Source organism: Carassius carassius, chromosome 45, assembly GCF_963082965.1.
Source record: "Carassius carassius chromosome 45, fCarCar2.1, whole genome shotgun sequence".
Lineage (NCBI taxonomy): Eukaryota > Metazoa > Chordata > Actinopteri > Cypriniformes > Cyprinidae > Carassius > Carassius carassius.
In genome coordinates, this window is record NC_081799.1 from 22,152,192 (window position 1) to 22,271,503 (window position 119,312).

The 119,312-nt window shown below is 36.2% G+C and overlaps 6 protein-coding genes across 7 annotated transcripts; 1 reads left to right on the top strand and 5 right to left on the bottom strand.

Annotated features, from left to right (window-relative positions):
- Positions 1-1,152: 1,152 nt before the first annotated feature.
- On the bottom strand, positions 1,153-8,620 carry LOC132127028 (centrin-3-like). The gene is made up of 6 exons (XM_059538642.1): positions 8,566-8,620; positions 3,576-3,583; positions 3,341-3,523; positions 2,797-2,911; positions 1,899-2,090; positions 1,153-1,569 (listed from the first exon to the last, which is right to left on the bottom strand). Exons 1-6 carry the CDS (start codon positions 8,618-8,620, stop codon positions 1,526-1,528), a joined length of 597 nt encoding a protein of 198 aa, XP_059394625.1. The 3' UTR covers positions 1,153-1,525.
- Positions 8,621-18,434: 9,814 nt separating this feature from the next.
- LOC132127867 (arrestin domain-containing protein 3-like) lies at positions 18,435-22,597 on the bottom strand. The gene is made up of 8 exons (XM_059540056.1): positions 22,122-22,597; positions 20,372-20,453; positions 20,141-20,288; positions 19,928-20,030; positions 19,566-19,822; positions 19,326-19,482; positions 18,951-19,093; positions 18,435-18,859 (listed from the first exon to the last, which is right to left on the bottom strand). Exons 1-8 carry the CDS (start codon positions 22,399-22,401, stop codon positions 18,791-18,793), a joined length of 1,239 nt encoding a protein of 412 aa, XP_059396039.1. The 5' UTR covers positions 22,402-22,597; the 3' UTR covers positions 18,435-18,790.
- Positions 22,598-33,817: 11,220 nt separating this feature from the next.
- Positions 33,818-38,569, top strand: LOC132127556 (nuclear receptor subfamily 2 group F member 1-B). Its single transcript, XM_059539467.1, has 3 exons — positions 33,818-34,649; positions 35,525-36,052; positions 37,610-38,569. The coding sequence occupies exons 1-3, from the start codon at positions 34,250-34,252 to the stop codon at positions 37,882-37,884; spliced, it is 1,203 nt and encodes a 400-aa protein (XP_059395450.1). The 5' UTR covers positions 33,818-34,249; the 3' UTR covers positions 37,885-38,569.
- Positions 38,570-52,109: 13,540 nt separating this feature from the next.
- tlr8b (toll-like receptor 8b) lies at positions 52,110-55,431 on the bottom strand. Its single transcript, XM_059539934.1, has one exon. The coding sequence runs from the start codon at positions 55,412-55,414 to the stop codon at positions 52,373-52,375; it is 3,042 nt and encodes a 1,013-aa protein (XP_059395917.1). The 5' UTR covers positions 55,415-55,431; the 3' UTR covers positions 52,110-52,372.
- A 4,837-nt stretch (positions 55,432-60,268) lies between these two features.
- LOC132127805 (multiple C2 and transmembrane domain-containing protein 1-like) lies at positions 60,269-90,934 on the bottom strand. Of its 2 annotated transcripts, none has more exons than XM_059539936.1 (21): positions 90,114-90,934; positions 80,786-80,900; positions 79,787-79,929; positions 76,847-76,926; positions 76,345-76,468; positions 75,004-75,042; positions 73,821-73,991; positions 73,163-73,293; positions 72,872-73,058; positions 72,070-72,163; positions 70,855-70,957; positions 69,308-69,410; positions 68,866-68,967; positions 68,656-68,730; positions 66,159-66,278; positions 64,730-64,846; positions 63,172-63,228; positions 61,952-62,061; positions 61,735-61,844; positions 61,451-61,548; positions 60,269-61,371 (listed from the first exon to the last, which is right to left on the bottom strand). In XM_059539936.1, the coding sequence occupies exons 1-21, from the start codon at positions 90,576-90,578 to the stop codon at positions 61,300-61,302; spliced, it is 2,616 nt and encodes an 871-aa protein (XP_059395919.1). In that variant the 5' UTR covers positions 90,579-90,934; the 3' UTR covers positions 60,269-61,299. The 2 variants fall into 2 exon arrangements, with proteins under 2 accessions (XP_059395919.1, XP_059395918.1); XM_059539935.1 differs by lacking the exon at positions 75,004-75,042 and adding an exon at positions 74,988-74,994 and having other exon boundaries at positions 64,727-64,846; positions 73,821-73,996; positions 90,114-90,933.
- A 4,229-nt stretch (positions 90,935-95,163) lies between these two features.
- Positions 95,164-109,643, bottom strand: LOC132127519 (septin-5-like). Its single transcript, XM_059539422.1, has 12 exons — positions 109,601-109,643; positions 109,433-109,443; positions 107,587-107,677; positions 106,316-106,402; positions 106,094-106,217; positions 105,880-106,014; positions 104,390-104,507; positions 104,166-104,267; positions 97,483-97,579; positions 97,196-97,331; positions 97,010-97,109; positions 95,164-96,214 (listed from the first exon to the last, which is right to left on the bottom strand). The coding sequence occupies exons 1-12, from the start codon at positions 109,641-109,643 to the stop codon at positions 96,152-96,154; spliced, it is 1,107 nt and encodes a 368-aa protein (XP_059395405.1). The 3' UTR covers positions 95,164-96,151.
- Positions 109,644-119,312: the final 9,669 nt, after the last annotated feature.

The window sequence follows — 119,312 nt, forward strand, 5'->3', positions numbered from 1 at the left end:
CTGAATCGATCCCACATTGACCGACATCTGGCCCAGGATCAGGCCAAGGCACTTTAGTAGATGTCAAACCTTTCCAATGAACCTGAATGACTCTTTAAAAGTGAAGTGAAGTGAAGTGACATTCAGCCAAGTATGGTGACCCATACTCAGAATTTGTGCTCTGCATTTAACCCATCCGAAATGCACACACACAGAGCAGTGAACACACACACACACACTGTGAGCACACACCCGGAGCAGTGGGCAGCCATTTATGCTGCGGCGCCCGGGGAGCAGTTGGGGGTTCGATGCCTTGCTCAAGGGCACCTAAGTCGTGGTATTGAAGGTGGAGAGAGAACTGTACATGCACTCCCCCCACCCACAATTCCTGCCAGCCCGGGACTCGAACTCACAACCTTTCGATTGGGAGTCCGACTCTCTAACCATTAGGCCACGACTTCCCTTAAAAAAGGTTGAGTTTCAGAGTTTGCCTCTCACTGACACACAGTTGTGAACTCACATTTATTTTTAGATTCGGTTTTCCTCATGAGGTTTGTTAGGTGATGGTTTTATAGTCACACCTTTTGTTGTTTAGGAAGTATTATTAAGGATGATATTTGAGTATTAAAAGTTTTGGTCTTTCTGAACATAAATCTCTTTTCCCTGTACTATAATAACATTCAACTTCAGTCTTTCTGAAAAACCAATGAATACAACAGCAGAACAACTTTTCTTTGAATAATGTCTCCCTCTATTGGCCAAGACTGAGAAATCCCCTTTTAAATAAACCTAATAAATAAAGTTAATCGCAAAAATGAAATGATTCAATGACGCATCAAAATTATTAAATTACGGACAAATTAAATTCATAATCCAAATGTGAATTATTAATAAAAAAACAAGATCATTATACGATTGGCATACGTACTCTAGTATTGCTTTTGTGAAATAAAATTTTTTGTATATATATATAACATATATTATTCATATATAATGCAACAAGTCACCTTAACTTTTGAAAATAATTGTAATCCTATACGGTTTCTGAACAACTGAGATGCATTACCTGGAATCACTTTAGAACTGAATGAATAAACATGCTACAGCAGCATCATTTCATTTAATACATGCATTTAGCATGCATGTGCTTTAGCAAAAAAGAGACAAAAAAAATTATGTTTGCTTGTTTGTTTTTACTGAGTATTTACAATAAATAGTACTTTGGAATGTTTTTTCAAATGTGAAACGAACAGCTACAGTACAAACTATTAATATCGAAGACATAACAAATTTGCCATTTTAAAATACAAAGTATCCCTATAAAAAATCTAACCAACCTAATCATGACCTGAAATGTTGTTCTTGTCCTTCATGTCCAGTTCAGTTCAAGCATCTTTTCAGATTTTAGCACCAATCGAACCTACCGTACCTTACATCTGAAATGTGGTTTACTGCTTGTGAATAAGACCAGTCTGTCAGATCGATTGGCTCTTCACAGCATATGTGCAGCAAAATCATCAGCACATTTTCTTTGAGTCACAGCTGCTCACGAGTCGCCGGTCATGATAGAGATGAACTCCTCTTGATTAACTGAAAGAGTCCAAGAACAAATGTGATCACTTAAATTCCCTTTGCTTTTAACCTACTTACTCACAGCACAGATAATTATTAAAATTTTGCGGATTAAATTACATACAGCTCTTCACAACGCCAAAGGACACACAAACAGCTTTCAAATCAGCCTTCATTTCCACTGTTCCCATTTTTGTTGGCTGCAATACATTAATTTGCTGTGCCTTAATTGAGAAAAGCACTTTGGGCCAACTGGGAAAAGCACAGTAATTACTTCCATTCATCAGAGGCAATATAAATAGCACTTTTTTTTCTTCCTCTCCCTAGATAAAAAGAGAGCAACTTACTCTCTCCGTCCCCGTCAGTGTCAAATTCATCAATCATGGCTCGCAGGTCTTCATCGCTCATGTCTTCGCCAAGCTCACGAGCGACTCGCCGTAGGTTTCTCAGGCTTATCTTTCCCGTTTCGTCATCATCGAAAAGTTTAAACGCCTTCAGAACTTCCTCTTTCGGGTCTCGCTCCAATATCATGTCCGTCACTTTAAGAAAATTGTTATACTTGGTTTGAAACACAAAAGTAAATGAATTTCAAGCAGTGACACTAAAAGCAGAAGATATATCGGGCTACATATATTTGCAAATAAAGCAGTCTCCAGACGATGTGTTCAAAATAATCACTTCCAGAGAAACTGGCGCAACATAATAATAAAAATTAAAATGCTGCAACAGGGAAGCCTGTGGCTCTTTTTTCCTACATAAGATTTTTCTTGCACCTCAGAGCATGCAGATGAAACGCTTACAAACGTTGCCATGTTATCTTGTGTTTGAAGAATTGTTGTTGTGAAATGTAATCGTGCGAGACAGTTCTGGTAGATAATTTGCAAAATTTATTTTGGTGACAGACTTCGGCTCAGGCATTTCAGAATGATTAAAACAACATTTGAGATGGTGTTCAATGTGATTGGTGGGCTGGTTAGTCCAGTTATCCAATCACATGATCTGTTGCAGCAAAGTCACATGAGTTTTGTATTGAGTATCGAGCAGTTTATTCAGTAAATGTGCTGCCATCAAAGTTTATGCATGTTTTCTTAGTGGATAAAGAAAACACACTGCCTCAGTTGAGCTTATACATTTTTTAATGTGCATTTTATGATTTTATTCACATCTTGCATTTTCATCATCCCAAACGACACAAATGGAAACACAGCTATAGCTAATATCATAAGAGTAATGAACTCAACGTACCCACTTCTTTGAAATCTTCAAAAGTTATTTTCCCAGTTCCTTCTCTGTCATAGTCTTTTAGGATCTTCAACACATCTACTTTCTTCACCTCAAAACCCAGAGCTCTCATCGCCACCTGGAACCCAAATTGTAAATATCAGCACTTTTGAGCTACTGCAATTGATTTATTTTTGGTGTTTTTGCTTAATTATGATAGGACAGTTTTTAAACAGGAAGCGGAGTTTCTTTGTTTATCTATTAGACTAGTTACATTTCAACATTAAAGAAACAGTCGGCCCAAAAATTACAATTTGCAGGAATTTGCAGCCTGCTCATAAGCAGTGAATGGGTGCCGTGAAAGTGCGAGTCCAAACAGTTGATAAAAGCATCACAATAATACATTACGGAAACGTAACGCTAAGGTTTGGACTTGACCAAATCTGTTCTGACGAAGAAACTCTTGGGCGGCATGAGTGTGAGAAAACTTTTGAGTTTACTATTCCTTTAAAGACTTAAACCTTTAATCCGATGAATATTCACAGCTCGTCTGTGTGTGTGTTTTTACCTTTAACTCATGATAATCTATTTCTTTATCCTTGTCTGTGTCGAAGAGCTCGAACGCCTCCTTGATTTCATCCTTCTGCTCCTCAGTAAGTTCTCTCCTTTTCTTCCTTTTAGTCTTATCAGCAGTAAGGTCAGTCCTGATAGCACAAGTATGGAAATAAATCACCTTATTCCTTCTGATCTTCTATTAGTTCATATACCATTCAATTACAGGCCTGCACACTTGCTAACGTTACCTTCCTGCCTAGAAAGAATTCTGAGGTCTCACAGAACATATCACGCTCAAAATTGCAGGTGACTTGACAGTTAACGTTTAAATATGTCAAATGTATAGCAATAAAGTGAAGTTAATGCGTGGTACTCTTGTTTTTAAGGCAATGTGAGTTATCGTTGCTATCAATAATAAAAATACACTAGCAACTGTTCACATGCACCAGCTAGTTAACAGTCCACACACTAACAGCTGGTCTCTAAATGAACTCGACCAACCACGTCATAATTACCTCAGAGACAGGCTCATTCTCAGTTTGGCAATAAATGACTGATACTAAAAACTGATCCGACCAACAAGATTAGAGTTCGGCTTCAACAGTCCTGCTAATCAGCTAATCCCTGGACACAGTCGCCAAGCGCAGCGCGTTGCTACTTGATTGTCAAGGAAACGTTTCCGATTGGCTGCGAAGGTCTGAGCGTCAGGACAAAGTTACTTGTGATTGGTTATTTGGAAACAGGCTTGCGTTTGAGCCTACTTGATTGGCGGGCTGGGCTGGGAATGGCTGGTCTTAATGATGGCGGTGACGACGACGACGAGCATGTCCAAAAAGAAAAAAAGAAAATTCAAAATGTTATAATACTGCAATACTTTAATATAGGTTACTGATTGATATTAAATATTGATATAAATATCAAATCGAGTATATTATTAAATACAATATATAGATTGCTGTTGTTGTGTATGCAATATAAACTGAGGGTAATTAAATCAATGCACCAATTGTCTTAAATATTAAAGTAAACAAAATGTACTGAAACTCAGGTGACGTGAGAACGCCTTTTATTTCATTTTTAGTTTCTGCTGCTATAGATACATTTCATTTATTACTTATGATATTTAAACAGCAAACAATACAGCAGTTTTGAATACTCAATTAGGTGATTTCATTCATCCACCAATAGAGGACGCCCTACACCAAAGCAACACGGACATGGCTCCTTTCTAACTTGAACTGCAACAGGAAGTACAAGACACCTTTTAAGACTTTGCACGAAACACGTTCGTTTTGTAATTAATTTAACAAACAATATTAGTATTCTTTCGGTGTATGATCACGGTTGGTGGCAATGCCTTCACAGCGCATTTAGGGAAGTTAGATGGGTGGCTCCTTATTAACCACTTCCCCCCCGAAGAGCCTAAAATGTTTAGGCCTATCTGCAAATCTCGAGAAGAGGCGGTTGTGGGTTCGAGCTTGGAAGGTCTTAAGGTCACACAACCACAGACTCTTACAGATTCAGTCCTGAAGAAAAGCTAAATAGATTAATCATGAGGTGCATGAGCTGTTCCAATCAACTTCACAGAAAGTGAATACTATTCACTTAATCTGACATACTGACATACTTGTGCATACCTTTTTGGCTTTTTGACCCAGGAAGAACAAATAGTCAAGTCAAGTCAAGTCTGCTTAATTGTCAATTCAAATACACCAAGAAGCCATGTTTACTTGCAAAAAGTGCCCATGCAAAAAGAAAATAAAAGAAAGAAAACATGTACTTGCCCAAGATTTCATCATTAACATGGAGTGCAGCAGCACATGCTTTCATGTTTTGACTGAACTTGCTCACTTGATTTAGAGCACTAGGATCCCAAACATTCAGTTACCTAGACGACAAAGATTACCTCCAGGCAACCGTTGACAGTTGATAGGTGTCGTATTGAGAAACAACAGGATCGTTCACACGCTCACTAACCATTACTCATAAGGAGGTGTAAGCGGTTGCTGGCAACTAAGCTTTTACACAGTTTCCATGATCTCAAGCTGATCTATTTGCATGCACACCAACTCAAGGAACAGGGTTTTGTTAAGAACATGATGTCTATCTTGAGAGAGAAAGCATAACATCTTGAGTTGTGATAGTTCTAGCGCACTAGCTGACAGACCACTGCTTCTGAGATTTGAAGAACAGAGTCTGTGTAGCCCATGAAGCAAGTCTGTTGCTATTGGATGGAGCTGGTCATGTGACAGTCCATTCATTTCATTAGCCTACTTATGACAGTCAGTGCTTTGGTCTTAGTCATAAGGACCCTCGAAGGACTGCACCATCTGGACTTTACTGGTGTTTTACTAGACTGTTTTGTGTTACCTAAAAGAACTATATGTGTAATCATTTTAAAATATCTTCGGAGTATAAATGTGTTCCTCCTGTCAGTTGGTTTACTTTGACAGTGTGTTCTACAGTGTGTTGTTGTGTGCTGGTTATGTGGGGGAGGTCTGACTGGATTCGACTGGCTCATACTGAACAAAAGCAGATGAGGAACTACTGCGATGCTGTTGAGACCGGAGCTATCTAGTTCAGACCAGTAACTGGGCGCTGCTTTCAACACTGAAGGGCTCTTTGAGGGTGGGAGGGTTTTTTTATTGTCATGTGTGATTAATTGAGAGAAGAAAGCCTTCAGAGGTTTCACAGTTACTATTTTAAGAGGTAATTATACTATGTACCATTCTGAGATGGAGGAAGTCATTGACACAACTGTCTTTGATCTGCCTGTTGTAAAGGTCATAGAATCGTGTTAGATGATTTATTTAGAAGGGTTCATTTATCCTGTAGATACAAATTAAACGGTTTGTTGTTAGATTTAAACTGAATAAAACAATCACTTCTTTTTATTAATGTTATCATTTTGAAGACGGTTTTATCCAAACATACTTTATAGTAGAATCTTTTATCCAAAGATACTTTATTATATATATTTATGTTTGTCATAGATAGATAAGATGCATAAAATTTTCAATTTAGCAATTATATTTAATGTATTTCTGTATTCATTCAAAATATGCTTTTTTATTTTTCATAAAAAATTTTATTATAATGCATTTATTTAGTTCATTATTATTAAATTCATTATGAAATATTACACACATATATATTATAGATAGATATAAAATCTAGTCAAATATATTAGAATTATATATGGTATATAAATGTATATACACAGACACAAACAAAATATATATGTGTGTGTGTGTGTGTGTGATAAATTCACTGTAGATCATTCTTTTTTTTTCATTTTATACTCACACACGTATATATATACACTATTATTAATGATTTATTAATTTATTGATAATGAATTTCATCCCCTGTAAGTTCACAGTAAATGAGGTCATGCTTGTTTTTTTTAGGTAATTAATGGTTGTCAAGGACTTAAAATAAAATGACTGGCATCATTAGTACATTCTACTGACTCATTATGTCATGTGGGAAATCTATGAGTTACAGTAGGTAAAGTATATCTTACACTGCTTGAGCTCCTCCCAAAATACCTGTTCTTTCAGCTCAGTGGTGGCGTGATGTTCTAGACACGCCCTCTCATTGTTTTTGCTTTCTCATTGGATAAAGAAGACAATGTGTGTTGCAGTTGTGCAGGTGATGGTGCATATTTGGAGTTTTCAAAGGAGAAACCCTCACAAATGTTTTTTAGAACAAGCACTTTGTGAGCTCAAATAAAAGTTCCCTCAGAAGCTGTTTTTATCAGAGGGACACGTGACTCCCCGGGGCCACTGCTGTGATAATCATGTGGAAATGTTTTTCTTGTGGCAGAGGGTAAAAGACCACATGCGCTCATGTGGCTTCTCGCTTGTTTTCTCTCACTGAGAAAGAAGGAATGGCAGATGTTGTGTGTATACAATTCCAAATCATGACGCCACTGGAGATCCTGGGCTCCGTCCAATCTCTCCTAAAGCCAAGAAAAACAGACCAGTTGTTTTGTGGCCGTCTGAGTGATCTTCTCTGATAACTCAGGATGGTGAAAACTGCATTCAGGTGCAACTGACTGTATTCACACACAATGAGTGTGTTTATATGCAAAGCAAAAATGTTCGGTTTCAAATGTTATGCTGGGTTGAGAAAAGAAGGGGTTAGATAAATGCTAGGCAGTAAACAGCTTAGTAACTGGCACAAAAAAAGTCATTCCATAACAGGACGGAACAACCTGACCTCAAAAAGGTGAACATCAGGAGTTTTATATCTGGTCTTAATATTGTTAGCACAAAAACACTATTCATACATCATTCATAGAACGTTTTGCTAAAACGTCTTTTTTTATATATGCTTTTTTTATATATATTTATTTTTTTTATTACTACTTGTTTCAGAATGTTCCTTTGACGTTTGCATTACCAAGAAGAAGAAGAAAAGTTAAAAACTGGACATTTTCAAAGAATATTCAGAAATAATATGACATCAATTATGAGACATCCCATTTTGATGACCACATCATTTAAATGTACAAAAGTGATTTCACATGCACAAAAAACATATTAAATGCAAGTAAAGTGTCTATTTTAATGTTTCAAATAGCTTTTGTGAAAATAAAATGTCAAAATATGGGTGAAATAATGGTCCATCATTAATAAGTGTAACATATATTTTCATGTAAAAACATACTCTGACCTGTACTTAGCCTATTAAAATATATAACAGAATAAGTGATCATGTATGATAAAAATGTATGATAGTCATTACTTTTAGCTCAGCAAAGTTAAATAAAATAAAAAATAACCAGGACACATTTTGATGTATGTATGTATGTGTATGTATATATATATATATATAAAACTTAAAAGTGGTGTTAAGATTTTTCATTTTGATGCTTGAAAACACTTTTTCATCTTTGACTCTTCAATTACTTATTGGAATATTAGGAAAACATTCTCAGAAGATGTTTCTTAGCTGGGTTGCTTAAAGGTTTAAAAATGGTCAAAAATTATACCCTCAATACATGTTCTGTTTAAAAAAAAAAAACACTTTTCAAGCAAACATCTCCTATCATAAGTGAAGGTATAGCTACGTATGTCGAATCTCTAATGTATTCTCACTGAAGACTTGAGAATGAGAAGATCTCAAGATTATCCTGTGGGAGTACAAATTCTGTGTGATGTGAGAAAGGAGCTGATGCTGGCCGATAGGATATCTGGTTCGAGCTGACTTGTTTTTTGCCCTGAAACGAACCTGCAATGCTTTGTCGTTCACACAGGTGTGAAGCTGAACCCCGCTCCTCCCCCATCCTGCATGGCTCTGTGCACGTACCACCTGCCCATCGCTTCACAGCAGTACAAGATGTTCTCTCGATTATTCCGGGTACAAAAGAGGAACAACCGCTTTCACTTTCTGTTGCTGCTGGTATGTTTTTAAGTGTGCGCGTGCTGAGATCAGCAGTGCGGGCAGCAGGTTCAGAGCAGATGGTTTATGTTAAGGTATACAACAGAAATTCTAGACATTTTCCACTTTTTTCTGTGGGAACAAGAAGTCATGTAAAGGACGTACCGTCAGCTCACGATTAAACAGATTTCTAGCATGAAAAATGTCATAAATCTTCCAAAATTATATAAAAATGGTTGGCTTTTCCAAAATGTGCATAAAAACACCTGCTTGTGGTAGATATGTTTTTATTTCTATATTTCTATATAACATCTTTGATCTTTAAAATGTTTGGCTACAATCAGACTCAAGTTCAGCAGAATGTAGTTCACCCAAACATGTAATCTTTTATTCATCCTCCCGTTATTCCCAATCTGTATGCATTTCTGAACATAAAAAGATATTCTTTTAACCAACAATATTGACTTCCATTTTTTTTTTTTTAGTACAGTGGGACCCAGAACTTTTTAGCTAACAAAATTCTTCAAAATATCTTCTTTTGTGTTCAGCAGAAGGTTTGGAACAACATTAGGTGGAGTAAATGATGACATTTTTTGGGTCCCTCTGACTTCCAGTGTATATTTTTTGTCTATACAGTGGAAGTCAATCGGAAACCAAAACTGTTTAGATACCAACATTCTTTAAATATCTTCTTTTGTAGAAGAAAAAATGTGATAGATGTTTGGAATGACATGAGGGTATAAGTAAATGATGACGGAGTTTCAGTTTTGGGCAGACTATCCTTGTTAAAGTAATTTATCACATTCTATCAATTTCCATTTATATTGTGTGTTGATTTCTCTTGAAGTAAGGATTTCTCTTGAACACATTTTTTTGACATATTACTGAAACTGGTATTCTGAGCAATCACAATGACCTCTGTTACATCACTAAAAACAAATGGATTTGCTGACGTGTCTGTGTAAAGTGTGGACATGTGTTGGCGTTTGCAAGATGGCTTAACTCCTTTACGACAGCTTCAACACCTGCTGCATTTCAATCATGCAGAGCCATTTTCGAGAAAACAAACATCTCCAGAAGATTGTTGCATCAGAGCGCAGGTCAAATGTGCAGTTAAAGGACAACAACAAGGTTGAGTATTACATCTGTGCTACTGTCTGACGCACACAGAGGTACAAAAAATCAGAGATTGCCAAAGAAGATTACCACCCACTCTGACATCCAGTCCACAACCACCAGCTTCCCTCACGACCTCATGATTCAATGCATAACACTCCTGACTGCACCAACTCAAGCCTTCAAGAAATCTGCAGGTTGCAGCCCTCAATCATCAGTAAAATAAACTACAATAATCTACAAGTAATTCACACGACTCCTGTCTTATGAAGTGAAAAGCTGCATGTTTGTTAGAAACAAATCCATTATTAAGGCATTTTAACGTTGAACTGTTGCTTCTGAGTGCATAACCCATGATAAGACTTCCTCCAGTGAAGAAGTCCACCCCTGGTCTCCTCTCACATCAAAATCTTAGAACAGTTTTGGATGGTTTTGTTTGTAAATGTTGTATTTTGGTTCATATTTTTCTTCTGATTCAGACGAGGTGACTTTTTCACTGGAGAAAGCAATAATTATAGATAGAGTACTTGAATTTTGGCCAGAAGTGATGGTATAAAGTTAAAATGCCTTAATGATGGATTTGTTATACACACAGCTTTTCACTTCACAAACGTGTTCATTGATGGACTAGAGTCATGTGGATTACTTGTAGATTATTGTGATGTTTTTATCAGCTGTTTGGACTCTCATTCTGATGGCACCCATTCACTGCAGAGGATCCATTGGTGAGCTAGTGATGTAATGCAAAATTTCTCCAAAACTGTTTTAATGAAGAAACAAGCTCATCTACGTTTTGGATGGCCCGAGGGTGAGTACTTTTCAGCAAATCTTCATTTTTGGGTGAACTGTTTCTTTAATTTTTGTATTAAGCAGACCTATGTTTTAGTTTAAAGTAGCTTTCGTTAGTTTGTCAAGGTTCAGAATTAATGAGGAGGAAAATGTGAAATATAATCAGTCACTAACATTCATGCAACATTCAGGCATGAGATTTCCAAAACACGCCGGAAATGTAGGTCATTGGCATGTAATTTTTACCAAATATTTGCAAGAAAAACACCAATTCAGACAGGACTGAAACTGTCTGTAAAACAACTGAACCAGACTGCCTCATGGATGACTGAATAGGACTCACTGAATGTGAGAAGCACATAATAAATACACTTTTACACTAATGAAACTGCATTTTCTTTAGTCTTTCTTTTGTTTAAGCTTTCCATGTAGGTAGCAGTGCCAGCGCAGCATTTTCTCACAGGCAAGTCCTTCCCTCTTTGGCCATGTGAAGATCATTCATTATCTCGGTGAAGTGCGTCACTGGCACCTCTGTGTTAATGAGGCTGCTTTTTAAATGAAGTCTCATGCTTAAGACTGTAAGGAGCTCTAGGCCTGAGACAGAAAGTTTTTTCATATGACTTCATATGACTCATGTCATTTCCTGTTTTAATTAAGATATCAGGGAGCATGGAGATGTTTTTACTCCATATTGGTGTTAGGGTTAGGGTTCGCAAACAGGGAGGAAAATCCAGCTAAAACCAGGAGCTTCAAAAATCCCAGTTGGTGTAACTGGTTTTTAGTGTCATTTAATACATATAAAGTTCAAAAGAACAGCATTTCTTTTAAATAAAAAATCTTTTGTAACACAAAAAATCTATTTATTGCTTTTTCTCACTTTGAATGTGTCTTTGCTGCATAAAATATTAATCTCCTTAAAGAAATCTAACTAAGCCCAAAGTTTCGAACACTTGTGTATTTATTATAAGTGATTTCCAATCCACTGAAACAAAGAAACTACACATTTCTATTTTTGACCTGTTTTTGAGCTAGGCCTTATTCAAAAGTCTTGTTCAAAAGAGTCACGTAGTTTCCAAGAACTGAAGAAAGAGCTTTAATCTGTTGTAATCTGTTATCGCAAATTCTTTCATAATTAATTGTAATCATATCCTCATTTCTTAAATCCGTTCTTAAGAATGTGACGCAGTGATGAGTGAACACGATTCCTAGTCATTTACTTTAGCTTTTGAATGTTAACTGTTTAAAATATGAATTTTATCACTTTTCATGTTTGGATTTTTTTTTTTTCAAAATCATCTGATATAATACAGACAGTAATGTTTGTTATTATTCAGTTCACTAACTAAAGCAGTGTTCAAGATGATTTTCTCTAGTAATTTGAATGCGCTAGTTTGAGTTCAACCTCATTTCAAATATCCCCAGGGCATCTTCATCACTCAAACTTGACATGCCAGCTATTAACCAGAACAAACACAGACTCAGTGACTATCCTGTCTGGCAGATCCTGCAGTGACGTGTTTGTCATGTTTTCAGACGGGTCATACTGAGGTGGAACATGTCACAGGCTGGTGCTACAGTGAATCCACTCAATGTGGGCTCTTTTCTCACGGACCTGTGGTTGTCAAAGGCTTCCTTTCCAATCCACTGTGCGCAATTCACTTCCTCTTCACCTTGTGTGCAAAAGAACTTCTACACATATCTACATTATTATGAGTTTTGCTGTTTATCTGTTGGAGTTTGATTGACACAAGCTCATCGCTCAGAGGCTTTTTAAAATGTGTTTGAGACCTGGTTTGTAAGCGTTTATCTGTTCTGCAGCCAAACTACAAGCTGTCATCAACTCTCTGCAGTGACTGATGGCTGTTCTCAATGTCTGAAATGGATCTGAAACCTTATCTTTTTGATATACGTCTGCTGTCTGGATTACAGTAGGACTGCTGCTGTTTAGTCTTATGGTAATGCTGAGCTAAATGGTAGACATCTGATATCTCACTCACCCAGCAGCACAGCCTCTGCAAGTACAGATGCAGTGATATGTGGTTTCAACTGTCGATTTTTATAACTTCTGGACCCCTCAGGTTGAGATTATGTTCGGCCGGACTGCGTATTGACACAGTGCTGGGTTACATCATAAAACATAATCTAATCGTAATGTGTGTATGTTGGTGCACCTTTAATTGCTGAGCACAATACACAATTTAATCTGCATTACATACCTACTGTAGCAATGACACGTGAGTGTTATTAAAGCATATCAATCATATTTGGTTAACCACACAGGTATACACTGGGAAGTAACTGATTACATGTAATGTGGATTATGTAATCAGATTCCAAAAATTAAGTAATTGTAATTAGATTAAATTACTTTTTTAAATACTCGATATCAAACTACAGTTAAGCTTTTTATTTTTTATTACATGATTACATATTATTCACACAATAGCAATACATTATGCATAATTTATTGATTCACCCTAATTTCTCTTTTTTTATATTTGAAATGTTTTAAACGTTTCTTTCTAAAATAGCTTACCGCTTACATTCAGAAAATCTGAAAGTTTTGTGGACATTCGCATAAAAACTTCTACATTTAAAAAAACACAAAATTCAGGTTATTTATATATTTTTTTTTCATGTTATATTTCTTATTTATATGTAATGCAGGCATTCCTAAATTTTTTTGTCATCTTAACATCCTTCACCTAATATATTTTCTTGAAGTACCCTGAGATTTTAAAAATAAATATTTTAAGAATTAAGTATCACATTTGCATGTTCACGGTTCTCTGTTGTTTAATGGTCACATGCAGGTAAAGAAATTTAATATTTTATTATTATTTATTCATTTTGATTAGTGCTATTCTAAAATTACTTATCTAAATGAATATTTAGCTTTTCATTTAAACTCATGAGTTTATTTACAAACCCCAATTTGGGAAACCTTAAAGTAACGCAATGTTTAATGCACTTCATGTTATTAATTACACAGAGAGGAATTAATTTTCTTACTCTTTGTATTTTATATCAATATGCATGAAACGGTCCTATTTTAATCAATGTGATAAACAACTTGGGTAAAAAGTAATCTAAAAGTAATCTATAGGTAGTCTGATTACATTACCTAAAATATGTAATGTGATAGGTTACATTACTAAATGCAATTTTTATGTAATTTGGAATCCGTAACGGACTACAATTTCTAAAAATCTACCCAGCTCTGCACACATTAACAAACCAGTAAAGTTAGTCAAATATATTTTGTATAGCCTTTTTTTCAGAGATGAATGGACGGATCAGGTTAAAATAAGCTCCTTTAAAAGTCAATGGCAGCCGGATTGAACTGGCCCGATCTGTGGGCATGGATTGGACGGCCCGCACTCCCTGTGAACTCCACTTCACAGCCTGGGGCTGAATGTGCCCTGATCAAATATTTCAACACTCCCAAGTATGTATGTTGAGAACTAAGCGCACACGCAGAGCTATTAGGTTGCCGCTCAGGCCACCTCCATTGTAGACCAGTACAAACCAGTTCTTGATTATCACTGGCACAGTGGCCTCCCTAGTCAACAACAACTGCAAGCGAGCGAAATGAGACTTGCACGCAGTGTCACTGCATTAAATACAAGCATGACTCATTTGCATGGTGCTTGAGGTCAAAGTTGGCAAAAAAAAAAAAAAGATTTATTGTTGTCCTTGCTTATTTTGCTGCTTAATGCTTTATAATTCTTAAAGCTCAGATGTCAGAGTAATGCTTTGATGCAGCTTGATAACAAAATACTTTTTTTATATAAATTCCCCCAAAAAATCAAAAGACTAAATTAAAAGATCACAGAAGAAAGAAAAAATAATGCTACAAATAATAAAACTAGTTAATCATATTTCAACATGATTCAAAATGTTGATTCTGAAGCAAAAGCAATGCTATGATTTATTATTTTCATAATATAATTTCACGAGTTTGTAAATGGCTTGCTGTCCTTAATGGAGGCTCGAATGCGAGCCTTGGCTTGAGCACCGAATTCAACCCCCCATTGCGGTGCTACGCAGAAAAACAGAAATAATTGAGGAGATGGGGAGGTGGGAGGGATGCCGGAAGAATTGACCCTGTGATGGTACAATGAGAGCTGCTTATATAGGCACATAATAATGATTGACAGGACTGAATGATTAGGCTCCTCCCAAACCTACGTTTGGAACATTAATATAATATAATATAATATAATATAATATAATATAATATAATATAATATAATATAATATAATATAATATAATATAATATAATACAGAATTTTAATGTGTTCATATATTTATAATTGATATAATTCACAAAAGTAATGCTATATTTTATTAGCTATATTTATATAAAATATTTTCTAATATAATTATTTAATGTACTAATCAATTTACAACTGGTATGATTTGTTTAATATAATATATAAATCATATCAGAATCCTTACAGAGACTTTGCAGGTGGCAGCCAGTCAGAAGCTGATCTGGCACTCCTGCACCAATGTCTGTAAAAGGGGGCGGTGCCTGTATTGCTGAACACTGGTAAGTTAACACTGACTCAGCTGAAAGTCGAGGTGTCAGGTGTCAGGACTGACCCCTCTGGCAGCAGAGTCACCGACGGACAATCCCTGACTCGCGGAGCACGTCCCTTCTTGGAAACATGTCCCGCCGCTTCTGGCCTAATGTTACAGTTATGAAAGTGTCCTCAGTTCCCATATTTAGATCCCTGACATTATGTAAAAGGGGAGAGAAGGGGAGCACCTCCACGCTCTTCTGTGTAAGCACCTCTTGTGAAAGAAAAACTGCGGTATCATAGGTGAATTACATTTGTTTTAGGGCTTCTTTAGTGATATTTTAAGCTCAAATTCCTTGCTTTGTGTTTCAGCTCCTTCATAGGACTTTCAAAACAGACATTCTTTTGTCTGCTCGTCTAGAATTTGGCGTATGTTCTCTTTGTGTTGAAGCGTGTATGGCGAGTTAAACCCTGCACACAGAGCACAGATGACGCAGGCTGATGGTTTTCCTCAGGTTAATCCTGCAGTACTGTAACACCTGCCACATGAACAGCCTGCCACAGGCCTTGTCAAGTTCTTCATCTAAAGTACCTTTCAAACATGTCTGGAGACACTTGAATTATTGAGACTTGTCAAGAAGAGCCTAGGGCGAAGATTTTAGATAATCATCGTGTTCCTTTAACCCGTTTAAGCCCACCGGCAACTATAGTTGCCACAGTTTATAATTGTCATTTTTCATTTGTAAGTATTTTTCTAGATGTTATCTAACTTAATCAAAATATCAGTAAAAACAGGAATATTGTGAAATATTATTATAAGTTTAAATACATGGTTCCTATTTTAATATATTTTAAAATGTTACTTATTCCTGTGATGCAAAGCTGATTTTCAGTGTCACATGATCCTTCAGAAATCATGCTAAAATGCTGATTTTCTGAAAAAAAAAAATTATTTATATAATTGTGTATATATATGTATATATGGATGTTTGTTTCAAACATATAGTCCTCATTGTGTAGCCTACATAACAGTGTGACAATATTTCCTGATTTTAGGGCATGTTGTCACCAAAAGTGAAAGAAATTAGTCTTTTTGTAGCCATTACTTAGGTTTTTGTCTGACTTTCAAAAACAAACCTCTCTTAAGAAATAATAACTTAAGTCAGCTAGCCCGGCGCATTTACATATATAAATGTGTACTGAAATTAATTTGTTAAAAGCACTATACAATCCTAGTGATTACTCTGTTGATGACATTTCCAGCTGTAAACTTAAGCATTTATACTCCATTTACAGCTATGAGCTCTAATAAGCTGAAGAGATCCAGTTTTATCCCTGACCAGCGGAGGAAAAGTAGGTTAGTGGTCCACGTACAGCTCTTGGGAGCAAACATCTGCTCCGTTTGAGCCTGGGAAGAGGAGTGGAAAATGTGAAGCGTTCCTAGCGCACATGAGGTCTGTGTGCGGACAGACAACGAACTCCTTGTGTTCGGTCAGCATCTGGTCCTTAGATGGCCAGTCTGCTGGAATGCCAAGAGAACGGAAAGGAAAAGACGTTTCCTCTGAAGGGAAGCTGAAGCTTGTGAAGCCAAACGACTCAGTGATGAACTAGAATCATGTAAAAATGTTTGCAAATTTGTATTTTTATACTTTGGAGGTTGTTTGGAGTACAATTTAGATGCAAACGTAATGTAAAGGATGGTGGTGAAAAGTTGCACAATGAAGTCTGTCAACACAGGGAACTAATTAAAGATCTTGCCTCGGGATATTTAACACCCGTCTGTCTATTCGCACTTTGTGTTGTTTTACATTTAATCCTATCATGTTTTACCAACCTTGGTCACAGTTGAAGACATGGCAAAGCACATGATGTAACCACCATCTCTGGATCTTTTTGTACTTTTTACATGCAATAAACTTGACTATGATGTACAACCTCATTTCCACTCTGTCAAAGTGATTTGTTGCCAGGAGTTTTTGTCTGAACATGTAGGAACACCTGTGTTTGCCAAATATGTCAAGTTCCCTCATGTAAATTGGGATTACGTTACTAACTACAAACAAGTAACAAAAGAAAAACTCAACTTTAGTTTTTGTATAAAATGGCATATTTATTTAAACAGACTGGAGCAAAAACAGACAAACATAATTTTTTTGACATCATATAGACAACCTAGAAAATGGTACAAAAGTTAGAAACAAGCTAAGAATACAAAACTATGTGGAAACGCACTGAAAACACAGCGGATATTGCACCGTTTGACTTGGGAGTAGCTTAATACCCATTTCACCCATCAACCCCTAAAATGGAAAACAATGGTAGCCAGTTTAATTAGCTCTGGACCAGCCTGACTGAAGAGTAATGTCGCTTCCTATATGCAGTATGCATTACATGTTCAGTCTTTAAGAGGGTTCTTTAATTCCCTGGAAGTGCATGTTTGAGAATGTTCTCGTAGTATCTAAGATAAAGCAATAGAGAACAAAACAAACTGCAACAATTTTACCCAAGACCCAAAGCACAAACATCAAGCTTAGGATGCATACAGTTCACAAAAAATACATAGTCCCTTTTTTAGGTATAGGTAAATGTCAGCACAGCGCACAAATTCAGCCATAAACAGTGATAAAAACGAACATGTTTTTGTTCAACATAGCTAAAATCACATGTAAACGTCAGACAATATGTTTGTCAAACTTGTGAATCATATTAGAAAAGTTTCGGAATACATTTTGAATGCAATCAATGAAAAGTGCTAGCTGTCGTTAAACAAAAAAAAAGCCTATACCAACAGGCCAGAAGAGTAGGGGAAAAGAAAGTCTAGTTAGCTCTTAGTTGCACATATAGTATGAGGCTCTAAATGAGTTCTGGAGTGCAGTTCTCTGCGTATCTTGTAACAGCATGAGAGGGAGGACCAATTCAAGAATGTCTTGCATCTCTTCGCTCGCCGTCAATGGTCTCCTTTCTTTCGCCACTTGAATCAGTGCCATGTTCAGTTTGATGCTATTGCAGTTTCTTTCTAGCAGAAAGGCAACGTGGCATGTCAGAATTCCATCCATAATGCTTTGCAGCAGGTCTTGTTGTATCCACATCTATAGGTAACAACGTTCTTAAAATGTTTTTTAAGAAAATCAATGTGGTAAAGCCACTTCTTTTAAGTCGAGAAAAAATGACAAACAATTGACAAGTCTGTCATTGTTCTGTTGGAGTGGATGCAGGATGGCTGAAGTTATTTGTTGCTCTTAGAATAATTATCACCAAAAAATCTTCAAGATGATTTGGTCTGATCATTCAAATGAGTGAAGAATCACATCCAAAACAAGGCTGTGGATGTTTGGACACTATTCTCACACTTAGTGGTGTTGCGTTTAATCCATCTTGGTGTCAAGGGCACAGTTTTCTCCGAACAAATCTTGTATGTACTCTTTTCACCAAGGATGGAGGGGGAAGAGAATCACTCAAGATCTTCCACGGATTTTAGGGGCCACTGAGCTGGACTCGATTCGGATTGGGAGTGTTTCCTGGAGGATATCCACCTGCGCACCAAGATGGCTACACATGCCTTCTCATGAGGGAAGAACAAACCCCGGTTGAGGTTGTAGAGATAAGAGATCCCTGACAGCACTGGTCAGGTGTGGTCACTCCTTCAGCGGGATGGACAGGTATCTGGTCTCCTGTCCATGGAGCCGCACACCTGCTCAGGATGGGGATCAACCTATCAAGGGAGAAGAACAAGATTTGAGAACACAAGACCTCAACTGCATTAACAAGATAGAAGCTACAAAAAGTCTTTGAACTCAACGCACCTCAGAATACAGAGGTGGAGGCTGGAAGCGAAACTCATGGATGTAAGCATAAAGTGGTCCTTCAATCTCATCTCTCACAGTCGGGAGCTCCAAGTTGTTCTGTTGCTCCTCATTGGTCACTATTTCAGAGTAGCTTGGTGGAGCTAGAAGAGTTGAGGACAAAGCCAACAATTAGACCACAAAAGACTTCTAAACTGATTGTTTAATGTCAAACAGTCATTAAGTATCTTAAGCAATGGGGCTCAATCCTACTCCTGGATATCTGCCTTTGGATTAACTGGAGACTCTGGGAAATAGACTCTAAAAGATGGTGGGCATCACTGAGTACCCATAATCTAAAGGGTCTAGGTAACAAGTTTAGGATGTGTGCCATACCTTCAGGTCTCTCAGGCAATCCCAACCAGCTCATAGCCATGCTGCACTGACTGCTGACAGAAGAGGTGCGACTGCCGAAGGAGTGGAGGGGAATGGTGCCGATCACCAGGGGCAGGTTCAGGGTTAAGTTGACAGCTCGAGGGATGTCCACATACACCTGTCGAGAAGCAAGAGGTTAGTACATGGCAGATATTGGCAAGCCGTTTGCTTTGTCATGAATCAAACAGATTGTAGACTCACCATGAGTGAATATTCCACATGGATGATGCTGCAGTCCAGAATGGAAGGCGAAATGGGTGGGATTTTCAGCATCTTGCCATCCCAAGTCTCACTATTGCCAGGGGGTAGAGGATCTCCACGGAGGTTAGCTATGAGTTGTTTGATCTCCTTGACCTTCCCCTTGGCAAAGAAGGTCTGGGTTTGGTAGATGGCTGCCTTTGGCACAACCACACGGGAAGAGCAGTTTTCAATCTCTGCAAAGATCTGGATGGACTCTCCTGCAAAAAAAAAAAAAATCAAATGAATTCACTCTGAATGATAAAACTTCCGTATTAGTTAACTAGTGGCTAACTGTCCACTAACAAGCAGGTTTATCATCTCACCTGGAGTATAGCCCTTCCTCTCGATTTTGGCACTTAGTGATACAGGCCCTGAGGTACAGATCCAGCAGCAAAGGGTTTTGTCCTTTGTGCCAGCCTGAGGAGACTATAATTGAAAAAGTGACAATATATGAACCTTTGAAATCATACAACAGCTCTTGCAAAAATTCAGTTTTACATTATAAGGTAATTAGGCTTCAAATGCTTTTCTCTTACCAGTAACAACGGAGTGTTGATGTCAATGTGCTCAAAGATGGTAAACTCCTTCTTGGTTTTCATGGGCAGGAGCCATGGCCTATGAAGCTCCGCCTTCACCCAGTACCTTACACTGCCGTGTTTGCCTTCAAAGGATGTTGCCAAAGGCCTGGAAAGAGACATGAAAAAATAATGTAAGCGTTTCGTTTGATACATTATATATGTGTATAATCGGGCAGGAGAGTTACTTACGTCTGGGGCAGCTCGAGGCTGAAGGGAAACTCATGTCGCCCTGAGTGAAGAACGGTAAAGCCTTCATCACAGCTGTCATAATCTAAAACAAAGGAGAATAAAACTCGATATACCAATATAGTATACCTGTAATATTCCTCAAGAATCCTAATCACAAGACAGAGATATGACCCACATTGTCTAGTGCTTCAATTAATATAGGAATAGAACACAACAAAACTAAACTAAAATCTTAAGCATGTGAAATGCAATATTATAAATTCGCAACAAAAATTTATATATTAATATTTAGTCTTAAATATGTTTATTTTTAGTAAAAGATGTATTTTCATAGCTTTTGTTCATTATTTTACTTCCACTTCAGCAGTTCCAGACTGGTGTAAATAACTACGCCATAAATAAATACAGGAATAATCTCCCATTAACATGTGCAAGCAGTTATTTTCATTAATCTTTATTTTTATGTATTTAATGTCTCTCCTCTTTTTATTGCCACCTCAGCAGTTCCACAGCCTGCTGTAAATAACTATGAGGCTGTCACTCGAAGGCAGCCAAGAGCTAGAGAGGACCGGACTGAACCGGCGCGAGCAGCCTCTCTCAGCCGGATTTCCTCACGCATACATTACTAGTCGGCTCCTGATTGGCTGAGCCGGGGCGTTTTTCTCTTGAATACGCCCCCATAACGAAGCCACATGTGTACTGCAGCATGGTTTAGGTGTAAAAGCAAATGAAACACGGGTAAAAAAAAACACCAGACGAAAATAAATAGGTTTGACTTAGTTTATTAGTAGAAAAGACCTCATTACAGAAACTCCATAATTACTCTAATGGTTGTTACAGAATACATTAAATTCACTTTGACAACATACCTCAAAATAATACATTGCAGAATATAAATACTTATATACATTTATAGTGACCTAAACTTGTACAGTTGACACAAATCATGCTAACCAGTGGCATAGGAAGCGAATTCACTCATGTTGCTGTTACAGTTTCTTTATTAGGCTAGTATTATTGTTAAAATACTTTTAACAAATGCAGAATGATGCATAAGGAGAAGAATGAAAATATAAATGTTTTATTAACTTTCAATCAGTCCAGCATTGTTGCGAATAAGTTGCATCGCAGTCTTGACACTTATCGGCAAAGATATGATATCACCGGGGGCACACGAGCACTTCCACCAATCAGCGAAGATATAAGATTGACCTCAACCAATCAGCGAGCAGAGGCTCGGTCCGCACAACCCCCTCTCCACCAGTTTCTGAACAGGTTTAAACCGCTTCTAACAAAGGCTACAAACTTACTAGAACCGTCTATGAAAGAAACTGTAACTAATAATAAAAAAACGCATGTCACAATATGATTACAAAGTGAATATCGATATAAAAAACCGTTTATTGCAGAGAATATTTCAAGTAAAAGATTAACTGGTTGTTTTGGACAGAAGGGCTTGTTGTTTAGAAGCTCTGGTGTTCAAACAAACAACACTCGCTTTGCTGGAATACTATTGAAATAACTCAACATCGAATCAAAGACAATTGTCTCCAGTATTACTGAAATAAACTCTTTGCTAGCAAGGAAGACGTTTCAACCAAGCATCATCTTGTGTTTCTCGTTTCTCTCTACCTATGCCAATGGATTAAACTGTTCACAGAGTGGAAACTAAAAATGTAATATTTGCAAGCAAACAAATGTAAGGAGCATCTGTCATAAATAAAAAGTGCTTCATTAAAATGCTCCTTACCTCTATCATGTCCAATAAGGACGTCTCTGTGGTTTAAATACTCCACTTCTTCAGTGAAATTCTGTGTGTAGGCAGTGTTGGATCCAGCATTACGTGATTCAGTCCAGCGAACTTTCGCCAGTCCCTTGGCGTGAATGTTCAAAGATTTAACGCGGATTTCTCCGGTAACTTCAACGATCACCCGACCCGAGACAGAGTCCCCACTGGCGAAGACAGGGACATTACTGTCATTGAGACATTCGTAGCTCACAAAGAAGTTTTTCACTTTTCCGAGCACCATGGTGGAAATCTTACTAAGCTGTAAGATATTTCAAATAAAAAGAGCGAATCATCTGTCAGATGTTTCTGTGAAAGAAATCATCCAAGGGTTGTGCCGTGCAGAAAAGCTGCAGGCAGGTGCAGTGCTATACTTGTCTGTCATTCATTGAGTTTTGTTGTAACTGCATGTGTAGACGCAGCTGTATCTCTGCGCTCGGGCTCTGACTCTGCTTTAATACCTCCGTTTGGTGGAAAAACAACCGGACTGCGCATGCGCAATCGATAAGACCGCCGCTGCTCCCTTCTTCCGCCTTCCTATGCTTCAGGATCTGTTGTATTGTTTAAAAGCAGCCCGTCTTCACAGACTCGTACATCGAAGTGTATTACTAATAAACTGGTGACTGCCTATGCCTACCTTTATACAGTCTATGATGCATTATGATAGGATGAAATAATATAGTGGTGAAAAAAACAAAAGTGAATAAGGTATCACAGTGAAACAAAAGAAAGTGGAAGGAAATAGTAAACAAACCGACTTGAAACCAAATGTACAATTGTTCATGCGCTGTTGATATCTAACACAGAAGTGAAACTATGCTTAGTTAAATCTGAATGTACTCGCATGAATGAAATCACTCATTAGACTTTATAAAAAACGATTTTTTTAGACTGATTTAGCAAGCTTTAAGAGCTAAGGTAATTTTTTTAAATGTTGATTATTTTTATAGATGGCTGTATTTAATTGGTGTTTTGTTAATCTCATCACTTAATTAGTTATCCCGTGGCTCTTCACTGACACCTACCTGATGAAGATGGTTACTGCATAATGCAACTTCTAAATAGCGCACTTCATTCATTTAAACTGATATCTACAGACAGAAAGCCAACTTTCGCTTCAGACTTTGACAGAACAGGCTAAATCTAATGTACTTTAATATTTCGCATAATGTACTGTACAAGTAGTACAATGTAAATTGTATTCTTTTGTAAGTTGCTTTTGTAAGTATGCAAAATGCATAAATGTAAATGTAAATTATATTGTAGGAAAAAAAAGAGAATACTACAAAACACTTCAGCTGAAAACAAAATAAGATTTTATTTTAGTATTATTTACATAGTATTATAGAATTTATTTATAAATACACAAAAAAATTAATCATGGGTCTTGTAATTTTCATAAAAAATAAGGTTATAATAAAATAAAATATAAAATAATGTGTGGATTTCATTTAAGAAATTGTGATTCAGTGTTGTATAGAAAATAATGAGTACTTTTTACTAAAAACAAGAGTTGTGTTTTCCTCATTTTTTAAGCAGTTTTGGTGTTTGAATTGGGGAACTGATTAAACTAAAACAATTAAGGAAAGAAGGCTGCCTATTTATTTTAAGAGAATTAGCTCAGTTTTGCAGTTGTATTTTAGAGGTGATTGTTAGTTCCCAGCATGCTTTGCATATGGCTGGATATGGAGAGTAAATTTTGAAATTAAATGCTACTTTATGTTTTTGAGTGAAGGGAAGCATCTATTAATGTTTAATGTTATGTTTGACATGTGTAAGAGTTTCTGTTACATTGAAGTTTCCATTGCACAGTGCAATCATTACCACTGTGCAGAAGAGTAGAGCTTGTGGTTATGAATACTACTCCTCTAAGGCATAAAGCATTGTTTAACTAGCAGTAGCTTTTCTAGTGCTAGTGCAGACCTTTCCAGCATTTCTCAAGTATTTTCCTACTTGAGCTTGTTGACTGTATACAGTCTTGTAAATGTGTAAAATAACAAAATACAAACAGACCTCTCTCAAAATCATACTTTTAAGAATAAACTTAAAATAAATGAGCACAATTCTTTTTTTATATTAAATTCATTGTGTCATAGATTAATTAATTTAGGAGATTTCACATGATTTATTTAACCCTCTGGCCCTCTTCGGTCATTTTTGATCGAAAATCTTTATATTTTGAAATTTAAAAAATCGTAGCTTCAACGGAATGAGATGACACTTGGTGACTTTTGTCATATTAGCAATATGAACACACAAAAAAATCATGTAAAAGATTTGGATGTTAAAGAGAAAAAAATAGCCATACTTACCTTCTTCGTGGTCAAAAATGACCGACATAGGAAATGAATGGGAAATACGTTAGTGAATCTTTGGTGGTACAAACTACAAATCAGCCACTGGTCAGGAAAAAGTGTGTAGCAATCAAGGGGTGACTCTCCAGAATATCAGGAGTGCAAAATAGACACCAATCAATAAATGGAAAAAATACAAAAGGGGCTCTCTCTCTCTCTCTCTCTCACACACACACACACACACAAACACACAGAAATGAACCGGTAAGACTGCAAGAGAGCATACTGTGAGAATATGTGAAATCAATAAATGAAAACAAAAAAACAAAAGGCTTGATTTCTCTCTATCTCTCTCTCTTACACACACACACAAATGAACTGGTAAGACTGCATCAAAATAAAAAAACAATTCAAGTTATTGAATTAAAATCAATAAATCATAAATCAAAAAACCCCAAAGAGATTCTCATTTTCTCTCTCTAACATTCAAGTACATTGAATAAAATATTATTTTTTATAATTACAAAATGTTTGTATAGTGTTTTGAATGATCACTTTTCATTCCTTATTTTGTTTTTCAATGATCAAATACTGAGTAACAAAAATGCTTTCTATGTGTTCCCTTTCTAACAAGATTTTAATGTTTGACTGTAATCATAATCTAAAACCTGATACTTATTTAACCAAAAATATCTAAACCTTGACAAAAAGTAATCTTTTAGAATGTCTAGATATAGATCTAAATGCAAAACCTAAAAAAAAAATGAAGAGATGAGGTCTAAAACACTATGTGAATCCAAAAGCCTCTGTATATGTCTATATAGGGTGCTATATAGAGGTTATGCAACATTACATAAGTTTTTACTTTTTTAATGCCTCCAGATTGCACAATTCTCACATCAAAAAATTTATTTTAAATGCTTTCACTCTATTTTAATGTGAACTATTGCATTTATTAAAAAATAGTAAATAATTAAAGAGATAAGAAAAATATATTCATTCTAATGGAGAAAATAGCTCATTAAAATTGTATAAATATTGCATAGTATCATAAAAATTCCCTAAAAATCATATATAATAATCAAAAAATATTATGGAACAAAAATATATTACATTGGTTTTCCTGAAGAAAACCGTGAAGAAGGTAAGTGTGACTCCCAAACGAAGAGGGTCAGAGGGATAAGTAGATTCCATTAAAAAATCAAGCCTTAAAAACTACTCAAAAATATTATATGTAATATAATCGCTGGGGTATATTTTTAGCAATAGCCAAAAAAAAAAAAAAAAAAACATTGTATGGGTCAAAATTATCGATTTTTCTTTTATGCCAAAAATCATTAGGATATTAAGTAAAGATCATGTTCCATTAAGATATTTTGTAAATTTCCTACCCTAAATATATCAAAACGTAATTTTTGATCAGTAATATGCCTTGCTAAGATTTCATTTGGACAATTTTAAAAGGTGATTTCTGCACCCTCAGATTCCAGATTTTCAAATAGTTGTATCTCTGGCTAATTTTGTCCGATCCTAATAAACCATACATCAATTGAAAGCTTGTTTATTCAGCTTATTTATTAAACTTAAGACTGGTTTTGTGGTCCAGGGTCACACACACGCACGCACACACACACACACACACACACACACACACACACACACACACACACACACACACATATATATATATATATATATATATATATATATATGTATGTATGTATGTATGCACCAAAGAATATTTTTGTAAGTTTTTTTATTAGTTTTGCATTACACAATGAACACAAAACAATAATAAAAGTATAATAAATAATAATACAATAATAGTCAATAAATAAATAACGAAAGAAAAGCACACTTTTAAGGCATACAGTTAGGGCATAAGCGGTTTCAGCCGAACATTAAACAAGCACTCAATAGTGGGCATGCAGCATACTAATTATTACATTGCTGGTGGGAGTCAACATTACACTTTGCCTAGAAATGGTCCAGAAAGGGTTACCATATACTGTAAAACTGATCAATACCCATAACTCCATACCAGACTCTTTCTATTTGCAATATTCCAGTAACATAAGTCAACCACGTCTTAAACTGAGGAACCATGTCCGATCTCCACACCCTTAGAATGACAATCATTCCATCAATAATGGCATTTTGTACAGAGACATTGTGGTCCTACAGAATATCCTTATAACGTGATTTCTGTATCAGGTGGAAAAACACAACCATACATGTTATACATACAATGACCAATTATATAATCTAAAATACACTTTTCTTTGAACATGAAAATTCCAATATAAAAGTCCATATTATTAGTTAAATACTCAACAGCAGATGGCAGCAAAGCTCTATTCAGACCCATGAACTTGATACTATTTAAAATTACCAACATAAATTTAAGCACACCTGTCACAGACTAAAAGTAATGATACATTTAAGTTATTCTCAACTATTGCATGGTCTCTGGAGGTGTAATATGGACAATACATATGTCATTTTCAAAGACAGTATTGTAATTCTCCCATATTTTACAGCACAAACTCCATCAATCAGATGCAAAAGGTAAAACATACATGCTTTTGCAAAGAAATCTGGAGCACAAAACCCCATTCGTTTACGAGAATAAAGACTCTGGAACAATTTTGTCAAGTAATTGATTCTGTTCAGATCAATTCTCATTGGATGACCATTATAACTCAAGACAAATACCCTTTCAGGCAAAGTCTTGTCACACTAAAACAATGGCCATGACTGAGATGATGGATCCATTTCTACCTTTCCCACTCTTCATTTTATGTAATTCACCAAATGATCTTATCAATTCCATCCTCCAGAGTGGGGACAGGTCTGCTCTCTCCGGGTCAGAGGTCACCATCAGAGTGCAAAGGTCAAATTTAGTATTTAAATTGAAGACCTTACGAAACGCTGATGGATACGGTTAGCTTTTATCATAATATCATTACACTGTTGGCTCTTAAATGATTGAAAGATATGTCTAAATTATAGTTTAAAATTAAAATGACAATTCTATTGAACTGAAGCATCCACACACACTTACTAATGTAGATGAATGAAGATTTTACAAATTTACAGCGCTTATACTTTTACCAATGTATTTTAAATCTATCACCAATTTATTGTAGAATTTATAACAATACATTTACTTGTTTTTTAGCAGTAGGTTCAATGCCTTGCCAAAACCGGTATAATGTGTGTGTGTGTGTGTGTGTGTGTGTGTGTGTTTAAGACCCATGATGTAATGTGAAGACTCAAGTCTTTCCCACACTTGGAGAGGGATCCCTGACAGCCTGGGAAACTAAAAGCTTCCATCTGTTCAACAGGTCAACAGAGGGTCCTGTGACCTTTGACACAGATTTGTCCCCCAGTAAACATGAAGGACCAAGCTGTTGACAGAGTGGTAAACGATACAGACCAGTTCTGTGTAATCTCATCTGAGTCAGACTCATCCGATATTCTGTTGACAGGTCATACATCTAATTTGTCAGCAAATAACTACAAATTATTTGGTAGTTACATAACATTTCTCCTCCATTAAATTGATTTATTAAACATTGTTTTTTAAACTACTTCACTATCAGGTTGGAATGTTCATGGCTTCACAATGCCCAACATTAACTTTTCACACTGTGCTTAACTGTGCTTTTCACACTGAAACAAATAGTTAACCCTGGGTTAATCTAAACCTGTGTTATCTTGAATCAATTCCTAAACCATGGGTTAGGAATTGTCAGTGCCATGGCTGGACGAACATTGCAGAACGTGACCTGTTTATATAACAGCTCTAGCATTGCACATCTTTGTATTACATAGAGTAGGATATATACTTTGTATTTTATAACATGTGAAAGTACCTTTACCCGGGGTTAAAAGTGGGGTTTAGAATGAGGATAAGCCCTTTCATTCCGGGAGGTAGAAGACATTTTTTTGCTCTTACATTTACAGAACGTAAAATCCATTCTGGATAAAACTTGATAATAGTCTAGAATATATAATTACCTATAATAATATCTTTATATAAACAGGTCTCGTGCTGCATTCATCCAATCAGTGATGCAGACACTGCAAATATGCAAATGAGAATGTTAAAGCTGCAGTCGGTAACTTTTGACGCTCTAGCGGTTAATAAACAGAACTGCTTGCGTGTTGCGGAAGTCGTGTTGTGGTGTACTCGCTTATTATATACATTTTGTATACTTTGAACACAAAAAAAGTTACGGACCGCAGCTCTGATTGGCTGTTTCTTACCGCTCCCGATAAAGAAACAACCAATCAGAGCTGCGGTCTGTAACTTTTTTTTGTGTTCAAAGTATACAAAATGTATATAATAAGTGAGTACACCATGAATCCATTTTCCAAACCGTGTTTTTAGCCTTTCCTGAATCACTAGGGTACACCTATAATAAGTGTTTATATTCGGACTATTTTAGATTGCTTCAGGGGTACCGCGGCGGAGTAACCCAGTACCTTTGTGATTCTTCATAGACATAAACAGAGAGAAGTAGCTCCGGCTACAATGTCCTTCCGCAAAACGCAAGCAGTTCTGTTTATTAACCGCTAGAGCGTCAAAAGTTACCGACTGAAGCTTTAACCCAGGTTTAGGAATGTACAGTGTGAATCACAAACGAGAAAACCCAGGATTAAATTTTAACCCCAGGTAAAGTATGAGCAGTGTGAGACGTGAAGCAATTAACCCAGGTCTAAATTTACCCAGGTTTAGAATAATAAGCAGTGTTGGGAAGGTTACTTTGGAAATGTAATAGGTTACAGATTACAAGTTACCCTGTTTAAAATGTAATAGTAGTGTAACTTTTTCAATTACTTTATTAAAGTAATGTAACTAATTACTTTTGAGTACTTTTTGATTACTTTCTAAATTTGTGAAAATTAAAGAATAATAAATAAAAGCATATACATCAACTTAAATACAGTTATCTAATAAGCATGTGACGTATTTTTTGTAATAAACTCCTGAAATATTGGTATTTTTTTGAAACTGCTGTCTCTGTATATGATGATAGTTTTCTCAAAATAAGTAAAATGCTCATTAAGTGACACAAAGCAGTTCTAGAAATTATGTTTATGTGCTCGTGTACTCCTATATTGAGATGGCAGAGGTTGAAAACACTGCGAGCTTCAGTAGGCCTATGTGTAGTAAATGAAACCATGTCTTTGCCATTAATTTACAGGAGGGGCGGACTGGGAAAAAAATTCAGACTGGGAAATCCAAACTCACACAAACAAATTCATGTACAAAACTATTTTTTTGTATGGACCTGACATAAAACAGGTTTAAATCTTTAATTTGGGGACATGCAAAATAATTAAAAGTTCTCTCCTGAACTGCACCTTCTCTTCAGTCTCTTTATTTTGCCCTGTTATCCATCTCTTTCATGACTTTAATACTCAAGATTGAACAAAACTATACTTTACAATACAATACTCTACAATACTACAATATCTTTATAGAAAAATCCTAATACTGTACACGAGTCATGTTTTTCCCTTACAAAAAATTAACCATGCTTTTATTAGCCTATATAAAAGTAAAATAACCTTGTTTTTTTTGCAAATGGATTTGTATTTATTTTTAAATAAATACATTTGTAAAATAATTGTACATTTTTGGTTATCACAGTTAAACAATAGTAGGCTAACCATTTTCTCTGGATTTATAGTTAAATATTAAAATGTTAATTTTCGTAAGGGTTGTGTTGTTGTTCAGTTGCTTTGACGCAATGTATTTTGTTTAAAGCGCTATATAAATAAAGGTGACATTGACATTGTTGTTGTCTGTCGTAGCTCCCCCTAAACCTATTAAAAAAATCTGTTTTTTTTTTCAGCTAAATTACTACTGTAACATTACAACAGATAATAATGATGTCCTTTATATAGTATTTTGAGTGATGACTGATGAGCAACGTGCTGCTGCTTGATTAAATAAATAAAAAAACAAAGACAAAAAAGCATCTTTACAGATGAAACTGACCTGAAACCCTGAACAGTAGTTCTGCTTCTATCTCTCTCTCTCTCTCTCCGAGTCTGATCCAAACCGTTTGGCGGAGGCGCGGAGAGCTCTCTCTCTCTCTCTCTCTCTCTCTCTCTCTCCCTCTCTCTCTCTCTCTCTCCCTCCATCTCTCTCTCTTTCTCTCCATCTCTCTCTCTCTCTCTCACTCTCTCGCATTGATTACTCTGAGTCTGATCCAAAACGTTTAGCGGAGGCGCTGAGAGCGCGCGAGTCATGACTAACACTTCATGATTTATTAGAGATTTAATTATCAAATGGCGGATTCGCAAATGATCGCTTTAGTACATTCGGCAGGCAATTATACAATAATGATAATAAATAGTGGGGCAAAATCGTCTGCCAGGCCACCGGGAATTGTCCCGTTTCTCCCGGTGTCCAGTCCGCGCCTGATTTCCACAGAAACGCAGAATGTGCAAGTCATATATTGCATTTTTGGGGCTTTATATTCACAGACACCAGTCGATGTCATGTTTTGATTCAAGTGTACTGACCTACTTTTGATTTAGTCATCCAAAATGTGGCATATTCCGTCCGCGTTAGGCATTTCGTTTTTATGAATGACTGTATTTCCGCATCCCGGAAATTATTAGGGCGGTATGTCTCAGAATAGTCAGTGCAATTTGGGAAAGAAATCAGTTAAATCTGTATGTGGATGTGTGTAAATATTCAAATGTAATCCCCTTTGTAATCGTAAAAAATTTCATAAGTAACTGTAATTTAATTACAAAATTATTGTAACTGTAATTAGTTACAGTTACTAAGAAAAAATGAGTAATTAAATTACGTAACGCCGTTACATGTAACTAGTTACTCCCCAACACTGATAATAAGGTATATGTCGAATCATCACATCTGCTTATCAGACGTGTTAACAGCAGTATGAATTTATAGGGATATCCTTAAAAAAAAAAAATCAATCTGTATATGTGATAGACATCAGTGATTCTCATCTTTGGTATCATCTTGACGAAAACAGTCCCATGATTAAAGCTGCTGGAATTTTGGCGCTCTAGCGCTTTAAAACCGAACTGCGTGCGTCTTGCGGAAGAACATTGTAGCCGGAGCTACTTCTCTCTGTTTATGTCTGTGACGAATCACTCAGGTACTGATCTACTCCGCAGCGGTACCTACCCGAACCAGTCTAAATAGTTCGAATATAAACGCTTATTATAGGTGTAACGTAGTAATTCAGGACAAGACAAAAAACACGGATTTGAAAAATGAATGTATGGTGTATTCGTTTAGTATATACATTTTGTACATTTTGAACACAATATGTTGCGGACTGCAGCTTTAACGAACCACATATAAAAGTCCTGAACCAAAAGCTGCACAGCCTGTTTTACAGAATAAAGAGGTTTGCTGAGCTTACCTATTACACATAACTATTTTCAAGCCCTTGACAGTGTTTAATGGTGGTGTGTTAAGGGCTGAACACTATGGAAACTTAATTCCTTTTAATGGCAGCCAAGGACTCTCATATGGAGACAATCAATATACTTATATACTGATCACGATTAAGAAGATAATAAATTATTTATTTTCCAATAATCATACTAAGTACTTGATACACACAGTCTTTGATTCAACACTAATCAATATTTCACAGGCTATCAGAAATAAATGAGTTACATCTTGGAATGTGACATACAGGTCAAGGGCTGTATAATGGAGGCCCTGAATTTCTTTATATCATCCAGGTGTGCTCTCACACCTGCAGATGTGCTGGAGTAAATTTAGTCGTTCAGAGATCCAGCTGCATGCATTTGGCTTCCAAATAGCTCAGTCCTTCCAGAGGTCACGAAGGTCGCACATGTGCATGTGAAATGCGATGACCTTTGACACCACCCACTGCCCCTGAGCCTCTGTGGCCCTTTTGTTACATAAAGTGCCAGCGCTGGTGTCGACTGCTGCGATTTACGCACCTGATATTTGCCTGGACTCACTGAACAGTGTATTATATTATTATATTATATTATATGTGATATTTATAGATATATAGTTATAGATATATAGATATGGCAGAATAAAGAAAAATTAAGATAATAATGTTTACAAATTCTAGCACATTGTTTTTGAAGTAGTGACCCTTCTTTTGACCTCTGACCCTGAGCTTTGTCCTTGTCTTTGCTCATTGTATCGCTTTGACCCTTTAACCTGCGGCTCCTACAACCTGTTCACAAACATGCCACCGATCACAAACATGCCACCGATCACGTGACTCTGCTCCATCCAGAGCCTTGAGGTTCACCAGCAACTCAAAGCAAAACGTTGACCCTTGAACTCACTGAATTATGCATGAGAAGAATAGTTGCTGCTGGAAATGCAATCACTATTATTAATAATATCTTTGGACTATAGCTGCTCTTGGTTGTTTATATTTAAAGCAAGACACTACAGGTGAATAGGATAACAATTTTACACTAATTGATCAATGTCCCTTTTTGATTAATTGGAGTAAATTAAGACTTAAAATGTTATGTTTAAATATGCAAATTGGACATGATCTAATTAAATATGCGCTAATTTGCATACATACATCAAAATTCTTGTTTAATTTTGTTTTCATATTGTTTTGCACAGAGGGGGTTTTGGATTTATCTTTTTATCACTCCATAAATAAGAAATATTCTCAGAAAGCAAATATAAACTTTTATCATATTATTATTATTTCAGCATATTATTATTAGTAATAAAATGTCATACAACTCCCTTTGTAAAATCCTTCAGAGTATATGGAAAATAAAAGCCTAAAATATCAAAATTGACTAGTTCCTGAAAATGTATATATATATATATATATATATATATATATATATATATATATATATATATATATATATATATATATATATATATATATATATATATATTTATAATACAATAAAACAATATATAATTTTATTTATAAATATATATACATTTTTCTATTCACACTAGGTGGCAGTCCTTCCATTTTTCTAAACTCGTGAGCATCAGATTAAATATTCTGTAGACTACTAATCAATTGTAAAAATAATAAATTATCTACACTGATTATTAGATTGTAGAATGAATTCAATACAGATAGTGGTGAGGATAAAAATCATAACCTACCTTTTGAATAGCTAAAACGTTATATCCTATACATGTCCAATATAAGAAAATATACAAACGCTTAAAAGCCTCAATGTTTGCTAAAAGTGACTTGAAGCACATAATTGCATCCAGCCGCCTTTGGAAGAATGTGAGCTAAATGGCCAATCAAACAGAGCTTCCGAGCTTAACGGAGCCGCCCACTTCTGTGCTTTAATACCTGATGGGGTCCATAATACAGACCATTCAATAGACCACCTCTGAAGCGCGAATAAGATCAAGTGAAGGTGTGGTCATTTGGATCAGCATCATGCCAAAGTTGAGTCCGTTCAGCTCTGTTCTCACGGATACTTAAATTAGAAGTCTTCCATTCATGCTCATGTCAGTCATGCCAACAGAAGGCTACGTTACGCCGCGTCTTTGCTCTCCTCGGATCTGATTCATTTGGGGTTTCCGATTGTCCCTTTTACGCACGAAGACACCTCCAGCACGGAGTTCCGGCGCGACTGTTTTATGTCCAATCTGGCTGTCTGATCTTGTTGGACACATATCTCCACTCTCACCGATGCGCTTTCCATATCACCTGGCTCTTCTGCATGGATAAAACACGACCGGCCTTCTTCATCTTGAATAATTCTGGAGAAGACGAGTAAAAGGTTCGCAGTCCAGCCATGGCCATGGTGGTGAGCGTGTGGAGAGATCCGCAGGAGGAACTGGCACCGGCGGGATCTCTGGATGATCAGAGCGGAACGGGGAGAGACCACCACCACCGCCTGAACGCAGCCGCGCACTCTCCAAACACCGGACTGCCTTCCGAGGAGGATAAAGGACAGAACTCGGCGCAGAACCAGCAGCACATTGAATGCGTGGTTTGCGGGGATAAATCCAGCGGGAAGCACTACGGACAGTTCACCTGTGAGGGATGCAAAAGCTTCTTCAAGCGGAGCGTTCGGCGGAACTTAACGTACACGTGCCGTGCCAACAGAAGCTGCCCGGTGGACCAGCACCACAGGAACCAGTGCCAGTACTGCCGCATGAAGAAATGCCTGAAAGTGGGCATGAGACGCGAAGGTGAGTGCGCAGTGCATTCTTCTTTTGTAGCCCACATAAAAAAATGTAAAAAAAAAAAATAAATAAATAAATAAAAAGAAAAATAAGTAGAAAGAAAAAAACAAAGATAAATTGGCTAAAATTAATAATACAAATAAAGAGATGTATTTTTTACATTCATATTACAAATGATTTTAAAACAACATTAATAAACTTGTAAATAGCCTGAATGCTGTACAGCTTGTATTTCAAGACCAAAAGCAATTTAATTAAAGGATTTTGCTTCTAAACATAAAAATCTCTTAAAAACATTTATTTTATTCACAATTATTCTACGTGTTATAATGTAACCTTATTTACAAAGCAACTTTTAAGCAGGTATATTAACTAAAGACCGCTTATTTAGTCAGCATTCAATTACTGGACAGGAAAAAGTTGCTTTATTGTAGAACAGATTTGACTTCATATTAATATATAATATGTAAAGTGTAAAATGCATCAAATATTAAGAGCATTACAGAGTGTAGTTCCTTACAATATATTGTATAGATAGATAGATAGATAGATAGATAGATAGATAGATAGATAGATAGATAGATAGATAGATAGATAGATAGATAGATAGATAGATAGATAGATAGATAGATAGATAGATAGATAGATAGATTATTCCCACGATTACAGTGCATATACACTTTCAGGAGAAAAAAGTATTTATTTTATAATAGCACCTATTGTAAATATAAATATATTTTGCATCGCCTGTGGCAGCTTTTGTTTCTTTTTTCTGAGAGTGTAGCCTACATAATCTTGCCTACATACTGAAAGTTTATTCAAGTTAACATTACATGTTATTTCTATGCACATTTCTTCTCCATCTAATTCTGTTTTGACAGCGGTTCAGCGAGGAAGAATGCCGCCGAATCAGCCGAACCCGAGCCATTACGGGCTGACCAACGGAGACCCGCTGAGTGGCCAATGCTACCTGTCCGGATACATATCCCTCCTGCTTCGGGCCGAGCCATATCCAGCCTCCAGATACGGACACCAGTGCATGCAGTCGGGGAACATCATGGGCATTGAGAACATCTGCGAGCTGGCGGCCCGTTTGCTCTTCAGTGCGGTGGAATGGGCGAGGAACATCCCTTTCTTTCCTGATCTCCAAATCACGGATCAGGTGTCTCTCCTCAGACTCACCTGGAGTGAACTTTTCGTGCTGAACGCCGCGCAGAGCTCCATGCCACTCCACGTGGCTCCTCTCCTCGCCGCCGCCGGACTTCACGCGTCTCCGATGTCCGCGGACCGAGTCGTGGCCTTCATGGATCATATCCGATTCTTCCAGGAGCAGGTGGAGAAACTGAAGGCCTTGCAGGTGGACTCCGCTGAATACAGCTGTGCCAAAGCAATAGTGCTGTTCACATCAGGTGGGCCCGAATTAAGTGCAAGTAAACTTATTGTACAGTTTAATGAGATTGTCTATAGAATAATCCTATTTGTTCCGCGAAGTTTGAATCAAATAATGGACCGTCAATCTGTCAAAAGTAGCCTACCATCTGCGCACAATCAGATTAAAGGCGTGGTTATTTAAAAATAATGTTAGTTCGATGATGTACAATTTTGAATAATAATATAAAAAAAAATGTTAAATCAGCATTAGGCTGCTCAGTAATAAAAGTTCAATTAGATCTTGTTTGACAAGTTAACTACACATAGGTTACCATATTATATATTTAAGTAGTCTAGCCTAAAATTAATGTTTTAAGTTTCAATTATAATTTTAAATGTTCCTTTTTTGGTTCTGACAATTAATTTGAAAAGCAGACCTATAAATATTTCATTTATAGTCCTTCAGAGTTGAACGTAGCTATAGCTTAGATGTGTGAGCTTTTATAATTTAAAACATTAAGAAAAGTGCTGCCTATAATGGAAATTCGCATGTCACACAATCCCATCCCGTTAAGGCTTGAATCGCGTCAACAACAAAAAAAAGGCAAAATCAAAAGGCCTTTTCAAACATATTTTTGAAAATAATTAAGCTGCGGGTTCACAACTTTTAAAAAACGTTTAAGCAACATTCAAATAACGTTGTTTCAAGTTTTAAGCAAAGCGCGCTAAATAGAACCACGTGTGAGTTATCAAAGTTCGATAACAAGTTTTAATAAGAGCGATAAACAGAAATTCGCTTAGTCGTGATGTTACTATGGCAACAGTAGACGCTTGACCGGAAAAACGCGGGCTTTTCGTTTCAGTTATAGGAATCATCAACAAAACAGATGCAGCCTTTTATAAATTTACAGACTACAAAATATTCAACAAAATTATAAAACTGGGCCACAAGACATAAAATTTACCGAATGCGTCAATAAAACACTACAGACAGAAATATACACCCTTGAAATGTCACAGGCCGATATCAAACTTTTCAAAACCCTCCAAAAAGAGTTTTATATAGCCTAAGTAGGCCTATACACAGACTAGTTAAAAATACCGAGTGTTTAACATCACAGTTATTTTGAGTTGTAATTAGCCTACTCTCTAAGAAGTTTCTAGCAACTTTCAAAATATAGCATATTCTATACAAATAATGCCGCATTCAGAGCTTCGTTCTTTTCGTTAATTCGTTGTATCCATGCGTAGCCGATTTAATAGTTTATAACGAGAGACATTTTGAAATGCTTTCTAGACATTAAGCAAATGCTTTCTAGAATGAAAACATATTTGACACTTAGCTAATTTAGGTTAAGTCAAGCTACTTTAAGACAATTAGATTCTCAAATTAATTAATCCTGTGTTTATCTAAGGAAATAAATGAATGCTAACGCTTTATCTTACACTAGGCTACTATTTCTGTTTTTCTGAACCATTTTAAATCCGTTTACCGTGCATACACTGAAGATTTAGCCTATATGTAAACGTGTGTGACAGAGATGTTATTTTTTTTGAATGATGTGTGTTTAATGGCTAGATTCATTTGTATGCAGATGCATGCGGTCTTTCAGACGTACCGCATATAGAAGGCCTTCAGGAGAAATCCCAGTGTGCTCTGGAGGAGTATGTGCGGATTCAGTACCCGAACCAGCCCACACGCTTCGGCAAGCTGCTGCTGAGGCTCCCCGCGCTCCGGATGGTGTCTTCCTCCGTCATAGAGCAGATTTTCTTCGTTCGACTGGTGGGTAAAACGCCCATTGAGACGCTCATCAGGGATATGCTGCTATCTGGGAGCAGTTTCAACTGGCCCTACATGTCCATTCAATGAGAGGAAGATGGAGATGGGGACATTTGGTGAGAATATACAGACAAACAGTCACGGGTGATGCAGAAACTCTCTCATTGTCGGTTCGTGAACATGTGGAGATATCTTTACTTTCTTTCTCCTGATCTTTTAACAGTCAGCCATGACATGTGCTATAAAAAGACTTTATAAAATAACTTTTGATTCACTTATTCAACAGTGTAATTGTCCATCTTAAATGCAAAACGTCTTAATTTAGTTTTTTTTTTTTGTTTTGAAGGAAGGAATATGCATTGATCCAAAATAACAGAAATAATTGGTGTTAGCCTACCTTAAAAACGTTCAGCAAAAATACAAAGTTTGTTTTAACTGAGAAGCGGAGACAATTGATTTAACAATTATTTATTTTGCTGTATTTATTTTACTGCTTGTCAACTTCATGTTTCGAAACAATCAACCACAGCACTTACGGTTTTCCGAGGCTCGACAATGAATATTATTGATGTATTTTCCAATATTTTTTCCCGGTATAAAATAATACAATTCAAACCGGTTTTTTTGGGGGGGGAGGGGGGGCTGCCAGGTTGGGCGAGGGGGACTGATGGATTTGCTGTAAGATGCAACATTTGATTAAACAATTTTCATTAATAATTTGGTGCGTAAATGTGCTTTTGTTTGTACTTTTGCCAATAAAGTTCATTTTCGTAAAGCTGCGGTCTCATCATGCTTGAAGCGCTTCTTATGTTTATTTCTGAAGAGATATTTTGTAGAAACTGATGCAAAGAGACTAAAACAATAGTCCCTTAAGGTAAGAGACCGTTTAAGTTTTACTATTTAGCTTTAAATATTTACATAAAATGTATTGTTTATTTAAATCACAGTTTAACACAAGCAAAGCAACACAATATGCAGTTTAGTTATGTTATAGCTGTGTTTATTCATTCATTTTATGCATTGATGCATTGATTAAAACTAAGTTATTAAGAATAAATATATAGCCTATAGCTACATTTATAAAACATAAAATAAGTTAGTGGAACGATACATTTGAAATATAAGTTCGCAGTGTCATGTCTTGTAAGCCTATAAATAAAATGCCACTTTTAAAATAGGAAGCCTAACTGGCGAGTTTTGACTGATCATTTGGGCTGTAAATGCGCATGTTTACCAGAAATATTGTAATATTATCTGATAGATACAGACAAAACAGTTCCCAGACCGATGATAACCTGGACAGGTGAGATGTGTTTTGTACAGATGTGTCAGCACTGTGATCTTATCACATCAGTCAGATCAGACTTCATAGAAGCCTGATTCATTTCGATTAGACTATAAAGTTGATGTCCTTTCTCGTGTGCTGTATTTTAATCTGTCATTCAATCGTTCATTTTCCAGAGAAAGGCAATAAAGAAATTCCTTTTTTATTTATGATAGTGTATGAATGTATAAAGTTTTATGTATAGCCTATAATAAATTATATCGGAGTACTGGGCTATATTTGCAATACTGAACAGTGGTTTTCAAGCACTTTCTTTCAAATTAACATTTCCAGACGTGAAAATGATAACCCTGAAGTCGAAAGGGTTTTTTTTTTTTTTTTTTTTTTTAAACAAAAGCCCTGGTTCATCAGCTAGCCTACAAAATACGTAAAATGTAGCCTATAATTAATAAATGGTTTTAGATAGAAATTCTTCCCCAAACCAAAAATAATTTTTCGTCACTTAATATGGACTTAATAAGGCTTCATTTATAATTTCTCGATTAAATTTAAAAGGATTTTTGCATTCTGACCTTTATGACCGCTCTAATTGTTAGGCACGTCTGTCATTCCAATGATTATATCGAGTATAGAAATACGCATGCGCGAAAAGCACCAATTTCAAGAAACTCGATTTATTTAGACTTTCAAATCCTTGTATTACTCGAATATAGCACAACTGTTTGGAATTTCTCATTGTACTTTCTGTAAAACATGCTACAAAATCAGTATTTTTAATCAAGTTGTGAGTTCAATCTTATTTAAAGCTTTTTATTTTACTGTTATCTCTGTGTGGATTTAACCTGGGAACAAAATTGTCTTCCGAATTGAGCCTGACAAACCTGACAAAACCTCTTTTTGGAGACAACTTTCTAAAAAACATCCTTTCAGTCAGTCTGTAAGTAAGGTTTCACATAGCTAAAAACAACAGAAGTCTATGGCATCTCTCCAGTTATACAGTGTGTTTTCATTGTGGAGTCTGACAGCCAGAGTGAACTCAGTGACCTCACACTTCTCTCATCATGTGCGGGTCTCCTCCTGAGCTGAGGTGTATCATGAACTCGTGGCATCTCAGATGAATTGCTGACACCGTGCCTGGGTTATCCATGACCCCAGTGGTGCCTGGGGACCCGTGAGGAGAACTGGAGCTCAGAATAAAGCGCAGGCTCGTCAACAGGGGGATTCCTGATGGCCATGAGGAGGGTCTTTGTCGGACGTTGGTATCATAGGATACGTGCTCGGATCAAGGGTACAGCTGTTAGAGGAAACTCTGTCCGAGTTGCTAGTGTGGGAATGCAAACATAGACACTTGTGGGGAAAATAGTGCTAAGAAAGCATTTTTATTATGCCTGGAAATATAGATAAAAAGTAACTGAAAGAAAGGTCAGGTGGGCACGTAAATATGGGCGGCCCTAATGAAGGCCTTCCTGTAATGCATTATAGTCTTACTGGTCTTAGTTGGATTATCAAGCTGTAAAGACGCTGCATACCCAGAAAGGACGATTACAGCACAATCTGGAGATGGGAGTGCTGTCTATCTGAATCAAGTTAACACAACATGTCACCTATAGGGTCTTGGATCCTTGGTAATGGACAATAGGCTTTCTGGAATGGAGGGGAATTCCAAATCCTGGTTTAAGACTTTAATGCAGTCTCTATTATATTCCTTGTCTCAGCTCAATTAGCTCACTTGCATCCAGGTACAATACTGTAAGTGGATTTGAACAACACAGCAAGTTGTCATCTATAATAATGGCTTTTAAATTCCAGCTCAATTCCAGAAGTTCTGTGTGAAGCAGCAAAACTGTTTTCAACATTGATGATAAGAAATGTTTCTTCAGCAGGTTTCTGAAGGATTAGTGATGTAGAAAATTCAGCTTTGAACCAAAGAAATAAATCAGGTTTTAAAATATATTCAGATAAAAAGCAGTCCTAATATTATTTCACATTATTACAGTTTTTACTGTATTTTTGATCAAATAAATGCAGGCTTGGTGAGCAAAAGAGATATCTTTATGAAAAATTAAAAAACCCTACAGACCCCAAATGTTCTGAATGGTGGCGTGAATATATACAATCGTTTATATTACATTTGAACTACAATTTAGTACATTTCCTGTCATTCCAGCTGAATGTCCTATGTGTTGTGGCTAATTCAACTTATATTCTTACAATCATCTTATTCTAAAATCCTGAACTTAACAAGCAAGCTTTGATCAACAAGGTTAATTTGTCTTTGTCTCTTAGACGATCAGAGATGGTACCTGCTCTTTTATTTCTCGCTGATGATCAGACATGGTCTGTTCTTCTCCCAGTCAATTACGTCCTGCTGGTGTAATTGCAGAGCACTTTACTGTCTGGCCCATTATCAGCCTTTGTTCCTCTGCAACCTGGCCTGAACCGTTTGATACAGGTTTTTAATTGTCCAAGCGGTCTATTCAAACATAATCAGTTTCACAAGAAGTTGCACACGTGAATATATACAGAACTGGGGCTAAGATTTTTGAAAGTTGTATACTAACAGAATATGTACAAACATGCATTTAAAACATGCATGGATAGTGTATGAATTCTAATTAAAATTGGGAAAATTAAAAAATAGCACCTTTTGAATTCTGCAACTTAAAAACAAAAAAATGAATATGTTTGTGTGTATTCAAGTCTTCTGAAGATATGGTACACATAAACATGAACAAGACTGCCACTGATTTCTATGTTGTATAGTATAATATAATATAATATAATTAATATAAACATATGCATATGCAAAAATAGTGTTCTGCATTTTAAAATGACAGTGACCAACGAGTCATTCTTAATATGCAGCACCTTCTAAAATCTTTAACTTAAAAATTAAAATGAATATTATTGGGTTTAAACTAAAGTGAACAAACTTTCAGAACTCACAAAATGTCAAATGTCACACTTCCTAAAGCTCCTTCTGTTGATTTGTCACTTCCTGGGAAATGATATCATAAAGGTTTTGTTAGTTATGTGATTTTACAACTAAACAGCTTAAAATCCAAATAAAAAAAATAAACATTATTCCCATATTTAACTCATGGAATTGATGTCATAAATGATGTCATAAAGGATTTTGTTAAATCATAAAGTGATTTAACAAAAGACTAAACATGTAAATTCCAGATAATTAATATTAACATTATTATAAATTCCCTTGTCATTTGTCATGTAACATAAAGCTTACATAATAGAATGCTGCGATTGTGTATGTAACCATCTGTGAATTATTCATTTGCCAAACGACTGTAATATTCTGCAGATCTCTGCCAGTTATGTAGAGAATTGGGGTGAGCGGATCCACAACAGCTTTGGCGCCTACGCTCTATTGCTACGAATCGGCAGTATTGCTCCACGTTCTCGTGGTTTGTTGGCATGTGGGTGATTTCATGCACAAGAAAAGCTGTCCACAAATTCCTCCAAGTAGAAAAATGCAGAGTTGCTGCCAGAGATAGATTACCAAAAATCACATCGTATTTTATGCAAATCTAACTCGACTAAATCAGATTTTAAAAGCCGTAACTATTTATGTTTTCTCAAGTAAAACAATTGCAAAATTGCACTATAAAAGCATCTTCCTATGTTTTAGCAAGTCATCGCTCACCACTGTTAATACTGTGTATTACTATTAAATACTGCACCCTGGTAATAAGTGTTGATAGAAAGCACTCTCTAAAGACTAGAGTAATCCTCCTACTGAAGTAAACATGGATTTCCCCGTAATGCCCACCGTATTGCACATGAACATCGTCCCTAATCCGCTCCAGACGGTCTGAGGATGACATGTGTTCCTATGGACCAATCATTCCAAGCACAAGAACAGTCACAGTGAATTAGCTTCTAATTAGGGTCTCCACAAACCATATAGAGTCTCTATGAACTACACTTCAGGTACATTTGGTCACTTTTGAAATCAATGGTAAACTGCTCAATTCAACTGAAGAGTCTACAAATGTATGTCACTTCAAAATCAGCGTGTTTTAAAAGATGGTGTAGAGTATATAATATTAAGGTAAGTGTGTTGTTGGGGTCATTGCAGGGTCATCATATCACCCCCCCCCCCCATCTAACGCAGTCTTGTGCGGTCTACAATTTTTTAGACAACAGCTTGTCGACAGCCCACTCATTAGTGTCTCAAACACACACACACACACACACACACACACACACATACGTGCACACATCCCCAAACATCAACTCCAACTGGCACCACCGAGAAGGGTGATGATAGTGTACTGTTCAAATTTGCTTTTGATTTAATTATGATTCTCAATCTAAGCTGCAATCTGTCCTCATTATCACTTCATATTTAATACGTTAGTATTACATTTTATTCCAACACATGACACATACACATTCAAATCCTTATAGCACCTCTTTTTTGACATTAATTAATTCCCGAAAAACAAAGATCATGAAGTTTTTGGCAAACTTTTATAATGGACATTTCACATTCACCTTTTCTGCTTCTCAGCACGGATATGTATTAATCCATTTTATGCTTTTTTGAAGTCGAATCTCTTTCTAATTAAGGAAGCACTGGCCTTCAGAAGACCTCATTCTGAAGTCATGTGCTATATTCTGTGCGGCTTGACTGCGAAATGCATTGGGAGTGATGCAGTTCTCTTTTTTCTCAGAAATAAAACTGTGTGGTAGCAGTGCAACCACCACAAAGTGTGAATTTATACCAATGCGAACACAAGTTGTAGAATGACAAGATTGAGGAGACATTTGGATTTTCAAGAGACAACATCCATGATGCATTAAAAAAACTTCAAAAAACTACTTCAAAAATTCACATTTAATTCAATGTGTTAATTTCTGTTTCTTTGTAATCAATTGTGAAATTTAGTAGTGATATCTAAGTGAAAATTGTTTCTATACCAAGAATCCAAGTCTTTTACAGGATATTGGTGTATTATGAAGTATTTATACTTTTGTAGTTATATTACACATTATATTATATGCAATTATTGCATAATCTAGGTGTAATGACATTTTATAATACATCAGATATTTTTCAGTGGTTTATTCAAATCAGTGTTTTGATTTCCTGGGTTCTTTAAAAGCCCAGAACATGATGGTTTACTACAGAATAAAGATCCTGCTGGGACTAACTGTAAATAGGCATCTCATGTAACAGCAACCTAATTTTTTTTTTGTGGTAAAATCTAAATGAACTATAGTCTAAATTAAGTGAAACGCACTGACAAATGGAACTACATTTGGGGTCACAATGATTCAATAAAGAGTTTTTCACCAATCTGACCGATACAGGCAATTTGTTGGTAGAACATTAAGATCTGTTGCTTGTCACAACATTCCTCGAATGCAAATGTCTGGAAGTCTGCACATGCTCTGTGCAGTCGAGCTAATTCTTTCACAGGGTGAGAATATTACGGAGTCTGCTCTCTGAATGAACCTGCGCTGTCTGTTCAGCCTCCAGGCTCTCTGAAATGGATTCTGTACGTCTGAAGCTGTCAGGCCACACGCTTGTCCTTGGGATAAAAAAGCAGGGGATTTTTTCCCTTTAAACCCACAGAGAGGTTATTATCAGAGCCTGTGCTGTTAATAGATCCGGCAGACACCTTCAGACTGATCCGCCTCATTTCCCGCTTGCTTTTTTGAAGCTTCAGAAATGAAATATAATGTGATTTGATATGCGTTCTGCTACATCGGTCATGCAGGTACACCACTGATGTAATTCCAAGAGGAATGTTTTATATGTTTTATACAAAGTCAACATTATTTACTGTGTAAATACACATTTTGGACTTACTGTGAACGATTCATCGGTGCACGTTGGAAACAAACGATGATGAGGCATTAAAGATATCCTAAGTGTGATTTGCTTTGTATGTGAGCAAGCTAAATGAACAGCGGTTCGTCTCTGTGTCGGAGCTGTCAGGGCTGAACTCCGTGTGCCAGTGTCTGTGGGAGAAGCAGCAGTTTTCATCACACCGAGGTGACGGCCCAGCCAGATCCATGGATCACTGCCAGAGGGTAACTTTGCCCTGGGCGATGCAAATGAAAGGCCCTCCAACAGATCACACATGAAGGAGACAATAAAGTCATGAGGTGCCACTGTGTGTGTGTGTGTGTGTGTGTGTGTTAATCCACAAAAGACTTTGCAACACAAAATTCTCAGCAATGTTGCATTTATTTGATGAAAAATGATTTCTGAAGGATCATGCGACACTGAAGACTGGAGTAATGGCTACTAAAAATTCAGCTTTGCATCACAGGAATAAAGTAAATTATTCAATTAAATAATTTTTTCTTTGACAAGCATCACTATAATTAATACCTCTTGGTTTGTTATTTTAAAAGTGTCTTCCCACATCTTTTGTGCTCAAATTGCATGACTTGTTGAGAAGGGCGCAGTTCCTAGTGTGGATGATAAACCAGGTGAAAAGTCTAGCAGCCACAGAAAAAAAATACAGCAACCACCCAGAACACACTATAAACCATTCACAACAACATCTTAGCAAAGACCACTGGCTGAAACATGTTGAGGCACAGAGCAATGTTCAGATAGTTCCATGGAGTCACAGTAGCGCTAGCGACATAACCTGCCATATTTCTGTTAAAAATGTGAACGATTTTAAAATTCAACATTTTTGCGCTCAAAAACAAGTGGGGACTATACTGCATTAGAAAGTGAAATTAAATCATATATCGTCATTCATGCACACATTCCATCATCATCTGAATACATTCTACCAGGTCTACACACACACACACACACACACACACAAGCGACTTTAAAATAATGTCCTGAAGGACCACCTGTTGTCCATTATTGTGAAATATTTCTGAGGCATGAATCATAAGGGTGAGTAATTAATCACGGGCTGTCAGAACGGAGCACAGGGGTCTCGTGGGAGGCTGAAGAGTCACATATGGGCAGATGGAGGTCAGAGTCACACCACACACGCCATCGACAGGTTAACATGAGAGAGAGCCATAGAGCCAGCAAGTGTGAAGACAAAAGTAAAAACAGATGAGATGAGGGGAGGTGATAAATATGGGAAATAATTTTCATTTTTACTAGTTTCTATGTATCTCTTTATCTATATACATCTTATATTATTGCATTACATTATAATATAAACTGTGTATGTAGATGTGTATATACTATATATACTGTATGTATCTATATATATATATATATATATATGAAGAGATCAAGATACAAAAGCCTGCCATTTGTAGGTTCATAGGAGCCTGATAAAAATTATCATTTTAGAAGTACATTTCAAATAGAACAAGAGGATTTTGCATCTGAACTCTTTATATATATGTGTATACACACACACACACACACACACACACACACACACACACACACTTATAGATGTATATATTAAATAATATTAATATTTTTTAAATGAACTAATATATGCATCCATCCATCTAAATCTGAACATTAATGGAAGATTTTAGCACCTTGAAATGATATTACAAGTCTTACACTAAGGTGAATGACTAAATTTGCGTGTAATTAAAAGTGTAGATTAATCATGAGATTTAACCATTAGAAAAGATTCTGTTCTGTAAGATATTATAATATTGTTACAAAAAAAACCCTCCAGGCAAACATTCTAGAAAAGTTCTGCACAATTTATGGTTATAAAAACAGAATGTTCCTGGAACTTTATAACTGATAAGAAAGGAAACCATATACTTTTGTTAAGAGAACATTTTGTGTTTGATGAGAAATGTTTTCGTTCAAACTGAGATCTATGACTTCTGTTTGCAGATTTTCGTTTTGTCACAAATCGGAGCACTCTGAGACACTGTTGAGATCTCTTTTGAAACTTGAGAGATTACAGGAGTCTCTTTCTCATGAGAAAAACATGAGAAGCAAGATATAATGACATTAAATGAATGAACTCCTGATTTGATCTTTTTCTTTATGAATTACTACAACAAAACAAAATTCAGCAAACAAGCACGAAACAACAGCCTGTGTACTGTTTCAATCCCAGATAAATCAGTTGAATTACACATTTAAAGGTTTTGACTAATGAAGCCAGCGTGATGATCCTTCACTCCTCAGTAAACTCGTGCACTGTCGCCCTCTGGCTCTCTGTCGGCTCTCAGTCAGAGATAATTACTGCAGGCTGTAGGATATAGCATGTCCCATTTTGATCTGTAGTACAAAAGATCTGAAGCCACTCTTATCTGTTCCTTCTCTCTGTAGACACTACCAGAGTATTTGAAGTGTGTTTAGAGCCACTTCAAGCATGATTATTCTCAACCGCATGTCCCTTTCTGTTTCTGGCCGGCAGAAACAGAAAGGGACATTTAGCAAAATTGTATTCAATCCATAGTGAAGAGCTTTCTTTCTTTGTGTTTATGAATTAACCCCTACAGCACAAGTTACTCAGGAACGCACTTTTAAAAATAAAGGTTCTATAGCAATGCCATAGTTCATTCTTCTTAATGTAAAGAACAATTTAATTATCTAAGGAAACTTTTTCCACTGTAAAGAACCTTGGAAGGTTCCATGCATGTTAAAGGTTCTTAATAGAACCATCGAAGCCAGTTAAGAACCTTTATTTTTAAGAGTGTTTGCTGTGGAAACTCCCTTTTGGAACCTTTTTTTTCCAGAATGCATATAAAATAAATCAATATAATAATGAAATATATGGTTGATTGCGCCCCTTCCTTCAGTATATCGATTTATTATTTAAAGTATCATTCATGTATGTAGCAAAAACTATAATCTATAAACTATTTTTTTTTAACAAAATCAAAGCAAGAGTTAAAATAATACATTTTTGAATCTGTTATATGCTCTGGTTCATTCATAATGATTTTATATCATAAAGATGGGCATGCAGTAATGATTTGCCCCAGAATGCAACAGCATTTTATATGTCTGAACCTCTGAATGACCCACTTAAAGTGGCACTGATGCCATTAATACTTTCTCAGGTCATGGCACCTTAGGATATACAAAACACTCAGAGAGAAAGAAAGAGAGTGAGAAAAGAGAGAACTCTTGTGCGTCTCTCAGGAATGCCCTCTATATTAAATCTATAATAGAGTCGACTGCCATTGGCTATATCTAAAACACGCTCATTTTCCTGCGAACCTCAGTATCCATGGGAAAACACTTTTATCCCAATGGAGAAACCCAGCTTTAAATAGGAAAAATCATCTAAAGTTTTAGTTTAAATCGATTCAGGATTTAGCATGGAAAAATGTTACAATTGATTAAAGGTCAAAAACAAACTGGCTCATAATCATACAGCAAGTTATGAATTTTCTTTTCTCAAGATATTCGGACATTTTACTTTTTGTCTTTTTCCCATTATTCTCAGTGGTGAATCTCATTACTGTAATGCATATTATTTTAGTATCACTGAGATAATATTATAGTTTTAATAAATATTTTGAATCAGTTTTTATTTTTATATCTTCCATTTTCATTCAAATGTTAAGGTTTTAGTATTTTGTGTCACTTTTAGTAGTTTAGTTTTTTTAACGGCTATAGTTTTTTATTAATTTTCATTTCAATTTCGTTTCTAGTTATTTTAAACAAAATATTCAAATCAGGCAACTATCTGAAATATTAATATTAATGTTTATTTTATAACAAAAAAGGTTTTTAGTTTCAGTTTTAGTTAACTGTCTTTAACAACTCTGCAGTAATACTGTTTTGGGGTAAAATAAAGATTTTTATTTTATTTGAATAGGTATATTAAATATTATGTGAAGACACACTTCAGTTATGCATATTTTACAATTCATATAATGTATCTTTTTACAGAAATGAGAATGAGGTTTTATCAATGGGGTAATGAAAACTGGGCATATTATTTGACATTAATTCTAAATGTTTTTTTTAATGCAAAATATAATTTCTTATTTTTCGATTTTGGGGGAAACATGAACCAGGCTGTTCAGTGTTTTTTTTTTTTTTATCATTTAATTTAACCATGCATTCTATTTAAAATTCCATATGCTCAAGTAGAAGAATACTGAAGTTAACATGTAAATAAACATTTGTAGGTTTCACATCACAGCAACTACTAGAAACCTAATAATGACACATAATAGGGCAAAATTAGCTCAGCTGTGAAGGCACAACAAATTAGTCATGCATTTGGGTTTCTGTGTTGTATACTGATTTCATTGGCCAGTTGGTGAACCAATGAAATGAAAAAGAGCCTCCATGCTCCTGCTCTGCCTTTCCAGTCACGTCTCAGAGTGGCATCTGGAGTGTTGTGGCAGGGTCAATGTCAGCGAAACGGCTCGAAACTCAACACAAGCAATCAGTTTACCAGAGAGATGCTAACTCTGCGATGAGAAGAGAGGGGGGCGCATCAAACTATGCCTAATTAGCCACTAGCATGTTCTTTTTAATAATGAAGCATTAAAAAACCAGGAGGACCACACACACACACACATACACATGCATGTTCACACTACAGTGGGGTTGATGCTCATTCAAGTCTCAGTGGGCCCCATAACACCACAGCACTAGCAGAAGGATTCCCAGCAACTTACCGAACAATGTTAATGAATAGAGAGAGAGCATTTTGTTTGTGCACATATTCTGAATTAATGACGAGGGAGTTGTCAAATGACAACCATCATGCTTGTGGCTGTATGTCAGGCGCAGAACTCACTCAGGGGTGGACTGTCAGCGAAAGGCCCCTTCTCATTACACAGAAGCTGTGCGATGGTTGGCTCCCTGCATCCATCGCTGGGACCAGTGTAAGTTCCTGTGGGGCCGGCATCTGTGTATTGACAGCTGGCCCTGAGCTCCAGAGAGTGTGTGACGTCTACGATCCCTGGAGCTCAGTACTGTAAGGCTGAATATGCAGACCGTACACAGACACACACCTCCTCTGAGCTCTATAGCCTTGAAATAGCATCATGCTACTGAGTTACATTTAGAAGAAGCACAGTTTTTATAGATCTATTTGTGTATTAATTATGTTTTTGGATGCAAAAAACATGTAAAACCATATAAAAATATGTTGTGACTAAAATAAAGTATAAATTGTACAAATTATACGTAAATAACAAACATTATAATGTAGTTACATAAAAATATAAACAATGCCCAATGTTTATAAAACTATACAATATAGTTAAATTAATATTTATAATGTCCCAAAAATTTTAGTAAAAAACAAATACATAGGCCTAAAAGACATATAAAACCTATTATCTTAAGGTAAGATCTTACTATGATTGATTTTATTGTAAAAGTTAAAGTTAACTTAACTTAAAATAGTTATAAAACTAAATTAAAATAGTAATGTCATTGTGTGAAGTGTTGACATACGTATTTGTAGCCTGTAGTTATATAGCCTAAACCATAAAATAAAATATATAAATATATTATAGTTACATAAATATATATTTTTTTACATTTTATACATAAAAGACAGATTAAGAATCTTAATTTTACAATAGTGATGTCATCTTGTGATGTGTTGACACGTGGTTGCCTGTACAGCCATTTTTTGTCAGTTGTTCTATTTTAAATTTTCACTTTAAATTCAATGTAACTGGCTATTTCTTTAGTTGTTTGTGAAATCGAGCAATTACTGAATGAAAATTGTTTCTACATCAATTTTAGTAAACTTTTTCCCTCCTGCTTTTACTGTTGAAAATTGTATGCCCTAACAGTAACGCACTTGAGGTTTTCTTCATTTATTCATTAATGGTATTACATATAATGCAATTTTCCTGGTCTTATGTTGAAAACCATAATTTCTTTTGCTTTGTTTCTCATGGTTGGCCTCCAGTGGATGGGATGATTTTTGGTCTGGTAAGCTATAATATTCTTCAGCAAGCACACAATGTAGTTACCCAGGTTCTCATGATGCTAGAAATGAAACGGGTCCATCAGAAGTTTATCTACTTTATTAACATAGAAAGAGTTAGCAGATAGTTGCTCTCCAGAAACCACTGCCCTCGTCGTGATCCGCACCTTGTGCCAGCGTCACCCAGGATAGAGACATTCTTTCTCTCACCGTTTTTATACGCCCACAGTTTTCATTTTGCATTCATTTCATTGCCTGGAGTCATGAATTTTTCATCAGTGGTTTCATGATGAATAAAAGATGAAAAAAGGGAAGGACATAGAGAGCTGGAGAAACTGTGTGTTTGTGTATTGTAACTATGTGAGTCCACAAAAGGCACTGATAAAAATCTGTCCCCGTGCTGTATCGCTCTCTAGAGTGATACAGCACATCAGGGTATTTTCTTGTACAAATGTGACTCTGATTGCACCATAACTGAGACTACTGGGAAGTTGTTTATAAAATTAGCTTAAGAAGGAAGTGACAGTGTTGGCAAAAAATGTCACAACACTTTGGTTTCGAGGAATAAAAACTAATTGTAAACAAGTGTTTCTTGTTACATTAGTATACAATACAATTTACCCCATGTAGGTAAAAATCACAATATATTTAAGATGTTGTTGACGTATAAGCATGATTGGTAATGTAGTTCTAGATAGTGTGTCTCATACTGATTGCAAAAAAAGTTTTCTTTCAACCTATCTTTTCTCTGAAAAAGAGTGTTTCACAAAACACTTAAAATCACAAAAATAACTTAAATCCAAAATGCTGGCATGAAACTCTATATGGTGCAGTCCGATAGGTCAAACTCAATCTGACATAATGACATCATTATCACACGGCCCAGCTGATTCATTCTTTTTGTATCAGCAGCCAATGAGCTTGCAGCTCAACATTCAAATACTTGGCTAGTGCTTGCAGTAGCAGTTGCAGCGTGCTTTAGAAACCTTCCACCTTCTCCAGCTCTACCTGTATGCTATATCACGGATATTTCATAGGCCATATGTTATGTGCAGCAGCAGTGTTTCTTACATGCTCACAGCTACATGTTGTCGATGTATTGGCAGTAGTAAGTGTCTGTACCTTCTCTGCGTCAGCAGCTGCAGCAGCTTCTATTCCTCCAAGACCAAACACATTAAAATTGTCATGTATATTACCATGCCAATTCCTCTGAGAGTTGTCATGACAGAAATTACTTTTCTTAAAAATGTATTATGTAAATTACATAGATTTTAACGTAACTCTTGACTTTAATGATGTAACTGTTTTAAACAGTACATTTACTAGGATAAATGTTAGAATTTCCCCAAAATGGTAATCACAAACAGTTCAGAATAAGGAATCCAAGCAAGAATCTCAACGGCAGAAGTGTTTGAATCTAAACTACTTATTTTGTACGGAGTCATCGTCCGCTAAAGTAATTTGTAAACAATTTGCTTTGAACACCTTGACTCTCAAACCTTACTGCGTTTCTCAAACTCTGCCAGAAAAAGCCTTCTGCTGCTGGGTTTCTGGGCCATTCCAGCACACTGTGTCCACACAGGCAGCGCCGCAAGTTTAAGATTCTCGACTGCCGAAGAACCGGTTCCAATATGACCAACACCATCACATCCACGCCCTCTTCCAGCAACCTTTGTTGTGCTAGGAAAGCTGCCATCTTGAAAATCCCACTTTGAACAAATCCCTCTGTCAGGACAAATATCGTCTTCCTACTCTGGTTTACGCTCTGATTTAGGTTATCCATGATCGGTATACCAGGAGTCCAATCTCTTTCCGCCAGACAGAGTGGACGAACTCGTCTTCCTCTATCTTCCAGTTCAAAACGCAAGTGGTTCAGTACCCAATCTGCCACCATCGGATCTTTGGTGTCGTACATAACAAAGGCATCATAGGTGCAGTCATTCGTCTTCAAGTAATAACTTTTTATTTTGGCTCTCCAGAAGTTATAAATGTACGATATGTCCCAGTAAAACACATGTATTACAATAGTTGTAGACATCAAGACAATGATGATGGATGACGTGAGTACATATAGGATTTTAGCAATACTATTGTTGATGCACGCATTTTTTAAATCTAGACTGATCATTGGATGCCCCCTTTTGGATTCTGGAAGGTAGCACAAGACATCTGTTGCAAGACGAGGAAGGACAGTCTCACTTTTCTCTAACCAGAGAATGAAGTCCAGAAGATCACAGGTGCAGTAGATATGGTTTCTCTGCAGGTCCAGTATGCGTAAGTAGTGATCACTACCTGTCTGGAAGGATGCATCACTGAAGTGCTGCAAGCGATTGAAAGCAAGACTGAGGATCAGCAGGCTTTTGACATCTTTGAGAAAGCTGTGCTGCAACTTGGCGATTAGATTATGGCTCAAGTCTAAGACCTTCAGTGAGCTTGTATGCTTTGATAACTTTCCAGTGACCTTACTCAGTTTGTTCATACTTAGATCCAGAGTCTCCAGCTCAGGTAAATATTCGAGCTGATCCCACTCAAAATTGGCAAGAGTGTTCCTACTGATGCTAAGATATGTTAGCGTCCTTGGAAAATAGCTGAATATATCATCTGGTATTTGATTAAGCTTGTTATATGATATATCAAGGTGTGTTAGGTTCGAGAGAGATTTAAAAAGACTTTTGAATCCACAGTTCTTCTTCCACATAATATCCAGTCGATTGCCTTGAAACTGTAGTTCCTTTAGTGAGTCGCTCCTCAGAGTCTTGTTGGTTAGTGAATTTATTTCATTCCAACTGAGGTTGAGCACTTTGAGGAACTGAAGGTTTTCCAGGAACGTCAGACTGTTCCTTACACCTGCCACCTCAAAGTAATGTTTGTTGTGACTTAAATCCAAAACTTGTAATTCTTTCAGTTCATTTAAGGCAGAATCTGAACGCATGTAGACTCTGTTGTGAGACAAGTCAAGGTATTTAATCCTGGGGAAGTGAGTGAACTCTGTTCCATTGAAATAGGAAGCAATGAAGTTGAAGGAAAGATTGAGGCAAGTGATGTTCTCTGTTCCTTTGAAGAAAAATGGATTGATATGGTAAATGTTGTTCTTGCTGAGGTCCAAAACTGGTCCTGTTGCCAGGCATTCAGCTTTGGTAAATGGAGGATAATGGCGGAATTGTTCATTTGTGTGAATGTAGGGGCCTTCACGGCGGTCTCCTTCATTGTTATCAGAAAGGATGTCACTTTTACACTCCTGTCCCCGAAAAGGATTTGTGAATGTTAGCCTGTTGTCAATCAATGAAATCAAAGACAGGTTGTGAAAGTTCCTGAACACTGATAAATTGAGATGTTGGAGAAAGTTGACTCCCAAGTTTAGAACGGATAGGTTTCTCAAACCAAAGAGAGGTCGGAGATCTTCCTCACAAAGACTGTGGGACATATAGCCTTCTAGGTGAAGTGTTTGTAGTGATTTCAAACTAGCAAAACCTTTTGAGAGTTTAATTCTATGGTAAAAGTTTTGAGACGGATTATTGTATGAGAAATCTACAACTTCCACTTTTGGTAGAACACTGAAAAATTGTCCGCTTTCAAATTCACTTATCAATGAGTTGAAGGAAAGATACAAATACTTTAACATAGTAAGGTTCTGGAACCATGATGGGTTGATTGTTTGTAAAGAATTCCCAGAGAGTCGCAGGTCTTGTAGTTTGGATAGTTCACTAAAAGCATCCGGATGAATTTGTAGAGCGTTATTCTTTGTCTGACAGGGAGTGCATGGAAAAGGAGCAGTGAAACAAAAAGGGCAGTTTCCAGATAAATCAAGAACTCGAAGGTTTGTTAGGCTCTTCAGGTCAGAGGTATGAACATAGTCAATCTTATTTAGGAGAAGTGAAAGTGTGAGGAGGGATTTGGGTAAAGCATGTGGTATTTTTAACAGTCCATTTCTAGACAGTTCTAGCTTGGTTAGATTTAAATGTTGAAATGTTTCATTGTGAATTTCCAGTTCTATACTGACATTATGATAACAGTTTCTATTTAATGACAAAACTTTTAGTTTCTTTATTCCTGCAAGATCTGAGGGTCCAATTGTCTTGATTTGGTTGGAATTGAGGCTCAGCCACTGTAGTCCAGGAGGGAGGTCTCTTGGAAATACTGTAATCTTATTATAATCAAGAAGCAAGGTTTTAAGATTAGCCAATCTTGAAAAAATCCCATTCTCAAGACATTTTTCAATCTGATTATTTTTGAGGTTTATCTGTGTAACATCAGTCAGATTCCAGAAGGCGTCCTTTGGGAGGTATTTTATTTTATTATTCGCAAAGTCTAGTTCAGTTGTATTCCAGATCAGGTTTTTCGGAATTCTTTTCAAAGATCTTCCTGAACAGTCCAAGGCAACAGAGCTGTTGGACAGTGTCACATCACATGGAAGCTTTCTCCAAGGCCAGATGAGGCCTTGAGATGAATGGAGAGTACATATCAAAATCAACACAAGTCTCATTTTCTTAAGGGTTCGGGGACTCCTGTGAATGAGAGAATGAATTATTGGTTACTGTCTGAAGCTGTCCAAATTGGGTATATGCCAAAAAAAAAAAAAAAACTACTCCTAAACTACTAAAAAGCTAAACAAAACAACAACAAAAATACATTTTAATGGTTTTGGATGTTTATGCTCACCAAAGCTGCATTTATTTGATGAAAAAACTGTAAAAATATAAATATTTTGACATATATTTTAAATGTATTCATGTGATAGCAATCCTGAACTTTCAGCAGTTTTCTGTCCACATTAAATCATTATAAACATTTAAATGTTTATATATATATTAAGGGGTGTGACGAGATTTCTTGGCACGAGATCTCGTAAGATCCGATGTGTCTGACTGGTCTCGCGAGAATGTGACGATATCCTCACCTAGACCTTTCAAATATATTTGCATTACACTTGGCCTTTCACCAGTGATGTAAGATATTTTAACTTTACATCAGGCAAGTGGACGCTTGATAAGTGGGAATATTACGCAGTGTAGTCTTTATCCAGTCATAAAAACACAATTCAGAGTTTAACTCAAACTTTTAATTAATTATTCAAAAGTAGGTCATTACACGATATGCATCTGTAAATATAAAGCCACAAAAGTCGATTAAACATGAATCCTGCATGTTCTGTGTGTTTCTGTTAATGAAAGCCACATACGCATGGTTTCATTTACCACACACACACACACACACACACTGAAGCGCGCGTGACGCCCGCGGTAATTTTAGCGTCTGCTGTCTCACTAAATGAGGACGGAAACACATTAATATCTCCAAAACTGATATGAGAGTCACTTCATGAAAATTTAACCGTTTGATTTGAGTAAAACTAGCGTCATATTATACAGTCTGGTCATATCACATACACAGAACTGTAAAAGTATTCGTGGCAACCTGTCAAGTAAATCTCTGGTACTATTATTCAGTAGAATGTACATTGCCTACTACTACTAGGCTGCTATACTACTACTAAAATGAAATAAACATTTTTTAAGGATTAATCACACGGCATTTCTTCCATTTTTGAATTTGAATAGTACATATAAAAAGTTATTTTCAATAATTAAATGAAATTAATGTTTCATGCCTTCATTTGATAACCAGAAAAATGTAAATACACAAAACAGAATTTCTGAAGGGAAAAAAATTCATAAGGCTACTTTAAGAAAAAAATTAATTAATAAATTATGTTGTTTATACAGTCAAATAATTAGACATGCTTAAACACAGAATTTGGTTACAATACAAAAATATAAATAATATAGTGAGGAAAAAATAAAACATTTCATAGGGCCTTAAACGTAATTTTTGTTCAACTTTAAATAAATTGTTGTTAAAATGTATGTTTCATGATTTTAATTCATTAGACATGCTTTTTAATGAATACAATTTAATTTAACTACTAAAAAGGTGAGGAGAAAAATTACAACTGTGAAAAAGCAATACAGTAACAGAACAAATTTTTTTTTTTAAATAAAATGTAGTTTGAAATCTATTGTAACATTATAAGTGGCTTTACTGTCACGTTTTGACCATTTAATGTGTCTTACTAAAAAATATAATTATAAAAAGTGACTGATCCTAAACCATTGTGTAGTTGTAAAACAGATCAGAAAGTGTGCTTACCAGAGCAGTCTATAGAAGAGGAGGACATGGTTAAGGGATATCAGTCAGCTTATATGGATTCTTTTTTTTCTTCTTTTTTTTTTGACAGTAGTTTCCTATTTCAAGTTTCAGAATGCTTCCTCATTTCTCTTCCAGTTAACCAAAATACATGAATTGAATATGTGTGCCTTAAAGGGCTAGTTCTCTCCAAAATGAAAAATTCTGTCATTGTTTACTGACCTTAATCGTTTACATAGTTTTTTTTTTTTTGGACCCCATTGACTTTTATTGCATGGGCAAAAAGAATGTACGGTGCCCCGAACATGGCATGCAGGGAAAAATAGTAGGATAAATCGTCTGCACGATTTACTATTTCATTCCCTCAACTTTGTGCAAACAATTTACTAGTTTGAAGGAACAAAATAGTAATCATGTGCACGTTTTAGTCCTTCGAGGGAACGATTCTGTAAATTGTGCATACAAATTTTTTTTTTCTTACATGTCATGTGCGGGGCTCCGTAAGAATGAGACATTTCTCAAAATATCTTCTTTTGTGTTCTATAGAAAAAAGAAATCATACAGGTTTGGAACAACATGAGCATTGTATATACATGCCTATTTTTTTGAAAGACACTTTTTGTAGTTAGATGGTGTAGCTTCAAAATTCTGTTTATTATCTTCAACAATATTATATGTTACAAGAACTTGCAGAAAATAATTGCAAAGGAAGCATAGGTAGTCATATTGTGCGATTGAACCAAACCAAAATATCAAAAACCTAAAGAAGGGTAAACACTTAACTCAATAGCAGTCCTTTCTTAACCTTCTAATCCTACTTGATGCGTCAGATCTACCATCTTCGATTGAAACAGTGAAATTGTGACCATTGCAGGCAGATCTAAACAATAACCTGGTCTGCAAACGCTAAGCAGTCTGTTTCTTTTGTTTGCACAGCTCTCCAGCAATGGCTAAAATCCCCCCAAATCAGCTCTACAGACACCAGGAGTATGCAAGGCCAGACTGGCACTCATTCCATGTGGAGCCACGAGTACATTAGTATGCCGTGGAGAAACACGCTGACTGTGAGTGGACACTCTAGCAATTAGATGCATAGCACTTTATGTGAACCCGCAGAGGTGCCAGTGCTCATATTCTGCTCAGCACCTGGGGGCAGCTTTCATGCATTGCTTTCCAACCGCTGCTACGTGTTCCACATACAGATCGGACCATTATTAATTTTAAATGTTTTGTATCCATGCCACAGTCTTTGGTATTTCTGATCAGTAGGGATGAGGTATGGAGATGAACAAGGCATGGTTCATTACGTAGGCGTGTTTTACTCTGTAATTTGTTGTTTTACTCCTTTCAGCATCGTGCATTGTGTAAGTGCTGTTGTGTAGTTATGTGTGGTGGAAATCTTGAGTTTGAAATGAAAGTGTTAGGACATTGTTTACTAGAAATTCTTTCTGATCGCACAAGAGTGTGTAAGAAAGCACTCATGCCTAGTCTGAGATGCAAACAAAACTCATGAGATGTGCTTCTGCTACTACTTTCTCCAACATATGAGCAAAGCCTTACCTTTAACAATGTGAGTAACGAGACACAATAAGTACAATCTTTCTTGACAATGGTTTCCAGGTTGCATGCTACACTTTTCACCCTTTTCACCCTTCATGATCCATTGGGGTACCTGAGCCTGAGGGGGTGTTGAATTCTGCCCAGGGCGTAATGTTTGAGCTGCGAGGATGAGCTTCAAGCTCTTGAGGAGGACTGCAGTTCAATAATATTGGTGATTTGCACAGGAAAAGAGTCACTTTTGCTTGCATAGAGCTTTGTTTTTGTATTGTGTGTGACTGGGTTTCCAGATAGCATATGAAAAAAATAGTATACATTAAATTAAAAGAAAAAAATAAATGTATATATTATTTTTAAATGAAATTTAATTATATATATATATATATATAAATATACTATCTGGAAATATATATTATATATATTAATATAAATAATATATGTACTTTTACATCATTTAAAATAATATTCATTTATTTTTAACTTTTATAACTTTTTCATATGCTAGCTAGTGTTACTTTATTTTTTTTAAAGAAAACAAGCTGATAGTAATTGAATAGAGTGCAAGTCTAAAAGATGCATGTTTTTTTTATAATGCAATAAAATTGCAATAATGAAAAATTTGTTAAATGAAATCTATTGTTTTTCTTCAGTTTTGGGGGAAATGTTACTTGCACGTTCACCACAGATCCCTGAAAATGCAAAAACATATATAGCCTACAGTAGCAGTCAAGTTTTTAAATGTTGATCTATTGTTGAACTGAAAATTGAGCAATTGCAACTTCTCCAATTTTAGGGCAAAAATAACTTTGTAAATTAGAACAGACACTTGTTCCTTTGTTTAGTGTACTCATTGTACAGCTATAGTATATGTTTACTCAACCATCTTGTTCTGTACCTTTACACCATCAGTGGGAGTACTGTGAAGAATTACATGGGTCTTTATTGAAGTGAAAAGGGAATCCCAAGACAGTTATAAATTCTCATTAATCTCTTTTAAAAGCTCAGGCCATGGGAGAGACTGCTCTTTTACTACTTTAAAAAGATGCCCTTCATAGCTCAATTAGTCTGTCCTGATTCCCAAAGAAGCATTTATTTAATAAGACAGAGATTAAAGAAACTAATTATAAACCTTTCCTTTGTAACTGGGAGATGGACCTTCCAGTTGCCCATATGAACGTGTTAATGTAGACACAAAACTCCACCTGATGACTCATTCGTTATCTGTTACTGTCCCTCCCCCATCTGAGAAATGCATCACTTCATACATACTGGATCTCTAATCTGGATTAGTTAATTGGATGCTCTTGGACAAATGATTAACAATCTACATTTGACACAAGGAGGATATACTGGCTTATGCAATGGCATATGCATTTAAAACCCCATGGCACCATGTTTAATTGCATGTATTAATTCGTTTTTAATTAATGAATTTATTTATTTAGGTGGGGTGTGGTTAAAGTCATCATGAAAACAAAACTGATCTTTTTTTCTCTTGTCTTATTGTGAATGTTTCATTGGTGCACATTGTGCCAAATAAAAAATAGTCATAAATAAATCCAATCAGTCCCTGATGGATAAAATCAAGTCATGCTCTACATTTCATTTAGTAAATTACAAGCACAGTTCACAAGTAAAAGGATTGCAAATGTGATTTCATGTTTCATCGTTTGAAGACCAATAAATACAAATAAAACCAGCAATATTCAGAAAAAAAATATTATTTCATACTTTTGGAAAATAAATCGCAGAGAGAGGTTTTCATTGGTTGGTTTCAGCCCTGCATAAACATGCCTTTTTCTTTGAATGTGCACAAATGTTCTCAATTAGAAATTTGGTGAATTCCTCCAACTAATAACAATTTATGTCCTTGAGTACATCTGCATAACACTTACATGCTCATAGACAATTGACGAATCATTAACAAACAACACAATGTACATATATGATAATTAAACACCATTTCTTCATTCATCATAGCATATGACATCTTTCATGGGTAAACATGTCCAGAACAACATAACAAATGTTTCCACATTGTGTATTTACAGTAACTTTTTTATATGCACACATACATTCTTTTGATTTAGATGCACAGCATGCAGTTTCTCAATATGATATGTGCTTGTGGATAAAAATAACTATCTAAGGAAAATTATTTGAAGAGTGACCTCAAAGGTGCAAAGTTCACTGGAAGGTTTTGACATGTTTTTAAGAAAAAACGCTGTGGTCAGACCAGTTGCATTTATGAAATTATGCAGACGTTTACGAAAGCTAAACATTTTCAAGCTAATATTTTTTGCACCAGAATCTACGTTATACAGTCTCAACTGACTGCTGGAGCTGTGTTAGGCACATGTTTTTGGAGCTATGGTGCTCACGTGGGTGACACAAGTTTGAATCTGGTTTGCAGCATTTTTCTTCACATAAATCTCATTGAATAAAAATGTTCAAAACGCTGACTGTGAATCAGTGACGGAATAAAAATTGGAATAGATATAAATAATGATAGAACATTTTATGAACAGTTGAGATTTGTGCTATTATAGTTGTGCAAGTTTGCATAAATAATGCTAGAAATATTTCTTTCTTTTTTTTAAACAATCTCCATTTGAAAGTGTTTTTTATGTGAACTGTTGATTTAGAAACAATGTCACAGTTCAAGGTCTATCCGGGGTTGTTCCTCCTTTTCCTGCTGGGACTCTGAGAAGTCTCTGCTTTGAGGTCTTTGTATTGAACCTGATGAGCAGATTTTGCACAATCCTGTTGTGAATCATGCAAACGAATGAAAATACGTCACTTATCATTGATCACTTACCAACTGGACATCTGACGGAACTCTAGACAGGAAGTCCAGCAGCTCATTGTTCTCAATGTTGTAGGGGTCCCGAAGTTTTTTGGTGAATTTATTGATACCTGTGTGGGACATGCATGTTTCATATCCTTCTAACATCCAAGATATTATATCCTAAATCATTACAATGCAAGAAAACATCTCGTATATAAAAAATGCATCAGATTATGCCATTATAAATTTCTAATAAACAATCAGAATAGTAAACCATTGGGAAAGTGTTTAACAAAAGCACTATGATTTCTCACCCCAGACCAGCACAATGAATCGTAGTGGGATAAAGTATATTAGCGTGGCACCGGCACATAGCACCGTAATGGCTAGCCAGCTCAGAAAAGGCACAGACCAGTTAAACGTGCTGAAAGAGAGGAACGGCATGAGAATTAACATATAAATTCATGACACAAAGTTAATGCTACTAAAAAAGGAAGCTTAAACAGTATGAAAAACATCCAAGTTTCTCACTTCTTCACTCGTTCCCCGAAGCAGGCCACTTCATCCAGAACGTTTTGAACCGTTATGATCACATCTTGAACTGCATAGAATTTGTCAAATAAGCCCTTTTTCTCCGAGTCCTGTTGTTGAACACACAAGCATGCATGGCAAGTTACACAACAGAATTCATTCTGTCATACGTACACAGATTTTGAACAGTAGAGCTACGGTCTGTTGAAAATCTTCTAGAAAGGTAACACAAGTTGTTTAGTTTCGTTATAAGAAATGAAAGACGTGGGGGTGGGGAAGCTTTTGTTTGCTGTCTGGTGTCTCATAGACTAAAAGGTTAGTTGGTGTAGCTTAACACAAAACTTAAACACATTAGACTTATTCTAAAAACCATTAAAAAACCTTATCAAACTTTTTCAAACTAAAGTCTTTTGACTATTAAAGAAGGGACAGCACTTCAACATGTCCCATCCCAACTTCCTGTGTCAGTAAGAAACACACTTTTTTATGGAGTAGGCTATGTTTGATCTATTAGATTGTCATTTTTTAAGTAAAAAACTGGCTGTTCAAACCATGCCAGCTTGTGTTTTTCCCTTGTTTGATCATGCCTGACAGCCTTTATTCTGCACCCCAGGCTTCACCTGCGTCGGGTCGGATGGAAAAGTTGTGTTATTCTTTCTCTGACTACTTACGGAGTTGGGGTTCAACAAATCAATTGTCCCCATAAATTAGTGGGAACAATTTCTGAAAGCTTGGAGAGTGATACCAACCCTCTGCATATTTTCATGACCAGCCGGCAGTAAGCTAAGTGCAAACATATGTCCAGGCTTAGCCCGGGCCTATGAGGGGTCCTTATGAATGGAAAACAGGTGTCTGGGTCATTTGTGCCAAAATACCCAAGTTAGCTCCCAGGGTCAAAGGTCAGGCCGCTAATGGCTGCCTTGTGGTGCACACAGGGTTATGGGAATGCGAAAAATGGCTGGAGTTAAACATCTGGGATATGTTGAATATATTTGGCAAAGCAAGCCTCAGGTGCAATTAAACTATAGCACTGACACATATATTAAACTGTGTGTCCATACGCCAACCTTTCAGCTGTCCCCGAGAGCTTCAGCTAACACACAAGACCACAAACGATAGAAATGGTAGATTTCCTTCAGCCATGCATGTCACCAGGTGGAAAGAAGAGTCTTAATGAGTTGATAAGGAAATAAAGAGGCTACCTTTCAGTGTTTGGTTACCTTGTCATCTTTGTCATATTCTTCATCCACATCCTCGAGAAGGTCCTCTATCACTTGCTATGAAGCAACAATAAGAAAAATCACAAAAGTCATCTTTTTAATATCTCAGTGGATTTTGCTAGAACGAAAGCAGTAATGAGATAAAAAAAGAAGAGCAAATAGAAACTTCTATACCTTAGAAATGTACATGCTTCTTTAAACTTTACTCAGATTTGTCAATAAGAACTTTAATCGCAATAAGTTCTTCGCGTTAACTTAAACATTTCTCTTTAAATTCTTACAAAACTAAATTATCTGAGCTATGCTATCCGGATTATTTTGTAGTAGGAATCTTCTGACAAATTTCCAAAGAACATTTCCAAGTCACTCTTGATTTACCTGATAATATTAAAAAACACTGATTAATAATAATTACATTTAAAATATTTTATATGAGTTAAACAATTTTCATGACTTTTTAATATTTGACTATTTTTTTCTATCTTTTCCAGGCCTGTAAATCACAATTTTATATCTATGATAACCCTCATAAACTCTATGTGAAGAACCATCTCATTTGTATTTTTCTCATCAGTTTTAAAAGAAACATCGTAGATGAAGTTGATATCTAAATAAAACAACCGAGAATTCCATTAAGTCTCTCAAGCGATGAAAGATCAACCTCTGAGCAATAACATTTTCCTCATTAAACACTCACATATAGACAATCTAATCTGATGACAATCTAATGGCAACTGTTCTGCCATTTATTAGCATTAGGCCACATATGAAAACATATGCATACGGCTCACATTGGTGACAGACTGTATATATTTGTGTCAGTCTCCTTCTGAATGTGAAAAGGATTCTTTCACGTATCTGTCATGTGTCCGTCAACTGAAATCTAGCTTTTAGAAAATGTAGAAATTCATGCTGGTCAATATGATAATTCCATATTTTAATTTGCAAAGTAGTGGAAAATTATTCTTTTATTGTTTTGAGATTTATCTGATGCACATCGCCACTGACTCTTTGACTGGATACTCCTGAATAAAAATGTAATTCAAATTTTGATGGCTTAATTGGGAAGCGAACACCCTCTCCAGAACGCTGCGCACTGAAAGTCATCAGCACTCATTCCACGCCATTTTGACAATTAAAATGGAATCAATTTGCAGGGAGTTTTGCGTACACACTTAGTGTGATTGGCAACATTTCACGATGGCATGAAATTAGTTTGACACAATTTAATTGGAAAATGCGATAAGTAAATACACCAGGTAAGTGGAATGGCACATTTAAGAGCTTCTATATCTGCGCTACTTTTAATTACCTGAAGTGATTGGAATAAAAACATTCAATTCCAGCTGTGCATACACCTATAAAAACCTAGCTGTTTATTAACCAGGAACCGTTGACGGTTGGTTCAAATAATCAAAGATGGTTTGGGTAGGTTGAGACATTGCAATTTCCTGTGACGGCCTGCAACAATCACGTGCTTAGAGTGAGCTAAAGATAAATATCACAAATTTAGCCCTCATTAGACTGGACAGTCAACATCTATAAACAGACTCACCACGTTCCCTTCGCGCGACTCCTTCCCCGAGGCCAGCAGGAAGTAATTCCAGGCCAGCAGCAGCAGCAGGGACAATGGAACCATGTAGATCTCGAAATTCCAAACCACCACCACAAAGATCTGAGCAATCGCAACGAAAAGATTCTATTTTTAGATCATTTTATCAACTAATAGATGTCTTGCAATTCCATTTTCATGATAACAATTCCTAGTTACAATAAAGATATCTGCTAATGTTTATAAGTAAATAGAGTTAATATTGAATATTCAATAATAAAATATTCGAAAATAGTTAATTATATTGTGTGGTTCTATGATTTCCAAATATGTGACTATGTGTATCTATCTACACATCATCACGCCAAAGTTTGACCATGTGGATTATTTTTTTAAATGAATACTTTTGATCAAAAGAGTCAATTACTTTTTGCCACCTTGGAAATAATTTTTTTTTTTCAAATATATTAATATACAATATTTATATTTAAAAAAAAACAGCTATTTTAAATTGTTTCACAAAGTTGTGCTTATTTTTTTTTAAATCAAATAAATATGGCCTTAGTCAACATAAGAGACTTTTTTTTTTAATGTTGGTGTGTGTATGTGTAAATATATATATATATATATATATATATATATATATATATATACATTAGTTTATATTAGTATATGTAAAAATTTTATATTCCACCTTAGAAATAAATACATTTTTAAAATATATTAATATACAATATTTATATAAAAAACACCTATTTTACATTTTTCACAATATATATATATGTATGTATGTATATATGATGGTCACAGAGGCTTTTGATGTGGTTTATCCTATCAGGTATTTGAGCTGGAATGGATTTATAGTTTTTGTTACTGTATTGTAAATGAGTTTTACTTTACGTTTGCAGTCATAGCGGTAAACCAGAGCTGAACTTCACTGTTTAAAGAGGGAGGTCAAATCTCGGTCAGTTAATTGTCATGAACAGGTAGGGATGAAGAAAGAAGAGTGAATCTTTTGTGATGGAGACTCCGAGTCCTCAGCGCCTCCTTCAGGTACAGGAGGGAAGTGTGTGAAAGCGAGAGGGAACCGTGTGAAGTGAAGGGCTCTTGAGGTGTTCAGAGCGGGGCAGGCAGGGGCGCGGGGTGAGGTCGGGCTTGAGGTCACACACAGAGGGACGGCGTCTAAGAGATCACATCTACTCGTTTTAGCTCAAGAGTGCTTCAGCGCTAAACTACGAGCGCACTTCACACATCAAAGCCCTTCAACACACACAAGAGTCACCAAACACACTCAATCTATAAAATATACAGTGTGTACATCTATTATCTAGACCTATCTATCTTTAAAAAGTGAGTTTGGGTTTCTTTGAGTTGTGTGTATCATATCAATACGGTGTTTGCTTCTGTGTGTATATTTAAGAGTTTTGCCACCTACCAAGAAAGCACATAAACTCCTGCGGGGGGACTCCCATTGAAAACAGCTGTTGATGTAGGAGCCCGCGTTAATGAGGAAGAGAACGCAGCGCTTCACTCGGTTAAAATTCTGCTGCAGCATCTGACGTGAGAATATGAGACAGAAAGAGCTGTTACCATAAACCACAATATAGCCTCCTCAAAAATAATGATCATTATTAGAGAATACTCCTGAATACCTGAAATATTATTTCCAATATTATACTGAAATATACTGATGTTTTATGTTTATATGTCTATGACATATATTCAAACCAAAAGAATATTCAAATGTAAAAAAAACCACCCAAATATTTACACAATACATTATATAATAATAATCTAATATATTTTATAAGTACATTCAATATCAATTTTAAAACTTTTTATAACACACACACACACACACACACACACACACACACAATTATATGATATATTTTCTAGCCAAAACATTCAAATAATGCACTACCGTTATTACAACTCAAATTTCATTCAGTCTTTCAGTCTTCATTGTCATGTGATCCTTCAGAAATAGTTCTAATATGCTGATTTGCTGCTCAATAAACAATAATAATTATAATTGTATTATTATGTTGAAAACAGTTTTGCTGCTTTTAATGCTACATTTTTGGAATGTAGCAATTCCATGCTACATCCAGGATTCTTTGATGAATAGAAAGTTCAAAAGAACAGCATTTATTTGAAATAGGAATCTTTTATAACAATAAATGTATTTGTCACGTTTGATCAATTTAAGTTTTTACCATTATTAATGTTATAATGTAAAACTCAATCTTTACTGTCACCTTTAATTAATTTAAGTATTAATTGAAAAAAAATCTTACTGACAGTTAAACATTTTAAAAGGAGTACATCAAAAATAAAATTACAACTTTTACACAACAAACATTAAAAAATTTTATTTAGGTACTTTATTTATTTTATATCTACTTTTTTGTTGTTATAAAACATGAATATTATTCTCTTCAATTAAAAACCGAACTAAAGAAAATCAAACAACTTTGTTCTGATACGCATGATTAACACAAAACTCATGGCATATCAAAAAACGAGGTGAATGTAATCATCTCCGTAAGTGACGGTGTGACTGACAGCTGGGGTTAGATATACGGGCCGAATCCGTGGTTGAACTCTTCACTGAGACGGGCATAAAGGACTGAAGAATCGGTCTGTTCTGCTCAATGCGCAGCTTTGTGACAGCGTCTGATTCAGCCCAGCCCCTCCAATTCAGCGCTTTTGTCACGCAGGCACATTGAGAGAGAGGACAATGAGCAGGCACAGCCGTAGAGCCGCAGCCGGGCCCTCTGGGGTGGCCCCTCTCCTCTCATGAGGGCCGGCTTGACATTTCTATTCAACACCTAGAGCGGCAGGGCAAGGGGGAAAATGCAGCGATTCAGCGCTTGCGCCCCCTGTCCCAAACACGTCGGCCTATTGTGTGGCGGGCATGGGACCGCCGGCCCTCGTTGGGGTGGTTTAGATTTGATTGCAGCCATTAGATTAAAGGCACAGTTCACTTAAAATGTATATTATGTTATTATTTACTAAATGTGTTTTAACTTAATGTGGTTTCACACCCGCATGCTGTTATTTTATGTATGGAACAAACATGTAGAGAATCTCCCAAAAAAAGGAAACCAAGCGGTCCGTAGGATTTTGCGATATGTATTCAAAGTCTTCTGAAGCTGGGTTATAATAGTTTACTAAAACTAAAAGCATTAAAAAAATGTCATTACTTTAAACATTTTAAAATCGTTTTAATAATAATAAAATGTATAATTAAAATAAAAAACAATTTATAACTGAAACTTTAACTGAAAGAAAAGTTTATAAAAATATTAATGAGAAAAAAAATTTTAATGAAAAAAAATTAAAATAAAACTGAAATAAACATGAAAATATGAAATAAAAATGAATGATAACTGAATATGAATAAGTAAAATATTTTTAAATGCATTTTAATAAGAGTCAATGCACATTAATAATACATTAATATGTAACATGTACCAGATTTAGCCAACACTGGCTAATTTTCATCCATAGTCCCTTTTGGCAGATCGTATTCCCTTTTAATTTGAGATAGTTGACAAGGAAACATTTCTCATAATCATTCAGTTTGAATTTATGTACTAAAATAATTAAAATTAAAACTGAAATAAGTACGAACCATAAATAAATAAACTATATATATTAAAATAAGCTATATATTTAAAAAAGTCATAATAAAAATAAAAAGATAAAGATAAAAACATTGCTTTTATATCAGTACCGTACAGTCTTTGAATGTATGGCACAACACAAGGCATTTGAACTAGTTTTGGGGTGTTTTTGGGCACTTTGAAGTCTCATTTTTATGGAAACTGCTGTGTAATGATTTTTCATGTAATGTGTGTTTCACAGAATTAAAAAGCAGCATGAACAATTCCTTTTTAAGAATAGTTACATTTTTGTTATTTTACCTGTTTAGAGACTTTGGCCTCGTCTTCGATGTACTTCTGTTCTGGTGGAACGAACGTCCGCAAACTGGCTTTCACCTTGAAGAGAAACGAAGAAATATGATTTGTTTTAATTAGCGCTGGAGCTCTCTATGCATCAATAATTATTGCATATTCCACAGTGTGGAAACAAAAGACACAACATCCTGCGCTCCGGGCGCAGTGCACACTTACGGCGCTGAAGATGACGTCTGCTTCGAGAAAGATGACCCCCTTTGTTGGCCCTGTCAGCTCCTTGTTTTTTAAGACGTAGGCCTTCTGTTCACTGTTGCGGATCTGTGTGAAGAAGACGTGACAGCCTGCTGTCTGGCAAAGCCCCAGCGGACCCCCCTCCTCGACTGACCCCTGATCTCCCAGCGGTAGCATCAAACAGCCAGCCGCACATTCCCTCCCCGTCCCTCCCTCCTTCCAGCACTTCCAACTCTGACAAGTACCTGCTCATTACCAGCATCCCTCTGTCACCGAGACATTAGCCAGGCACCGGGAGGCCCGGCTGTGTGCGCTTTTAGAGACGCGCCACCATCAATCTCGTTCGGCGAGTCGATTTGTTTCAAACGCAGCTTTTAAAGCACACGTGGATCTAAGAATTTGAGGAAACTGAATGAGACGAGCTTACGTTTAATAACGGGATGGCCACTTTACCCAGGAAGTCAGCGCTGCGGTCTCTGTCCTCGTCGTACACTGTGATCTCCAGCACTGAGTGAATGTCTTTCACGTTACTGCAGGGTGAACAAGAGACAGGTTTTCATCAAACACAAAACAAAGTATGCAGAAGCATTTCGATTAACCTTGCATTTATAAATACTGTATGAAGTCAGCGTTAAACAGAATTTGCAATGCATCTGAATGCCATAATGGGACGTATTTCTGTGGGAAATTATAGGGAGGTATTTGACAGCAGGATTTGATCGGATGATGAATCATACCTTATGTCATGTAGGTTTTTTTGAGATCAAGGTGTGCAACAAATTATGCAGAATAATTTCTATTTGTTTTGACTATAATATGGCTTTGTATATCGCATTTACAAATACTGCATGAAGTCAACATGAACAGAATTTGCAACATAATGTTTGGAAATATTATTCCCAAGGAAAAATTGCAACTTTTTGTGTCTCAATTCTGACTTTTTTCTAGCAGTTGCAAGTTTATGTCACACAATTCTGACATTTTATCTTGCAATTCTGAATTTACATTTTGCAATTCTGACTTTTTTCTCAAAATTCCGAGCTGACGTTTTGCAATTTAGATTTTTTTTCTATGATTTCAGAGTCTCACTTTTTTCATGCAAAAGCAAATTTATATCTCACAATTCTAACCGATTTACCTTGTTTATCCGTATATTTCTTAGTTTATATCTCACATCTTGCAATTTTAGACTTTCTTGGAATTCTGAGTTTATATCTTGGAATTCTTGTTTGTCTACTCAACACCACGGAATAAAAAAATGAAGCAATTTTGACTTTTTCTATCTTTGAATTCGAATTTTTTTATCCGAATTTGGAATTCCTTTTATCAGACAATTTAAATTAAATTTGATTAATTTAAATTAAATTAAAATTGCAAGTTAACATCTTGCTCTTCTCAGTTCTTCTGAGAACTGAGACAAAAGAAGCCCAGATTGTTTGATATGAACTCATATGTGTGACACATTTCTGAGAGAAATTATGTGGGAAATTGTGAAAGAAATAATTATGTCTGATACCTTGAAACGTGGTGTTTTTTTTTTTTGGTAAAAAGACACACTATTCTAACTATTCTAAATGGTTGACTTTCAAATAGTTTTTAAATGACAGACAATAAAAGGGCCAAAAATAAAAACACCTTAGACTTGCACTAAAAAAAAGTGTCACAGCAATGCATTGATTTCTCACTTTCATTGTGTATTTTAATAGAATTCCCTACAATCGGATTAAATTACGCTATTGGAAAAAGTCAAGCAAACCATTTAAGAGATACAACAACTGAAAAGATAATTAAATGAATGAAGTAAATGGGAGACATTTTCATGTCATGTTTTCTATAATATATTACACAATCAAGCCAAATTGCAGCTGATAGTTCAATCCACTTGAGTCCAGGTGACAGAACAACTTGATCAGCTGTGAATAATTGAATTCGTCCTCTGCTGGGAGCAGCGATGGATGTGCATTATGAACTCACAAGGTGAAGACTTTATTCCACTCGGGGTTCAGAGTCTTGTAGACCGTGTGTGTTTGCAGACGGTCGTTACACAACTCCGCAATGCAGAACGGGTCGCTCTTTCCTGAAACACAGTGTTGCGATCAAAAGCTTTTAGGTTAAAACACCCAAGTGAGATATGAGAATGATATGAATAAAATGGAATCTATCAAGTTTCTTGTAAGTCATTTGTACTTAATAACAAAACAGTCTGACATCAGAATTGCTGCAATGCAGTTTCCTGTCCCATAGTTTAAGATTTAAGTGTGGTCTGTGATGTTTTACAGTCATCTCGCTCTCCAGTGATTCTATATGTCCTCTTACACTGAACATTTGGGGTTAGTAAGGATGCATAAACTGATCAAAAGTGACATTTATAATGTTTTCTCTGAAACAGATTTCCATTGCTGTTCTTTTGAACTTGTAACATGGTTTCTTCAAAAATAATCAGCGCAGCTGTTTTCAACTTTGAATAATAATAAATGTTTCTTGAGCAGCAAACCAGCATATTAGAATGATTTCTGGAGGATCGTGTGAAATCCCATCACAATTATCAGAGTTGCTCATGCATGTTTATCTGGTGATCACACAGCTTCCCTTCCCTTTTATTTTTAAAGGATAGCCTGAGTAAAACATCAATGATATCTGTGCTGAAAGAACATAATTCCACTCATCTCCCACCACTTGCATGTTGTTTTATGAAATATTTGGCTAATAATTTGGCTAATAAAAATGTGAGGGGGAAAAAAGTACACTGAATCAGTGTGGGCAAATTTTGGAGGGAAAAACGGTATAGAAGAGCTAAAAATCAGTCTTTATAAACCAAAGGCTGAGAGAAAGGCACAGAAAAATGTGTGTGTGTGCAGAAGGTTTTTAAAAGCCTTTGTCTGTTCACCACGGTGTGGTATTAGAAGGAGGCATGAAATCAGAACCCATGAGGTGGGCCGCTTTTGAGAAAAGAGCAAACCTCAAAAACTAGATCAGCTTATGAGTGTGAAAAAATGAAATTGGGAGGCTACTCTCTTTCAGACGGTCATCTTTCCATCATACACCTCCAGAAGAGAAACTGAGGTGTTAAGCACTCCAAAACATACTGAAACATGCCTGGGAAAGTCTTATAGACCATCCAGAAACTAAGAATCCTGGTTATCGTTCCACTGCGCACAAATGAGTACAGGAAGTGACATATGATTTTACCTGTGACATCAGCAGCCATCAGCCCCTCGGCCCGCAGGATCTTCACCTGCACGATTCCGACATCCTTCAGGTTAAAGAACGACCTTAATGGACTCTGAAAAAGAACAAAAACGCATCACGGAGGCCCACGGCTACATTCAAAGTGCACAATCTGCTGAGCAGCAATACATCCATATGTCTCTGACAGCTCTATTTAGGCCCTAACTTTCTCTAATCCCCCGTCAGAGTCCGCGAGCAGTTTTGTGTCCACGTCAAAGCCACTCGGCTGTGGACATTGAGACAAAAACACTGAGCCGCCACGCCAGATTATCTGGTGGCTCTCACGAATACATCTTCATTATGCAGCTGTTATGAAAGAAGGTCAGTCTGCATTGGTGGTGAGTTTCTGTAAGCGGTTCAGTGACCGGCCCTCCGGGGGACAGTGGCATGACAAAGACAGACCGTGAATAGAGAGGACAGACAGCTCTGAGAGCAGCGAGATGTCTCTCTCTCTGTCTTTGTTTGGTGTGAGTTACTCCACCGTTGTCCAGTTGTGAACGAGGCCAGTGTTAATCCAGTAGTGCACTGGACTGTGATCATATTACGCCCCCTTTTGGTCATAGAAGTGTACTGCAGAATAGAGCATTAACCGTTTCTGCTGTATTTTGCACGTGTTTTGATAGAAAATACAGTAAAAACAGCAAAATTTTGAAATATTTCAACAATGAAAAAAATATTTTGAAATGTAATTTTTTGCAGTAAAGTGAATGCCAAGAAACCCTAGAAAAAAAATCCTGTTTAGGTGTAAGGGCGTCACACTTACATATCTCTTAATGATCTGCTGGCGATCATGTGGGTCGTCCAGTAAGTTGACAGACAGGTCAGAGATGGAGACAGCGACTGTGGCGGTCAGAGTCACCAGCAGTACCAGCATCCCTTTATCCTCCTCCAAATCAAGTTCTAGCTTGTGTGTCTTCTCTCTGCTCAACTTGGACAGGTCCAGCTGACACCTGAAATGTTTTAAACACATGCACTTCTTGTAAATCAAGCATCTAGCAAGGGCATACTGATAACATGATATGCATGTAAACGATATGGAGGAAATTGTACGCACTGGCCAATGAAGTCGTCTCTCCTTCCAATGTCTTTATCCCAAACGGAGATCTCCAGAATGCCTTCTTCCTCGTCATACAGATGCAAGTCGAACTGCTCCCTCCACTGAGGGTTGAGCGTCTTGGGAATTGTCTGTTAGTACAGAAGAATAAGTAACAGAGAAATAGTTTTAGCAGACATTATTCTTATTCTGTCTGCGGAAACGTATACTGAAGTGTCCTTTATATGACATATGACAAGGTTGTCATGATGATATGCACATGTTGAGATAATTGAAAAATATATTCATAAATTGAAATATGATTTAATTTGATTTAATAGATAAACAAATGTACTTTTCATTTATTATGTATGGTGACTAAAAAGTTAAACAAACACATTATTATTATTTAATTATTTATATATTAATAAAATTAATTATATATTAATTATTTTAATTAATAATAATTTATGGCAAATATATATTATCATTTAGTTATAATTCAGCTGTGAACAATGCAAGCTAGGGTTATTGGTGAATAATATTTTTCCATTCCTTGCTTACATTAGCAAAGAAATTTCTGTCAGAAGAAATATTTTTCCTTTAGAATAATGGCTGAATCGTGAACAGTAAGTCCAGAGATATTTAAAAAGAGTCATGTTGTCACAGTCGCTCATACCTTACTCTTGTACTTCTGAGGGCCTAGTTTGAACTTGACGTAAGGGTCACTCAGGCCGTTCTGGTCCATGGGCGTGAGGTTATGACCCTCGATGAGTCTGATGCTCACGATGCCCCTCCACAGCTGAGACTTTCTGTGCAGGTCTGACAGCCGAAGATTCTGCTGCTGCTGCTGCGCTCGACACACATCACAGGACATTAAAGGGTTACTTCAGTCCAGTCATCTACTCACCCTCATGATGCTCAAAACATGATTTTTGGACACAAAAGGAGATTGTCTATACAGCAAAAGTGACTGCAAAGCTCCAAAAAGAACAATCTGAGCATCAAGTACACTACTGTTTTAAAGTTTGGTGTCTGTTTTTATTTTTATTTTATTTTTTTTATGAAATCAATTCTTTTAAATCATTAAGGATGGATTAAATTTAACAGAAATTACAGTAAATAAATCTATAATGTTACAATTGACATGCTACATTTCTATTTCAAATCGATTATGTTTTGAACTTTCAAGAAATGCATCTCAGTTTTTACAAAGATATTAAGCAGCAAACTGTTTTCAACAATAATAATAAATGTTTCTCGAGCAGCAAATTAGTGTATAAAATGATTTCTGATGAATCGTGTGAAACTGAAGATGAAAATTCAGCTTTGCATCACAGGAATAAATGTCATTTTAAAATATATTCAAAAAGAAAACACGTATTCTAAATTGAAATAATATTTAACAGTTTTTACTACCTTTTTGATCAAATAAATGTTGCTTTGGTGAGCATAAGAGGCAGATCTTACTGACCCCAAACTTTTGAACAGCAGTGTTCATGATGACATGATGATTTTTGGATGAATCCCTCAGTAGGGAAAGAACTCAAAGAGTGTGGAATGGTTTCACATACACCAATGACTGGGTCACCAAATCATAAAATGCAAATGTCCACAAAAAGGAATGGCCCATCACCCCGAGAGATGCATGACTGCTGCAACTAACAGAGCCATACGGATAAAACTCATCCTCTGACCAGACTGCTGCAGTGCTGACATTAAGACCATTTGGCACACAAACCAATTTCTCTTTGAACATGTTGCTTAAGTCACACAGCCAAATGTCCCACGATAAAGTGTGTGGGACAGTTTACACAGCAGCTAGTCAGAGAATCTAGGGGCAAACGCTCTTGCTTTTTTACCTTACTGCAACTCTTCCAGCTTCTCCTCAGTAGCATGGTCTACAAAAACAACAGAGCAGGTTATATGTGTTACTGTATATTCAGGGGGCAGGGATGGAGGTGGGTGCGCTTTGATTACCGCCAAGACTACTTTTGTATCCGATGAGAAGCTAAATCTCTAAATCTGATCAAGAGATGCATCTTCTGTTCTTACGTGATCAAAGCCGCCCATCAGACTGCCGTTTCATCTGTTGGTGGAACACCATGTGAATTTGGATGTGTTCTCCGCCCGCCTGCACACTGCAGCAGGTTTCTAATGTCCAATTCAAAGTCTTTTCATGCATTATGCAGACAGCACAAACGTCTCATCGTCCCAGTGTCTCTCAAGAGTCATGGGCTTTTTGGACTGGCTGAACATCATACAGTACTTATACTATTTTTGCACAGTATGCAATTTTTATGTAAGCCAAATGAGCATGTTGTTCTGGGCACAGTATCCCACAATGCAGTGTGCTTGACTTGATTAAACATAATAGCCATTTTTACTGGATAACTGGACTTCATAAACCTAATGAAATGCAACATAGTAGCTCACGTGACCACAGTGTATAATAGTACTATTTGAATTGTACATTATGCAGTTTTTTAGATAGTAGACTAGGCAGTATATACTGTACACTACCATTCAGAAATTTGGGGTTGGTAAGATTTTATAATCTTTTAAAAATAATTTTCTTTTGCTCACCAAGGCTGCATTTATTTGTTAAAATACAGTAAAAACTGTAATATTGTGAAATATTATTGCAATTTTAAATAGCTGTTTTCTATTTGAATGTATTTTGAAATGTAATTTATTCCTGTGATGCAAAGTTGAATTTTCAGCATCATTACTCCAGTCTTCAGTGTCACATGATCCTTCAGAAATCATTCTAAGGTGATTAATTTTGATTCTTTGATGAACAGAAAGTTCAAAAGAACAGCATTTATTATTTTGAAATAGAAATAGTTTTTGACATTATAAATGTCTTTACTGTCACTTTTAATCAATTTAATGCATCCTTGCTGAATAAATGAAAAAAACAATCATAACCCCAAACCTTTGAAATGATGTGTATAGTAATCAGATATCAACTCCAGTTGCATGTTTCACATGCTTTTCAAAAAAGTGATAACTGGATGTGGTTGCTAAACACTTCCTGAGAGCTAAAAATAGTCTCATGAGAAAGGTGTGAAACAAATATGAGGTCTGTAAACATGACAGAATAAAATATTTTTGGCTGCATGCTGAGAATTTGCCAGCAGACTGAATCTTTTCCTACTTTTATAAGTATAAAGCAATATAAATTTGCCAATGAGTCTTACCGCCTGTCGGAGAGCCTCTCTGTCCTCTGTACTTCTTGGGAACAGAGTGACCGCCAGCTCCAGAGAGCCCAGGTCCTGATCGGGACAGTGAGGATCTTGAAGGTCTAACTGAACATCAAGAGGCCTACAACAAAAACACGAGCTGTTATGACCACCATTAAAAGTAGTGTTGTAGTTTTTCACTTAAGAAGTGAATAATCTTTTTGATAAATATGTTTAAACTGAATTATTAGATTTACCTAAAATGATAATGACCACTTGTCAATATAATACTTTTACTGGTAAGCGAAAACTTTTGCATTTGTATAATGCTTCATCCAAGACACTAGATGTCAGTATAAACTCTAAGATCACAACAAAACCTTAGCAAATCTGCACTTGTCAATGTTAATTTCATGAAACACCTAATACATTTAAACATCCTTTTATGCAGATTGAAAATGTATTTTGACACTAACTGTTGAATTGTTATAATTTTGCAGTATTGATGTAAACACGATACCTCTGCAGTTCCAGAGAATCAAGGTACAGGTAAGCTGAGCCCATAAAATCATCTTGAAGGCCAAAATCATAGTCAAACACCTAAAATAGATTACAAAAGTGAAAATTCTTTAGGAAGAAATATCACAGATCATTCTAGACTTCTAATGACTGATTGATAGCTCATAACAGTCTGTTGTACTGCAATCAGTCAACATTGTTCAGTCTGTAATACTTTTGTTTCACTAATGAATTCTTTCATTCGGGAGTCAGAATACATCAGTCCCACATTATGTTTTTGATTCACTGAAACAAACCGGCTCATGAGAGTCGTTCATTTTGGAATCAGTCAGAATTGTTCAGAATGTAGGCTACAGTTTTGGATTTGCTAAAATGAATCGGCTCATAAGAGTTATTTGTCCAGATTGGCATATAAAGTCGCATGGTATGTTTTTGATTCACTAAAAAGATCCGGCTCATTAGAGTCATTTGTTCTGGAATCGGTCTTTATTGTTCGTGCTGTAATGTTTTTGATTAAATAAAAATTACTGGTTCATAAGAGCTGTTTGTTCAGAATTGGACTACAGTCGTGGCCAAAAGTTTTGAGATTTACATAAATATTGGAAATTGGAAAAGTTGCTGCTTAAGTTTTTATAATAGCAATTTGCATATACTCCAGAATGTTATGAAGAGAGATCAGATGAATTGCAAAGTCCTTCTTTGCCATGAAAATGAACTTAATCCCAAAAAACCTTTCCACTGCATTTCATTGCTGTCATTAAAGGACCTGCTGAGATCATTTCAGTAATCGTCTTGTTAACTCAGGTGAGAATGTTGACGAGCACAAGGCTGGAGATCATTATGTCATTGGGTTAGAATGGCAGACTTGACATGTTAAAAGAGGGTGATGCTTGAAATCATTGTTCTTCCATTGTTAACCATGGTGACCTGCAAAGAAATGCGTGCAGCCATCATTGCGTTGCATAAAAATGGCTTCACAGGCAAGGATATTGTGGCTACTAAGATTGCACCTAAATCAACAATTTATAGGATCATCAAGTACTTCAAGGAAAGAGGTTCAATTCTTGTAAAGAAGGCTTCAGGGCATCCAAGAAAGTCCAGCAAGCGCCAGGATCGTCTCCTAAAGAGGATTCAGCTGCGGGATCGGAGTGCCACCAGTGCAGAGCTTGCTCAGGAATGGCAGCAGGCAGGTGTGAGCGCATCTGCACGCACAGTGAGGCCAAGACTTTTGGAAGATGGCCTGGTGTCAAGAAGGGCAGCAAAGAAGCCACTTCTCTCCAAAAAAAACATCAGGGACAGATTGATCTTCTGCAGAAAGTATAGTGAATGGACTGCTGAGGACTGGGGCAAAGTCATATTCTCCGATGAAGCCCCTTTCCGATTGTTTGGGGCATCTGGAAAAAGGCTTGTCCGGAGAAGAAAAGGTGAGCGCTACCATCAGTCCTATGTCATGCCAACAGTAAAGCATCCTGACACCATTCATGTGTGGGGTTGCTTCTCATCCAAGGGAGTGGGCTCACTCACAATTCTGCCCAAAAACACAGCCATGAATAAAGAATGGTACCAAAACACCCTCCAACAGCAACTTCTTCCAACAATCCAACATTTTGGTGAAGAACAATGCATTTTCCAGCACGATGGAGCACCGTGCCATAAGGCAAAAGTGATAACTAAGTGGCTCGGGGACCAGAATGTTGAAATTTTGGGTCCATGGCCTGGAAACTCCCCAGATCTTAATCCCATTGAGAACTTGTGGTCAATCCTCAAGAGGCGGGTGGACAAACAAAAACCCACTAATTCTGACAAACTCCAAGAAGTGATTATGAAAGAATGGGTTGCTATCAGTCAGGATTTGGCCCAGAAGTTGATTGAGAGCATGCCCAGTCGAACTGCAGAGGTCCTGAAAGAGAAGGGCCAACACTGCAAATACTGACTCTTTGCATAAATGTCATTTAATTGTCGATAAAAGCCTTTGAAACGTATGAAGTGCTTGTAATTATATTTCAGTACATCACAGAAACAACTGAAACAAAGATCTAAAAGCAGTTTAGCAGCAAACTTTTTGAAAACTAATATTTATGTAATTCTCAAAACTTTTGGCCACGACTATACAGCGGTCACACAGTATGTTTCTTATTCACTAAAATGAATCATCTCTTAAGAGTCATTTGCATTTTTATCACTGTATATTGTTTGCACTGTAATGTTTTTGATTCTCTAAAAAGAACCAGCTCATAACAGTAATTCATTTGGGATTCAGACCACACTGTTCACGCAGATTCACTAAAAAGATTTGCCTCATAAGAGTCAGTACATTGGGTTTTGGAATTCACTGGGCAAAAATATGATTTGATTCACTAAAATGAATCGGCTCATAAGAGCCATTTATTCAGAAACTAGACTACACCAGTCATGCAGTAAGTTTTTTATTCACCAAAATTAATTGTCTCATTAGAATCATTCATTTAAGGGGAAGTCGTGGCCTAATGGTTAGAGAGTTGGACTTACAATCGAAAGGTTGTGAGTTCGAGTCTCAGGTCGGCAGGAATTGTAGGTGGAGGGAGTGCATGTACAGTGATCTCTCCACCTTCAATACCATGACTTAGGTGCCCTTCTGCAAGGCACTGAACCCCCGGGTGCTGCAGCATAAATGGCTGCCCACTGCTCTGGGTCTGTGTTCACAGTGTGTGCAGTTATCACTGCTCTGTGTGTGTGCACTTTGGATTTTTTTTTTTTTAAAAGCAGAGCACAAATTCCGAGTATGGGTCACCATACTTGGCTGTATGTCACGTCACTTCTCATTTGGGTTTCAGAATACACCGTTCAAGCTATATGATTCTGATTCACTAAAACATACCGAGTCATTAATTAAGGATTTATACTAAATACTGTAATGGTAACAAGCATCCATAAACACTGCGAATAAAAGTGGTAATTTTACCTTAATATACAGAGGCTCTTGTAAATTGTCCACTATCAGACAAACACGCTCGTCCCAAACTGGATTAAGGTTCTTGTGGATGATTCTACTACGGAAAACTTCTTTGCCAGCTATTTTGAACTTCACATATGGGTCACTTGTTCCTGAAACACAAGAGCATTTTGATCTAAACAAATACATAATTGATAACACATTTCAGCAAATTGTAGCAATTCAGCAAATTTCTCAGTGAAAATGCTAATGTGTGGCTATGGTGTTTGGGGTGTGTTCCGTGTGGTTGTTAAAGTGTTGCTAGGGTGTGTTCTACAGTATGTGGTTGCTTAGGTGTTGCTAGGGTGTCCTGGGTGTGTTTCTTCTTTGTGGTTGCTAAGGTATTGCTAGGGTATGTTCTACAGTATGTGGTTGCTAAAGTGTTGCTAGGGTGTGCTGGGTGTGTTCCATGTGGTTGCTAAGGTGTTGCTAGGGTGTGGTCTACAGTATGAGGTTGCTAGGGTGTGTTCTACAGTATGTGGTTGCTTAGGTGTTGCTAGGGTGTCCTGGGTGTGTTTCTTCTTTGTGGTTGCTAAGGTATTGCTAGGGTATGTTCTACAGTATGTGGTTGCTAAAGTGTTGCTAGGGTGTGCTGGGTGTGTTCCATGTGGTTGCTAAGGTGTTGCTAGGGTGTGGTCTACAGTATGAGGTTGCTAGGGTGTCCTGAGTGTGTTCTGTGTGGTTGCTAAGGTGTTGCTAGGGTGTGGTCTACAGTATGAGGTTGCTAGGGTGTCCTGGGTGTGGTCTTATGTTGTTGCTAAGGTGTCACTAGGGAAGTTGTTTGGCCAAGGTTAAATTATATTCTGGGCAGTTTGATCTAAAAAAATAAAAGATCACACATTTCAGCAAATAATAGAAGGAACATAAGTTACAAGGATCATATGAATACATCTTATTAAAAGTAAAACACACATTTCCTGACTGTGGTATTAATGGAGACAGCATGAGCATCAGAGATGCAGGTCTTACCGCCTCTGTCTCGAATGGCAAGGTTGTTTCCTTTTTTCAGCATGATGTCTAGCTGGTACAGTGCTGAAGTGGGCAGTGAAGGCTGTGTTCCACCATTACCAGCTGCAGTAATCCCCTGAATAAAACAGACATTGTCCCAGATACTTAAGTGACAATGACTGACAGGACCTCCTCAAAAATGTAATACACCCAAAGCCCTTAATGACAAACCTTATAGGGTTTTACTTACTCAAAAGTTATCATATGAGAAAACAAACTCAATTTATGATTGAAATTCTGACAGGATGTTGCAAAATTCTCACAAGTGATAAACTGGTGCTCTAAAATCAGAATTGAGAACAACACTGAGCTCTTGTTTTACAGACCAAGTATTATTCTGTTCTAATAGTTTTATTAGAATGGCCATTTGCACTCTGCATTCATTTAACTGGACTCAATACAACATATTTTCTTGTTTCAGTCATGGTTTTGGCTGTTATGTAGAAATATTATGACAGTGTCGTGCAACAAGTAATTTCTCTGTTCACACTAAAAGCTAAATTGCACAAGGCACAAGATGAAGCAATAAGTTTATCGGAATAATGTGATTCCACTTTGTTTTTATACTTTCACAAAGTCAACACTCATTTTCTACCAATTTCTTCCTTGTACCCTTTTGTGGAGATGTTCACTAGTGAAATAAGCTTCTACTTTGCTGCATGCTGCTTAATAACTTCGTCTTATCATTGTGGTTGGTCATTTTATTTCAGTCAGATGATCTAAGATGAGTAACCAGTTCTTGAACTGAATAAGCCGCAAATAAAATAAAAAAAGCAAGTCACAGAAGGCTAAACTAGCTATCTGTTGTCAATTGCCTAATTTTTGCATAGGAAATGAAACACTGTGCATGTGATGTCAACTTCACACATCTGACTTTGCTTAAAAACCCCCTGTTACAGAGTTCAGAAAAAGTAATGTGGTTTTTCCAGTGGTGTGGCCTAGTGGTTATTGGTTTAGTCTGAATAGTTGTGTATTCATAAACTACCATCATTGCACCTATTTAAGCCACCAACTTGAACACCAGCTGCAAATCATTTAAAGAATGTATATCATGGAAAACAATTTTTCCCCAACATCCAGTGTTCGAATTAAGGGGGGGTCCAGGAACTCCCAAAAGCATTAAGGGACCTCCATAACACCACAAAACACCCTGGTTTTTCAATAAAACGTTAATACTTAAAATTAAGTTCCGATAGCTTATTACATTTCAGAGTGTCTATTTACACTAAGTTCAAATAGCCTGCCTTGTTGGCAGAAACTATTTACACTAGCTCCACCCACAAACATGTGATAGGGTCAACACTATAAAAGACGGCTGTCAATCGTCAGCTCCAGTGGCGTAGATGGTAAAGCACATACTGAAATCTTTTTGATGTGATCTACCCGAGTTCGAATTCGCCTTTTACCAAACTTTTTTTTTTCATCGGAAAGGCATTTACAGGTGCTGGTCATATAATTAGAATATCATCAAAAAGTTTATTTATTTCACTAATTCCATTCAAAAAGTGAAACTTTAGTATGTTCATTCATTTCACACAGACAGAGATATTTCAAATGTTTATTTATTTATTTTTTTTATGATTATAACTGACAACTAAGGAAAATCCCAAATTCAGTATCTCTGAAAATTAGAATATTACTTAAGACCAATACAAAGAAAGGATTTTTAGAAATTTTGGCCAAATGAAAAGTATGAACATGAAAAGTATGAGCATGTACAGCACTCAATACTTAGTTGGGGCTCCTTTTGCCTGAATGACTGCAGCAATGCGGCGTGGCATGGAGTCGATCAGTCTGTGGCACTGCTCAGGTGTTATGAGAGCCCAGGTTGCTCTGATAGTGGCCTTCAGCTCTTCTGCATTCTTGGGTCTGGCATATCACATCTTCCTTTTCACAATACCCCATAGATTTTCTATGGGGTTAAGGTCAGGCGAGTTTGATATCAGAAAACACAGTGGACCAACACCAGCAGATGACATGGCACCCCAAACCATCACTGACTGTGGAAACTTTACACTAGACCTCAAGCAACGTGGATTGTGTGCCTCTCCTCTCTTCCTCCAATTTCCAAAGGAAATGCAAAATTTACTTTCTTCAGAGAACATAACTTTGGATCACTCAGCAGCAGTAGTCCTTTTTGAAGCGAGACGCTTCTGACGCTGTCTGTTGCTCAAGAGTGGCTTGACACAAGGAATGTGACAGCAGAAACCCATGTCTTGCATACGTCTGTGCGTAGTGGTTCTTGAAGCACTGACTCCAGCTGCAGTCCACTCTTTGTGAATCTCCCCAACATTTTTGAATAGGTTTTGTTTCACAATCCTCTCCAGGGTGGGGTTATCCCTATTGCTTGTACACTTTTTTCTACCATATCTTTTCCTTCCCTTCGTCTCTCTATTAATGTGCTTGGACACAGAGCTCTGTGAACAGCCAGCCTCTTTTGCAACGACCTTTTGTGTCTTGCCCTCCTTTTGGAATGTATCAATGGTTGTCTTTTGCACAACTGTCAAGTCAGCAGTCTTCCCCATGATTGTGTAGCCTACAGAACTAGACTGAGAGACCATTTAAAGGCCTTTGCAGGCGTTTTGAGTTAATTAGCTGATTAGAGTGTGGCACCAGGTGTCTTCGCTATTGAACCTTTTCACAATATTCAAATTTTCTGAGATAGTGAATTTGGGATTTTCCTTAGTTGTTAGTTATAATCATCAAAATTAAAAGAAATAAACATTTGAAATATATCAGTCTGTGTGTAATGAATGAATGAATATAATACACAAGTTTCACTTTTTGAATGGAATTAGTGAAATAAATCAAAATTTTGATGATATTCTAATTATATGACCAGCACTTGTATTTTCAATAAAAATTAAGAAAATTAAACAAAAAGTAAAAAATATAGTATTGGGTAAGAAGGGAGGGCTTTAATGTCCCAACAAGGTGGCATTCATTTAATAATTTGAATTAAAATGATAATTTACACTAAATACATTATTAGTGCATACTGTTTTATAATGTACTATAATGTTATATATTACTCTATAAAATATTTATAATCCAATAAGAAGTATAAATAGCAGGAAATCCTGCTATTTTAACAGTGTAAATAGAATCTATTGCTATCTGCACTTCTTGTAAATAGCATCCATCACTATTTGCACTTAGTGTAAATAGCCTCTATCGCTAAGAAAATATGCTATTTTCACTTAGTTTAAATAGCATCTATTGCTATTTGACTTAGTGTAAATAGTTGCTGCCATTAAAGGTCCCGTTCTTTGTGATCTCATGTTTTAAACTTTAGTTGGTGTGTAATGTTGTTGTTAGTGTATAAATAATATCTGTAAAATTCTAAAGCTCAAAGTTCAATGCCAAGCAGGATATTTTATTTAACAGAATTCGCCTACAAAAAATGACCTGTTTGGACTACATCCCTCTAGTTCCTGCAGTAATGATGTCACTAAAACAGTTTTTTGACAAACCTCCGCCCACATGAATACACAAAAAGGGGGGCGTGGTCTTGCTGGCTCCGACGGAGAAGAGGAAGAGCTGCGTTTGTGTTTGTCGCCATCTTTTTTTGGCCTTCCCAGGAACGCTGTACTTAGAGATCAATGGTTACAATTTATGTTTAACTCGGTTCCCGAAAATTATAATCCACATGTAAAACTATGTGCAGCACATTTTGCTGAGGACAGCTTCCTCAATCTCAATCAGTTTAATGCCGGATTCACACAAAGATTATTCCTGAAAGATGGAGCAGTTCCCTCTTTGTCTGGAGAAGGCGCTGTTTATGGACCACAACCGGTAAGTGTATTTTATTATTTAAGTTGGTGCGTTTAACAGTTTCTGTAACTTATTACACAAAGGGCAACGCTGTTTAGCTTTGTTAACTAGATGTTAGGGCTGTGTAAAAAAATCGAATGCGATTTTCATGCGCATCTCGTCAGTAAAAACACACCAGGAGGGCTGCGTGTGCTCAGCTGGTGTCGAATCACAACACAGGAACCGCTGGCCCAATCAGAGCTCGTTACGTATTTCTGAAGGAGGGACTTTATAGAACAAGGAAGTCATCAGTCCGTTTTTATGACAGTGAAAACTGCGGTATACAGATAAGTGAATTGTGTGAAAAATACTGTGTTTTTTAACACGCGAAACATGAACACATGTTATATTGCACACTGTAAACATAATCAAAGCTTCAAAAAAGCACGAAAAACGGGACCTTTAAATGTAGGCCTGCTTATGTTACATCATATTTTATTTTTATGGGTGTATGGACAGCTTCATTGATTGTAAGAGGACTAATGAGTGCTTAAACACTAGCTATACTGAATGCTCATTTAGAATGTGTTCTTTCACTGCTTGATTCAGTAAAATAAAATTAATTAAGAATGCACCTAAAATTCAAAATATGGGGGCAGAAAATGTATATATTTATATAATTTCATATAGTTGATCAATATCACACAGAGAGTGCCAATCTTTCGCAAAAATCACAAATGATATATTGATTTTACACAACAGTTCAATAAATAAGATAATATTATTATAAATATTATTATTATTATTATATTATTATACACTTTATTCCCAATTTTTTGCCTATTTTATCAACAAAAATGGTTTCAAAAAAAGCCACAGCCATGTTTTGCGTCTCTGAGCAACATGAACGAATCAAACTTTTAAATGAATCGGTTTAATCACAATTACTCACTTATTAACAGTGCTTGCTGCCACCTACTGGTGGTTTTAATTTCACATTTAAAGTACCTTGTTACATATGATTTTAAAATCATTTCAAATATCAGTAGTCAATATTTTAAGATTAAAATATCAATACATTATTTATGAATTTGTACCTTTCATTAAACGGTGTGTATATATATCTAAATACCACTTCAGATGCAGCTTCCTCTGCATTGCATGAACTTTGTTGATCATGATTTTATTTGTTTGTTAACAGCCCCAAATGCCTTATTATTGAAATTGCTTTATTGATTAAATGTATAAGAATTTCCCACATTTCTAGAAAAAAAAAGAAATTCTAGAAATAAAAATATATGCCCATAAAGTCATCACAGGTCTGAAAATATTAGCAAACCTCTCCTCAACAAGCCTCTTGATTTGATTCATAATTGTAACACCAATGGTGCAGAACAAGTTACGTGACAATGTTGAATATTTTGGGGCTTCGGAAAACACAGCACCACTAATTATGTAACTTAAACACACAGACAATATTTGACGAGCACTACACACATTCTACTTCCTCTTTTTCACCCTCGAGTGAGAGATGAGGTCAAAAACACATTTCTCTCACACACTTAAGTGTGTTTGCAGTGTCAGCTGAAAGCAGGCGATTTGCATTGTGGACCTTTAGAGCCTATTTAACATCCTGTTAATGACAGGATTGTCAAGAAGAAGGATATAGGATATTGTTATTAGATCAGGGATTCCTCTAACAACATCCTGGTGTCATGTTTGAGATAAAGAAGTTCTTAAAGCTGATTTATATTTACATATACAATATTTATCTTCCTCGATCATTTCTGGATTGCTAAAATCAAACAGAAACAGGACAAACAGACTTCCAAATAAAATGAATGAAAGGTTTTATCTCCTCGTCTGATAATTGGTCAGTCAAACAGATAGTCCCGCCTAGATGTCCGGTTTATAATGGTTCCACCTACAGCTGCAAGGTAAAAATTGTATTGTTATTTTTGTAAAGAATTTAAAAAAGAAGCGATTATGACTTAAAATGTGATTTTAAAAAAAAACTCCAGGTTTAGTGTTTGTAGAGCTAAAATATTTGGATAATAGAGTATATATCAATTTGATTATTACTATTTTCTGTTATGATTTATAATGATTGTTATTACAAAAAAAAATCACTATTGTAATTTCACTGTAAAATCAAATCTAATATATTAGAAAAATATAATTAATAATAATAATTTTACAGTTCAACTGTAAAATATATGATTTTTTTTATTTTATGATCAAGATGTTTTATTATGATTATGATAATTTATTATGATTATTATTATTACTAAATATAAACAAAATACAAAATATTACTATGGTAATTTCACTTTAAAATAACAATCAAATATGTAATAAAATATAATTATTATTATTATTATTATTAATATAAAAAAATTACACTACAATTACTAATTTTATGGCTGCCTTATTTTCTTAATTTTCAAATGGTAACCCATCAAACGTTTTGACAGAATGCCACAGGGAGTCTTAGAGCTTCTGTTTTGTTGATAAAACTCAGAGCAGATGCAGAGATGGAGTTTGTGTGAAGAAGACACTAAAAACACTGGTTCATGAGCTGCTCGTGAGAAGATGAACACAGTGCCAGGCTTAACTCTGAAACTTGAAGTGCACATAATTATTAAATTAAATCACAGCCTTTGTGATTTGATAATCTCACTGCATGTTGAGATTGCATTTTTATTTCAATTAATCATCCAGCCCTCATTCCATGCTTCCCTATAAGATGTGCCTAAGATGAATTCACCTTTCCCTGTACTGTTTAGAGCACCTCTGTAAGCAAAGACACCACGTCTCACCTCCACTGTGAGGTAATTACAAGAGCAAGGAGGAAGACGCTGACATGGGGAACGGTGCCAGCCAATGAAACAAGTCAATCACTGCACTGAATATCTTTATTGAGGTCTGTTTAAGTAGCTCATGTTGATTGTGCCTATAAATCAAAGTCTTGTAATAAGCTCCCTCCTGCTCCAGAAAGTAGAAACGGTGTGAGCATGACAGCAAACCAATACTAGAAACATCGGTCTTTACTTCATTTCCCACATACCGTGACTTCAACCACATACCGTACACAATCAACATGCTCACCGAAATCAGTGCCTATAAGACACATGTAGAGGTTCTACTCCTGAGCAGATAGATCATCTCCTCTGCCAGATCCTGACTTACAGATTTCTTAAGAAAGGCCTGCTGCTGTTTATCAAATCTCATACCTCCCCAAATGACTTCCTCATCTATCCACAAAGACAGCTCATGCAGCTCCATACCAAAACTGTTTGTCAAGTCCACACATGCAGTGGAGCAAAGATAGCAGCAGAATGATCCAGAGGAACTCTAAGCTCCAGGCCGTGTTGTTTGTTTGACTCTAATCTTTACCACACTATTGGTGGCTGTTAAGCCAGTGATGTAATGGCTTGGAATTGAGATGCATACAGAAAAGCTATATGTATGTTTAATGTCTAGTCGAAAACGTTATTGTTCAGGGTTTCTTGCTCAAAAGAAGCCATTTTGAACTGTTATTTAAAAAAATTAAAATCCTGTCATCATTTACATATCTTCACATCAGACTTTCTTTTTCCTCAGGCAGGGATTCCTGCACTTTTTTGTCAGCCACAGCCCTTGGACATAAAATATTTACTTGAATTTACTCCCATGAGATTTTAAGTAAATATGTCAGTAATGTATCAACACATTTGCAAGTTCGCGGTCCTCTAATGTCAGTTAATGGTCACATGACATGCAAGTAAACTGATAAAAATCTAATCTTTTTTAGCTAATGTTTTTTTTTTTAAAAACTCTCAGTGCTTGCAGAGAATGAGTTCGTAAGAAGCAGCATTACCATGAGCCAGGCCGCTCTGAAAACACTGTATTATATGATGCCCGCATGTAAATGAACACAGTGATACTCTTAATTCTGAAACACACACCTATTTACTTTTAGAAAAAAAAAATTTCTGTGTCATAATAAGAAAGAAAGACATACTGTACAGGTTTGTAACAACCTGATGTTGAGTTAAGTCTTATTTTCTGGTAGACGATCGCTTTAAGCAAAACACACCACTGCTGCCACCAGAAAAACAACAATAGAAGATCGCATTTTTTGAGATCTATATGTATGCAAAAATCTTTTAATCTGTATTTATGGATCTCTAAAATCTGATACACATACACAACTAATTATATAAAATGTGCTAATAAAGACAGTAATTCACTTCTGCAACCTTACTCAACACTTGGCACCCTATTTGGCTTTAAGCCTGTTATATGTGTTTGTGTGTCTTTACTTTTAGGCAAGTTCCTCTTCCTGATAAACCAGCTTGGCAAACACCCCCAGGAACAGAGAGAACTAACTGTACAGAGCCAACATGACTGAAACTAACAGTAGTAGACAAAACTCAATGTCAAGACTAAACTTTACAGTTTTAAAAGAAAAACTTGTGGAAAAAAGGCTGACACAAGCTCGTTCTGGCGCATGTCTTTGTGTGAATGGGAATCTGACATGAGTTTGACTATGCAAACACATCACTTTGCATCTACAAATGTAAAAATGACCATGCACAAAAACACCTGATTTAGGTAAACCTTGGTGTGCACCCATTAAAGGCTTAAATGTGTATGTGTATGTACAAGGTCAAAGATATCCACATGCATGCATGCAACTAAAATTACTGTCTACTGATAATAATGAGTTCTGGCATGACTTCTGATTTGGACTTGCAATGAAAAAATATTACAGTGTAAAAATAATTTTGTTCTTGTTTGTTTGTATTCAAAGCAGTTGGTAGGGTGCAGACAAAAGTGGGACATCAGGTAAAATGAGGCAAATGGTCTTGATGGTCAACTGCCCTTTAAACCCAATGCAAGTCATTCTGAAATGTTTCCATTTCTCTAACATCATTCAAGGTGGATGTGATCAAGCTTCAGGATCTAACGGATTTCAGCCTGCGTATTAATCTGGTTTCATATGGTGTCTATCTGAATGTGCTGCTCATTTGTGGTCTGCTTCAAGCTGGGATGTTTGAGATTGACTGGGTACACCTTTTTTACACCTAGTTTTACCTATAACAAATCAGCTTAAACTAATATAACATGGCTTTTCCAGCAGGAGCTTTGCTGTAATTAATCATGTTTCTTATAAGAAAATGTATTTGTTGTAATATTTTGTAGCAAACAAATTTTCTATAACCCGGAATTCAGTTTCACATTTGCTGATGACTCATTTTACCTAAAAAAGTTAAAAGTCTATCACTATCAACTAGAAATTACTCTAAATATGGTTTAATACATTTATAATTAGGAAGCTGCAGCATCACAAAACCCTACAGGCTTAAATTATTATACAAATTTATTCCTGTTGTGGAGAGTTCACTGTATTAGTAATACTAAAAATCTATTTTTTACGTTCTAAAACATCTGCAAATGTTAAGCATAAACTATCTGTATGAGATAACTGCATCCATCACATATTACTGCAGTGCTATGGCAAAAACGTCTGAATGATTATAAATCATCTTACCACACTTTTATTGATCTCTTCCTCCATACCATTCATCACAGATTCATCGGTGCATGTGGACCCTTGCAGAGCAGGTTTATGTTGAGACTGCACCAACTGGGAGAGCGTCGGTTTGGAGCTGACGGTTCTTTTCAGCATCTGGATCTCCGAACCGAGCGACGCTGCTGCTACGGCCGGCGTACCGACACCCTGCTCGGGCAAGTCGCGGAGCGTCCTTCCGCTCTCAGCACCATCTGGAGCGGCTGTTGCGCTGTGCAGATTGGGTTGAGACGAAGACATCGTTCGCTCCAAACCATTTGGTCGTTTCTTTTTAAATATCCAAAACCCGCTTTCTTGCTTTCGGTCTTTTTTGCCCAGTTTGGGGCTGCTGGTGAGTTTGGGTCTGCCGTGGAAGGATTTCCACAAGCCTCGCTGATGCTGATGATGGGATGGAGAAACATCATCCATGTCCATATTCCCCTCCATATGATTTCTGAAGTCTGCTGCCCCGTCCCAGGTAGATATTTCGGTGAAGTTAATGTTGAAAACATGCAAACCGATGCAAATAGCATTTACTTCAGTGTTGGTGTGGTCAGCAGGACATGTTGAGTGTTAAACGCATGTTTGATGCGGAAGTAGAGTGATGGAGAGGCAAGTTTTCTCCAGATCACATCTGCAGACCTTTCATAGTTTTATAATACGAGACAGTCTCCCAGACAGTCTTTGGTCCTCATCCACGCCCAGTAGGCCTATCTAAAAAAATGTTGCTTTGGTATCCATACTAAATAAGTATGCTATCTGTGATCACGCAACGCATCGTTCCTGCCCACCGAGCTGTTATTTACATGCACCTCTGTTAAACTCCTCCTATGTTCTGGTCTGTGTTTTTCGACACGACGTGATCGAAGAATGTAATATGCAAATATGTATGCAAAAAACAATTTATTATAAAGCAAACATGTGGACTTGGGGGGGGGGGGGGTATGTGACTCTACCAGGTCCGGCGTCGAGGGGGGTTTTGCACCCCCTGCGATGATCTTAAGCCACCACTCCAAAAGACTGTAGTTAGTTGTCAGATTCGCTGGCATAGGTGGTAAAGATTGAATCAAACTCATTTTGACGCGTTCGACGCGTTCGAATCTGCCTTTTGGCTAACTTTTTTTCTCCCTTTTCAAATTTCATATCACATCAGAAAAGCATTTATTTTTAATAAAAATTAAGGAAATAATAAAAAAGTAATTAAGTTATTATTATTAAGTTATTATACTGTTATTGCATATAACATATTGCATTATGTATTACAATGCTTGTTTATAACGTCACCTTATTTTAATCATGACTTTTAAAAAAATATTTGCATAAAGTTTGAACCAGTTCTGATGTGCATCGGGCCAGTGCAAAATCATAATACATTTGTCTTCTTTGCGAATAGTGACGATAATTAGTAATACTAATCACTTTGTTTAATAAGCACAATTAAATTATATCGATACAAAAAAACACACTAACAATAGCGTTTAGGTCTCTGCAGAGCAAAAGTGGGCGTTTATGACCTTGTGGGTGTTTTCAAACTGCTGGGTGTTTCTAAATCATGCAATCAAAATGATCCCCCTTACCCAACCCCACCCCTAAACCTACATCACTATGACGTCAGCCAATCAGGTATCATGGTATAAAAACACCCCGATTTGTTAACTCCCATTACTTTTCTGCAGACCTATACTTGTTTTGAACCAATAGAGACAGAGCGCCACACATCATAATCTGAAAACGATGCTGTGTAAGTTTATAGTGTAAGTTACAGTAACTTTTCTTAGTAGTCTGTGCTATGGGACAGTCTCAAGCCTCCCGGTTTTCATCCAAAATATCTTAAAATAAATTATCATAAATTGTGTTCCAAAGACGAATAAAGCGTGGAATGAGGGATTTAGTGATTAATGACACTTTGATCACTTTGGGGTGGAGTATACCTTTAACGCTTGATTTTTGGGGGGGTCGACAGCTTATAAAAATGTAGTTCTGGGTTTTTTTATCTTGTGTATTGTACACCTTCTCACATAGCAGCTTTTAGGCATTGCTCTGTTTTTTGTTATAAGTCAGAAATGACAAGGAGGCAGCTTTCCCCAATAGAAATTCAACGGAGAGCGTTGGATTGTTTTCTTCTCTAAGGCGGAGACAATGAATTGTCCGATATGCATGGATGCATGTTACATGGACTCACAAGGAAAAAGGTAGGAAGACTGCTTTGCAGCCTTTATTTATTGTAGGATCCATGATATCTGTGTAAGTGTTGTGCTCTGGGCTTGCTCTCTTTCAAGAGTTTCGGCCGAGAGGAGGTGATCGTTTGCTTAGAGCATACGCATTGCTCTCTCTGTTTTCCTTGTCTCCTCCGTTGCCTCTGGGTATGGACGTCCTAGCTAAGATTGGCCAGGACCAGTCTTTATGCCATTCTGTCGACCCATTTGCTTCCAAACAGTTCCTTTTAGAGTACTGGTGGTCAAAGTGGAATGTATTTTGTTGGTGGTGCCGTCTGGCCTACTCAGACGTGGTTCTTGGAATTGGGCAGTCTGTTAGCCAGTCCCCTTGGGAGGTTCCCCTCATACAGGACCTGCTGACTTAGGCTCAGGGCATGATTTGGACATCCCCATCTGGATTTTTGGAAGTAATGGGAGTGGCCCCTGAGCGGAGTTGTAATGTGTTCTGGTCTATCGGCAGAGATTACGACACTATTCTTAATTCTAGGGCTCCCTCCATGAGATGCTGTATGCCTTTAAATGGAAGCTTTTTGCTTCCTGGTGTAAGCAACACAATCTGGACCCAGTCCATTGCACTGTAGGGAACTGCATCTCTTAATTTTTATGTGGCAGCCATGGCAGGCCATCCATTTGAGCCGTTTAAGTCTGTGCCAGATAACTTTTGAACCTTAAGCTCGTGGTGCATAAAGAAGATCTGTAAAGTTGTAAAGACTAAAGTCTCAAACCCAAAGAGATATTCTTTATAAAGGTTAAGACGCGTCCACGCCCTCCTAAAATGCCTCTTTTAAACACACCCCCACATGTCTACGTCTTGATATGGGAAGATTTGCATAACACCACAAAAATGTTCATGCAAAGAAAGAAGATATATCTTTTATTCTCACTGCAATGTTGTAACCGCTGGCGCCATGTTGTAGAGATGCGGTTTCGTTATGAAAGCAAAAAATACTTTGTTTGGCCTTCCAAAAGACGAAACAACTAGAAATCAGTGGTTAAGTTGTATTTACAACTCTGTTCCAAAACAGTTCATCACAAATATTCAGATGTGTACAGCACATTTTATGGAGGACTGTTTCCTAATCCTGGGAGAGAAGACTACAATGCCGGCGATTCTGACTCACAATCTGTAAGTACGTTTACATATGTTAATGATTTGCCACTGATAATTCAAATGTGAGTTTTGAGCAGTGTTGTACAGTAGCGCTTGTTGTTTGTTGTTTCTCCGATCACAAATGCAGACATGGTTTTATGTTTACATGGCGTGATGCAACGCAACACATCAAAACACATTATAAGTCATAATAATTCAGTAATTATGTCCCCACTGGATGCAACAAATGGCTAATTTGTAATGGGTTTTATTGTTTTTGTCTTGTGATGCCGGGGTTTTGACTGGGACACGCATCACAGTATGGCAAGGGGTTTAACATTTCCTTCACACGCTTGAAGAATTCGGCCGATCACAAAGTCCTGGATAGATAGCCAATCAGAGCACACCTCACATTTCAGATCGATGAGCTTTGTAAAAAAACGACATGTTTCAGAGAGGCAGGGCATAGAGGAGAAACAATAATGTACAGTATGTGGAAAATAATGTGTTTTTTAAACCTTAATCCGCATAAACAAATTTAATTACACTAAATACACAAAATAATGTTCTTTTTAGCAACACCATATGATTCTTTTAAGACAGTTTTTTTGGTGATACTATTCTCTCTTAGAGAACTGGGCATCTGCAGGCTCTTATCAGCTCCTCTTGTATGGAATTTTTTCTGGGGCTGGTTAAAGTTTTACTGTTGGCTAGGCCTGTATTAATCCTGACTCTGCTTTGACTCCGTTGGAGGTTTTTTCCCTTGCTGATGTGGGGTCAGATAGTGATGTGCAACTTCTGAGTCTTGCCCATTGAGGGCATTGAAGATCTATAAGTTGACCGCACAGCCCAGTGGCATGGCTCTACCAGTTGTTGGTGTGTTTTGGTAAGAGCAAAGGGTCTCCTGTCACCAAACAGAGAATGTCACATTGATAGAGGAGGCTATATCTCTGGCTTATGAGGCGCATGGTTTGACTTCACCTCTAGGGGTGTGTGCTCATTCTACAAGAGTAATGACTTTTTCTCAAGCTATCTTTAAGGGCCTTCGATGAATCTTCGATGGAATGTCTGTGTTGCGACAAGTTTAATCAAGTTCTACTGTCTGGATGTGAAGATGGCTCCTGGCTTCCGGGTCTCTTACGCTTGAGTAGACTCTTTCCTCGGTCTTCCAGCTATCTTAGGCATGTCATATGTATTGCATTCCCATAGCGATGATGCCATTGCAGCATTGAAGTGAAACTATGAAGGGGAACTTCTTGGTTACGGTTGAAACCTTGGTTCCATGAGAGTGACGTAAGCTCGGGGCGGTGCTAAGCGCTATTAGCCAATAAATTGGCGTGATTGTATAAGGGCTTCAGACCTCGGTCACACCACAGGTTTCCAATAGCAATGATGCCATCACAGCATCTCGTTCCCCATTTAGGGAACAAAGGTTACATTCATAACCAAGAGGTTTTGGTTGGAATTTTTTAATGAATCAGCAAGTGTCTCACAGAATTAATCTTTCGAATCATTCTAGTCAATGGAATGGTTCTAAATCCCCACCACTAGCACACAAGCATTTTAGAGTCAACATTTTATGTATACTTTCAAAGTCACATATTTTAATACCTGAACCAATGTCATGGAAAATATAAATTTAGCTATTAATGAAAGTGGAATTATATCATGACAAAAACCTAAAAAAATATATATTTAACAAAGGTGAAAAGATGTACAGACCAGACAGGTTTACCACAGAAGATGTTTATTTTTCAAAGGAATAATCATGAAAAATCATGATAAATTGGAGATGGTGCATTTGTCATGCTTATAGGAATAGCTTGAGTAAACACATACAGGGCATATGAATCAATATCTCAATGCACCCATCTTAAACCAACAACAACAGGTGATATAAAAGATGTCGGAACCTATTTACATATACAGATTGTCTGATATACATTTAGTGAAATATTATAAATAATTAAGTGTTTTAAGACTGGAAAATTCGTCCTTAGTGCTATTTTAAAACCTAAATTACATAAAACTTTCATATATGTTCAATCCTTAAGGTAGACAAAAGGTTGCATGGATCAGTGAAAAATCTCTTCAACATACAGCAAAGATTGCAATTTAAGGTGCTCTGACAAGGCCTTCAGAGACAAATATGCTTTAATACTGCAAATCTTTTGATACTTCTTAACCTTGTTCAATATGTAATAGCTTATTGGTATAGCTCTTTTAAAAGTAGAAAATCCCTCAGATATTTAGTATTCCACTCAGTGCTCTTGTTTTGTCCAAATCCAAATCACACCCACACACACACACATGCACTCACGTTACTAAAATAAAATAAAAAACTGGGATAGAAACAGATCACAAAAACAGCTAACCAAAAACAACATTTGCCATGTCTGCTGTGAATAAAGCAGCAGTCTTTGCCATGGAAACAGTCATACAGCATCACATGTACTGTACAAAAGTGTGAAAACAACTTTTAGTGTTGCCAAATATTTTAACTTGGAGCCTGGTATTAGATATCAGGTGAAGTGACCCTTTTAACGGAGTGCTCAACACATGCATTCATATCTGTGTGCTGTGTTTGACATACAAATACATCTGTTAGCTTATCTACTGAAAATCTTTCAGTGTGATGATGTTAAAGTGTTATGTGTCCGCTTGTGTAAAAGTGCAGACATGTTGAAATCAGCAGATTTTGCTCAGGGGGGCGTTCACAGGTCCTGTTCGTGCATCTGCTGCTGCATTTTTTGAAGCATCTCCTGCATCCTCCGCAACTTTGAGGGACAAAGTCAGTGATATTAGGCAGATTTAGCATTTAGGGTTGCAAACAAGGCCTAAAATGAACACTAGCCAAGCACCAAAGGTGAATAAAAACCAGCGTTGGTGAGTATATGAAACCCGAGAATGCAATATGGTTTATTGCAATTATTCGTTTGCAAAGCTTGCGTTGCAATTATATAAATAAGTATTCCTGAAAATGCAACAAGCCCAAACATCTTACCAAGTTTATAATGAGAAGGGTTTATAAATCTGTTGTCAAAAAAGAGAAGCATTTCAACAGAGAAGTTCCCTGCAGTTTTACGCCAAAATAACAGCTGACATTTAAAAGCAAAGAAAAAAATCAACCATAAATATTAGCATTGTAATTGTGATGTTGTGATATAAATTATTAATAATAATAATAATAATAATTTGGATTCTTATACAAGTTTAATGTATCATTATGAGATACCTTACAGTTAAATAGTATTACAGGGATATTTATTGATTTGTTTATTTTTAATAAATAAAATTATTATTATTTAATACAATTATTAATATTACAAATAATAATAATAATAAATTGCAATTAGATTTTTCGCCTATATATATATATATATATATATATATATATATATATATATATATTTATGGCAGGTACATTTTCTCAAGTCACTTTTGATTTTTAGGTGCAGCAAAATGTTTTAGGCCCTGATTGCAAATGTCTCTAAAACACTAGTTTTGTGCTCAATGCCACATTTGTAAAGTAACAGCTGAAATAACTAGATTAAGCAGGACAGCTGACTGACCTCTTCATCCTTCATCTTTATCAGCTTTTCTGTCTCTACGTCCGGGGTGGACAGTAGTATTGGGATGGGGCTCTCCACGCGATTATCCTGGCTCAGTTTGCTGGTGGAAACAGAACCTCTCATAAGCGATAAAGTCAATGGCCAAGTATTTTTTTCTATGATATTTAGAAAAGCAGTGTGACTTACCTTGTCATTTGCTGTATGCACTGTGCCCTGTAGTTTTCATAATGCACGTCACACGTGATATCTTTCAGGTCGTGCATGTGTGAGCGAATCAACATGTTCCTCAGCTTGACAAAATCACAATGGGACTGATTCTCCACTGTGATTAAAAAAAAATTAAAATATGCACACAAATCTTTCAAAACCTTTTAATACATTTAAGGTTAGTTGGCACATGGTTGAGTAAAACTTGTCCGCACAGAGTCTGTCTCATGCAAAACATAGATATTCAAGTGCAGATCCATACTGACCTTCCACAATGCCCCATGGGTAAAGTCTGCCTCTCACCCGCTGACCTTTGACCTCAACTATCGTGTTGCTCCCAATCACAGCAAATGGAGTGCTCTCCTGAAACACATTACATAGAACATTTTGAATTTTTGTTTCAAAATTGTAATGTTTTTAGAGATTACATAAGTTAGTAAAGTTCTCTAAGAAGAGTTGTTTACAGTCGTCTTTCCAAAGATGGCGATTTATTCTATTGTTCAGGTGAATTATTTACTTTAAATGGAATTTTATTTTATTTACTAACATTATTTTATTTACTTAAATTGTTAATATTATTTTATTTAAAATTTTCCATTAGATAGTTAACAGTTATTTTTTTGAAGACTCCATTGTTGAGGAAAATTGTTTTGTTTGTTTGGTTGTTATTTTGTTTTGTTTTGTACATTAAGGAGGGCGTACACGGTGTGAATTCTGATGGTCGGAAAATCGTATGTCCACGCACACGTCACGAGTGAGTTTATCTGAAAATCGTACGGACGAGGTGATATACGACACGATTTTACTCCCTGCTGATTTCCGAAGCAATTTTTTTTCAGCAACAGGAAACCGGGACGTCTGGTCACCCTAGTGTGTGTGTGTTATGGTTAATGGGGACACAAATGTCTATAATGACATGGGTATTACAACGTGGTTTTATTACAATTACAAACATGGTTTATGAGGACACTTACTGTGCCCTCGTAATGGCTTAAAAAATACTAAACGGTGTTTAATTGACATTTTAAACATGCATTTTCCCGTGATGGATGTAGGTATGGAATGCCAAAGCTGCCAATTTTAAAAATAAATAAATACATAAATAAATATACAAATAAATGTAAATAAGAATAAATAAATACATAAATATATAAATAAATATACATAGAAAAGCAAAAAAACGAAAATAAATAATTATTTATACATTTATTTCCATATTTATGTATATATTTATTTTTTTCTGTATTTATTTATTCTTTTATTTATTTATACATTTATTCATTTCTACATTTATTTATTTATACATTTATTTATTTTTACATTTATTTATTTATACATTTATTTATTTTTCATTTATTTCTTCCTACATTTCTTCCTGCGTAGGGTAATGAGGAGGGCGTGGTTTACCTCAGTGGTTTCCCCTTTTCTTTATTTTTTCCCCCATGTTTAAGTAGAGTGTGCCATGAAATTGTTTTGTTTGTCAACACCCACAACAGACATCATATTGTGTGTATTTGATTGCTTAAGCTCAACAAACTACGAAAAATAACTCATATAATAGGCTACTCGCGAGGCGGCTTTATACGCGTGAACTTTGGATGTGACTGTGAGGGGCACATAATACAGCCTTCGGAGCGCGCGAGTACCATATGGCTTAAAATGCTTAAAAATGTGTGCAAATTATACATTTTTGTGACAATGCAACAATGACCCGATTAGTCAAGTGACTGTTCTGTCAGCTGTCCAGAGATGCGAGTGAAGTCTTGTGTCGGCGCGTGCTGCAGGTCACTGTGCAGACGATATGCGCTGATGAGAAGCGCGCGAGAGAGTTCATGGATTAGAAGACTGGTTTCGAATGAATTATTTAATCTTAAATTTTGCGTGGATTCATTTTATTATTCAAACCTACAAGCTATGTTGAATAAATGCAGGAATTTTCCTCATTATAAACTTGAAAGCTGCGAGAATTATTAAAACCATGCGACATAGCTACACAGTCCCCCACTGAAATTTAGGACTCTATTATGCAGGGATTTGTAAAATAAAATTCCACAACTTTTTCAAAACGTTTTTAGGCCTGGAAATTGTTGTTTTAAAATTGCATGGCATTTCCATGTTATTCATGAACATACAGACCCTAAAAGCAACTGATGCATGCAGTCAATCACTTAAACTGCTGACCAATGTGATTGCGCGAGTGCTCCGTCACCTCTCCCTCCTGTAATCACATGCCGGATCCGTTACCCCGCTTTTTTTCCGGGACCTCGCAATTTACAAATTAAGCACTGCAGAGTCCCTGTTTCATGTTTGTTAGCCCAGGACATTTTACAAATCCAGACCAAACGATGTCCTAGGGCCATGCCCGGAATAAAGAGTAGCCTATCCATGTCACACAGTAAGATTTAGGATTTTGACCATATACCTCGCAGTCACAGACCGTATCAACGTCAGTGAGCTATACTAATTGTATTTCGCCACACAATAGGCGTCACTGTGGCCTCAACCCTTAGCCTTCGCTTACTCTGAGCTCGATTGCTATGTCTGAGGTAAACCACGCCCTCCTCATTACCCTACGCAGGAAGAAATGTAGGAAGAAATAAATGAAGAAATAAATAAATGTATAAATAAATAAATGTATAAATAAATAAATGTAAAAATAAATAAATGTATAAATAAATAAATAAATGTAGAAATGAATAAAAGAATAAATAAATAAATATAGAAAAAAAAAATATATACATAAATATGGAAATAAATGTATAAATAATTATTTAATCTTCGTTTTTTTGCTTTTCTATGTATATTTATTTATATATTTATTCTTATTTACTTTTATTTGTATATTTATTTATGTATTTATTTATTTTTAAAATTGGCAGCTTTGGCATTCCATAAGAGGTAGTGTATGGGGATATAATATACAGTTTGTACAGTATAGAAAACCCTTACGTCTATGGAGAGTCCCCGTAAACTACATATGCGTGTGTGTGTGTGTGAGAGAGAGAGAGAGAGCGCACGCACGAGAGAGAGAGCGAGAGAGATAATTAAAACGCATGGTACACTCGCTGCTAGAAACATCATACAGCGCTCGCTGTTCCTTCCGTTCAGCGAGTTTATCCTCCTGGTAAATAGTCCACATTCGCCCTGGCACTGCTGTCTTCGTCTTTCTTCTTCTGTGGTTTTCCTAGTTCGTGATTGGTCAACTTCAGATAGATCAACAAATTAGCTCGTTCAACCGCACACACGAAACAAATTCTGCTCGGCTCGTAATTCCTTGCACATGATACTAGCCGTGACCATACGAGCATACACAATTTCCACACGATTGAAAAAAATGCAAACTCGTATGACAGCAAAAATCGCAGTGTACCCCGCCTTTAGTTAGCCAAGTTCTCCAAGATGATTTTAAAGTGTACATTCATAACTAAGCTAACTGTTTTTTTTGTGATAATGATGGACTCCCTTTTCAGGTAAAATATGTTTTTTTATATATTTTATTATTTTATTTTATTATTATTATTGTTTATTTTTTCCTTTTTTCCTTCCTACATCATGAGGGGTCACGCCCCCTGAGTGAACGCTGGTGTGTTTGACTGCCGCTGCTCTTTGGGTCCTTAAGTTGAAATTTTAATATAGTTTTAACAGATTTATCTTCATGGATTAGTGACTTTTAAATGTGCCGAAATTTATGTCATACTTCAAATTGGATTGGATTGCTTAAAGGAGATTAACATCGCTGCACTCACCGTGACATGAATCTAGGCCGTATGCTTTATTGTGAATATCATCGTAGGACCGGCGTGTGTGGAATTTAAGTGCGACTTTCCGGAGGATACGGTGAGAATGATCTGTCTCCTGCTGCTTCTTTATCCCTTTGGAATTTTACTACCTGTCCTCGCCACTCTCAACAGAGATCTCTTTGCTTCTCTGATATGGTCCGATCTTACTCATTTTCGGAGTTGCGGAGTATGAACTCCTCGGATTGTTTGTCAGATGGAATATACAATCATTGCGCTGCACTTGGAATCGCGCGTCGCCGTTATATTCATCGAGGGTCAAAGCGTCGATATTTTTGCAGCCAAAAGACTGACCAATCTGATAACAACGAAATACCATTCATCTGGTCATCATACCGGCGCTCACCAGCCGGCGATAGTAGTTTGAAGCGGGACCATGGCAACATCTGCGTACTTAAACGTACATCTCTTCCTCAGGAAAACATGCATAGTGTCAACATTAAAATGGCTCTTATTAATACTCGTTCAATAGTGAACAAGTCTTTTATTCTCAACAACTTTTTTACATCACAATCCTTGGACTTTTTATTTATCACTGAGACGTGGGTTAATCCTGGTGAAAAAATGGCCTTGGGGGATCTGACACCACCAGGCTGCAACTTTCTAAATTCCCCACGAACTTCAGGACGTGGAGGCGGTGTTGCTACTGTTTTTAAGAACTCTTTTACATGTAAAAGGCTGCCTATGGATACGTATTCCAGCTTTGAGGCCCAGCTGTTAAAAATTGAAATGATGATTCCTGTTTTTTTGCGTACTCGTTTACAGACCTCCTAAATTTAATAAGGATATCATACAACAATTTTCGGATTTCCTCTCTGGACTGGTATCTCGTGGTGACAGACTCCTTATTATTGGGGACTTTAATATCCATGTATGCTGTCCATCAAACCCCTTGGTAAATGATTTTCTTTTGCTCACTGAGTCTTTAAACCTTGTACAATATGTTACTGATCCTACTCACAACAAGGTTACACTTTAGACCTTGTATTTTCATATGGTTTCTCTGTGTTTAATTTGGAGATTCTAGATTCGGGAACTTCTGACCATTATTAATTAATATTTGAGTCTGTGTTTATCTGTCCCCGCCCTACAAACGTTCAGCCTTCATGTAAATTAAGGTCTATCCATTCGTCTACTGCCAATCTTTTCTCAGAATTCTATCAAATGCATTTTTCGAATAAAGTATCAATTGGGCTTGATACAGAATCTTTGGTAGAAGCTTTTAATGAGTCTTGTACATTCACACTTGATAATGTTGCTCCATTTAAGTTCAGGAGGATTAAGAGTGTCTCTCAGCCTTGGTTAAATGATGAAACTCGCGCTCTCAGGCAGGATAGCTGAGCGAAAATGGAAACGAGATAAGCTTCAAGTCTCTTATGGCATCCTAAAAGAATGTTTGACAACTTATCAGAGAGCTGTTAAAGATGAAAAAGCCAATTATTTTTCTACAGTGATCTCTGAAAATGCAAATAGACCGAAAGTTTTGTTTAAGACAATTAATTCGCTTTTAAATCAAACAGAAAACATTCTTCTGGAAGCTTCAAAAGAGAACTGTGAATTATTTCTTCACTCTTTTACTCATAAAATTGAGCAAATCAAATGTGCAATTATACCTGTTCCATTTGATCAACCTCAAACTACTCCAGTTACCAGTTCTCTGACTAATTTCGAACTAGTTACATCAGAACAAATAGCAGACATAGTCGCTAAGCTGAAGTGTTCAAGCTATAAGCTGGATTCACTTCCTACACGTCTTTTTAAAGAAGTTTTTATGACACTTAATGCCAGTGTGACAGCTATAGTCAACAGCTCATTAGAAAATGGCATTGTGCTCAGTAGTTTTAAGCATGCAATTATACATCCCCTTTTGAAGAAAGCTTATCTGGATCCGGCAATACATGATAATTACAGACCGATCTCCAAATTGCCTTTTATGTCAAAGATTTTGGAGAGAGTCGTCTACTCTCAGCTCTACTCCTATTTAAATGCATTTAATATTTTGGATACATTTCAGTCTGGCTTCAGATGTTTGCACAGCACTGAATCTGCATTACTTAAGGTCACAAACAATATCTTATTATCTATGGATTCAGGTTCGACAGTTGTCCTAGTTTTGTTAGATCTCAGTGCTGCGTTTGATACAATTGATCATGATATTCTTCTGAAACGTTTAGAATGCATGGTGGGCATTCATGGGACAACCCTTCAGTGGTTTTGTTCCTATTTAAAAGAAAGGACTTTCTCTGTGAACATGGCCAATTTCTCTTCTGCTTTGTCTCAGTTAAAATGTGGTGTCCCTCAGGGGTCAATTTTGGGACCCCTGTTGTTTTCATTGTACATGCTTCCCCTGAGTTCCATCTTTCAGAAGTATAGTATATCCTATCACTGCTATGCCGACGGCTCCCAATTTTATTTTCCCGTGAGTATAGACAAGAACCGTGCATCTAACAATGCATTCAATTGTTTTAAAGATATAAAACAGTGGCTGGCAAATAACTTTTTACAATTAAATGATAGCAAAACGGAAGTCCTGATTCTTGGATCCTCCTTGTACAGTCAACCTGGACTAGTCGTCGAACTAGGCCCGTTAGCAAAGAACATACAAGACCCCGTGAGGAACCTTGGAGTAATTTTTGACTCCTCCCTTCTTTTCAACAAGCAGATTAGTGCCATTGTAAAAAGCAGTTTTTACCAACTGAGACAAATTGCTAAAATTAAATCTTTGCTTTCCCCTTCTAACTTGGAAATTGTAATCCATTCATTTATTACATCTAGGTTAGATTATTGTAATTCACTGTACAGTGGCTTGCCCCAAAATGCATTATCTCGTTTACAACTTGTTCAGAATGCTGCAGCCAGACTGTTACTTGGATTAAGGAAAAGGGATCACATTACTCCAGCGCTGAGAAATTTACACTGGCTCCCGGTCAAATTTAGGGTGGATTTCAACATTTTTATGTTTGTTTACAAAGCATTATCTGGCCTCGCTCCCAAGTACATCAGTGATCTTTTATATCCTTACTCTCCGACTAGAGCACTAAGGCATGGACCCTGTGAACCCGACATCAGCCTTGGATTGAACAGTGAACATCACTTTTCCTGTCTAAAGTCATTAAGTACTCCAGCATTGGTTTATGAGGCATGATACTGACCTTTAGCTCTCGGTCCTGTTGCTTGAACTCCTCGTCCTCATCGGAATCACAGTCTGGGAACTGGTACACTTTGATTCCGAACTTCTCGATCTCCTCCCTCACCTTGAATAGAAGGATGAAAAACATTGGTTACGTCAGAAGCCCTGAGACATGGAGCGAGGACGTGGCTTGATTGTGAATGTGAACAGAGCGTGTGCCTGTAGATCCATGCTGATCTGCTTTACCTTGTCCTTCATCTTCCTCATCTCTGCTGGCGTCAGACAGTCAGCCTTGGAAATGAGTGGAACCACATTCACCTTGTCCTGCAGTGCTTTCATAAACTCCACGTCCATGGGTCGCAGCCTGAGGGGTAGAAGAGAGAGAAAGAGTGGGCTTATCCCATCTGAGTACTTATTCACTTTGCTTTAAAAAAAAAAAGAGAGACATTTTGAGTCTAGAGGCCATATAACAATAAGATTTTTTGTTCACTCATAATCAAGTTTTATGAAATGCATACAAGTATTACTATTAAAGTATTTATTTTAAAAATGTTCTTGAAAGAAGTCTCTTCTGCTCACCAATGCTGCATTTATTTAATAAAAATACAATAAAAACAGTAATATTGTGAAATATTATTAAAATGTACAATGTTTTCTTAATATATTTTAAAACAGTTAATCATTTTTTTCCGGTGATGTGCAGCTGAATTTTCAGCATCATTACTTCAGTCTTCAGTGTCACATGATCCTTCAGAAATCATCCTAATAAAGCATTTTTATTATTATCAATGTTGAAATTTCGCTGCTTAATATATGAATAGAAAGTTCAAAAGAACAGAATATATTACACATTTTTTTTTTTTTTTTTACAATTATAAACTGTCTTTCCTGTCACTTTTGCATCTCAATTTAATGCATCTCCGCTGAATAAAATCTAAATCTAACTAAACCTAAACTTTTGAATGGGATTGTATCCTTTAACTTTAAAATTATTTTGCTCATCCATAATAGTGCTTACAGACTCAGAAACCATTTATCAAGAAATAACTGTAAATAGACCTTGCCTAAAAATAGTTTTTGTTTTGTCTGTTTTTGTCTATTTTTAGTGCTGTCAAATGATTATTCGCGATTAATCGCATCCAAAATAAAAGTTTTTGTTCACATAATATATATATATGTGTGTGTGCTGTGTATATTTATGTATATATAAATACAAACACATGCATGTATATATTTAAGAAAAATATTTTAATATATAAAAAATATGTTAATATATTAAACATATTTATATATATAACATAAAATATAATAATATAAATGCATATGCATGTAAATATTATCAAAATATATACTGTATGTGTGTGTGTATTTATATATACATAATAAATATATAGTACACAAACATATATATGTAAACAAAAAGTTTTATTTTGGATGCGATTAATCACGATTAATCGGTTGACAGCACTAATAGTTTTTTATCCTTTTAATAATTATTTCGAAACAATTTTATTTTGCCAAATTTAACATGTATTTAAATTTTTCACATTTTCATGTATTTCATTTATGCATTTGGCAGATGCTTTTATCCAAAGCAACTTACACTGCATTTAATGTATTTTTTAAGGTATTTTTATATCTTTCTTTTTTCAGTTTGTGCATCCCCTGAGAATCAAACCCATATCCCTTAGTGTTTGAGTGCTTTTATCTGAACATAATTTAGTCAGATGGATTACCCATGTCCAAACGGAGGGATGAAGTACAAGCAGCAGTGGACACGGTTATCCTGGATGTTCTTCCGGTTCAAGCCACTTTCATCCCGAAAATACTGTTCAAACTGCTGGTCAATGTGGTCAGTAATGGCTTTCCAGCTGAGGATTGAGACAAAACATCCTGTTGACAGAAAATTACCAATAATTAACAAATCTGAGCTAAGCTTGAAGTACTTACCTCTTTGTATTATTGACAGCATCTCCAAAACCTGGTGTGTCTATAATAGTTAGCTTCAGCTTAACACCCTTCTCCTCGATGTCAACCGTGTGTTTGATGATCTCCAAAGTCTGACTAATGCGCTCTAAACACAAAATACATTTTTGAGGAAGGACAAATGTGTCTTTTAGATGGCATAATTTAAACTGCAGTAAGTTTGTGAGTATGGGAGCAGAAATATACCTTCAGCGTTGAGTAGTTTTCTGTCCTTGTACAGATCAGTGAGGAACAAGCTGTTGATCAGGGTGGACTTTCCGAGACCAGACTCCCCTAAAAAACAACGAGTCAATGTAAACATGCAGAAATGCAGTTTTTGATCATGTGGTCTAGGAACGTTTGAGTCCCCCATCTTTATCTGTCCTCTTTCCATTATACGAATAAAAAAAAAAACACATTTTATATCCCAGGGTTATTATTGTTACATCACAATAAAATTAAAACCAAATAAAAACACATTTTCATCACTTGACAAAACATTTGTTAATTAAAAAAAAAAAACTAAAAATAAAATATCAAAAAACTTTCTATTTCAGTTACATTTCTCATTTTAAGTTAGTTTAACTTAATGTGCTCGAAACTAAAACTGAAATAAAAATGTATTTAAAAATATATATACAAACCTACATATAAAAAAAGAGGAAAAAAAACCTTAAAATGACAAAACTGAAAATTAATAAAATTACTTACATTTTATATAAAAATGCAATACATAAAAAATGAAAATAATTTATTAATAATATTTTTTATTATAATATTATTATTAATACACACTTATATTTTCTCAATTCTACTAAAATAACACTGTTACTTGCTGTTTTTGGTTATAATCAGTGTAATTTATTTTATATACTATTATAGTATTTATGAATATTTTGAGTATTCTATGGAGTAATTTTTTTTAATGTTTCAATTTATCTTTGAAAATTTATATTTAGTTCAGTTTTAGTTTTAGTAATTTAATACTTGAACTTTAACAATGTAATTCAGTTACCTGGCAAAGGAATATTTTTAAATTTAATTTAAGTTTTCATTTTATTTTACGTTTTTCATTTAATATTTATATTTTATTTAATCTTTATTTTAATTAAATCGGATAGTTAAATTAAAAATAAAAGTCATAATTTACTCATCCTCATGTTGTTCCAAACCTGTATGCCTTTCTTTCTTCTGCATGTGGAATACACAAATTTTTTTTTTGAAGAATGTTAATAACCAAACAGTTTTGGATTCCATTGACAAAACTGTTTGGTCACCAACATTCTTTAAAAGATTTTCTTTATTTTTGCTCCACAGAAGACAGAAAATCATGAAAACATCTAGAAAGGCATGGAACAACTTGAGTAAATGACAATAAAATGATAATCTTTGGGTGGACTATCACTTTAAGATATACAATGTTTAATAGTTTTAAAACGAGTTTGGATTAATAACAACACTGGTGATAAGTACCTCACCTGCCACCATGAGTGTGAAATCAAAGCCTTTTTTGACTGACTTCCTGTGAACCTGATTCGGGAGAGTGGCAAAGCCGACATACTCTTTTTCCTAAAACAATGGCATATAATGACATCATTTAATAGCGCAATGCTAATGCTACCACATTAATTTCCATATCAAAACAACTGTACAGTATGCAAAAATGGACATCAGCAAAGCAAATCACATGATAGCTGCAGGATTAAGATGAATCCAAGCACCCAACCCCCAGCCTGATGCATGCCACACTCACATATTTACTAGGGCAATCCCAGAATTCCTGCCATGTTTCATTGTGCTTAGAGAGTCTGTGTGGGAGCGGCCAGTGCCGAAGGCCTCACGGTCCATATTTACAATATTACATAATTTATCCTATTATATAAAACCTCTCTGCTGTCATATAGAATCATTATGCTTGGTTTGCATCAGAGATATGCAAAATTAGCTCTGTTTATTGGTCCAATGCATCTTAAATGGCAGCAGAATATGCAAATTTGTTTTACATACCATGCAGGATCTGTGTTTGTATAAAACACAAATACAGTGAGACTAACTAGTGTTTGTTTTTGAGAAAGCATTATATTATATTACAAAGGAAAAAAAAATGTTGATCAAAAGTGAAGGTTACAAACTAAAATCTGTTTTCATGCAATAGATTCTCCCACTTAGCTTCATCTCCAGGATTGCTAGGCCTGTCTGGGAATCAGGGAAAGAGGTTTATCCTCACCCAGAGGAATGGATACTGGATTTTGCTTTCATGCACAACTGACAACAGTCTCAGTCACTGGAAGCTGTGTGCTTGTATTCGTGGGCGTTCACAGAGAAACAAGACAAGAAATGAATTGAATGTTTCCTAGCAGAAAGAGGCATTAGTGTTATTTTCATCAGTCGCCCAGATTGACTGACAGTTCGCCCTCGGGTGGACATACAGAGAGCCAAGTGCACATTTAGACATTTACTAAGCCAGTGCACAGAGCAGACCACATGAGTATCAAAATTGTTCAAGATTTAAGAGGACTATGTAATCGGAGAAATATCACAAAACAGGGCGGCATTTTTTTTAAATAGGCATATAATAAATCAACTAGGATATTTATCATTTAAAAATACTATATAGGAAATGTGATCCCAAAAATATAAAGAAAAAAATACAAAATTATATTTTGCATGAAGTAAATGAACCCTAATTTTGGAACTAGAAAGATTTTTGCATTATGAAATTTAATCAAATTTCTCCCCTAATGCTTATTATGGTAATGGATGAAGAAAAAAAGGTGTCACAATGCAAACAAACATTCAAATTTATTTACTTTCTGCAAAATAGCATTTTGATTTTGAGGTACAATGTCTTTAAGATTCATGCATATAATTAAAATAATGTAATTCCATTCAATGAATTTTAATGAGCATGTTAGGACTAGTGGCTGGTGGTATCAGCATCTTTTTCATTGTCCTCAAATGATGCAATGCATGCAGTTCTCCTACTTGCTTTACAGTGAGGTCAAACTGATATTGAGATGAAATATGGGACACTGAAAGCTGGCAGTGAGGATTAGTTTCATGCATTTCTGAAAATTGACAGCATCTATTAATTTGATGGACCCAATATACACAATATAATATTTTGGTGTTCATCGTTACTATCACAACAGATGTAAGTGAGGCAGGACAAGTCAAATGAGCCCCATGGCTCTATTCATAGCACCTGGCCCACTGTCCCAGAAACATGCAGCATGCGCGCAGATGTGAATCGACCTATGGCAAACACACAGATACGCAGCGCATTATTTAAGCTGATAATTGCATAATAAAAAGTAGTCTTGCCTCTGCATCCTCTGTTGTGTGATGCGAGACGCCCGCAGCAGGTGAAGGATGAAGACGCCCATTGAGGCGTAAAGAAATCCAGAGCGATTGATACAGACAAATTATGTTTGCGTTATTAAATCTTGCAGTTATTTCAGTCACATACCGTTAACACTTCACTTATCTTACCTGATTTCACCGCCCTGCTCTTGTGCCTGGCGCTGCTCGTCATCCTGGCAGCTTTCAGAACGCCAAATCGCACAACGCACTACGGAGAAGGCGTGCTCATTAATATTCATTAGCCCAGCCTTCTCCATTGGACGCTCACCGAGAAATGTCTGTGCATTGGGTGGCAGCCGCACAACAGAAGCCTTACTTAATTAATATTCATGAAATTAGGTTTCGCCATAGTAGGATTTATATGTCGGTTTGGAGAACAGATAGATAGATAGATAGATAGATAGATAGATAGATAGATAGATAGATAGATAGATAGATAGATAGATAGATAGATAGGATTTATTAAGAAAAAAATTGAATATGTATTATAATATTTAACAAAAATATTAAAAAACTTTCGAACTGAACGATAAGTGTACATATTTTAAAAAAAATGAAAGAAAATGTTATAAAAAATATATATAAATGAAAAATTCCAAAATTCTGTTATTATGCAATACTTTGATTAATAAGCCTTTTGTATTTGGCTATTTAATTGAATAATAATAATAAAAAGATGGCTTATGTAAATGGTTCTCCCAGTACTGCATGTAGAGATCTGACACATGGTGGCAGCATAACATCATATCCAGTTTGTGTGACTCTCACACATGTTTGCACTATAATGGTTTGAATAGATGCATGTGAGACAGCCTTTGTGATCCATTCTAGGTCATGCATGTGTAGTCATGCATTGTGATTTTCCTCACTGAGAACGACATGCAAAAGGAAGATGTCCGGAGAGCAACACAATAGTGAGACCCTGCTCTGTAAATACTGCCCAGGAAACTGTGTGTGAGAGGTAACCAGGCCAAACTACAGGGAATTGTTTCTCTCCGTGTCAGAAACTTAGCGGTTTATTTATTCTAGGAACACATCAAAGGCTGTTTAAATTAAGAAGATGCTGACACTGTAATCCTGCTGGAGAAATAATGAAGCATTCAGGCCAGTGCATGAATTTGAATGAGTTTCCTCTTATCGTTTGAAGTTTGTTGAGGAAATAATGTTGATATCCCTCTGTTTGCCATTGCTTTGAAAACATATTCCAATATTTTAATGGATGTATATTTGATAGTATCTACTATAATACATCAAACTATTTCAATTTTCTTTGTTTTAAAGTGCTTCAGATTTGAGTATGGGGCCTCCAGCGAAGCAGGCTTAATCAGTGCAGGCTGTTTAAATCTAAATGCATTATAATCTTGTCAGACCATTTCTATGGAAACTTGAAGACTGACATCTTACTGTATAGTCCTCAAACAAAAGAGCCTCCTTTGATCCATCAGGAGGTCTGCAGACCTAGTCAGACTTGTTGCTTCAGCAACTTTTTCTGCTAGATTCACAAAATCTGATCCAGGGAAGACTTTTCTTTTATGTAATGACTTTGGGTGATTTGATGCGATCAGGGAGGGAGGTCAACACTGCACTGTAGGATTCACTCAAAGCACACAATATAGTTCCCTCTGGTGCAGTTTGTAATTAATTTGGTTTATTCTTATTTTAGAGGAAATTTCAATCTCTCTTCTTGCTTCTGAAAGAGAAATGATGCAATTATGTTGTTTAAGTATCAACTCCTGAATCGGGCTAACAGTTTGAAATATCTTGCCAAGGAAAAATAAAAATAGAAATAAACCACAATGTTCCTGATAGCATAAATTAAATCATTTAGTCTTGGAAAAACAATATTTGTGTTCTTTCCAACAGGTACTGAACACTACTGTTCCAAATTTTTTTATAATGCTTCTGAACGAAGTCTCTTATGCTCACCTGGGCATTTAGTTGACCAAAAATGCATTAAAAACAGTAATATTGCGAAATATTACTTAAAGGAGCAGCCTTCCATTGTCATATTTCAAATGGATTTTATACATTTGATGCAAAGCTGAATTTTCAGCATCATCACTCCAGTCTTCAGAGTCACAAAATCATCTTAATATGCTGATTTGATGCTGGAGAAACTTTTTATATTGTTATCAATGTTGAAAACAGCTGTGCTGCTTAATGTTTTTGTGGAAAACATGATACATTTTATTTCTAGATTTTTTTTTTTTTTTTATGAATAGAAAGTTTAAAAGATCAGAATTTACATGAAATTGAAATCCTCTGGAACATTATAAATGTTTTAACTTCTCTTTTTCACCAATTTTTCTTAATAAATAGTGTGTGGCATTTAGCATATGAAGTTTTTCTAATACAAAACAGCACAAAGTATTTTGGATTTCATCTTTTGTTGCAATGAAAAAGTCTTATCAGCAAATAGCTTTAGATGACCTGACGTTAAACTTGTTTATCTGATATCATTTTCAATAGTGCCAGAGTAGCCCCATAAAGCGAATTGAGTAATGAAAAAAAAATCTGGACGATCTCTAGTTTGTAATCAACTCATGTTATAAACAATGGTGCAAGTGCAACACAACAAAAACATCATAAAAACAGAGAGGCAGCGCTGCAATCGCTCATGCGGCCAAACTAGCACAGGAGCAATCTGGAGGAAAACAATGATGGGAAAATCCTGTAGAAACAGTGTAATAATCCATGCTCACCACAGCCACCTTCCTGTGCTTCAGTGCTAGTTATTAGACAGCAGCCAAACAAATAAAGCTGCAATTAATAGTTCATCCAGTTCTAAACAATCACCGTATTTGGCAATCACACAAGCATTGTTGTTGTACTTTCATTCTTCAATAACCTTGCTAATTTACCATTGGCTTTCTCAGTTGAAATATGGCTATGATGTCATCATGCTTCTCTGTAATTTCATCTAAGCATTTTATCTTTCCCTGGAACTAAGGCCATTGTTGCTAAGCTTATCTTTGCATACATCAAAAATTATTCATAATGTCTTTCAAACACAGATATCTCCCTACTTCAGTGTAAAGATGCAGTCACATTATCATAATTTCAGCAAAATTTCATGGACATAAAAAAGGTATTTTTATTGTATACTGTCAATAGTGAAGTGATGTAAGAAGCAAATCTCACACACAAGTCACTTCCAAACCAAGTCAGAATTTCGAGATGAATTCAGAATTCAGGTTAAACATTTTGAGATGTAAACTTAAAATTCTGTTTTAAAAAAGAAGAACTGCAAGACAACAAAGAAGTCTGAGGGGGAAAAATTAATTTCAAGAAAAATTTAGAATTCACGTAAAAGAAAGTCAGAATTGTGAGATATAAACTCAGAATTTAGAAAAGTCAAAATTTAGAGATGTAAACTTAGAATCATGATTAAACAAAGAAGAATTGCAAGACAAACTCCAAATTCTGTTGAAAAAAAGCCAGAATTTTGAGGTTAAAAACTTTCATGTAAAATTCATGTAAAAAAAAAAAAAAAAAAAGAATAAAGGAGTCGGATTTGTGAGATATAAACTCAGAATTTAGAGAAGTCAAAATTTAGTTGAGAATGATGTTGAGAAGTTAACTTAAAAGACTTCTCGTGTTATGTGAACTTGCCACGTTGACCAACAGAAAGCTGCTTGTTTTGAAGGTGAAAGTTGTTTGTCTCTCATTTTATAGGCTAAACAAGTGAAGTCTGATTACTTAGAAAAAAAATAGCATTAAACAACTATAACACATATATTTATTCCTGCAATCTAGCATCCATTAGCCTAATATGGAACCTGGTGGCACTACGCAAAACATATGTATTTGTTCCAGTTGCAGTGACGCTGAGGCACCTTATTTATTTCTGTTTGAAACGTCTCAAGGTGCTCGATGTACTGCAGGATGCTTCATGGCCGCAAACTGGGCATGGAAGCTTTCTGAACGTTTCCTCCAATAGACAGCAGGACTGCGGGGCACAATAACTTTTTCTTGGGAAACTGGCATCTCAGGAACACATAGGGTTTGTGATATGCATCCATACAATAGCTCATTAAAGGTGGCTCGAGCGGCTTTGCACCAGCTCGGTAAAGATGCCTGCACATTGCAGGAAACGTTTATTGTTCTGTACAAGCTGTTTCCTTGTTTCTCTTCTCATGACCAACAATTGAAGCAAGATGTTTCTCTTTTTTCTCGTAAAACCCAACTCAAACTGAAAGCTATGCATTTTTCAGAAATGTGCAGAATTATGGAAAACGCTATAAAATATTTAAATAATGAATAAAATATTTAAATAATAATAAAATATTTATTTAAAAAACTATAAAAAACATTACATTTCTGAAATAAGAAATATTACTTTCTTTTTCATTTTTTTAAGTGCAATAAGGATTTGAGTTGAAATGCATTGAAAATAGAGTTAATACAATATTTATTTCCTATGCAACTGAACATCAGAAATAGCTTTTTATAATCAAACATCATTCTCAACATTTTACTTAATGTACAAATTTGTAGGAAAAGTAAAGAAATTGCATATCAGCTCATCCGATTTCCAGCAAATATAACTGCCACTTTTCTAGAAACAGATTTTACCAAAAAAACAACAACAACCATGTAAAATGTCGAAAATGTTGTAAAAAGTTTATCTGAGAGACTATACAGTCCATAAATGTCTCTTTATGATTGTACTGTATGGACACAGGAAGTGGCCTCAGTCTTAAAAGACCACGGCTGATCTCAAGCCTGATAGGGAAAGTATCTCAGGAAACTGAAACAGTGAGTCAGACGAGTGAATTTTCACCACTGTGAGGAACTAGTTGAAAGATTGCCCTGAGGGCATGAATGAGTAATTCCCAGCAAAATATTGGATGAAATTATGGTCATACTTGTACAGTGACTGTGAACACAGCTGTATACAAAGTGCTCGACTCATCAAAAATTACAACATTAGTGTACAAGATACAATCAGACCTGCTTCCTGGTGATAACTGGACCTGGATATAAACTTCATCACTGTACTTGAGGAACACATTACAAAATTCATTTTGTAATAAAGCCTCATGATTCATGAAGGGTGGTGGATGCCAGTGACTCTTAAAGTTTGGCATGTGATTATTCTTATCAGCAATTGTGAACATAAACAAAACTCCCACTGGCTTAAATGGCCTCGAAGCACCAGCCTGTATTCCCCAAGTTCAGTGTTGAGCCATTTACTCATAAACGATAATACAATTTGGTTAACAATCTAGTACAAAATTTCAATAGATTCACCCACAAAGTTCTACATTTTATTTCATAGTTATGATTTTTGTGTTCATTTTGACTTAGAATGTCATTATTTCAGTGATAATTTTGACTTTTTACATTATAATTTTGATTTAACAAAACATTTTATTTCAGTAGGAATTGCAAGCAATCGTGAGCATTTTTAAAGAAGGTCAATTTAGATAGTTTAAAAAGTTTGCGAAAGATTAATCATATGAAAACTAACGGTTGATTGCATAGTTGGATCCGCAATCATGCTAGAACAATGGTCTTGAGGGAAATCATAAGACAGGACAGGATTTCCGCACTGTGCAACTCCATCCGTCCCGGTCCACGTGACTCATGCACTCACCTCAGCCTCACTGTTCATCTGCACAGCCCGAGACTGAGCTGCTGTGACCGCTGCCAGAGAAGGAGGTCTTGATGCTTTGTTTCTGTGCTCACGTCCTGACTGATGATACTGATGAGGCCCATTAGATACAGTACGTGTGTAATTCCAGACTCCTGGCGTGGCTTCAGCACAACACAGAGACTAGAGGAAACATCTGCAGAAAACATGCACATCAGTGGTTTTTGTGTCTTGACAATCCTCAAGATTCATGCTAAAATTGATAAAAGATGTAAAAGACGGGTAAAAGAGGTCCATGGCTAGTGTATGAACATGATATGAGGTCAGTCTTTGATTAATGCAGCTTTGTTTGTGTTCTTTTTAATTATACTTCCACGCGGATGAGGGGCTGATTGTTCTCAGGAAATTACGCTGTTTTAATATGTGTTCTGATGAAACATCCACAAATATGTACAGTAATTTGTTTTTTCAGATCAACTAGATTTTTACATTTCAAAAAATAAAATGTGCCATTTGCACGTTCAAAACTAGATATTATGATGCCAAGTTGTTCTGGATGGTTTCTAACAGAGTTGTGCAAAATTTAAAATTGAAGATATTGCTCCCTTTTAATACTGAGGTGTGAATTTTAATGTACAGGTCCTTCTAAAAAAAGTTAGCAAATTGTGATAAAGTTCATTATTTTCCATAATGTAATGATAAAAATTAAACTTTCATATATTTTAGATTCATTGCACACCAACTGAAATATTTCAGGTCTTTTATTGTTTTAATACTGATGATTTTGGCATACAGCTCATGAAAACCCTAAATTCCTATCTCAAAAAATTAGCATATCATGAAAAGGTTCTCTAAACGAGCTATTAACCTAATCATCTGAATCAACTAATTAACTCTAAACACCTGCAAAAGATTCCTGAGGCTTTTAAAAACTCCAAGCCTGGTTCATTTCTCAAAACCGCAATCATGGGTAAGACTGCCGACCTGACTGCTGACCAGAAGGCCATCATTGACACCCTCAAGTGAGAGGGTAAGACACAGAAAGAAATTTCTGAACGAATAGGCTGTTCCCAGAGTGCTGTATCAAGGCACCTCAGTGGGAAGTCTGTGGGAAGGAAAAAGTGTGGCAAAAAACGCTGCACAACGAGAAGAGGTGAAGGACCGATTCCAGACCTTGGGGGACCTGCGGAAGCAGTGGAGCAGTGGAAGTCCAGTGTCAAGTACCCACAGTCAGTGATGGTTTGGGGTGCCATGTCAGCTGCTGGTGTTGGTCCACTGTGTTTTATCAAGGGCAGGGCCAATGCAGCTAGTTATCAGGAGATTTTGGAGCACTTCATGCTTCCATCTGCTGAAAAGCTTTATGGAGATGAAGATTTCATTTTTCAGCACGACCTGTCACCTGCTCACAGTGCCAAAACCACTGGTAAATGGTTTACTGACCATGGTATAACTGTGCTCAATTGGCCTGCCAAGTCTCCTGACCTGAACCCCATAGAGAATCTGTGGGATATTGTGAAGAGAAAGTTGAGAGACGCAAGACCCAACACTCTGGATGAGCTTAAGGCCGCTATTGAAGCATCCTGGGCCTCCATAACACCTCAGCAGTGCCACAGGCTGATTGCCTCCATGCCACGCCGCATTGAAGCAGTCATTTCTGCAAAAGGATTCCCGACCAAGTATTGAGTGTATAACTGAACATAATTATTTGAAGGTTGCCTTTTTTTGTATTAAAAACACTTTTCTTTTATTGGTCGGATGAAATATGCTAATTTTTTGAGATAGGAATTTTGGGTTTTCATGAGCTGTATGCCAAAATCATCAGTATTAAAACAATAAAAGACCTGAAATATTTCAGTTGGTGTGCAATGAATCTAAAATATATGAAAGTTTAATTTTTATCATTACATTATGGAAAATAATGAACTTTATCACAATATGCTATTTTTTTGAGAAGGACCTGTATTTGTCCACACCCCAAAGAAAGTTGAATTGGAATTTGTAATAAACAATAAATAAACAATGAAGAAAATATTGCAAAAATACAAACATGTATGAATAATGCATTTTGGGATATGAAGTTTTCTTTAAACCTGATGTTCAAAAATTAATTTATTAACATATACAGTTTTCTATAGCTGTCTATCTATCAATCAATCCTATCTTTGCCTTTAAACCTACAAACTTAAAAGTAGGATTTATCGAACTAACATTCAAAGTTTGTTAGTTATATTTTTTAGTAAAGATCATTTCCATACAGATCAGGGCAATCTACCAAGAGCAGCGCAAATTTCCGTCTGCTTTAAGACATGCTTTGTAGGGTGTTAAATAATGGCACAAATACCAATAATTTGATGAGCGCAAATGTTAGTAAATCGCGTTGCATGATTCATTTTTAATACTCTCCTCTCATAAAGTTTGCATCTGTAAGGGAAACTCCTACAAATGTATATTCAATAAGGCAAAAATATGCCTAACTTTTTCCATGCTTTTCAGCGCTAATTCTTCACTGTGCGTCTTTAGTCAGTCCTTTTTAACACCAAAAGTACACCAAAAGACGGTTTGCTCTGGCTTATACTGCTCTTGTTTCTAACTCATTCTGGTCTGGTCTGTCCGTTTCTAATACTCTGTGTTATCATAAAAACCCACTTTTCCTTCCCTGTGGTAATTTTCTTATCACATCCCTCCCGATCAATTTAGGTCACAAGGGTAGTGGTGCTTATGCTTTGCACAGATGCCACACTAAATAAGGAGACTTCAATGACTGCATTTTGGGTTTCCAGGGGGTATATTATCCCACTGTAATGACTGACATAAATAGTTATAAGTAGTAAACTTTAGCGGTTTGGTGTTGTCTATCTTCTGATCATCATGCTACATTTACTATAACATAAACACATAAAGTAGGAAATCTTGAATCAGCCAAAAAGAGCATCTTTACCTTTCATCTGCAATTACTGGCATCCTGCTAGTGTTTTTAAAAAAATGCAAGATGTCAGTTCACAGGACTGTGTTGGCAACACAATCAACAAAGGGCGTTGGGGAAAAAAGCTGATATGAAAGAAGAACCGAAATGGCATGTGTCTTTAGTTTATCTGTGGTTGTCTATTTTTGGAATTATTATGGTCTATATTGTTCTGCTAAAACAAGCTTTGATATATAAATGAGTGATATTGTGTGAGACAGACATGCATCACCAGCAACACAAATAGAAATATGTCACTCCAAACAGATGGTTGAGGGTGGTACATGCTGCAGAGTTTTTCCCCAGACCCTCCTGACGAACAACAGCCTGAATCAACAGAGATTTTCCTTCTTCTGTCAAGGTTCCACTGAATGTGTTGTTCAGCATTTTTAAAACACTTTGGGAAAGTGGCTGACTTACTGATAGCACACTTTTGTTTTGCTTTTTGAGAATCGGAGAGCTTTTAATACAAACTGAAACCAGGTTACAGTAAATGTCATTAATTGCTTTACATGGAATTAAGCCTCTATGAGGGGCGTCCACTCCAGTAAATGGACAATTGCACCTTATGGACATAGGAAATCATCACTTCTGGGAAAGCAGCTTTGTGTGAGAAAGCGCTGGCAATTTAACTGTAATCTAAGAAGGTACTAAATAAAAAAATCTTTGGGCACTGAAGTCATTGGTTCTATAAGACAAGAACAAAGCTGTTTGGCTCTTGAGTCAAAGGTGGTACCGTGGCTGTCTCTAGTTATTTTCTTGTTTCTTGTTTGCATGTTCACAATCACAAATACGAGACAGTTCACCCCACTTCCTGTCTTTCCTGCGCCACTCCTCGGCATGCTTTAGGAGAGGAAGTAACAAATCTAAGCATACGTTATGACTGTACACATGACACACTGGGCTGCACGTAGATGAATCCAAATCACGCAAGTTGAAGACATTAAAGGGGAGTTTTTATGTACAATTTTAAATAATGTTATTCAGAGTAATAATAGAATATAGCATAAAGATAAATGCATATAATTGGCATAAAAATGACATTGTTTGAATCAATTATTATCGATATATATGTTTTATTTTAATTTAACTGGTTTCCACCACCATGTGATAAAAAAAGTAATTGTGACTTTTTATTGCAATTCTGGGTTTATCTCAATTCTGTAAAAAAAAAATGTTCTTTTTTGTAATTATTCTTAGTATTTTTTGTTTTGTTTTGTTTGTTTCCATTATGGAATAAAAAATAAATGGTAAATGTGACTTTTTGTCTTTTTTTCTGGTAA

What these genes read in the sequence shown, in the direction of transcription:
- LOC132127028 (XM_059538642.1), bottom strand. Translation starts at nt 8,620, where the DNA reads ATGGGGGAGGAGCGGGGTTCAGCTTCACACCTGTGTGAACGACAAAGC. An exon ending in TGAAGATTTCAAAGAAGTGG is followed by an intron (nt 2,091 to 2,796) that starts GTACGTTGAGTT and finishes ATTTTCTTAAAG; the next exon opens with TGACGGACATGATATTGGAG. An exon ending in CACTGACGGGGACGGAGAGA is followed by an intron (nt 1,570 to 1,898) that starts GTAAGTTGCTCT and finishes GGACTCTTTCAG; the next exon opens with TTAATCAAGAGGAGTTCATC.
- LOC132127867 (XM_059540056.1), bottom strand. Translation starts at nt 22,401, where the DNA reads ATGGTGCTCGGAAAAGTGAAAAACTTCTTTGTGAGCTACGAATGTCTC. An exon ending in CCTTATTGGACATGATAGAG is followed by an intron (nt 20,454 to 22,121) that starts GTAAGGAGCATT and finishes CCTTTGTTTTAG; the next exon opens with ATTATGACAGCTGTGATGAA. An exon ending in ATGTGGAATATTCACTCATG is followed by an intron (nt 19,483 to 19,565) that starts GTGAGTCTACAA and finishes GCTTCTCGACAG; the next exon opens with GTGTATGTGGACATCCCTCG.
- LOC132127556 (XM_059539467.1), top strand. Translation starts at nt 34,250, where the DNA reads ATGGCCATGGTGGTGAGCGTGTGGAGAGATCCGCAGGAGGAACTGGCA. An exon ending in AGTGGGCATGAGACGCGAAG is followed by an intron (nt 34,650 to 35,524) that starts GTGAGTGCGCAG and finishes CTGTTTTGACAG; the next exon opens with CGGTTCAGCGAGGAAGAATG. An exon ending in AATAGTGCTGTTCACATCAG is followed by an intron (nt 36,053 to 37,609) that starts GTGGGCCCGAAT and finishes ATTTGTATGCAG; the next exon opens with ATGCATGCGGTCTTTCAGAC.
- tlr8b (XM_059539934.1), bottom strand. Translation starts at nt 55,414, where the DNA reads ATGAGACTTGTGTTGATTTTGATATGTACTCTCCATTCATCTCAAGGC.
- LOC132127805 (XM_059539936.1), bottom strand. Translation starts at nt 90,578, where the DNA reads ATGGAGGGGAATATGGACATGGATGATGTTTCTCCATCCCATCATCAG. An exon ending in GATTCTCTGGAACTGCAGAG is followed by an intron (nt 76,469 to 76,846) that starts GTATCGTGTTTA and finishes TTTTTGTTGTAG; the next exon opens with GCCTCTTGATGTTCAGTTAG. An exon ending in CAGACGTCATCTTCAGCGCC is followed by an intron (nt 68,731 to 68,865) that starts GTAAGTGTGCAC and finishes TTTCTCTTCAAG; the next exon opens with GTGAAAGCCAGTTTGCGGAC.
- LOC132127519 (XM_059539422.1), bottom strand. Translation starts at nt 109,643, where the DNA reads ATGACGAGCAGCGCCAGGCACAAGAGCAGGGCGGTGAAATCAG. An exon ending in TGAGGAAGATGAAGGACAAG is followed by an intron (nt 104,268 to 104,389) that starts GTAAAGCAGATC and finishes CTTCTATTCAAG; the next exon opens with GTGAGGGAGGAGATCGAGAA. An exon ending in CCCATGGGGCATTGTGGAAG is followed by an intron (nt 97,332 to 97,482) that starts GTCAGTATGGAT and finishes TTTTAATCACAG; the next exon opens with TGGAGAATCAGTCCCATTGT.